The 111,138-nt window shown below is 38.3% G+C and overlaps 1 protein-coding gene across 11 annotated transcripts; it reads right to left on the bottom strand.

The window, feature by feature from the left end:
* Positions 1-23,789: 23,789 nt before the first annotated feature.
* Positions 23,790-97,844, bottom strand: GOLGA4 (golgin A4). Of its 11 annotated transcripts, none has more exons than XM_071429823.1 (26): positions 97,714-97,844; positions 91,863-91,958; positions 78,851-78,949; positions 73,697-73,762; positions 72,268-72,582; positions 70,193-70,240; positions 69,752-69,808; positions 66,029-66,127; positions 65,370-65,508; positions 62,544-62,731; positions 61,484-61,567; positions 60,536-60,683; positions 53,729-53,907; positions 52,590-52,721; positions 50,473-50,646; positions 43,856-47,934; positions 43,034-43,155; positions 41,772-41,902; positions 37,565-37,678; positions 33,544-33,564; positions 33,310-33,378; positions 32,608-32,683; positions 30,783-30,886; positions 29,025-29,120; positions 26,603-26,666; positions 23,790-24,528 (listed from the first exon to the last, which is right to left on the bottom strand). In XM_071429823.1, the coding sequence occupies exons 1-25, from the start codon at positions 97,798-97,800 to the stop codon at positions 26,637-26,639; spliced, it is 6,753 nt and encodes a 2,250-aa protein (XP_071285924.1). In that variant the 5' UTR covers positions 97,801-97,844; the 3' UTR covers positions 23,790-24,528; positions 26,603-26,636. The 11 variants fall into 11 exon arrangements, with proteins under 11 accessions (XP_071285924.1, XP_071285925.1, XP_071285929.1 ...); XM_071429824.1 differs by having other exon boundaries at positions 29,034-29,120; XM_071429828.1 differs by having other exon boundaries at positions 29,034-29,120; positions 50,473-50,628.
* Positions 97,845-111,138: the final 13,294 nt, after the last annotated feature.

Here is a 111,138-nt window from a genome sequence, read left to right as displayed (position 1 = left end):
GTAATCTGATTTAGGCAGAAAGTCAATATGCCTCAATTAAGCAAATTCCACAAATGACATTCAATCATTAGCACTACAAAGCCACATCTCTGCCTTTTGAAGCAAGAAAGTGTTGGGGATTTTCAATTAATTACCTGGGCACTAAATGGTGCTCAGACAGCTCTCAAACCGAGTTAAAGGAAATGTGGATGATACGCTAGAGAGAGCAATGTGTTCATCCTTCTCCAGAGGGAGGAGGGAAGCAAAGTAACTAGATGAGGTGAATGGAACACTTGTCTTTCATGTTGTAGAGTGCTCTTGGGAGGACTTACTTCAACTAGAAGTGAAACACAAAAAATTGTGTCAGTCCATAAAAATGTCAGCTCTCCATTCTTTGCAAGTAAGAGTATCCAGGGAAAGGCTAGGAATATGGTAGTTCCATCCTTTTCTTTCTTTTATTGCACATCCAAATACTGAAGTCATCTCACAACATTTAATCCAACAGGAATTTTGTCAGTCCAAACAGAAACAAAAACAGAAACTGCCTGTCTCAGTGGCATATATTTAGCTGATAAAATTCTGGCATGACATTTATGAAAGCAATGGGGCATCCAACTGCAGCGTCAAGGACAATAAAAATGTACAGTTAAATGAAAATGATGGTAAAACTAAGGGGTGAGAACAGAGAATAATACATTAAATCATATACCATAGAATTCACTCCTCACTGAACCCAAATCCTGGTGCAAACCTTGTGCGAAGGAACCATTCAAACCAGGAATAGCTATAATAGGCACTTCTATATCTCTATTCTCACTGTGTGAGCCTTGATGTTTGTATCATCTAGAGAAGCTCTATATCTGCGCCATAGGGCTAATTTGTACTTTACACCTAACTATATTAATTAAACGCTGTATTTTGGCAAGACTCAGTCTCCAGATTAGTTTATAAATTAGAAACATTATCTGTAAATTGAGAATCAACAGTGAAGTAGCACCCTTGACAATACTTTTTAATTAATAGTAGAGCTTAGGAAAAGAATGTCCAATGCAATAAAGTTGTGGCTGTGGAAAAAAAGTGAAAATTAAAACAAATGCCCCATGTCTTCATTGCTTAAAGATTCAGCTATGTACAGACTCCGTTCATCAAGAGTAACCATTAACAGATAAGTTGTCTTCCTGAAAGCTTCTCCACCCAAAATGGTACTTCAAAGATGATTTATAGATAGATAGATAGATAGATAGATAGATAAATTTGTTCCTGTACTGCACATAGTGAACTCAACATTGGTTTCCTTACTTTTACCAATACCTTACTTAATCTGAAGTTAATTCTTCACACATAATTCTACTTATCATTTGCCTTTCTTTGCATTTGTATTGAAATAGCGCTGAGGTTGAAATTTTACCATCTGTTTCCAAACAGTTTCTATGCACAAATAACTTCATTTTCACTTCCCACAGGCACCTACAACTAACAGCTGCTGTAAGCTTATTTAACAATCTTTTTTGAGCCCTACTTGTTTGGGTGCAGATTTCTCTTCCTGGCCCTCAGCTCCCTCCTGCTTGCTCTTAGCCACAGGTGGGGAGAGGATGTGCTGCTGAGTGGGGATGGGATGACACCTCCTTCTCCCACCCTGGCATCCATCAGCCAGAACATGGTAACAATTGAAAGGGCATCCCATAATCTCATTAATACAAAGGCTGCTGCCTCTCCCCATCAGTTATGTCAGTACATGCTCAGTATTAAGGAGGTTTTAACTGAACTTGTGTTAAAGGTTTCCCATTGCAGTGGTGAGCCTTGCTGATTGTTCCCATGCATTCTTTGTATTTCTATGGCAAGTGCTCAATGCAAGGAAATCAGTAACTCTGTAAATCAGGTCCTAATGATAATACTGCAGTTTATTTTCAATCAGTTCCCACAGAACTCTCTGATCTAACCCACCTACAGACTCAGCTGAAAAGAGTTCAGGAGACAGACTTAGATGAGATGTTTTCCTGACACTTCTTGTAGCTCTTCTTGCCTACCAAGTAAAGAGCATCCTCTTAAATTCTTCTTCCACTGTGGCTTCATTCTAAAGACAGATTGTGCTTGCCTCCCCATTGAAGGAGAGGAAATGCTACCAACTTTCGCTGCACTGCAAGGACAGTAGGAGAGACTTCTCTTTCTTTTCAAGGCCTCATCACTGTTGAAGTTGTCCAAGAGAGGGATGTTCCTTTGTAAGGAATATATAAAAGGAGTAACCATAAAATACCAAAATATTTATATATATAAATAAAATATTAGCAATATAAGGTATTTTGGCTAAAGAGGAAACTCACTTGCCTACCAGAGAACTAGCCTGTCAATTACTACAGCCACACTGAGAGGAACTGACTACATTCCTACTAGTGTGATTTCAGTCTGTCAGACATCAAATCACTTCAAGCATCTAGACTTAGAGGCAAAATCTAGACTGCTGTTGTACAAACTATACCTTTCTACATTATTCCCATTAAATTAAGGAGATGTCACCCTCAATTTCTGCATCAAATGCAAGACTAATTACTTTTGTTGGATAACATGTTCAGGTCGAGTTCACATCTGTGATCCTGCCCTAGGCGGTTTAACCCTCAGGCCACTGAAAAACTGAGTGAGGTGCTTACACTGATCTCCTCACATAATATATCAATTTAATTCCTGCTTGTCTCTTCTTTCATTGTCTGTAGGTAGCTCTCCAGCTAGAGTAAATAGATAAGAAGGAAAATTATTCTCTTGCTGTTAAATAAACAGTTATTTACTGTTGTTAGCTCTTTGGCCACTGTCTCTTACCTTTTTCATAGACCTATACTAGAATTTTCCAAACAGATTGAGAATCCTAGAAGTTTCACCTGCATGGAAGACAGAATCACAGAATCAATTAAGTTGGAAAAGACCTCTGAGATCATCAAGTCCAACCTATGACTGAAGACTGCTTTGCCAGCTAAACCATGGCCATGAGTACCACATAGAGTCTTTCCTCAAACACCTCAGGGACAGTGACTCCACCATCTCCTGGGCAACCCACTCCAATATCTAATCACCGTTTCTGTGAAGAATTTCTTCCTAATGTCCAAACTAAGCCTCCCCTGACAGTACATAGGACTATGTCCTCTCATCCTGTCTCTTGCTGACTGGCTGTAGACAACAATAAAGTCACCCACGAGCCTCCTTTTCTTCAGGCTAAACAACCTCATTTCCCTCATCTGCTCTTCACAAGGCTTGTTTTCCAGACCCTTCACCATCTTCATTACCCTTCTCTGGACTTATTCCACTACTTCAACATCTTCCTAAATTGAAGGGCCCAGCACTGGACACAGCACTTGAGGTGCTGCCTCAACCATGCTAAGCTTCCCTGGTCCTGCCTGGCACATTGTCGATACAGGCGAGGATGCCATTGGCCCTCTTGGCCACCAGGGCACACTCCTGGCTCATGTTCAGCTGCTGTTGACCAGCACCCCAAGGTCCTTTCCCACCAGGCAGCATTCCAGCCACTCTGTCCCCAGCTTATAGCACTGCCTGGGGTTGTTGTGGCTAAAGTGCAGGACCCAGCACTTGGTCTTGATGAACCTCATGCCATTGGTCTCGGCCCATCAATCCAGCCTGTCCAGAATCCTCTGCAGAAACTTTTTACCCTCCAGCAGATCAACACTCCAACACAACCTGGTATGTATGAATCTGCTGCTGGTAGACTCAATCCCCTCATCCATATCATTAATAAAGATATTAAAGAGGACTTGGCCCTACACAGATCCATGGGGTGCACCACTAGTGACCAGACGCCAACTGGTCCATTGCAAATCTTGGAAGGTACAGAACCTGGTGATTTAATAAAAAAATCACCTTCCAGCTAAAAGACTAGAGTGGAAAGAGAATTTTCAGAGCCTCATATGCAAAAATTAATTGTCATTCCATAGGTATTTAAGGGATTTATTCCTGAAATTGTACTCTTTCAGCAGCAATCCAGTTTTAGTGTACCGGCCATTATTCTATTGTCTTGAAAAGTATACATTAACACTGCACATAAACACTTGACCTGGCTTTCAGTACTGGGATTTATTTCAGTCTGATTTATGGTAAAATTGTGCCATTAATGCATCATATTTATAAAATATTTATCACATGTTGTATACCAGTAACTGAAGGAATTTATCTGAGCCAAGTAAAAGAAACATAAATCCATCAGGTATTATAAAAGCAGGGCCCTCGAAGAAGGGAGAAATGATGCATCTGACTCTATTGATATCAGAAGGCTAGTTAACTACTTTATTATACTGTATTATTCTATATTATATTACACTATACTACACTACATCTAAACTGAATCTGCACAAGCACTCACCTCAACTGAACAGAATCTTGTGACTGTCTGCTGACGGACAGTCTGCACACACGCTTGGCCCTGATAGGCGAAGGAAACAAAACACCATCACTTTGGGTAAACAATATTGCATTCTACTTTTGCACAAACACAGGCACAGCAAATCAGATAAGAATTGTTTTTTCTTCCTCTGAGGTTCCTCGCTGTGATTCCCAGAAAATATCCTTGGGAAGTTGTGCCTTGCTTTTCTCTGTAAAGAGAAATGCAGCCACAATGGGGCAAATTTTTGTTATCTGCTTGGGGTTTTTTTCTTTCTTTAGTAGATCCAGATTTCTGAACTTTCATACTCATGTAACAGACCTCTATTCAACAGCCTCTATTCAACTATGGCATGTGCTTCAATTAAGTATATGCTTAAATATGAGAATATGCTTATACCTTATTGACCTAAGGGGAACTGAATGGCAGACCTGAAGCCGAGCACATGTGTGGTGTGAACAGGTGTAGTGGCTAACAGCTGGCCTGGAGGCCTTACAGTTTTAATTAATCCCAATTATAATTTTATAACTTAAATGTAAGTAATTATATAAAATTACCCTAATTTTATAGTTTGACTGGTCTGGGCTGTTGAGGAGCAGGTCTAGGCCATTGGGGGCAGGAGCAGCCATTCCCCAGTTAGTCAGGTAGCAACAACTAATTTAGCCAATCAGAATAAACCGTGTGGACTTCCAAAACTGCATAAGGCAAACAGCTCTCAATAAAAGTCGGCTATTGTCACATGAACATGGAGTTTTGTGTCATCACTTCCATTGCAACTGCGATGAGTCGTGAACCCCAACATGATTAGCAATAGCCCAGCCGTGGGGATAGTGGCAGAGATGGAACCCCAGTGGAACTCTGAGAGAGCTGCCAACAGCCAAGAGCTGCGGAGGAAGGCAGCTGGAAGAGCTGCGGAGGTCCAGACCTTGGAAATAGAAGCTGCAGGGGACCCTTGTAAATAGAAGACTTTAATAAAAAGAAGAAGCAACTGGAGAAGTGGGAATGCTATTTTCTACAGAGAAGTGACTCAGAGCCATGGATTACACACAGCCGCAAGAGCCGCAGCAGAGACGCCACGGACACTACCCACTGGAGAAGCAGCAGAGAGAGTGAGTGAACCCTTGGGTGTGTGGGCTGGGAGGATAGGCAGGAAGCCGAGGGATGGAAGGCCACTATCAGGGACACCTCTCCCTGTGGGACCACCCAGCCACGCTGCTGCTGAAGCTCCCCCGCCACCACTATTGGCAATGCCTGTCTCATGGGCGGGTTCACCCATACTGCAAGCGCCCGAGCCGCTACTGTTGGCATCAAGTGCGCAAGGCACAGCGCCTGAGCCCGCTCACACCGCAGTTGCTGGCGCCATCTTTGCACTCCTCACCCTGTATTGCTGTTGGCGCATGTGGCGTGCCTCTGCCTGCATATGATGGGGCTACACAACCAGTGCACGGTAGGCCCACTAATCGCTATGGAGCGCAAGCGGAACCTGGAAGTCAAGCAGTGCTCAGCACTGGAAGCGCTGATGCAGAGCTGCAAGCCTCTGAACCCAGAAGTGTTGGTGGGAGGCTGCTGGCACTTGGTACTGAGGGACACCACACCATACCTCATTCACAGCTAAGGCTTGAAAAGCCCAAGGGACATTTTCTATTAACACATTCACAGTATCCCAACCAGGGGGAGCCAAGCTACCACACCTTTGCTGACCTGCAAGAAGATGCTTCCACCACACCGCCTATATCAATTAACATCTCTACATATGATCTGGTCAGCTCTTGGAAACAGACAAAATTAACAGCTATTACAGAAGGAGATGTCAACAGAGCTGAAAGGATTTCTGTGCCCATGCTTTCATTATCATTGGCTGGCCAGCAGCCTGTGGGTGGAATGGTTAAAGCATTCCCAGCACCCGATAGGTATGCTTCCTTTCATCAGCAGGTCTTCTCTCAGTTACGCCAGTTAGCCACCAAATATAGACTGGGGTCTCCAGCAGTAGCAAGCATGCTACGATTTTTAACTACCGATGACACCTTTTGATATCAAGCTGATAGTAAAGCTGTTTTTTACCCCAGTCCCCATATGATGTTCAAGTCCACCTGGTGGTGATATGCAGAGGACCAGGGGCTGCAGAATCAAGAGGTTCCACAGCAAGATCCACAATTTGGGTCAGGAGTTGCTCAACTTATGGGACTACTCTCTGTTGACAATCCACCATTACAGGCATGCTTACCCCCTCTAATATTGCTACAGGCCAAAGACTTGGTCATACAAGCCCTGTTGAAGGTTGCAGACATGGCAACACTGACTCAAAGGTATTCTACAATTAAGCAGGGCCCTAAGGAACCATATATACCATTTATGGAGAGGTTAAGAGATGCCATGAATAAGCAAATAATAATTAATGATATAAGAAATCAATTAATACTACAATTGGCACAGGATAATGCAAATAAGGACTGTAAAGAGCTATCAATTTATTACTGAAAGAAAATCCATCCTTAAGTGAATTAATTGATGTGTGTGCTAAAGTTGGAACAGATTCATATAACATGGCTTTGTTAGCTGATTCTTTTTCAGCTGCTTTGGTGTTACGGATGTGGACAACAAGGCCATATAAGAGCAGATTGTCCCCACAAGACCAACTCACTAAGGACACATCAAAGACATAGAAAGATTACTACTGTGGGAAACTGTAACCGACGTGGGAAGCCTGGTCACTCGGCGAAGCAGTCTTAGTCCAAGTTTCATCTTAATGGACAGCCTCTCAATGAGCAGGGAAACGGGAACAGGAGCACAGCAGGGAGGTGCATGCAGGCACAAGCATCTTCTTGTCACCCAGTGCGAGCCTATGTGACCAGCTCACTGGAAAGACAAGGGAGTCAGCAGAAATGGATGCTTCCACTGCCATCACAGTAACTTAAGTTCATTACAGGTACATAAAGTTCCTCTTGAGGCCTACGGACCTATAGGGAGAGGGTTAAGTGCTCTGTTGCTGGAGAGATCAAGTGCAACACTAAAAGGCATTTTTGTTCACCCAGGTGTCATAGATGCTGATTTCACAGGACAGATATTGTGCTATGGTATCAATGCCTTCTCCTCCTTGTCTATCCTAGAAAACACTCGTATTGCCCAGCTTATAGATTTTAAGTCTTTTGTTCCCACAACAGACCCAAGAAAACAAGGAGACCAAGGCTTCAGATCAACTGGACAACCTCAGATGTACTGGACTCAGGTAATCTCTGAGTGGAGACTAAATATGGTTTGTACACTCTCGATGCCTCAGGCACATCCATCTTATATACAGGTCAGTGGTATGGTAGACACCGGAGTGGACATTATTTTCATTTCTGCAAAACACATGGCCTCAGTCATGGCCTACCAAGGCTGTAGGATCTGTTGCTACTGGCCTCGGAGGTACCACACAAAGTTATCTAAGCAGCAAACCCGTGTTGGTTAAAATTTTTGAAGGTCAAACTGATACTCTACATCCCTATATTACTGCTGTCCCACTTATGGGGATGGGATGTCTTATCAGCATGGGGAGTGGATTTTTAGCTGGAGTCACTGTAATAAAGGGCATAAAACAGCCTACCTTAACCTTGATATGGCTCACTGAACAGCCTGTGTGAGTTCAACAGTGGCCCTTTGAAAAAGAAAAATTAAATGCCCTTAAATCCCTAGTTCAGAAACAACTGGCTCAAGGTCACATTGAGCCTTCAACAAGCCCATGGAACACACCTGTGTTTGTAATGAGAAAGAAATCAGGAAAATGGATATTATTCCATGATCTAAGAAAAATTAATGTTGTTATGGAGATTATGGGTACTTTACAGCCCGGAATGCCATTACCTACTATGATACCAGTCAATTAGGGCATACTAATTGTTGATTTAAAGGATTGCTTTTTTACTATTCCTTTACACCCAGATGATACCCAAAAGTTTGCCTTTACAATACCTTCCATCACTCATGCAGCACCAATTGAACAATACCAATAGAAAGTGCTCCCACAGGGAATGAAGAACAGCCCCACAATTTGCCAGCGGTATGTTGCACAGGCACTTTAAATACTGAGAGAACAATTTCCAGGGGCATATTGTTATCATTATATGCATGACATCCTAATAGCAACACCAACCAAAGGAGGCCTTTTACAAACATGGCGAATTGATGCAGGCACTGCAAAAATTTGGCTTACAAATTGCACCAGAGAAGGTACAACAAATCCACTGTGGAAATACCTGGGAGTCAAAATATTAGATCAAACCATACAACTGCAAAAACTTCCATTTTCAATGAAACTTCAGACTTTAAATGATGCACAGAAACTTTTGGGTAAGACCTTACTTAGGATTTAGAATTACCCACAATTGGCACCTTTATTTAACATCCTTAAAGGTGACCCTGAGTTAACCTCATCAAGAAAATTAACACCGGAGGCAAAAACTGCACTTGAATTAGTAGAATGGGCCATAACAAACAGACAAGTGTATTGGATATGCCCAAAGGTTTGTGTTACAGCATTAGTTGTTATTGCTGATTTACATCCTACGAGTATCATTGGGCAACGGGACTCTCAGTGGTCAGACCCTGAGTGTCTGGAATGGGCGTCTACACATTCTGGAATGAGTTTTTCTACCACATCAGTCTTAAAAGACACCTTCCATATTTGAATTAATCGCTCAATTAATTGTTAAGTGTCACCAAAGATGCTTACAATTAAATGCCAAAAACCCTGCAAAAATTATTATACCTGTTCCACAGGAATATTTTGAATGGTGCTTTGCAAACACCATGGCACTGCAAAGTGCTTTACAAAATTATTCAGGACAAATCACCTACCACCCACCTAGTCATAAACCACTGCAATTAAGTGGGTCCACTGCATTGTCACTGAGACCAGTACACCACTGAAAGGTCTCACTGTCTTTACTGATGGATCTGGGAAAATGGGGAAAGGCAAGGTGACCTGGAAGGAGGACAATGGGTGGCAAACACTCAAAGGGCATGATACTGAACCACCCCAATTACTGCAGTTACATGCTATCACTATGGCTTTCCAATAACTTCCTCCCACATCCTTAAATATTGTAACTGATTCTGCCTATGTTGCAGATACAACACAAAGATTAGACCAGGCTTTACTGAAAGAAATTAATAACACTGCATTATTTGAACAGTTTAAAAGTTTGTGGCATACAATCAAAGTCAGAATATGTCCTTATTATATTTTATAGATTTGGAGTCATACTAATTTGCCTGGTTTTATAGCAGAGGGTAATGCTCAGGCTGATTGGTTAGCTAGCTCTGCCTGGACAGCACCACAACCAAGACACAGGCAAGAGCATCCCACGCCTCTTTTCATCAGGGTGTTAGAGCATTACAGAGGCAATTCTTACTGAAAAACAGGCAATTCTTACTGACAAACAACATTGTTAACTCTTGTGCCAACTGTCAAGGTCACATTACACCACTGCAGATGGGGGTAAACTCCTGTGGTCTGCGAGACTTACACGTCTGGCAGACAGATGTCACCCTTGTCTCTGAAGCTGGATGCTTAAAATATATGGGCTTAAAATATATGCATGTCTCAGTGGACACCTTTTCATCAGCCATATGGGCCTCAGTCCACACAGGGGAAAGAGGCTGTGATGTCATTGCACATTGGCATTCAGCCTTTGCTGCTGCAGGCATTCCCCATACAATAAAAACCAATAATGGTCCAGCACACGTTTCGCAAAATACTCAGCACTTTTAAAACTCTGGGGTGTGTTTCGCCACACTGGTATTCCTCATTTCCCTATGGGACAGGTGATTGTTGAGCATGCCCATGGCACCTTAAAACACATGCTTGACAAACAAAAGGAGGGAATGTGTGGTGAAACCCCAGAGAGGAGGGCAACTAAAGCACTTTACACTTTAAATCACTTAACAGTAACTGGTAATTCTCAGAATATTGTAATTTTAAATCATTTTTTATCAATGCAATCTTGCAGTGACATTCAGTCACTCAAACCTAAGGTATCAGTAAAGAACCTCCTTACCAATAAATGGAAATGTCTCTAGGGCCTTGTTACTCTGGGATGCAGTTATGACTGCATTTCCACTGATATTGGCATCTGACAGGTACCTGCTTGGTGTGTGCGTCCTGCTCTACACCCTGCTCGGGATCACACCCAACCACATCTCCCTGACAATCCTGCAGCAGACGTTGTAGAGCAGTAATTGGAATGACACTTCACACCACTGTAGGAAGATGTGGGACCAGTGGAATGACAGCCTACCTCTACCTGTAACTTTACTTAGTCTCAAGAAGACAGACATTTTGGGAACAAAACTGGATTTGTACCTTTCAATGGAAACAAACCAGCAAAGCATTACCCATAACTGTTTTTAAGGTTTAACAAATTGAAATAATTTATGTGTTTGTAAAGTGTTACTCATAATAGTTTCTCAGGTTTAAAATTTCGTAAGTAAGTGTTTGTAAAGTGTTACCCATAGTAGTTTTTAAGGTTTAACAGTTTTCTAAGAAAGTTAGGTGTTTGTTATAATTGGGTTATGGTTGTGAAGAGTTTGTGGCATACCATCCTGTGAAGCTGTTCCTGATGGCTCCCGGATTATATCATCATGATTGTTCCGTACATCGTGCTGTGTTTGTCACCCTGTCTGCAAGGGCCCTGCAGAAGATGACAGACACTATCTTTGTATTTAAAAACAAAAAGGGTAGTAGTGCCTAACTACTGGCCTGGAGGGCCTACAGTTTTAATTAATCCCAATTATAATTTTATAACTGAAATGTAAGTAATTATATAATTACCTTAATTGTATCACTTGACTGGTCTGGGCTGTTGGGCAGCAGGTCTAGGCTGATGGGGACACAGGCAGTTGGTTGGGACATTGGCCAGTTAGCTGGGTGGCAACTGATTTAGCCAATCAGAAAAAAATGCGTAGACTTTCAAAGCTGTATAAGGCAAACAGCTCTCAATAAAAGTCAGCTATTGTCACACATGGAGTTTTGTGCCATTGATTTCATCTCAACTGCAATGAACAGGGATTCAGACTACCTTTCATACTGCTAACAGCAAGCAGTCATCATAGTTTGCATCTCTCATTCTCTGACAGCCAGCATATGGTCAGAAATACAGTTTTGCTGTACATATTCATATAGTATATATTTAAAAATGTGCACAGACACTTTGCAAGTCAAACACAGGCTTCTTTTCGTTCACTAGCATTGGTCTCACTAGTAGAATTGTGACTATGCAATTTTATTTTAGTGAGATCATGCTCAGTTACTCAAACTGAACCTCATTACCACAGCTCAGGGATTGATGGATATTTTAAATTCTTTTATCATTTTATCATAGCTTTTATCACCATAACAACAGGAGATATACTTTAATTTGACAATATGCTATTACCAAATCTTCTTCTAATTTATTTTGTTATATACGACTTTTACGAAAGACCAGTGGATAAAAATGTGTAAATGCAAAAATAAGCCATGTGGCAACATATTCCAAAATCACATGCAATAAGTCTCAGGTAGTTACTCCTAAAATTGCCACACCAGCTCCATGAGGCCTCTCTTAAGCAAAATGATGAAGAAATTTTGTTTCCTTCAGGTCCATTGAGAGATGCCCCACAGGACCACTGTAAGAAAGGGGACAGGTTATCAAGGTACTTGAGCCATGATTAAGGAAAAGTGAAGCTCCATCGGTGGACAATTCAGAGCACCTAAAGCTGGGGTTTCAAGAATGGTCCAGAGATAAAACCTCTCTCTTATTTATGACTACACAGAAACTCCAGAAATACTAACCACTCTACACCAAAACTAGTTTCTCCTAAACAATCATTGGAATGCAATCATATATATGATACCCCTAAAACATAATTCACGGAAATCCTTGATACTTAAGAAAGTTGATGTGCTCTTAACTGGACTTGCTTGATAGCATTGTTTCAGTCTCATCTAACTTAATGTTTCTTGACCATGGCTGAATTTTAACCTCAGACTAGGTGAGGCTGTTGAATGAATTAAGCAGTTTGGAGAAAAATATATTGCCTGCTTTCAAAAGACATTGTTCCAGGTTATAGCTCCTCTCTATAATCTTTTTAATAACTTCATGGGGATTATAAGTAATGGAGTTGAATGCTGAAATGGTGACTTTTTACAAGAGAGCTTTTTTGTAGAAAACTACCTCTTTACTGCTAACTGTGGAATTTCTGAGAAAAGTGCTGGGCCAATGAGAGAAATACATCAAAGAGAAATGGTAAATCAACTCTTCCTACCAGTTGTTGTTTTCTGTCCCAGACCAGGAGGGGAATAGACCTGCCACAAAAACTGCACTTTCTACAGCAACCTCAGGCTGTCAAGAATTTGCATATCTGAGATACAGAGGCACAAAGGATTGTTATTACAGTTTTTGTAAGTAGCTGAGTCCTAGGCTCGCTCAGTAGATGAGTTGCAAATCACCAACAGCTCTTCCCCCTTCTTCTAGAGGATCCCCAGGAGAACAGGACAATTTCCTAAGGAGAACCAATATGCTGCGATGTTGCAGTGAAGACAATAAATCATGAGATTCTGGAAGCATCTCATGAAAATATCTGACTGATTTCAACCTTGAAGGACTAACCAATGATGAGACCTAAAAAACAAATAAATTATTATAAAGCAGGAATTATTGTTTTCATTAATAGAGTTTTAAATCTATGTGGAATTAACTAGGCAAAAATTATACCAATTTACATGCCTTTAAATTTATGTCTTAGCTTTCTATAAAATTACAGCATAAGACAAAGATATGAGGTATATAATTAGATAGATAGATAGATAGATAGATAGATAGATAGACAGATATTCAGCCTGCTTCCTTTGATTTTCATCTCTTAGTGAACCTCCAGTGATAGAGGTTCAGTCTGGATCTAACCCACAGAAAGTCAGGGAATAGCTCCCAGAAGCTTTAATGAAGCCGGACTATTTAGAATTTTTAAACCAAATACAAATGGATTTTGTCTCATTTTTCTCATGTGACTACATCAGAACTAAAATCACAAGTGGGAAACATGTCCTAGATATGAGAAAGTCATGGAATACTTGCCCCATGATGGATTCTGTGATCCACCATTTTTCTACATATTAAATCTCACTGATTTAGCCTTTGAAGTGGTATCTCTTCTTTCTGATTTAGCCTCAATTTTTAAATGTATTTGGCTGAGATCCTAGTGGTCACACAAGCTTTGGCCACTTGTTGAAAGGTCCACTTTACACAGCTTTCAAATATCTTGTTTGGCATTCTTGGCACATCTGCTATCCATTATTCAGCTATTCAATGTTTATTATTCCACATGTTAACTATCATACACTCCTTGTATGAAAAGTTCATACAAGCAATAAGCTATTTTAATCTTTGAGAGATCCAAACCTATTCTCTACACAGAGAAGACACTTTTTGAAGTTATGTGTGTGAACCCAAAGCTTGAGCTTTAACCAAATAACCCCTCTCCTATCCAATTGTTTGTAAATTCTCTGCTATGGCTTAATTTGGTGTATATTGCACCTACAGAGAGTTCAGAAAAATAAACTGTGGGACACTGTAGAACTCCATAGGACTAGCTATTGGCCTGAGCTATGCCAGAAGCAACACAGTTATCCAGCTTAATAATGTGGAAAACACTGAATCTGGGCATCTGGTTATCAAGAAGGATATTGTTTGATGCCAGTGATTTTAGAAAATACAAACAGTAAAAAAAAAAAAAAAAAAAAAAAAAAAAAGCCAAACAAAATGAACATCTCAAACCCCCAAACCCCCCTGCTCTCCACCAGGACAGAATTACAGAATTTTTTGGCAAGTACAATTAAATTTAAATCAGTGGATTTAAGACAAGGAATTTGCATTCCCCAGAGTGATATTCACTATAAATAATGTAGAGAGAAGCACAGCAGATGTGATAACACAGTAACACAGCAAGCTCTCTTGTTTATGAGCAACATTATTCATATACCTCAGTGACTGGCCTGGCTATAAGAGAGATTCTGAGACAAATTCAACAGTAACAACCCTGCCATCACATAGATTAACAAGAAAATATGACAAATTTGGAGGTCAATGTGACAGTTCCATGGTTCACTCTCTGATTTCTAGCAAGTTGCTTATAGCATCACTCTATTAAAAGAAAGTCACACACTCTTAGACCAGCCAGGTGGTACTAGTAAGGTTTGAAAAGTCTTGGGATGTTTTCCAAAATGGAGACAGCAACTGTTGTGCCCAAACTGTGAGACTTTTTTGGTATAGTCTCCTCCATCAAAAATAAAAAGTCTAAGCTCAGTCATAACTCCAATTTCAAAGAAAAGCAGAACCTCTGGAAAAAATTAAGAGTATATTATGGTTCCCTGGCCTCCTTCTGAGTGTCTAGAGACCTGCATGTCCCAGGTGAAAGCAAGCCATGCTTCTGTCCTCAGCAACATCACAAACAAAACAGGGACCAGCCTGGTTGGGCTGGTCACAAAGCACATAAAATCAGTTGAGATATTAATTGCCCTGCCTTCCCTGACATATAAATCAGTCCAAGCATCCCAGTGAAATACATTAAACAAACTATGCTCACAACTATTTGACAGCAGCAGTGACATATAAGATATACTGCATTTATTTGATCCCTAACTACAGTATGGCACTACCACTGCCACAAAAGGCTTTCTGAAAACCATCAGGATCCTGATGATGTCTACAAATATACCTAAGTTGACTTCTATTTTTAGTCAATATTAGAGTTTATCTAAAATAAACATTAATTACAGCTTCTCTAAAGTCACACACATTCTTATTCTCAACTTAAAAATAAGCTGTTGATTTCATGCATTTGCCTCTTATGTTCAATCTCCCCATTTTATATAAAACAAACAGGATGTCTGTGCTGTCTAGCAGCTCATTGAAAGTCATTCTTTATCCTCTCCCTTAAAAACTTATTTCCAAGGAAATACTGATGCACAAGCCCTGGAAAGGGTCAATGAAGGCAACTGAAATAAAATGTTTAACAAATAATTGAACATAAAAGAGGAGCTGAGGAGATTACCTGTACAATGCAAGGCTGGCTGTGGCTGTGACTGTTGCCCAGCAGCTCTCCAACCTGCAGTGTTCTTGCCAAGAGGAAACTGCTCTGCCCGAACTTCTGGCTTGCCCTGTTACTTTACTGAGGTGTCCACATGCACCCGGCCAGGTGTGACATCAAAGTGTAGCTCTCCAAGCAAGAAGGCTCTCAAGGCTCTCTCTAATTACAAAACCTTTTTTTTTTTTAAAGAAGTTTTCATATCACCACAAAGAACTAAGAAAGTGCAGCCTATACTGCATATGCTTAAAAGCCTAAACCTAGCAGGTTCTATGTGTGGCCATGAGCAAAACACTACAAAGGCACCACATCTCCTTGTAAGACCTAATTCATGCTGGCCATTGTCACGGGTACATTCTTCTCTCTATTATCATACTGAGCAAGTCACATTTAAAAAAGACAACATAAAAACCCCAGCAGATGTAGGATAGATAAAACTATATATAAAGGCACACCCAGATTCCCAGGGACTAGCATTGCAGTTTCGTATTTACTCACTGGTTGAACAAGGAGAGTACTGTAAGATCAGCTCAAATTCCATACTGTTTTTAAGTAGCATGTGAATACTTGCATCTTGAGGAAGAGAACACACAACCAGGATCTCTCCTGCTCATCCTGTATCTATCTAGCAACATTTCTACCAGTTCATTCTAGAAATGAGGTCCCACCCTAGCAGAACCTGAGTAAAATACACAGAAACTGTGCTTCACCTCAAACAGTTTACTATCCTGAGAATCATTATGTTCTGAATGTGCTGAGCCTGAGAGGGGAAAAAGAATTCACATTTAATTTAGCTAATGTTGTGGTTTAGTGAAAGTCTGGTTTTCAGTTGGGGGGAGGCAGGGGGCAAAGGTGGTTCCCTGTGGGGACCTGCTGGAGCTAGTGAACTGGCTGGTTTTGAAGGGCCAATCAGCTGGCTAAATTTGGGGATTGAGGCCTTGTTGAACCACTTGAAGGACTTAAGCACAGTCCTGTAGAAAAGCACATTTTAAAAATAAGGCAGCCTGGGAAAACTCTTGGCTTCTGGCTTTTGAACAGGCTGGACTGGGCCAGGTCTGCATGGCGGGGCCAGGTTGCCCTGGCCCTGCCCAGCCAGGTTGGCACACAGCTCGGTTGGGATTTCTGCCACCGCCAGGCCATGCCACCGGGACTATCCCAGCACCACAGTGTGAGATGCAAAGCTGTGTTTCATGTCAGGTACAAACAGGCAAAGTGTGTACTTGTGAATGCGAAATGTGTGGACATTGACAATGGGATAGTTGCGAATTCTAATAATAACTGATGAAAATAAAGCATGGAAAAAGGCCTTTGAACCTATCTTTTGTTTGCAATTAACCCTGGTTGATTTAAGAGCATTGGAATTAAGGTGTTAAGGATGTTGCTTTTTGCTTGCATTTAATCCATAAAAAAGCTCTGCAATAATAACCTTTTGAAGCATAATTTTAGAATATTACTTGTATCCTTGAAACTACAGCTTTAGAATATATATATAGGAAATATGCTCATCTCACGCCTTATTGAAGCAGAGAAAAACAGTTTGAGAAAGGAAGATGAACATCACCTCAAGGATTTATGGTTTTGACGAAGGGAAGCTGGACATCACTGTTATGAGATTTATAGCCTCTGCAATTAAAAGGTGAACGCATCTGGGGAGCTGGACTCCACCAGATGGGATTCGTCTTTCCTCTTTCGGAAACTGGACCATCACCATCTGGGGATACTCCTTTGAAAATACATCCTGAGAAATTAAAATCACAATAGTGTATAGAATTGTGATGTAATAATTTAGAATAAAAATTGCTGATGAGTAAAAATTGGAAATAGAAACTGTTGAAAAAAACTGATGAGTACCCCTATAAATACCTGTAACCATCAATTATCGGTGTGCAGTTGGAGGGAAAACTTCCCCCACTGTACCCAGCGCTGTATTGCTCATACTTTACCATATTAAATAATAAATTGATTGCTGTTTGAATATTGGCCTAGTCAAGCTTTTTATTCATAACAACAGGCAACTGTGTGGCCAGGATCGCGCCAGGAGTGGCCCCACCGCCAGGATCCATGTGGCCAAGGCAGTGCCACACAGCTGCGGCTATTTCTGCATGTCTCCAAAATGAATTTTGTTTATTCCGGGACCCGCGCCGGGAGTGGCGCCACGGTCAGCACTGAGGGCAGCCCCGAGGCAAGGGGCGGTTTGGGTTGGGGGCGGCCACCGCCATCCTGGTCTGGGAGTGGCCATTTGGCTGGGACTGCGCCGCTGAAATCAGTGCAAATGCGGCCGCACCATGCGGCAGCGCCTGTCTCAGCATGAGTCACAATGGACTTTGTTTGCTTAGCCACTCTTAGCCAGCTTCGCTGCAGACAGAAGGACAAAAGGAGCGGCAGCGGTTTTTTTTCCTTTCTTCCCGCACCTTGTATGAAAGAAAGGCACAGGGGCGGTGCCAGCAGCCAGCGTGGTCTGTGCAGTGCCAGCAGAGACCACATGATCAGCAGCAACAGACACTGTGATTCCTCAATTGCAGAGCCTGGACAAAATCAGCCTTTAAATATTTTCAAGACTCTATACTGTTTTAATTGATAAAGCTTGAGAACAAATGAACCCACGAACACTAATTTTCTCCTGAGTCAGGAAAAGGAAAGGGTGAAGACATGTAGAGAAAACATGAATCCTGAGGTCAGTAAAGAAGGAGTCAGATTCTAGATGGGGGGGCAGAACTGAGGAGATGCCTCAGTCTTGGGCTGAAATTCTCTTGTAAGCCATGGTGATGGACTATGATACATCAAACTCTTGTTTCCTTGTAACTTATGAAAATGCATTCAGGGGACGTAGTGTTTTAACCACAGCCATGAACAGAGGCACCAGTGCTAAAGTGAGCAGATGTGGAAGTGATTTTGATTCAATGAGAAATTTGAACAGAGATGAGAAACCTTGCCCCAGTTATAGTAATAGAAAACCCTCTGTTCCCAGAGATGGATGAAGAGAACGTTTATTTTATGCTAGTACAGCTCATCCTTAAAAGAGCACCCCAATAAGTTGACATGGCTCATGAAAGCAGCTGTGAGATATCTGTAAGGTATGGCAAAGACTTTTAACGCTGTGAACAGATTTTCCTTTCCTGGGCAGCTGATTAGCTGTGCCACTGAAGCCACGAGAGAGCTGTTTCTTGTGGAAAAGTCATTATAGCATGACAAGAGAGACTCTTCTCCCTAAGGAGACTGAAGAAAGACTATTCTAGAAGTGACAAACTGACTGAAAATCCCAAGTTTTGTCTTTTTACATTTTCAGTGGGAAAGAAAAGAAGGTGGGGGGAGAGGAAAAGTGTTCTGAAGGTTTTATTCTGATTTTTCTTATTTTTTTCTCTTAATTCTGTTAATAAAGTTTTTTCTTTATACTCTTTAAGGTTTGTGCCTATTTTGCCCTCCTTCTCCGAATGCTTATCTCACAGCGAGAAAATGAGTAAATATACTCAAGTAAATGCACCGGCACTTAGCTAGCACTAGACCCACTACAGCTAGACACTTCCTGTACTGAATATTTGGTTGGATCAGATTTAATTAAGTAACAACACTGGAATCTTGGGGCTGAAGTGTGGTGTGCTTTAAATAACGTGCAGATAACACTCACTGCAGGGCTTCAAGGTCAGGACAGTTTCCTTTACTGTGAAAACACATTTCAGGGAAGTAGAAGGTAGAAGCTCAGCCTAATTACAACTTTCTTTACCATAAAGGAAGACCCTAACTTTTCACCTCACCCTCTCTTCTTTTTCTTTTCTTTCCCATCTTATTTATCTACTGTTCTAAAAGGGCCATGTAACTGACGATACAGTCTGCTGTTCATTCCTTTTCCTTTAAGCAAAGTTAAACACTTACAGAAATGCTGGACATGCAAGCTGTCCTGACACAATCAGGCAAAGGTGTCTCAGCCACAGGCATGCAAACCTGATTTGGCTGCAACACCCATGATGCTCTCCACACACATGTGCAGGACATGGTCAGCCCCCACAGTCACACAGGCCTTCATCTCCATTTTGAAAAGTTACCCGCTAAATCAAAGTGACTTTCAACTAATTAGAAAACAGCTAATATTTGCCTAATGGCCACCAGGTAACCTGGACTGCTCCGAAAGTTGCAACCAAGAGATGCAAGCCATGTGTCACAGCAGATTCCTGCACTACACTTAGCTCCATTACCATCCATTGCTGTTCCATGATGTGTTAGTACAGCCATAAAATAATATGTAATTACCGTAAGCTTAAATATTTTTTCTCTGATATGTCACATGGCAACTGCAGGAAATAATGGCTGCCACTGTTCTACAACAAAAGAAATCTCCAGAGATGTACTTCCTTTAAGTCAATCAATGTGCCTTTGAAATTACTCCAGTGCATACAGGAAACTAACTCAGTGTTAACAGAGGAAGGCTAGAATCAGTGTAAATGAAAGCCTGAGAAAGTAAAGGTAGCAACTGTTAGAGCATGGATAGACACAATGTAGAAGAACATGAAATTTACTGCTTTTGTTCTATCATTTCTAATTTTCCATATAATGAATATATACAACCAAAGAGAGTTTGAAAATCCCACACTGGTAGTGCTATTGAGAACCAGCATCTATGAACAGCTACACCATTGCTTGGTCTGGATATTCCTCACATAGTTGAGAGGCTGCTAGGCGTCTGCTCATATTGATGGCCATAACAAAGCTTTAATGACTTCACAAAAGAGCTGTTTTTTCTTGAAACAGCAAATGAAAAATAAGTTTCTTAATTTAACAAACTCTACAGAGGGAAAAAGAAGTATCTTCCGTAGCACACATAGGAGGACAATAGGATTTATGCAAGAGTTTCAATTACAAAAATCAAACCAAACTTCTCAATATTCATTCCAGTTTACAGAGTCTGAAATCCTCATTTTAGAGGAAAGAGCCACATACCACATGGGAGAATAAATAAATTTTAGTACAGATCACAGAAAGAGGTACTATAAATGGCAGAACTAGAAGTTGGATGGATTTATAGGTAATGTTTATTAAAAAGTTTTAAATAGTATGTTGCCAATAAATATCAGCCTAGGCAGTGAAATAATATATGAATAAAATCCCTGGTATTTTCAATCTAAATTAACAATGTTTAATCCTTAGAACACTAGAGGATGCTTGATAACCATTTTAAGTCTTATCTCTATAAACAGATCTACACATTTTCTGGCACATGTATATAAGTTCATAAAATTACAAATATATATATTGCACATAAGACTAAGGCATGGTTCAATATAAGATGATCCAAACACATTCTCTTGCAGATGCATCTTCTAACAGTCATGTCTGAATGAGTTTAACATCCTCTAACCTTTGCTAAAAAGGCAGCCCAATCTTTGATTGGCACTACTAGCACCATTTGACACTCCAACAAGAAGAAAAAAACATTACTTAAAACAAAGCACCCACTTTCATGTGTTCACCTTAACTTTATCTAAAGCAATGTCTTATTTACATATTATCATTTAAGAAAATCTAGAAGCAGTTAAAACTTCAGTCTGAAGAAATATATATATATATATATATGTGTGTGTGTGTGTGTGTGTGTGTGTGTGTGTGTGTGTGTGTGTGTGAAAAAACACCCCAAACATTTAACTTTTTCAAAATGTGAATTTGGGTAGTGGTTACCTGATTTTAGTTTTCAAAAAAGCAATGACTCTATAATCCCCTTTGAATTCTTTATTGAGGTTACTTAAGGAAAAAATATTATTTAGTCAATGCAATGTTGTATGGCTATGTCAGTTTGTTCCACTGCACTTAGGTCATGCTTGACAAAGTACAGTTCATAACTAGTTTCTTTCATGGAAAGGGAAAATAACAAAACCAGAAAATGTGAAAAATAACTTATCTGTGAGGACAAGAGAACTGTAGGAAAGCACAGTAATACTTGCTGTCAAAATAATAGATGACTGCAGTGAAGTTCCCAAAGCCTAAGACAACATACAGCATACACAGAAAATTGAAACTCAAATCTATGTTTTACACTGCTGTAATGATTGCAATTGCAAAATCCCACAAATCCTCAGCCAACTGAGAGGAATAGGCTTTTTCAGAGCCAAACATAGTCATGTCAAGTCCAGTTGAGGTTCTGCTCTCACAGCCTGAAGAATGTCTTTCTGCTACAGGAATGTCTTTCTGCTACAGAACAGGAGAGAGAATGACTTACATTGGAAACACTTACAAAGAATATTGATCTTTAAAAGAAATTTGATGCATTTGATGTTTGATAAAAGGACAAAGTTTAACCCCTTTCCCCTAAACCTCCCAGAAGCTACTAATGATAAATAAGCATAAAACTTCAAGTTTTGTCAGACATGAGGCAGTGGGAAATAAGGATGCAACTCTTGGTACTTAACTATAAAAATCAACCCGTGTCCCTTTAAACCTTAAATAACAACTAAAAAAGTAAAAATCCGATCCCTTATGTTCAGAGATGAGGAACTTAGACTGCTGTGGAATAACGAAACAAAGAGAACTTGTAATAAGAGAACAAAGAATGCAATTCAGTCAAGGCAGGAGAGATGTAACGAAGTTCCTAAAATGTAAGTAGCAGAAGTACAGTGGTTTGCAGAAGAAATTGTTACACAAGTACTTGTTTTAGGGAAAAAAGGCTGATGTTACTATTAGGGACTTGATCATGTTTACCATTGGTTAGCAGACATATGAACAGATACACTGTTGGCTGTCCAGGCTCACACTATTCTAACCTGATAGTGAAAATATTATAAAAGCTATATACACTTTTAATAAATGTTTCTGGTCATACCACAACTGGGGACCATGCTTTATTCATACTCTGCAGACTGCTGCCCCTCAAATACTTGTTAAAAATTATATTCATGGAGGACTGATCACCCTGAACTATCTTGGCAAACTAACATACATGATAGATGTTAGTTATCATAGTAGCTAGAGGTTAAATTTATGCATACTTGTGTATCACTTCAGAGGTTCACAACTTACATGCCAAAATGACCAGACAGGAATAATTTAAAAGAACAAAAATACATCATTTTCTGTCATGGTGGACTTCTATGATGGAATGACTGCAAAGACCAACCAATGCCATCTATCTAGACATCTGTAAAGCCTTTGACGTGGTCTCTCTTGACATCCTTATCTCCAGATTGTAAAGACACAGGTTTAAAGGGTGGACTGTTCAGTGGACAAGGAAATGGCTGGATGGACACGGCACGAGAATTGATAAAGCTGAGTGGTCCAATTGGCACAAGGAAGGGATGCCATGCAGGGGCACCTGGACAAACCTGAAAAGTAGGCCCATAAAAACCTCACGAGATTTAACAAGTCTAAGTGCAAAGTCCTATAACGTTGGTCAGGAGCAACTTCAATGAGTCCAGGAGAACACTGGGAGAAGAAATCATTGAGAACAGTCCTCTGGAGAACAGCTTGGAGGTGCTGGTGAATGAAAAGCTGGTCATGACCTGGCAATGTGCACTCACATATAGCCTAGGTATCCTAGGCTGTAGCAAAAGAGGATTGGCCAATAGGTCAAGGTAGGTGATTGTCCCCTTCTACTCTCTCATGAGACCCCACCTTCAGTGCTGTGCCCAGGTCTGGGGTCCTCAGCACAAGAAAAAACATGAATCTCTTGGAGTGGGTCCAGAGGAGGCCACAAAGATGCTCAGTGGGCTGGAGCAGCTTTGCTATGAAGGCAGGCTGAGAGAGTTGGGGTTGTTCATCTGGAGAAGAAAAGGTTGCAAAACAACCTCATTGCAGCCTTTGAGAACAAGGTTTTACACAGGCAGATAGTGACAGGACAAAGGGAATTGGTTCTAAACTGAAAGAGGAGAAATTTAGATTAGCTGTTAGGAAGAAACTCTTTATTGTGGGCATGGTGAGGCACTGGAACAGGCTGCCCAGAAAAGTTGTAAATGCCCCATTCCTAGAAGCATCCAAGGCCAGGCTGGAGAGGGCTCTGAGCAACCTAGTGAAAGATATCCTGCCCATGGCAGGAGGGTTGGAACTAGATGATCTTTAAGGTCCCTTCAAACCCAAACCAGACTGGAATTCTATGATCATTCAGAACTTTTACAAATCAAGCTTCTCTATTTGCTACATCCTCATGCTAGCTTTTCAGCCCACCATATATCTGTTTTGCAGGTTGTGACCCCTTGGAAACTTCAATGTCTCCATTGACTTAGAGTTTAATGTACTTGAATAGTTGTTCTTATGAGAATGATTTCAGCCTGGAAATATCTCAGCTAACAATGTCTCCAACAGGAGTAAGAACAAAACTGGTGTGTCCTTTAAAAGAAAAATCATACCAAAGTTGTTCCAAAATTATACAGTAAATAAACTTTATTTCATCTTAGCTCTATTCATATTCGTGCTGTCAACAGTCACAGATCAGCATATGATACAGTTATGTAGTAACTATTTACAATTTACAGGAACACATCTTTTCTTCAGAAAATATAAGTACAAAAGCTAGGAGTAAACAAACGAGGTACTGCAATTTGGATTTATTGTAGGCAAAAGCATATAGAAGTGACCTTCTAGCAAACAATCAAGATCAAATCAGGAGAGAATAGTCAAGAAGAGTGTCTAGTTCATCAGAAAAATCACCTCAATTGCTATCCATCCAAAATGTATTGCACAATTCAATCAAAAATAAAAAAAATAAATAGAAGAAACAAATCATTTATTTCAACTTTTAGAAAACACTCAGTAAAACCTGTATAGAGATACAGTAGCAGGCAATTCTTTTCTAGGATAAAGTCTTTTCTCTCCTTTAAAAAAATAACCTTTAACACAAAATAGAAGACAGTATTCAATAGTAGAGAAATAACCAAATAACCCCTGATTAGCATTTCTGCCAAGGCAGTAGATTATATTCACAGTCCAAAGGTGGTGGTGAGTTTTGGTTCTTGCTGTTCTGTTTGTGACCTTGAATAATAGCTTTTCTTCTTGTCCCTTCTCAAGAGGCAACAGAGATATAAACTTATTTTTAAGCAGCACTGTCATGAGACATTCTCATCACAAAATCTTCAAGATGGTCGTAGCCACAACTAGAAGAAATGAAATCAAGTGTTACATTATTGAGAACAACTTAGAAGCTCTTAATATTAAAATAATTGCATGGTTTATTAATATAATCAGAAGACGGAAGAATTTCAATAAGTCAAACTACCAAACTATTTGAGCAAGCAATTCCATTCCGGTACCTGCAAAACAGTTGAGAAACTGATGAAAACAAAACAAGGTGTAGCAAAATGGTCAGCAGTCTCACTGGAAATAGTCTACCACATCACTGCATATTAATCCAAACAAAAAAAAATTTGGACTCTCTTGCATAAGGCTTATCATCAAAACTGAAATGATGATGCAGAATTTTGGACCCAGCACATAGCCTCCTCTACAGGAAAATATAAATTGCCTTCACAATGAAGTCAGTATCTCCCTTAATTTCTAAGTTATATACATGCAAGAGTATGTGACAAAAATACTTGAGATTAAGTTGGCAACTACAATCTAATAATGGAGTATGAACAGTTTACATATACATTAGCTGATGTTATGAAAGTGTAACCAATAATTTCTGACAGTAAGGTCAGTATCAACAAGCCTTTCTGTGATATGTTTCAAAGGCAGCTCAGACCACCTAAATTTTTTTACACCAGCATTACAGACAGCATGACAAGAATCTAAGTTTCAAACATATCTTCTGAAACCTATTCTGCAACAGTGTTGTAAATAGCTTTGTTCCAATTGTAGATAATTGTAGCTACAATTCAATTATTTTCAACAAAGGGATAGAGATAACAGTTGCTGATTTTGTCAGAACTGATGAAGGATGTTGGCAAACAGTCCAAACTCTACTGCATTTTAAGTGCAATAAAGTACATTCACAATTTTATTCAAAGATGGAAAAAACACAAAGTAGAAATCGTGAGTGTTAGAGAAATAATTTTTTTTCCTTTGGAAGAGGTATCATTTTGTGTTGAAGGCTGTGTTCACATGACAGCAGAAGAGGAAGATAACCTGTCAACTGCAATGTGGTAAATGGTAAATGGCAATGGCAATAGCCTAAGTTAATTAATTTTGCTCTGACAGTGATGGAGGCCAACAAATGCATTTCATCCAAGAGATAGCAACTGCTTCACATGCACTGAATCAACTCCTGGCAACTGTGCAAAGCTTTCCAGTTGCAAAGGAGGGAAAAAAAGTTGAACCGACCATATTCTATAGAATTCATCTGCAGAGTTTATTAAGTATCATACACCACTAGGGATTCAAATCATAATCTTTACCAGCCAGTGCAGGAAGTTTTTTCCTGTGTTGTTCCATAGCCCAGTCCTCTCTCAACCAGCTATTGCATGTGTGTTGCTTGTTTAGCTAGTCTAGTCTGATGCAACTTGCATCTTCAGGCCTACGTCAGCTCTTCCATTCTTGTAATGCTACAACTAGCATTGGAGATTCATAATTGAAGTAGCGTAACGAAACTTGAAGAAAGACACAAACTAAGAGCATAAAGCTCCCCTAATTGTTCTCCACCATCTCTCTGCTTTAGCATCTTTTGATATCAAACCAAAGCTGTGATTCAGAAAGGTACTAATGTTTAAACCCAATTATATCCCAAACCCTCTGCAGAGAATATTCATCTTTTTAAAGATAATGCATTTTCATATTTACAAGATGTAATAATTAATTTCAAGCAGTACAGTATGTCTCCCACAAACCTGATTTGTTTGCCTATTCAAAAAAGGAAATTAAAAAATGAATAAATACAAAACAAAGCCAAGTGCAATAAAATTCAATACTACATATTAATTGATTTAAAATCTGATTTCATTTCTACTACTGAGATTTTTGTGGCTCAATCAACATTTGAAATTATACTTAGGATTAGGGTCACTCAAAAAGATCGGTTTTGAATCAGTATTTACCATTTTCAAACTCAGCTTTGTAAAACAAGACATGATTAGGAGGAAAACAAAAATCATCAAATTATCATATGCATATACAACCAAAATTTGTTCTTTAATGAAGGAAAGCAGGCAAGAAAAAAAACCAGAAGAACCTTTAATTGCATAATACAGATTTCATTTTACATAAAACAAGAATGTATTATACTTCACTCACCCACACGCTAGCTAAGCACAGACTGGTGGCATATTCAAAAGATACCACTGCGAGGTGAGGCAAACTACAAAGCCAGGAAGAAAAGAGCTTATTGGACTATTTGATTGATAGTGTTATGTAGTGTTAACAAATAAGAACTCTGTGGACATCTATGGATGAAATGCTGCAGTTAGATCACAACACCAAATAGTAAAAGCCAGATTACTGAAGATTACATTGATCTAGCATATATTTATTAACCAGGAACTGCTACAAGTTTTCAGAAACTTGTTAAATATATGTCCACTAAGAGGGTATAAAATTACTCACAGATACTTTAGTACCACACACTTAGTCTAGTAGCACAGTAAGTTAATAATTTACACATCAAAATTACTTACAGATGCATTAGCAATAAACTAAAAGCTCTATGTTAAAATGCACATTTATGCTGTAGTTCAGAACTTCATTGCTCCTGAGAGCTAAACATTGGATATTTTCATATACAGGTATCAGTCCAATATTAAGTATGGAGAGACATTAGTGCGATGTCAGTCAATAAATAAAAACTAAAAGAAACCAAGCATATTTCTTGATAGTATAATTTATAAAGACATCTCTAACTTTTTAGTTCAAAACAGAATTATGGAAGACTCATGCCCAGAATAATTTGTGCTTCAGCAAATGAACATATAATGTTGAAAGTAAAGGAAAAAATACTTCTTCCTTCATAATATGCCCTAATGTTTGAGTTTCCATTAGATGTGTAACTCAGTCTCTTTGTGGATTTGGAAAGGAGAGAATTCATAGGCCAGATATGAGCCAAGAAGGGACTGCTATGTGAAACCCAAAAGCTCTTTGAACAAAGATATAATTAACAAATCAAAGCACTTGTAGACTACAAAAAAATCTCACTGTGTGTTTTAGACAAAATTTAATACCAAGGATGAAAATTTGTTGGATGAATTCAAGTTAAATTTTTATTTTGTATCAGAAGTTGTAAATGTCTGTTGTAGAAAGAACAGGTTTAAATATCAAAAAGCTGAAGTGGCTGCAAAACAAGGCCCATCTCTCTTTTCTCAAAATCTTTCCTAAATATTACTCTGGCTTATCAAAACAAAACAAAACGAAACAAAACAAAACAAAACAAAACAGTCTCAGCTTTCTATTTTAATGTCAGAGAGAGAAAATAATGCTTTGAATACATGATACTGGAGCTGCAGTATAATCAATATTTTTATCCTCTAAAAGTATTTGAAATATTTAAGATTGCAAGGCTCTCAAACATACTAAGTGTACAGGAAAATGTTAAAGTACTTAACACTTTCCTCAAATGTGATACTGCAAGATGAAAATACAGACTTTTAAAATTTTTTTTTGCGAATCAACAGGACTTTAATGTATCTACAAGTGAAATTAATTTTTATTTTATTATGTATTTGCAAGTATGAAATAAATATATATGCAAGGTCAGTGAGAGAAACAGAATGCAATTCTTCCTCTCACTTTAATTCCTAAATATTTCACTAAGGTGACCCACAAAGAGAGGGTTCACAGTGTTGATTCCAAATCAAATGTAGAGGAGACTATTACTGCTGTTTTTATTTTAATTAAAAGTAGCTCCTATACATAAAACAGTAAAAGTAATACCTAAGAAATGCTTATGCTCAAATAATTTTACCTCCTTATCTGTTTCTCAAAGCCAATTTCACCTTTCTAGTAAATAGGTCAACTGCTAAATACTAAGCAAATGTCAAAAAAAAGGGAAAAAAAACCAACACCAAACTGTTTACAACTCTTATTTTTGACCTGTCCTGACCCAGAGAAAACTAACATATTTTCGTGTTTTTTCAATACAAAAATAAAGCAGGATCATACAAAAACCCCCAAAACCTAATCAAAATCCCGAGCTTGTTAGGATACCCACTTAAGATAAAATAGTACACATCGTACTTCAAACACATATCTCAGGTGATTGAGATAATCAACTTTCTATTCTACAAGCAAAATGCCTGTTGTTTTTGCCAGAAATTTTATCTCAGGGCTGGTAATGTTTCTTGATATATTTTTATAAAAACTGGTATGACTCCACAAAAACGTCTAAATTTAAGAAGCATTAATTTTATATTATTTGATATGTCAGATTACTTTTTTAATTCCACAGAATAGTAGTGATACTTGAACTTGCTTTGGTCCTATCCATCGCTATCAGAAATATGTCTTAACTGAGGAAAAATACTAGTAAAGAAAACATGCTTGCTTTTTTTCTCACTCTTGCTATAAATTCAAAACTAGAGCTGGAATTTGATATTCCACTGAAGAAAAGTGAAGTAAGGAGAAAAGGAGTCCACCTGAATGTGGACACAAAGAAAAGAAGACATAAAAATTTTCTAATTCCTTATTCTTGAAACCTACTCCTCTTGCATAAAATTGATTTACTTACATAACTTACCACTGGTCGAGCGTCTTCTCGTTCTAGTATCTTCTGAGTCTGATCTGCTGGGAACTTCAGCACTGTTGTTATGACCTTGGCCATTGTCTGAAGAGATATAGGTTATCCATACATAATTCCACATCCACAAAGATGTCCGTAATATTTTAAATTAATTTAATTTAGTAATACTGGATACTATTTTATTAATGTCAGTGGAAAACAGTGAAATCAGTAAGATATAACTATTTGTTTCACATTGCATATGCATAAAGTGAATTATATGAAAACAATTTTTGCACATTGTCACAAACTTCAGCTGCTGTAGTGGGATTTAAGTTCTATGGCATCTATGCTCAAATGATAGAGTCCATTAATAAGACAGCATACTAGATAAAGTGCATGCCTAGAAAAAGCAATCTGTCAATCTTGTTGCAGATATCCTGCCAAGCAAGAGGCAAATAATAAAGTTGGATTGGAGGGCAAGACAGTAAAACTTCTCAGCAAATACACATACACACCTTGGTAAAGCAGTTTACAAAAAATGTGTTTAATTACCCACATTAAAAGTCACTAATTCCTGACTCTTAGATCCGCATCAACCTCCACATTTCTCTTATGTCTCCAATACTGTGACGAACCAGTGCATTCATTAATGTCTTGATTGCATTCCAGTATCATTTACTAGGATGCATAATTGGCAATACATCCTAGATAATTTGCACAGATTCTTTTGAACTCTGTTCAAAAAAGAGGAAGCATGTCCAGAGATATAACAATTCCACTACTGAATCACCTTTGACACAAGGGACACATATTTGCACTAGTATAGGGGATCATGCACAGAGAAGGGCCACCAAAATGACCTTACAAGGCAGAATTAGATTAAAAAAATGTCTTTTCTTGTCCAGGAACAAAAAAGTTGAGAGAAAGGAACATCTGTACTGAGAAGATAAATTTACAGATCTTTTAACTTAAGAACTGTGTTGGGGTAGTGGTGGAAAGCACAGTAATACTTTACAAGCATACTTAAAACTGTTTTAAAAAGTTCTATCATTTGCATCATCACTGCTCATGGTTTTCCAGTTCATGTAGCAGGATGAAACCAGTTCTTAAGATATATCCATAGATTTATGATTATGTGAGATAATCCTGAAGAAAGCAAACACGAAGCTCAGTGTCCTCCAGAAACACATCTAATGAATGAAAGGAAACCAGCATATGAAATCAAGAAGCCTACTGTCCATCTTTTCACTACTTTTAAGAGTGAATTAATAACATCTAAGGTATACAGATTCTATAAATACTATGAAACGTCTTTAAGCAACTACTGGAGAGGTATTTCACCATCTTCAGCTGGTAACACAGCTACTAACAAATTGTTATTTAATCCAACTGTAACTTACCATGTCTGTGTCAAGACTACATGAAAAGATCACTTTTGCTTATATTCTGCATACCAGCTTTCATTTTACATAAAGTGTAAAATGACTGACAAAGAGACTTTTACTGATAAAACTGTATCTACCCATAATGGTTTTTGTCTTGATAGGTACAGCAGTGAGAGATGTGAAAACTCCCTCCACCTACCACTCATCTTGGCAGGCTGATGAAGTCTTGAAGTTATGAATCATGTCTCTTTGGGAAAAAAATGTAAAAGCCTATTGAATACTTTATTGTCAGAAATAAACAGCACATAACAAATCACAAACACATGATAGTTCACATCATACAGCAAGATCACCTGTCAGCATATACAAATTTCCATACCTTTGTCTCACGACCCATCATATATTCAAAGAGCACTTTCCTCAAGTATTCAAACTCAGTGGGTTCCTCAAATAGGGAAACGTCAGTATGGTGAAGGTTTCCATCTGTGTAAACAAAAAGAGAATATTTATTCTGAGAGTCATTCATCCGAATCCAAGTTTCAGTAATGTCACAAAACCAAACAAGAACAAATACTGTATTCTGCACCTTAGATGGAGTAACTGCAGCCCTTCAGAAAGGCATTTAGGGGTGCTAGTTGGCAGGAGGTGCAACAGGAGTCACCAGTGTATGCGCCCTTGGCAGCCAAGAGGGCAAACCTCATCCTGGAGTGCATCAAACACAGCATCATCAATCGGTCAAAAGAGGTGATCATCCCATCCTATTTAGCATTGGTGCAGCCTCACCTTGAGTACTGTGTGCTGTTCAGGGCCCCATTTAAAAAGAATGGGAAGGTACATGAACACACCCAGAGGGTACCTCTGGATAAGGTACTGACAGGCATGTCCTCTGAGAAGAAGCTGAGGAGACTGGGTTTGTCTAATTTGGAGAGATGGAGGCTAAGGGGTGACCTCAGTGCTCTCTACGGCTTCCTGAGGAGATGTTGATAAGCAGGTACTGCTCTCCTCTCCCTGGTACCCAGTGCCAGGACACATGGAAAATGGTTCATCTATCATGGGGAGCTCAGACTTGATGAGAGGAAACATTTCTTTACCAACAGGGTGTCAAACTCTGCAACAGACCTCTTGGAGAGGTGGTTGTTGCCTGTTTATCAGTGTTGAAGAAGCATTTGGACAGTGCCCTTAAAGACATACTTTACCTTTTCATCAGCCCTGAAGTTGTCACACAGCTGGACTATGAAACTGATGTTGGTCCCTTCTAGATGAAGTATGTTTCCTGCTCCTCTCCCTGTCAGTACATGCCGAGGAAATCCTTGATCACATTTCTTCCCAGCCCTGCACTAGCAGAAGGCACTAAATACCCACAACCATCTCCCATCATTGGGTCAGTCACCTTGAGGGAAGCAGGCATGGACCTTCTGAGGGGATGAGAGATGCAGATCATCCTGAGATAATTTGACCATTTGCACAAATTTGCAAAAAGCAAGTGTGATGTGATTTTTGAAAGTCTTCTGAGTTCATCCAGCTAAGATGGGTCTGCACAGGATGGCAAAGCCCCACATCTCTAACATTAGCAAGGCTCAATGCTTGAGCCCTCTGTCTCATGCAGTACATACTCCTCAACTAAACAGCTGCAAATCTTTTGGAGGTGAGCAATACCTGTTCATTTCCCTGTGCATTTTTCTTAATTAATCTTACATTAAAAGAGTCTGAGAGGAACAGTATACCACCAGAGAGAAGGTCCATAAGCACATACTCTATCTCCAAAGTGTCCAACCACCAGTGTCTAAAGGACAGCACATGAACAGTGCAAGTCTACTTCTGCCTGGGTTCTGGGGCTGCTCACAGGCCTTGGGTAGCTGGGACCAGCCTCCTGGGACCCCCACCATCTCCTGCCAAGGGCCCAAGGGATGTGTCCCAGCTCAGCCTGGGACCTTCTGTCCCCACCTGTGCCCTGCTGTAGGTGTGCCCATCTCTGCCCCTGTCTACTGGACGCTCTTGGGTCCTGTACTGAAGAGAACTTAAGAACTCTGATACAGAGCTCTTTTAATTGGATGACATAAAACTCTATTATAATAGACAAGAGAAAACAAGGATGTCACAAGTGCATTATGTGTTTTAAAAAAACTTGACGTTTTATTTTCTAGACCAAACTGTATCTTTCTAACAAACAAAAAACTTATTTGTGATGAAAACTGAGTACTTACCTCTATATGGTGTTCCAGCTGATGTGACATACATATTTTTCTCATAATGTTTCAGCCGGTCTTCCAGTGCATGAATCTAAACAGAAAACAGTTGACATGATAAACAGTGTTAAACCTAAACAGCAGCTAAAAGAAGCATAACTGAAACAGTTTCCAGCTACATATCATCTCTTATAAAAGCAAAATACATTTGCTTTTTAAGGAAGGAAAACATTAAAAACTGTTATTAAAGACTGTCCCAATGTTGTACATCTGCATATACACATAAAAATATATATAGCAGATGTTATGCATATATTATATATTCATGTATTCATTTTATATATAAGCATATATATCTTTTTTGTAGATAAAAAAGCTTACAACAAAAATTATACTTAAACACCAAAAAAGGTTTCCTTTTGAAAAAAAAATTCAAGAATTTCATAAAGTGCACTGTTCCCTTTTTCACTGTGCAATTCTTTGCTAACCAGTATCACAAGCATGTGGCGTTTTTATTCTCAGGGGATAGAGGAATACTTTGAAAAGGACGCAGATCTTCTGAGAGCAAGTATGAGTGAAAACTATTTTTTTGTCTATTATATTCATAGTACCTTGTATGGAGATGTACCACATCGTCACTTGAAAAGAACAAACCTTTTAATACTGCAAACTCCAAGTATCAAACAAGAATACTTCTTACTCATTCAACGTGACCCTTACCTGCTCTTTCAATTCCTGCTCCTTCAGTTTTGAATCATTGACTAGTGTTGTCTTCTGTGCAAGTTGTGCCTGAAAAGACAGTCACGTCTGGAAATTGCTGAAAATACATCATAGGTACCTTTGCAATAAACCTATTTCTCCTTTTAACACACATAAACTTATAAGCAGTATTTCAGCTTTAAAACTGCCCCGCAATGAAAGTATTAAGAGAGAAAAATAACGTGTAAGACGTACCTTTAGTTCTGTTATTGTGACCTATAACAACAATAAAAATTTAAATTAAAATGTATGAAAAATACTGACTATATCAAGCACTGGAGAAAGAAATATCAGTAATTGAGTTCTTATACACTGTATTAATTGAGGATGACAAAAATTGAAATTACCCAATAATAACAGCTAGTCTTATAAATAGTTTAACTTATTTGTATTGACAATACATAAAGCTGATATTTAAATTATCTCATTTGATTCTGTAAGACAATCATCATAAATGTAACTTAAAGAACCTAGTGTTTCCAAACATTTATGAAATGCATATTGGAGATGAATAATAATTGAATGAGTATGAAATACATCACAGGATGCCCTAACTACAATTAATACTATTCAGAATAGTTTATGTTTTTCCTTAATTCTTCAAGTCACATTCGGAAATGTGAACATATACCTGAAAATAGCTTCAGTTAAGAGCTTCATGAGCTCTACATCTTGCAAAGACGTTTATAAAGTACAGAAAAAAGTCTAAGCTGAAATTTCTATCTTTTAGTGTTTCAACTCTTAAGGAAAATAATGCTTCAGTAGTCAAGGATGTAACTCAAGGCTGCATAAGCATTTCAACACCAAATAATTTATGTGTGAATTTTTTTTTAAGGTAGGCTAAACCTTACAACAGAAATGGTACGTATTCACAGAATCACAGAATATTTTAAGTTGGAAGGGAGCCACAAGGAGAAGAGTCAAACTTTTAAAGTAAATGGCCCATGCAGGAATTAAACCTGTGACTCTGGCATAATTAGCATCATGCTTTAACCAACTCAGCTGATCTCAGGGTCAATATTAATTTTTTCTTCCCAAGCACCTTTGCAATTGTGTGGAAAAGGAGATTTATTCCCTGTCTCAGATTGATAAAAATCTGTGGGGTCTCCTACAGACAGAAAATAGGGCAAAATCGTTCCTCTAAGGATCTCAAACCTCTAAGTTAAATTCTTGCTTCTGAAAACCTCAATCAGACATTTATTTTCTGATATGGAGAGACATTTTCTGATATTTTTACGTCCAAACATTAGTACTTAAGGTTGTTAGTATCTGTCAATTTTTTATCAAAATCAGACAAGTACTGTTCCAATATCTAGGGTACACTTCATGTCAAAGTGGATATGTTATGTGTAATGTTTAGTCTAGGCTGACAAGCAGCAGCACAGAAAGTTTTATGAAAAACTTCTGTGATTTGGGAGTCCCTGATCTTAGACAAAATACGTTGCCCACAAAAAGTTGCATCCAGTCAACGGAAGACTTCAAACTGTTTAACTACTAGTGCTGAAGGGTAAAAAAAAAACCAAAAAAACCCCAAAATGTTGCAAAGCAACAAAATAAAAAAGAAATCAAGTGAGACAAAAAATACAAAATATAATTTATATAAGGCAAATTTAATTAATTTGAATGCACTGTAAACTCCAGATGTGGATTTATACAGTTTTGTTCAGGTATTTGACAGGTTCCATGGGCCCTGTCTAATTTTCTCATATAGCTCTGTAATGCTGCCTATATACGCTATTGTAGCCATTGCAAATATGTACTATTGAACCAGGTTAAAGCAAAATTAGTTTCCTACAAACATACCAAGCACAGGCAAAACACAAACTGAGACAGGAGTAAAAATTAAAAACAACTCAATTTCTAAGTAGGACAAAAGAAAACTACTTGTCAACCACAGAACAGATTGTGTCAGAGTAAGAATTAAATCCTGAAATACTGATAAAACAGAAACTGAAAGCCCACTTACATTACTCTAAATATTTGAGCTTTTTGGATCACAAGATATACCAGGAATTATGTGCAAATTCCACAGCACAATCTATTAGAATAATTCCATTGTTTTGAGATGAAATCACCATTGTGAATCGTATCAAATAAGGCATTTACATTTAGTTGAATCAGCTATGCAAAAGAAATCTGGTGAGAAATTTGCTAAATTTGAATTTAGTTGGAATTCTCAAAATTACTCAAAAAAGTCTGATGCCTATATTCTAGAGAAATCACATATATACACTCGGGGAAAAAAACAAACAACAAACCTGCATTCTCATTCTGCAACTACTTTGAACCTGCATGCTTTAACTGTATCTAAGTACCGGCGCTAGTACACAACCTGCTCATCTTCCCCCACAAATGAAACCATCTTTATCCTTTAAAATGAAACTGTTTATCAGTGATGGAGTTCTCTGAACTGGTTTGTACCCAATTATACACTGGAGAACTCCTTTGAGTTTCTCCAAAGTCCTCTCTTTCAAGTTGCACCCTTTATTCCTTGTCCTTTCACTACAGTTCCTGATAAAAAGTCCCTCTTCAGCTTCCCTGTAGGCCTCCTTAAACTTAGTAAGTCTAAGTTGAGCCTGTTTTGCCCTTAGAGTGTTTTCTCCTGGTCCTCATCTAAACGCCACTAATTTTTTTTTCTCCTCTGCCCAGCTGTGGTAGGGGAGGGTGAGTGAGCAGCTTTAATGGCTGCCTCGCATTAGGCCAGTGTCAAACCATGGCAAGTGGACTCAGGGTCTTCATCCTCCCAGTCCCTGCAGCTGCCTTTCTTGACTTGGATGGTGTGGCTGGAGTACTTGCCATGGAAGACAGAGGCATAGAAGCTGTTGAGAACCCCAGCCTACTCTTTGTCCAGGGTAGCCAGGTTTCCCATTTTCTTACAAAGAGGGCCCACATTATCCCTAGTCTTTCTGTTGTTTACAACATACATATAGAAGCTCTTCCTGTTTGCCTTACTTTCCCTGGCTACAACAATTCTAACTGGGCTTTGGCTTTCCTAACTTACTTTGTCCCTAGCTTCCCGTACAATTTCCCTGTATTACTCTCAGGCCACCTGTCTTCATTTCCACTTCCTAAAAGCTTTTTTTTTTTTTTATTCTGAGTTTGCCCAGCAGGTCCAGCAGCTCCCATTCATCCATGGAGGCCTCCTGGAATTTTTGCTGGATTTACTCCTTGTTGGGTGCATTGCTTCTGAGCTGAATACATGAAATACATACCATTACCAGTATATAAATTTGATATAACTGTCACATCAGTAATCCAGAAGATGAATGTATAATACAATATGCAATGACTGCCTATATTTATAGCAGACTGCTATAACAAACTAGGAGTGAAACAGTTAACAAAGAAGTCCTAAAGAATAAGTACTCTTCAGACTTTTCATAATCATGTTTTAGAAGTTAGGAGTCTCTTTAAGAATCTTCCTCTAGATAATAAGATTATGTAAGACTATCAGTAGGTGAACAAGGTTTAATTAAGAATACAAGGCAGTCTTAGATTTCTGCTTTTCCTATTATGAAAACAACTCATACCATGGAAAAATAATATAAAGGGTTTTGTACACAAGTGCAAGGCAGAAGTAACAAACTAGGTCAGTGAGATAATTTGTACTTTCGGTTTCTAATGTCAAATATATAAATTTACTCTCTCCCAGGGTTACCTGTTGTAAAAATGAAAATATTAAAAGTAAGGTCAATATGAATTCTCATCAATCACTCAACAACTTGTGCACTTTTTATCTCCTCAGTATAATAACAGCTATTAGTATTTTCACCAAAGAATTCTTCAAATTAAAATGTAATCTCGGAAAGACAAAAGAATGAAGGCAGTCTTCTTTCAATGAAGGCCTCTATACCAGTAATTGGTATATTCAAGGTACTACTTCAGACACCTCTGAAATGCGAATTTTTAAAAAATCACTCTAAAAATGACTTAATGGGATTTTCTTTCCTTCTAAAGGGCTTCCAGTAAAACCAACATAAACACATGTAGAGGACAAAAAAACTCAACCTTAATAATAACAACAGAACTGCACTTTTCAACATACCAACCAAAAAGGTAGCACCAAATATTGCAGTTTCTAAAGAGATTCCTTTTGTATGGGAAAGTGAAGGCCAGATACATAAATAAAGTCCAATTAGTAATAAACTACAGAATTTCCCATGGACCAAGAATTTCACACTTAGAGATATAAAAACAAATGTCGGTGCCAGCTCACTTTTTCACTGTTGCAATGTTCCTCTTCTGCAATCCTTTGTTTGTATTCCTTCTGCAAGTCTTCCAGCTGTGCCTGCAACTCATGAACTTTTGCTGTCATCTCTTCTTCACGAGACTTCAAAATACAGGCAAAAAATTACTTATACAATGAATCATTTAACTATTCAAAACTTTAACTATGGTGAACTTAAAACAATCAAAAAATGTTATACTACACACAGAAAGGATATGCTTGATACTTGTGTAAAGGCTAGTTACACCAGACTCCTACAGAAATGACCAAGAGAAAGAATTGGTGCTTAACAAGATTTTGTAGGCCTCCAACAATAAAGATTACATAGCTAGGATTACAGTTACATTCTTTAAATTCCAAAAAAGATCTGTTTCTCTTGGGCATTAAAACAGCATTCAAGTATAATCCAGACAGTGCATGAAGGTCATTACCTTCATGGAAGGAGTAGATGACAACATAAAATTAATTTCTATATTATGAAAGTGACAAGGACCTAAATCTTTTCCTCAGCCACTCTCACAAAGATGCTATGAAAGCAGTTTTAAACGCATTTTCCAAAACAATGACCAACAATTTCCCACTCTGAAGGGTTTGGAAGGCAGTATTCACTGTAGAGGAAAGAAGCAGTAACAAGAATGGTAGGGAGGAAATGACCTCTTCCTGTATAGGAGAAAAATACAATGACCTAAATTCTAGGAAGTTAATCCATCTATATGGCACTTTGTAAAAACAAGTATTTTTAAAACTTGTGTCCCCTCTGGCCTTTTTGTGAGAGAATATGTTAGGGACCTTATAAAACAGCACTCCAATTCCTAGTGCATGTCTCCATTGCTGAACAAAACTAAAACTCTAGTTTCACTCATGCTAACTGTACACGGCAGTCAATTGATGGCTTTACTAACACAGTAGTACTTCAAGTCAAATTAGTACAATTAATTAACTGATAACAAGTCCAGAACTGCTGATGGAAATTTTGTTCTATTCAAAAATCTCAGGAGTATAAATTATAATGATAAAGAATATTGTCTGGAAAAATAAGTGTAGGACTAGAAAGCTGATCTAGGCTTAAAAGACTTACGGTATGCCATTACTAATAAAAGAAATACTTCCCTCTAAGACCAATTTTTAAGATGTTCCTTGCACATGAGTTAAGAATAAAACACCTTTCCCCTGCAGCTCCTCAGTCCAGAATGCATCACCAAAAAGAAATTAAGCAAATCTACCCACAAATAATGGGCACAATGCAGTATCTGAGCAATATGATGCAGTATCTGAGCAATTTTTACAGCCTCAAAGTTTAAAAAATATCCATGCTCAAGGAAAACCTTGCTCAAACATCATGACCTCCAAACAATGTTAACTTCTATTCACTCCCATGATTTTTATATGCCCTCAGAAGTGCATCAACAATTAATAATTTCTAAGAAACTTTTTTTTCTTTTTTTATAGAAGGTTATACTCCCCAGTTTAAAAATTCTCAATACCTGGTATATTAAGGGATAGTGATGGTTGTTGTTTTGGCTTTTGCATTTTTTTTTTACTATTTTTGTCCACCAAGAATCTAAAATTATACAATTTGTACACAACTGTTTAATTTAATAAATCACAATTTAATGCACTTCATTCTTAGTTAAAAAAGATAGTTGAAAGGCTGAAAAGAAATTAAACTCAAAATTATGAATGACACTTTTGTAAAAGGGACATACCTGTGAGCAAATATTTGGATAAACCCCTGAAGAGAGATTATTTTTGAATTTAAAATTATTAGCAATCAAGTAGGGTTCCAACACGCTACTGATCTGCATTTACAGTAAGAACTTATTGTTCTATATAGCATCTGGCATACTCTGAAAATAAGCTACATGATATTTGGATTTAATTACAGTTATAGACTAAGACTTCAAAAAAGTTATAGTTTCCTAAATCTTAATCAGAAAGCCTATCCTGTACTCTCATAGAAGGCATTACAAAAAATGAAAAGATACGTAACTGAAGTTAGGTATTTTATTTTTAGCTCATAGTTAGGCTTAAAATAAACTAGCTGGAAAACAGCATTCAATTTTTCTCTAATGATATAGTTTATTTCAAGGAAAAATACTTAGCTCCCTAATTAGAGGTTATGCCAATCTAAAAATCCTTTAACTAGGGAGACTTTCATGATATCTTACATGATAAAAGTTTTCATAAAAGAAAACAACACATAAAGCGAAAGTGGAGCACTTCACAAGCAAATCATATTAAGTTTAACAGATGGAATGATTCTTCCTTGTCTTCGAGGATAAATAAAACAAGTTAGACAATTTTTAGCGTCAACCATATTGAAAATGCAACAGAGCAACAAAGTTATATGAGCAAGATTGATTCTTGCAATTGGCTTTATTTTTGCTTCATCTTCTTACCATTTGAGACAAACTTTCTGCATCATATGAAATTTGTCAAACGCACCATAAGCCAAGTCAAGTATAAGTGAGGTGATAACTGGTAACTTTAGGCTAAATCTAGTGATGTATATGTTCCTATTTCTATCAGAGATGTCAATGAACATGATATACATCCAATTTAACATAAATATTTCTCAATTTTTGAGATGCTTGCAATATTTCTTTCAGGAAAAAAAACTATTTTTTTTAATTCCCTAAAATAACAGAAATAAAACACTCCCACATATAACTATGAAAGACAGATATACAGAATACCCATGTATTCTGTAATTTAAAACATCTAACTACAGTTTATTTCAGTCTCAGGTAACTGTCATTGCCATCATCAATGAGATGCAAAAAAAAGACAGTGTTCATGTCCTCCAATTGCATGTAAGTCAAATTAGACTAAACCTTCAGGATCATACAATGACTACATCATACTCGTTTCTGACATTAAGGATGAAAGGAGCAGAAAACACAAAGGAATTACACCTGCATGACTTGAAATCACATACCTATCTGGGCCTGAATGGCAACACACTGCACACTGAGGTAAGAAAAATTTAAATCCTCCAGAAATGCAGAATTTAGACCTATGTTATGAAAAAACCCTACAAAACAAAACAAAAACCACCAACAAACAAACAAACAAAACACACACACACACACAAAAAACTCCCAAACACTAAAAAACCCCACAAAAACAAAAGAAAAAAAAAAAACCAAAAAACCCCCCACAACCCCCCAAAAACAACCTTATTTTTTTAATATCAATCAATTTTTCTAAATTAGGAAACAAAAGAAGGCGATTGTAAATATAAACCCCTGCTAATGCTATTCATCCTGCTAGAAGATCAAAAAATCAGAGTGAAACATACCAGCCTGCTTAGATGTTTGAAATTTTTAGTACGAAGCACTCAGTAATGTTAAGTGCATAGATTTTTGAAATGGTAACTGATTACAAACAGTCCACTTACATCTATTACTCCTGGCTCTATTCATGGAATAGTCTCTTTTATTACACTATTTGTGAAAAGAGGACTAAGATTGACAAAGTTAAAGCCTGCATTCTAATATGATGTACAGTCTAGCACTGAAAACCATTTAATGTTTTCGACACATACAGGCAGGACTGGGAAAATTTACTTAGCTAAAACAAGAGGCATCCTTGGTGAAGTATACTTAAACTGAAATTGACTGGTAACTCGTGGTTGAAATGCTATTAGAGAATAAGTATGTCTATCTGCAAATATCATGCAGAAAAACTTCATTACAAGCAAAAAAAAGAAATCTTTACTTGCATAAAAACTATACAAACACACTGCACCCTGCATGGAACAGAACCTTACTTTAAGGGCTATGGCACCAATCTCAGCAGGGCATCAGAGGAAGGCGATAGAGAGTGAGACTGCTCCATAAATACTGTATTTATAAAAAACAATGCACCACCACCACCACAATTCTACTAAAAGTTTAAATGTCACTCTTTTTCTCATTCCAGTCTGGCACACAAACTGCTTAAAGAGGTAAGGACTTAGCCATCTAATTTTTATTGAATGATCAAAGTTAAGGCTTAATTTCTGATGTACTTTCATGCCCATTAACTACAGAAACAAATATTTTCTTAATTGCAAGCTGGGTCACCAGACATACCAAGTGTAATTCTAGCAGTAAGACCTTTACTAGAAAGAACTACAATTTTTCTATCTAGATATGCAACCGAAAAAGAATAATTTTGAAATTTATATAGTCATCACTTTTCAAAAAGGTACCTCAAGGATTTCTTCATATTTTTTCACAGTTCTTCTTAGATCATCATCTTTTTCAACAATTTTTTTATGCAACTGTGTTGTCTCTATGTGATGATTTTCTATCAATTCATTTTCTACCTCCTGGGCTTTACCTACAAAAAAAAAGTTAGGCAGTATTAAAAAAAGCATGGTTTTGGTTTTGCTTTTTTTAAATTATGTCATAACTGATAACAAGTCCAGAACTGCTGATGGAAATTTGGTTCTATTCAAAAATCTCAGGAATACAAATTATAATGACACACTTACTCTGGAAAAGTAAGTGTAGGACTTGCTACATTTAAAAAATGCTTCAAAGTAACTATAAGGAAAATTTGCCAGGAAAATTCATTTTTCCACACTATCAGTTACTATTGTGTCCCTTGATCCTAACATGTACGAAATTTGTGGTCTGCAGTTTGTAACCTGAAGCAATTTTTTCTATCTGGTGCTGGAACTAGTTTCTAGAAGATGACAACCAATATTTATTAACTAATTTTATCTCCTATTCTATCTAGAGATGTAACTGAAGCTTTTGCAATCTTCAGAAACTCCTCACCTGTAGGTGTACTTCTAGTAACTGGAATCAAACCACAACTTTTTCTCACTTTTCTAATCTCAAAGTTACACTATGGTGGCAAAAGACTGAGAAGACAAAATATGTTGTACTCTAGCTATAATCACATTGTGCTACAATCAGACATCATACCCAGTTGGTACCTGTTAGTGGTTAGTGAATGAAGTCTGCAAGATCCAGCTAAGAAAACACAATTCTGATTCTCAGATGGATCTAAGTTTCTCTACAGGTTGAGTAAGTTTCTCTCCAAGTGCCATATATTCAACACTGGAATGTTAAAGTTTTTACTACTGGAGACAAAGTAGCACTGCAATGGAAACTTACCAATGCACTTTCATCTTCAAAATTTTACTCTCATTTTCTTTTCTTTTATACATATGACAGAAAGATAGGTACCTATGGCTATCATGCCATGGCAGATGTAATGAGTGCTAAATCAAAGATCCATCCTGCAGAACAGCTACATATGCATTTTCCTAATTGTACTACAATTAATATTTAAGTTATTTCCTGAGCAAGACAAGTTATTTCCCTAAGTTCTCTAGACATTCATGGAACACATGTTGTGTTTATCAGTCACAGGTAAAATCCCTCCCCCAAAACAGAAATAACTGAAGATTCAGTTCTCTGACTACTTTACTGATTACAGTTATATTAATATTGCACTTACTGATGGTCTCTTTTACTGCTGTTTCTAATTCTCTCTCTTTTTGAGCCAGCTGAGTATTGAATTCTCTTATTAACTGCTTTAAGGTGGAGTTGTGCTTTAACTCAATGTCTTCTTGTTCACATCTGTAAAAAAAGGTCAAAACATACAGCAAGGAAATGTAACATTTAAAGAGGGTGTGAAAATACAAGGCAAGGCAAGAGATCTGGGAATTTCTTGAGAACTATTTTAGAAGAGGATGGTTTTGAATTATATGAATTCTGTGAAATTCACAGAGGCTTTATCTTCCTCTCCTATCTAATTCACCTGGTAGGTGTAGGTGTTTCATTTAAAAACAACCCAGAACGGAACCCCTCCAAAGATATGGAGTTTTTGCTGAGGAAGTTGAAGAACTGGAAGAAAAGATTATGCCATAAAAAGAATTTTTAGGGAATTTTTAGAATTGCTTGAGAAACTATTAAAAGTGCTAAGCAGTGCACCGCATTTTGTGCAGTATGTATGAACAACTATTGATATCAACTGAACATGAACACTCTCAGTACTAAGTTTTAATAAACTTTATTTCCTGTTTGAGAAAAACAGAATTATATTATATGCTTCAGCAATGCTGAAAATCACCTTCACTGAAACAGATCAGAAACAGTATTACTCTGCCTGTCAAACCTCATTTCTTTCTGTTTCTCTAAGTCTATTTAGAACAATTAAAGAAAAACATCAGTCATTATTTCTTTGTTGTAAACTGAGCTTTCGAAAAGTATTCTTGAGGTTTTAGTGGTTAGAGATAAAATATAGAAGTGGTAACACAGACAGGAACAAAGAATTTACCTGATTTTTTGCTCCATTTCCTCTAATGACTCCTTCTTTACTATGTCAAGCTCTTGCTGATGTTCCTTTCGCAGAGTACGTATGTCTTTTTGAAGATTATTCACCTCTTTGCATAGCTTCTGTTTCTCCCCTTCAGTCTCTTCCAGTTTAGTCTGTAAGTCCTTCTGCTGGTTCTGCATGTCCACTAGTAACTTCTGCAGCTCCAAAACAGATCTGGACTTTTCTTCAGCATTTTCCTCAAAAGCTTTCAGACGGTCATTTTTTTCACTCAACTGCTGCTGTAGACATTTTACCTTTTCTTCATATCTTAAAGTAATATCTTCCATCTCAATCTTAAGCACTTCATTTTTCTTCACTATATTATTTTCTAATTCTTTTATCTTCTGTTCTAAAGACTCACTGACTGCCTCCTTTTCCTGCATTTTTTTCTGTAAGTCTCCAATTATATTCTCCATATCAAGATATTTTTGTTCCTTAACCTTCAATTCTTCCCTACTGCTTGCTAAAACACTGCCACAACAAGCATGCTCATCCACTAACAATGAATATTTTTTGGTTTGCTCCTCAAGTTCTTTCCTCAGACTTTTGGTCCTAACCTGCTCTTCCTGATGGCTCTTCTCAAAACATTCTAGTTTTTTAATGAGTTCTTTCTGTTTGTTTTGCAGTTCTAGATGACAGTCATTACTCTCTCGTTGTTCTTTCTCATACTTCTGTAATAATGCATCTTTTTCGGTTAAGTCCTTCTGTAACACTTGCATTTTCTCTTTGTATGTCTGTTGGACACTCTCAAGTAAGTTATTTTTTTCTTGTTCTACAGCAGCTTTTACACTCTCTACTTTTTCCAGCATCTCCTTCTCTAATTCTGTGGAATCTCTTGTTGATTTAAGTTTTTCTTCTAAGGACTCAATTTTGGCTTCTCTCTCCTGTACTTTCTGCTCCAACTTTCTTAACTGATCTTCCCTATCTTGCTTAAATTGCCGTTCCTTTTCTTCCATCTGAGACAGTAACTGCTTTCTAATAGAACCTATTTTTTGCTCTGCCTTCTTTTTCAGATCAGCCAGCTTAGTGCTGTTCTCTGCATTCAGTCTCTCTTCTAATTCTTTCAGTTCTTCCTCTTTCCTTTTAAGTATCACTGACTTCATTTGATCAAATTCCTTCTCCTTTGCTTCAAAATCAGATTTCAGTGAATCTATTTGCTTCTCAAGATTAAGCACTTTTTCTTCAGCCTTCTTAAATCTATTCTCCTTTTCAAAAGCCACCTTCTCTGCCTGATGGAGTTGGCAAGCTATTTCTTTTTTCTCTGTGTTTTTTTGTTCATTACACTTTTTAAGTTCCTCCACCAAGGAATCATTTTCTAAGGTTCTCTGAGCAATGTCTTTTTCTAGTTCAGCAATTTTTGCTGCTTGTTGTTTTAACTTTGAGGTTAGCTCACTTTCTTCCTTTTCCCTCCTGTTTTGCTTTTGTTCCAATTCGCTTTTTAAACTATCAAGATTCCTGCTTTGTTTAGCCAGCTGTTCCTTCAGTTTATTTAGCTCTTCATCTTTCTTACTGGCTTCAGTATTGCTTAATTCAAGTTTGCTCTGCAAATCTTTGATAGTATCATGATTTTGGGTAAACTTGGTTTGTGCTTTCATCTTCCACTCTGACAACTGGGCCGTGCAAAGATCTATCTGATCAAGAGCTGATGCTTTTTCTTGACTCAGCATCTCAACTCTGGATGATAACTCTTCCACTTGATTTAACAACTGCAACCGATCCTCTTGATGTTGTTTGCTTAACAGAGATATGGCTGCTTCCTTCTCTGTTAAACTTACTGAGCTTTCAAGTCTAACATTAAGGTCAGTAACTGTTTTGTTGAGAGCAGACACTTCAGATTGTTTTTCCTGGAGTTCTTCCCTCATTGATGTGACAGCATTGATATTTTCAGATAACTCTTTCCTCAGCTGTGTTATGCAAGTTTCTTTCTCTGATGCTGCTTGCTGCTGATGTCCTCCCTCTTTTTGCAATTGTTTATTTTCTGTTACAAGTCCTGCAATGTCAGCTCTCATAGACATAATTAAATTGTCTTTCTTCTGCAGTTCTTGAATTGACTCTTGCAAAGAAGTAGTAGCAGCAGAATGATGCTCTGTTATTTCCCTAAGCTGAGCTTCTAGTTCAGTTATCTTACTTGTTTTGATTATTATTGCTTCTTTAATCTTTGAAGTTTGGCGCTCACAGTCTGCAATTTTACATGTTATTATGCCAATTTTTTCACTACATCTTTCAATTAATTCATTGCCTTTAGTTTGCAACGAAGCTTCAGCATTCTTCCAAGCATCTAACTGGGCTGTAAGTTCTCCTGACAACCTTTTAAACTCAGTTTCTTTTAGCCGAATTGACTCTATTTTTTTGTCATAATTTTCATGATCTTTATACTGAGAAGATTGCACAGTTTGGAGTTTTTCTTCAAGGGTTCTCACTGTATCAGCCAGCTCAGTAATTGTGGCTTTGTCCTTCTCTTCAATGGCTTTCTGTTCACTGAGTTGTTCCTGAAGTCCTGTCTGCTGTTTCAGGGACTGGTTAAGATCACTTTCCATTTTTTTCAATTGTGTTTTCAAGTCACTTTCCTTATCTGACAAAGCACCCACCTTAGCCACTGACTGCCTTAACTGTTCTTGCAACTCCTTCAGGCATTCCTCATTTTTCACTCGTTCTTCCTTCAGTTGGATTATTTCTGATCTGGAGTCCTCCTTTTCAGCACTGAATGTGAAAAGCTTCTGTTTCAGGTCTCCAACTTCCTGCTCTTTCACTTGCAGTTCCATAGCATGTTGTTCCTTGAGCTCTTCAATCTGCTGATTAAATTTCTTTTCCCAACTTTGGGTTACTTCTTCTAATTTCCTTATGTGGTCTTCAGCAAGACTGTCTAGTTGCTCATTCTGATTAGATTCCAGTTTTGACACTGCATCATTGATTCCAGATGAGCTGGCATGTGCCATTTCCAAAATTTTAGTATTGAATTCACTCTCTTTCTGACTGAATTCCAACTGCTTGTTTTCAAGCTCCTTTTTTAGTTTAGCTTCCTGCTCAGCAAGTTTATTTTTGAAAGTTTCCTGCATATCTTTTGATTTCTGTTTCATTTTTTCCACTTTCTTCTCCTGACATTTCAGTTTACTTTCATACTCTCCTTGTAAAGCACTAACTCTCTCCTCTGCAGCTAACAGTTTCTGTTTAAGCTCTTCCACTTGCTTGTTCTGTAACTTCTTCATGTGCTCCATTTCATTTTCCTTCTCAGTCAGACTTCTCTTCATCTCATCAGCCTTTCTTTGTAGGTCCTTCAGTTGACATTCATACTGCTCTGTTAGAGTGGTTACTTTCTGTATATTTTCACTTCTTTGCTCCTCTAGCTTTGCAGACACTTGGACAAGTTCAGCTTCAGATCTTTCTGCAGATTCCTTCATTTTCTGTTCATGTGCTTTTAGCTCCTCCAAATGTCTGTCCTTCTCCTCCAGTGATTGTTTGAGCTTGTTGAGTTCCTCTTTGAGTACCTTCTCAACACCTTGAATAGACATTTCATGCTCTTTTAACATTGTTTCAATCACTTCATTGTGCCATTTCCTCTCTTCCTCCAACTTTCCTTTCAATTCTTGCTTAGCTTCACACAATTTACTATTTAATTCAGAGAGCTCTTGCTCTAAATCATGACGTATTTTTAGTGCTTCTGAGAGCTCAGAAGACAGTGCTTCTAATTCTGTTTGTTTCACATCAAGTTTTTCTAATGTTTTTTCATTCATCTCTTCTATGTGTGCACAGAAAATTGTTTCTTTCTCTTTCAAAATGGTTTGTATCTCTTGTTGTTGTTTCTCTCTTATTTTTTCTATTTCAGTTATTTGTTGTTGCTTTAAAATTTCAAGTTTTTCTGTCCAAAGCTTTTCTTGCTGCTGTTTCACATTCTCTAGTTCTTTATTATGTTTTTCAACCATATCGTTGATTTCCTTACTGTGCTGGGTTTTTTCAGACTCTATGAGAGTATTTAATTCCTCTGATTGCTTTCTGTCATCTTGCAAGTACTTTGCAAGAGAGCTTTCCAGTTCAAGAATCCTCTGTTAGAATACAGTTTTAAAAGAATATGAATATTCAAAAGGTAAAAATTTGATTAATTTTTAAAAAATCTTACCACGTTCACATAACTACAGGTTACTTATTCCATTATTTTTAGTGAATGTCAACTTCTTCAATAAGCCTTTAATTCATCTGGTTTGTTCTCACTTTTGCTTCCATTATGGAGAGTTAGCTAATTAATAAAAAACTCTCTATCTCACTGCAGTGAAAATACACACAAAAACCTGAAAATAATGTAACTAGTTCAAATAAAGTAAGTAGTGACATTTATGAGAAGTATATTCACATTTTCTTCTTAAACTAAAGTACCAACATATAGGATGAAAAATATAGGAAATTTACAATAGCTTCATGGAGTTTTGTATGTGCCTAATGATTTATCATAATTCTACCTCCCATGGAAATGCTGATGTAAAATGCTGATGTAGGCAAAACTTTGAAACAAATATCTGGAAGTGGTGGAATAATGTACAAACTTGCATTAGCAGAAAATACAGTCTTACTCATTACATAAAGCAAAGGACACTAAAAATTTAAGCAAATCTTTTTGCTTACTGTGGTGGTGCACTCCCCCCTCCTCTCAGGCTGCACTGACATCTGAGAAATGCTCATTAGGCCTTGGCCTTGAAAAAAAGAGTATCTGGACTCAGCTTTTTCCAAGCTTATCAAAACCCCTGTCTATTCCCAGGAACTGCTGCTGTCTAACAAGCTCGAGTTTTCCTTACAAACCACACTAGAAACTAGTTTTCTTGCCTGAATGGCATAACATCCCTGTTCTCACACTTTCAAAGAAAGTGCCAACACAACTGTGACCACGATGAAACATTGTTATGACTAAAGCCCACACTCTAGTGATCCCATAAACAGCGGTCCAAAATGGGGCCCTTTGAGCTCTCTTTGACCACATGCTGCAACCAGCAATCTCCCTCTAAGTGGGACACCTCTCAGAACTAGTGCACTCTCAAGATTTTTGTACTTGGAGGAACGACAAAAAAATTACGAATACTGGGCCAATATCCTCACTCCTCAAGGCTCAACCCTTCACTCGCTGGGGAGGTGCAAAGGCATCCAAAGTGAGTATTTTGCTTACCTTCGAGGGGAATTTTTCACAGGCACCTTGCTGGCACTATTTATTGTCTGTGTGCATGCACATGAGCATATGCTATAGCAAAGCAAGGAGAAATGCTGCTTTCTTAGATTTTTGAGCACCTTAGGTATCTATGTAAGTTAGACCTGTAGTAAGGTGAAGTCATTGAATTATAAGCTAAGTGGAATGCTGCTAAGTGTTTTCTTTGCTAAGTTGCAAATTTTAATTTATAGGTTAAATGCTGTTATATGTCATTCCTCTCTTAAACTGTTAAGGTAAGGTTGTAAGTTGAGTTAGGTATAAGTTAAGTGTTATTCCTTTGTTAAATTGTTAGGTTTAAGGTATAATTTAAGTAAAAGTACTCTTAAGTTTGAGTGCTGTTAAACTTTTAGGCTGTATTCCTTTTTATCTGTGCTCTCGCCTAAACACACACACACCCACACATCCACCCACACACACCCCCTAGATAGTTCTCAGTTCATTTCTGTTTGATGGCCTGGATTTTGTTTGGTTATGTTGTTGCTTGTTTTTCCTTAGTGTGCTTTAACTGTCCTCTAAGTAGGAGATTGAATCTTGCCAACGAACTTTGTTGTGCTGTTGCTTAATATTAAATCTGGTTTTCACTGATGCCCTTGCTGCTGATTTTCTTAAGTGATCTCAAACACTTGTTTGTAACACTCACTGAAGTATCCTTATAAGCATTTGTAAGGCAGCAGTACCCAGAAATTAAAGAGCCTGAAATTTAACTCCTCTTTATAACATACCTAAAAATTAAATAAATGGATACATATTCATATCCCACATAATGCTATAAAGGAAATGTATTTCTATATTTTGCTGATGCCTTAAGTTTTAGCTTTCATATTTTTCAGATTCTGTGCTTCCTAGGTGCATAGCTTTGAGCTTCATATTAAGTGTTAGTAAGCTCTCTTCACAGAGTAGGTAGACAAAACAATACTTTTCCAGCTTAAGACCAAGGACAACTGTTACAAGTTTCAGGCCCAAAAACCATACAGTGGACTGAAGAGAGAAAACAAGATGGATGGGACTTCATAATCTGAAGGTGTAATTGGACAATTAACCCAATATGGAAATGGATAAAAGTGTGAAACCTAGTGACCATTTTGGGTCTATCTTGGGTGTAGCCCTGGCCAGGCTCTTGTACTGCCCAAGGTGTATCTTTTTAAGGCCTTTTAATAAATACCTACTTTATTCTAATAGCTCTGTCTTGTCTCTGTTCCAGATCAGCCTCTCAAGGCATCAAGCCACCTAGTCTTAAAAAAAACCTAGGGGCTGCAGAATAGCATGGCAATATATTAAACTTTTGTCACTTTTATCCCACAAAACCCAATCACAACAAATCACCATTTGTAAACTTGTCACAGCTAAATACATACTTGTAAATGCTTAGTCTTTTGGAATCTTTACTCACAGTTCTACAAGTCTCTAACTCTTGATGCATTTTCTCGACTTTCTTGTCACACTCAGACTGTATGGCTTTCTTCTGCAGCTCTAATTCTTCTAAGGCTAGGGATTCTTGCTGTTCTTGCTCTTGAAGGGCTTTTAAGCACTCACTCTGATTTTTTTCCTGCATGAAGAAGAACAACTAAACAATAAACTACAAATATAGTCATCACACCTTCAAGAAAGAACATTATGATAGGATATTTTCAAGTTTATATGAGTCATACATTAATCACCTTTACTTTCTGCACAAAAACAAATGGAGTTTTTATTCAGTTTGTGAAAACATAAGTGCAATAAATCGCTTCTTTTTTTTCTTGGAAACCCCTTGTGATAGATGAGTAATGTGATGATTGACTCTCACAATTAACAGACAAATATCATGTATATAGGTAAAGAAAAGTTTTATAGATTTATAGTTATGTTTTATCCCCTTGCGTTGTTATCAAGGGACAGGTGGGGTTGGGACATCCGGGAGGGTTGGCTTGTCACTATGGCAACACCTGACCTCCAATCAGGATTTGAGGAAGTAAACTTCACCACTGGACAGTGAAGAAGGAGTCGATGGACAGAACTTTGGGAGGTGCTAAAGGGTTAAAAGGCAAAACCTTCATTGTGTGGGTGAGCACGTGGTGGGGAAAATCCTTTGCTCCCGGCACCATAACATTTTCTCTATTCCGTCTTCCATTGTATTTTTGATAAAGTTTAATAAACCTTTCTAAATTTATGAAAAGTGAGTAGCCATTTGTCACACCCCTTGTCTTTGCATGAAAAACATAATGTAATCAAGCCTTACATTTTGGTTTGTTTACCACTATTAATTGAGAATAACATCTGAGAGGAGTTGTTGGGGCTTGGGTTTTGGTTTGCGTTTTTTTTCCCCATTCCTTCATTGTTATTTGTGGAATTTTGTTCCCATTGAGTAGCTAATAAGAATGGCAGAGAGGGGGAAACTCCTTTGGTTTTTTTGGGAGTGTTTTTTTTCTTTCTGGCTGGGATAAGGGGCTGGGTGGGTGCAGCTCCTAGCTCTCCCTCTCTCTGTTTCAGTTTTAGAGGAAGACAGTCAGAGCCACTGCTTTTGGGGAAAGGACTTCCACTGCTGCTGCCGAAGACCGGCCCAGAGCTGCTTCTTCTACCGTGGGGTGAGTCTCTGCTCATGAGAACAGCCACTGAACTGGGACCTTATAAACACCCACCTCACTAAAAAAACCTATCATTGTCTGCTCAGGTGCCCGGGATCCTGAGCTCAGCTCTCCCTGCCCTGCTGGGAGCCCCTCACCCCCTGCCAGCCCAGCTTGCTGCTTTCTGAGAGTCCTGCTAGGGGCACAGGAATTGGCTGCCCCAAGGGTTTGTGAAGCAAAGCCTCTCTTCCACTCCTTCCCATCTTCGGACAAAAGCCTCCATTGCCATCTGCTCCCCGAGCAAGCGCCAGAGCGCCCCCTGCAGCCGCCGGGGAATCATCGCACCTGCCCTGTCCACCGGGAGTCGCCAGCGCCCCTGCCGGCTGTGACCGTAACGACACCAAAGGGGGAAGTGCCGCAGCCAAAAGGCTGTCGCTGGGTTCTGGGTTCTGTTTGTTGTTAATGCCAAAGGTGTTGTTGTTTGTTTGCTTTATTATACATAGCAGTATAGAACTGTTATTCCTCTTCCCATATCTTGCCTGAGCCCCTTAATTTCACGATTCTAAAAATTCGGAGGAAGGGGGTTTTTTTGTAACTTCATTTTTTGTATTTCTTTTACTCTAATTCCTGGGCCTGATTGCCAATGATCCACAGAAAGATATTAAAAATCAATCTAAAAAATTTCAAAAAAATAAATAGTTTCCACAAGATACAGCTGTTACTGAGCACTGACAGTGATAATTTATCATTACTAAGTTATTACTATTACTACTATAAGTTAGTCTGGATCATTGCAGCTGCTTTCTTTTCACGTTCCTGAAGTCTATGAGCTATTTGACTTTTGGAAAGCACTCCTATCTTTAAGCATAGGAGGACTCTCACTGTGGAATAGTGTCAACTCAAGACTTCTAATTCCAACTCAAACTTAGAGAAATGGTTTTTTATGTGTGTTAGGTTTACTTACAAGAGCTGCCTTCATCTTCTCCTGGAATATCTTTTCTTGAGCTTGTAATCTCTCACTTAACTCCTGATCTTTGGTAGCCAGTTCTTTTTTATGGATTTTTTCTAGTTCAGCAACTCGTTCCTCTGAAGATTTCTGTGAAGTCAGAAAAAACTAATTTCAAAATATTAACTAACAAAACACTTTCTATTTTTTCTTAATAAGAAAATAGTGAAGACAGACAGAACAAACCGGAACCATCTCTTTGCTCCTTTTGAATAAGTTATGATCACTTAGAGTACTTAATATTAAGCCCTGACAGTTCTTATTTTCAAGCTTTAAGTTATCCATCTTCCTTCTCAAGTCTTTCATAGTTGTACTAAAGACACATAGTTGTTTCTAAAGACTCTTCTCCAAGGCAAACTTTGTGTTTTCAGTTCAAACATGATAACACATTGGAAAAGGAACTTTTTTGTAGCTTTCTCAGTATTCTTGTTTTATGAGCCAGAAAGTCAAGTGGTGATACTCTGTGTAGACAGTTATCTACAACCTTTATTTAAGAATGATGTGAAGCACGTCAGTGGTCCCCTTAAAACATCAGTGTATTCTCTTAGAAAAATTAATACCATTGGGGATATCATTACAAGAACTGTAACTTATGGGTGTTCAAATTTACAGCTTTGTAAGGCATGTGAAGTATTCCAGCAATTCCTAACTAAATACACCAGAAAAAAACAAATTATAGAAACTTTTAACCCACAAACAATATGGCAACAAGTTCTTAAACATTTACACATAGTCAGCTAGGATAATGATTAAAAGCTAAAAGTGATTAAAACCCAAAATCCTTGTGGGGATGTGTGAGCTTCCTGCCATTAATGTCTTCTTGTCTTTGTTTAAAGTCTCAAGTATACTTTTAATAAACAATTTTATTAAATACTGTGAAGCAAAGAATAATACTATTTATTTTTACATGCCATTAATGAACTGATTTAATTTGCTGAAGAAAAAACATCTATGAAGAGTTTGCAGTTTTTCATTAAGTAAATCTTTAATCACAGAAAATAATTTTTATGGATTTTATTAACTAGCAAAAGCTTTATAACAGAGTTCTGTCATACTGATGTATTTTACAACAATGGCTGAACTGTAATAGTTTTTACCTTCATAATCTCAACCACCTCTTGTTTCACTCTGGTTAATTCCCGCTGAAGATTTACTCTCTCTTCTTCACTTGCCTTTTCTACTGCTTTAATTTTTTCATCCATTTCTATTTGCAGTTTTTTACGGGCTTCCTCTGTCTTTTGGGCAATACTTACAGCCTTCTCAAGCTCTTCAAAAGCTGTGAAGAAAAAAAAGTATATGATAATTGAGAAATATCTATACATTTTAATAGAAGAATTTCACAAAAAGAGAAGAATGAATTTAAGAATTAACCTAGAATTCACATATTTATTTTCTAGAAAGGAAAGAGAACTGACAAATAGACGTGAATTTCTTCCACTACATCCTGTAGCTTCTATTTCTTTGCCTAAAATCACTATAAAATGCATAAACCATATTAATGAATGAACTATAACACTCCTGCCTATACCTGCTGAATAAACTTTGAAGAAGTGGAAAATAGCTGCACAAAGAAAGGTAATTCACACTAAAACAAGCAGACAGAAACAAACCAAGAATGACTACTATGCAAGTCAGTTATTAGCAGGTCATGAAGAGTTTCTCCTGAATAGAATACTAATGTATAATATCAGGCACTTAATATACCTAAGAATAATTCCAAACTGTAAAACCTAGAGAATCGTTTCTTTAAACTATGTTTCATAGAGTCCACAGAGATGGCTTTGCTAATTTCATTATCTCACTATTTACATTTAATGTACACTTCTATCAGTGTAGTAGCTGACTGTCTGGCACTTCTAACTTCACAAATAAAATGTAAATTAAAAAAATTAGAAGTTAAGATTTGATCCTAGAAAACTTGAATAGCTGTAAGTTGTTTCAAAAGAACACTCAAGCTGCAGTGTTGAGATTTATTTACTCTTGCTCAGGATGCACAAATCCACTGAAACACATTTCAATTTACAAAATAAAAGCAATAATTCCACAGCTTCATCTCATGCTAAGCAGAAGTAGCCTAACATGCTGTATTCACTTCACAGATGATAATTTAGATATAAAAAGAAAGCAAATAAATTCCAGTATTGTGAGCTTGTTTATTTATTCAATACCCCTAAAACTCACTACAACTGATGTCAGAGTCTATACAGAATTACACAAGACTAGAGTTCAATCATTATTAGGGAAATCTCTTTTCCTGAATGAATCATGAATGTGGAAAACTGTGGAGGACAGTAAACCAGCTGGGGAAAAGCTTACCATGCTCCCCTGGAGGGACAACCTTTAAGTAACAACCTCCCTGGTCATGGCGAGGAAAAACCTTCCCCAAGAATGCATTGTTGCTGTATGTTGATTCTATGTATCCCATTGACCCTTCCCCTTTGTTCTGCCCCTGTGCCCTCATCTCAATCGTTCTGATGTTCTGCCCCATCCCTCACGATCCCTATATAAACCCCTGCTCTCTCTGCCTAAAAGAGTTCTTTGTCCCTGGACCCCTTCAAGGTAGGAGCTCAATAAAGACCCTCTGTGCAACCCCATATGAAGACTCCGTCCCTTCCTTCTGCATCGCTCGTGGCTGAAATCACCCGAGAGCTGAAATCATTCGGCAGGAGCGAGATGTGCCTGTGCACCCAGGACGTCTTCTTAAAGACGCTCCTCTGGGAAGGCTGTGGCACTCTACCACCTCTGTCTGCTGTGAGAGAAAACCCCTACAGCATTATTAGAAAAATTTAGTGTCAGAACATCCTACTATACGGTTCGTACTTAGCATAACGGAATTTTGGCAGAACACCTCTGTAAAATTCAAAATCACAATGCCAATATCAAGACTGTAATTTATCAGAGCACAAGCCCCTAAAAGCGTATTATTCTATTATACCCTAGACTACTGGGACTCTATTTTGCAAGGAAACAGAAAAAACCAAACTTCTGAAGCGTTATTTATATGCTAAGCTTTCTTCCAATAAATTCTGTTCCCAAAAGAAAATCATAATAGACTCTCACATCTCTAGTTTTATTGATTCATCATTAGTTCATAGGCATTCACAGCAGTTATTGCAATCTTTGTTTTTTTTGAAGTTATCTTTAATAATATTCAAGCATGTATTTGAGAAGTGAGCAATAATTTCCATTCCACATCTTTTGACAACATTAAACACTGAAGATTTTAACCACAGTCTGTACTTTTGAGACAGTGCTGCAAATATGTCTTCAAGTAACTTAATTCCATACAACTGGATTCACCCAAATTCTGACCTTCTACAGAATTTTCTTGTTTTTTGAGGAAGCCTTTTTCTGACTACTCACAGCAACAATCATGTTTTAAGGCAAAATGGGGCTGTTATTGATTCTGGCAATACCAAAGCAGACCACTGTATTTTTATTTATCCACTCTTCCACTTCTGGTTCTGCTTAAATGCTAAAACTATTACAAAAAATTAAGATCACTAGAGATTATTTCAAGCAGAAACAGTCTAAAATGTAATACAAGCACGCACAAGGCTTATAGTTCCTTATTTTGCACAGTTCTTCACAGTCCTATGAAGGCATTTTGCCACGAGCCATCTACAGGACTCAAGTTCTCCCCACTTGCGACACCAGGCACAAGTTGATTATGAATACTGCAGAATAATGCAAAACTCTGTTTGGAGAATGGTAATGACTTCTCTGATGCTCCTCTCAGTCCTAACAAAAGCAGGCCAAGCAAAACTGGTGAAGTCGTTCAGTATTACAGCATCATCTTTTTTCAAAACCAAACAAAAACTGAACCAAACAAGCAAACAAAAATATAAAACAAAACAAAAATCCACCCCATCCTATGGACCTTTGCAAAGTATAGCTTGAAACTAAGGCCTGAATGTAGAACATTAAGTTATTTCACTTTTCCATACACATTTTCTGATTCTTGTTCTGAGCATCATGTAAGTTATTTTCATTTGAGAAAATGTTATTTTCGTTTTCATTTATTTTCATTTGTATTCTCTTTCCTTCTGCAAAAGGAAAGAGAATACATTTGCCATAGCCCACAGATCAACCAAAGAGAAGATCCATGTTCACAATAGGATTGACTACTGATCTGGAATTGCTGAGAAACATGCAGTACAAAAGCTGCATCACCATAATCACAAGCAGGATGCTAATACAAAAACTAGACAAAAGCTGATGGTTAAAAAGCCAAGAGGGTATGAAACCACAAAGAAGCAGTACTTCACAGAAACACAGATGGATCACTAAAAGTTAAATTATACACCTCTCAGGCACATTTAACCCTTAAGCAAAACAGAATACTTTCATTCAAAGTAGTTAATTCTAGTGTAGCTAGACACAACCAAGTTTCAAACCAGCAGAGGGCTAAACTATCACCAAGAAGACAGAATGTGGTCTCTATTATCACTGTTACTTTTAATCTGTGAGAGATTTTAATTCTCTGTATCAAAACATGAAATAAAGTCCATGTTTTTATTTAAATATACCTACTCTGAATGTAGAGAATAAAGGCACTTCCTCTGCATTCTTCTCCAGCCTGCAGAACTCTGTTCAGGGAAGATCTTTCAACCAAGTATTGGTTGAATGAAGTCTCACAAAGGCACATCAGCAAATCAGAAATAGAAACAAGCACACCAACAGAGTCTCAGGTTCGTCTTGCAAAACCCCATTCATGTGACAAAGCCAGACAAATTGAAAACTTTCCTGTGCAGTATGTAAATCACAAAAAATGAGTCTGAGCAGAGTTTAGGAGTGCAAGGTTTGCAAATCTGTTTTTTATACAACATGTGGTGGACAGTTGACTACTTTACCTACACCACTCCAAAGTACCAGTCTCGGTTCCCTTCACCTTACTCCTCACACCCAGAGTAACACTTTGCACTGCAAAGCCTTCTGTTTTCCTCTGCTGGTGCTGCACACCTTTTCTCTTTGTCTAGAGTGCCTCCTAGTGCTAAACACTGTGAAGGAAGCAAACCAGCTTTGTATACCGGCTGGTAAAGGAGATAGATATTCACATTCAATTTCTGAGGGTTGAGAGCAGGCATCATGTCCAAATTTTGAAAAAAAAAAAAGGTTGAAATCATTCCTACAGCTAACTTGTGCATCTAGGCAGGATTTTAAATGCGCAGTCCAAGCCTTTTTTTTTCACTGAAGAAAGGTCCATAGCATATGTTAATTAAGTTTGCAAAAAAATGCTGCCTATAAGTAGGATTTGCTTTCTAAAGACTTTTGTTTGCTCATAGACTATTAGTAAGTCAGTAATCTGCATCCTGAGAAGTCATTAAGTACTTAGGCTAGGTAATCTTAAGAGAAAAAGACTTAATTTTAGCTAGATTTATAAATACTAAAAAGATCTTTGTTAAAGTTAAAAAAGAAATGTGTTGCAGTTACCTCAAGTAGAAGTGCCTGAGAAGCACAGAATTTACTTTTAGAACCCAGTTTAAGCACCCAATGTGTGATGTAAAAAAACCAGCACCCTTACCCCAGTCCTGTTCATACAACGCTTGGGAAAGGCACCATGATTCACTTATTGGCATATGTGGATGCACAAAAACAAGATGCTCTGAGAGATTTCAACATAATGTACCTCTAACTACAAATAGAAAAAGAACTGAACCGAGGAGACCAAATTACAGTTTATACTGTTTTGTACGCAACAAAAAATAAGCATACATATCTTTTCATGATTTCATTACACAAAAATGCATTCACATTAAATCCAACACCAGAGCAATTCTAAACTCCTGATTTACAAAGAAAAATGCCAGTAGGCAAGATGACACAGAAATCTATACCAATTTTTAGTCTCCAAGCAGCACTACAAAAGTAAATTTCAAGTGTATTATGCTTATCCTTATTTTACTATAACATAAATGAAATTAACATTTCTTCTTCATTCCATGATTTCAGTTCTTCACTAAACCGTGACATATAAAAAGATGTCTAGAATTTAACAGTCTAGGTGCAGTCCTGTGCCATGTGGTTTACGATGACCCTAGCAGAGTAAGGAGGTTGGACCAGTTGATACACTGTGGTCCATTCCAACCTTACCAATTCTGTGGTTCTGTGAAAGTCACCTTACATTAACTATCCAAAACCCAGAACTTTTAAATGTTGACCTCAAATACATGAAACTGCCCAATTCATAAATCAATCCATTACAACTTAAAAGTTGAGGCCTAAAATCAATTTCAGGCTCTCTTGGTATGCAAGGTGGTTTTCTCAAATAATTTAGTTCAACTGTATTGAACCATTGTAATTACTAACATTGTAAATTACAATATTTTTGGAACGTATTAAGCCAAGGATGTAATAGAAAAATCTAATAAAGGTCACCTTATAATTCTGTCTTAAAAGCAGTGTTAACTAATTTGCCAAAGGTTCCAACACACATATATGCATGCTTAAAAGACTATAATAAATAAACGCACTCAAAGGTAAAGTTGACACTTATGCACTGTAAAATCAACCAAAGTACTTAAAATTTTTGTTTAAAAAAGAGCACAATTAACACACAAATCTCCCCCTAGAAAAGTGTAGTGTACTCAACACAACATTCATTCAAATTAAATTACTTCTCAACACAACAGAAAGTTTTCCAGTTGTCTACAGAATCATCTCTAACCTGATTTCAGTTTCTGGCCAAGCAAACTTGAAGAAATTACTGCATTAAATTAGTGTGTGTGGATAGTACATTAATAATTCATAATTGTTTCTCCTGCCTCAAGAAACACTATTGCATACAACTATGATAAAAACTTCATATCTACAGAAGTATTAAAAGATTCTTCACCTTCTTTTTTTAATCATGAAGAGCTTTCTAGTCTCCCAGTACCAAACAAAATACACTGTAGAACTGACTGACTTTTGAAGTATGACTTTCCAGAACTAAAAAGATGCATGCAACCTTGAAAGGGTAGGAGAGGAAGGGACCTAATGAAAATGTTTATTACATTCACAAGATGGATGTTCCAGCTGGTTTTCTGCATTACAGCAGAATGATCTATCCAAATTAATCTTTAAAATTGCAAGTTCTAATGTAAATCTATATAGATTTAAAATAAGCCACTATGAACTGCATTGTTTGAACTCTTCATTGCTTTTTAGAGAAAGAAAATATGTATAATATTTTATTCAAAGTAACACCTGAGCTTCTGCCAAAAGAGTGAGCTTCTTTGCATGCCCATGAGAACAAATTAAATTATTCTAAAAGAATTCTGATGTAGTACAAAACAATTTCACTGTTTAAAAAACAATGGTTAAACTTCATTTCATGCAAAAGTAGAACTTCAAGCACACATAATGTTACCTAATTTCCATAAAAAGCAAACCACATCATATAACAGTAACTTAAATGTTCCTCTGTTACAAGCCTGAACCCAAAGGAATCATCACTGCTGTTTCACTTAAATCAGAAATACTTCCATTAAAATAATTGAAAGAAAATGCTTACTATGGTTATAACATTTTTACTTCTTCACAAATTCTTATACACTCACTGCTATGTTTTCTATGTGAATTCCTGGTGGCATTATAATGACAATTTATAGGTACTTGCAAGTTTCTCTTCTTAGTTAGACCAGAAGAAGACTCCATCAATTTTTTCCTGTACAAACAAGGAAGTACAGTTGCCTTTCAGAAGTTTCTTTCCTAAATCCAGTTTTATTGGTAACAGATCAGTCAAAAGCATCCCTATACTCTGCTGTCCAGAAATGAAGTTAGTAATGATGCCACAGGTGATGTGTAGAACAACAGAAAAAAGAGCATCTCTTAATATTCATTCCAAGCAACTGCAGAAAAAGACCACACTGAAGCTTTCTGATGTACAAATGTGAAGGCAAATAATCTAGGTATATTCTTACCAGCTCTTTCAGATTTTTCTTTCTGCTCTTTTAATTCCTCGCCTTTTGTTGTTATTTGTTTGATTCGAGCACGCAGTTGGGCTACCTCCTCCTCCTTCATTTCCAATGTTTCATGCATTTGCCGCTTTGTCTCTGCAATTACCATGCCCTATGGAAAAGGTCCTTGTGATAAAAAGCTAGCAAATAAATAAGACATATACCTGAAACAATTTCAAGCCAGGGCACAATCTTTGCCAGGAATAAACTGTAGTCTCTTATTATGAGACCAGAGATCATAGGATTTTTCTATGTCAGAAAAAAGAAAATGCTAACAAAAGAAAATAAGAATAAGGATTATTTTTAAGAGTATCCAAAATTTATCAAGTGGTGAAAAGAACTCCAGTAAACACGGACCATCCAAAAATTTCCTCCTTCTAGTACAGACACTTTCCTTTGAAACATGTATTCCATAAACAAACCCAAACTAAAAGCATTGCAGAGTCTGTACTTCTCCTTTGAGATTACACCATACGATGTTAGTCATGTCACTTATGACACCACCAGAAGTCACTCCAGGTACCAAGACTGTGATTAAAAAACTTTTAAGGAATGAAAAACTGAGAAACTCCTTATTGTCTATTGAAAGCACAGTTACTTTATTGGTTATTTTAAAATTCATTTAATTGTATCTCATCTTTATTTGTGTTTGGGATTTCTTTGTTTGTTTTAGAATTGGCATCAAGGAATGTATTCAGAATATCTGCTTCATCCTATATAATGCTGTCTTGCAGTATTAAGTGTAATTTAACAGGCATATGATATATATACAATAAAATTCTTAAGTAGCTTAAATTACTTGTTTATTAAAACATAGATGAAACCATCAGACCACTAAAACCGGCTTCTAATACCAAGAACTAGATATTTTGTGTTTTAAACAATCTTCATCAAAACCTACAGCTTTGTTACCTTGTCTTGTTCTAGCTGTTCAATCAAATTCTTTGCATCACGCAGCTGTGTAATCAGTTTAGTCTTCTCAGCCATGTGAAGGTCCTAAAAAAAGATCCCAACCACAAGTTGGTTGACAAACAGCTTAACTTAGGCTCTGACCCTGCACTATGCCTTGGAGGAAGAACACAGAACATAATGAAGGGAAACTGAAGTGGGCAGTTTTAAATTACTTTTACATCTCCCAGAGGTAGGCTGTCTTATGGCTTCTGTAATAATTAGAGATCTGAAGGCTTTGTTAGAGCCTCCACACATGGAAGTCTGAGTTGGTAAAGTAAAATAAGAAATATGTCTAAGATTTCTGCTCTATTACCTGCATTTTGGTTTACAAGAGGATCTCAGCAATGCAACATAAATGACTGTTACTAGCCGTGTTCTAGAAAATGTCATTAAAACACTCAAGTCTTTCAGAGCTTTTTCAAACCAGGCTAGTGCTCAGAGATGAAGACAGAGATGGGAATTTAATCTCTGTAACTAAAGTTAAGTACAGCTATACTTAGCACATTTTCAGATTTCATTACTATTAGCCACCTTACTTACACTTCACACTCATCATTAATGGCCTTAAAAGGAAAATTGAGCAAAGTATTAATTTATTAGCTTTGGGATTGCACTTATGTTCACTATATTGTGATCTCAACTGCCCCGCCTTCATTTTCTTTCTCTTAATTTACATAATTAATGCCTCATTCACTATATCTTAAAGGTTTAGTTCTGCTCCACTTTTCTTACTTTACCTTCTGTCTTCTGTGCTAAGACAGTCTTTTTCTCACTATTTCCCACAACTACTTATTTCTAATACCATTCTGATGGTTATTTATACAGTAAGTTTTCATACCCTACTTCACCACTCTAGAGTAATTGTTGAGTGTATTCATTCCAGGTGTGTTTTGAACCTTTTTCTCCAAATAAGTACAGGGAAAATTTGTTTCATGGTCTGCCTTATCAATAAATTTTGGAAATACTGGAGTTCTTACTGTATTTTCATGGTTACCCATAAAGCTAAGAGCATTTTCCATACCTTCATCTTTTCCAGCTCCTGAAGCCTCTCTTCCAGCTGTTCTTGAAGTGCCTCTTTCTCGTTGGTCAGTTGGGCACAGGACTCCTTATGTGACCGAATAGTCTCCTTACAACGTTGCAGCAAGTTCTCTTGGCGCTTCACCCTCTGATTAAGAGTTTCCAGTGTTTTAACAGAATCTTCATTATCCTCTATAAGACAACGTACCAACATTACCACATGCATGACATTTCCAAAATGCAGATCATTCACAATGCAGTGGACTCACAAGTCTCTAAAGAAAGTTGTGTGAAGTGTGCAAAACTTCCTAGTTCCTCCTGTAAGTGCCAGAAATATTCCACACATACACAGAGTAGTAAAGAATATTTAATACCAAGTTAGCTTACAAAACCCCATGCTTTATGAGCTTCAAAATGAAGCTATTAATAAACAAGGTTTTTTATGTAACTAAAAAGTCGTCATGATTTATAAACCCGCCTGCTGCTACTAACAGAATATGCACAAGTAAGAAAAAATGTGATGCAAAGTAAATCACAACTCTCAAGTGCCAGGCACACAGATTCTTGCTTTCCCAAGGCTGAGTATGAGATTAGTTCTAAAATACCCAGATTGGCAATATTACGTTCAGCGGGATAAAGGTTATACTTAGTGTCTTTCTGAGTAGTACTCAAAGAATCATAGACTGGCTTGGGTTGGAAGGGATCTTAAAGATCATCTAGTTCCAACCTCTGCCATAGGCTGGAACACCTCACAGAACAAGTTGCTCAGAGCTCCATACAGCCTGGCCTTTAACAATTCAAAGGATGGGGCAACCACAACTTCTCTGGGCAACCTGTTCCGGTGCCTCACCACCCTCACAGTAAAGAATTTTTTCTAATATCTATAATTTAAACCTATGCCCTTTCAGTAGGTTTGAATCACTGTATAACTAGCACATTTGGTAGTATTTTACTGTGTGCTTCTGCTCTGATGCTCTAGAGGTTGCAAGAGTATTTGACATTGTGCTGGATTTGCATGGCCAAGCTTCAATAATTGAAGGGGAACTACAGGGGTGGCTTCTGCAAGGAGCTGCCAGAAAGCTGCCGGAAGCTTTCTTCATTTCCAGCAGGTGTCCTGCTGGTCAAGGCTGGGCCAATTAGAAATGGTGGTAGCACCTCTATGATACAAAAATTAAGAAGAAAGAAGAAAAAAGTTATTGCACAGTTGTAACTGCAGCCAAAGAAAAGCAGAGTGAGTACATGTGAAGGGAACAACTCTGCAGACATAATTTTGATATTAGCAAGGAAGAGGAGAAGGTGCTCCAGGCATTGGAGCTAGGATTCCCCTGCTGCCTGTGGTGCAGACCATGGTGAAACAGCCATGCCCCTGCAGCCCATGGAGGACCAAGGGGATGCAGAGATCCACATGCAAGCCATGGAGGAGCCCTTGCCAGAGCAGGTGGATGCCAGAGAGGAGACTGTGACCCTGTGGGAGGCCCATGGGAGAGAGAAGCCCACTCGGGAGTAGCCTGTGCTTCAAGAACTACACCCTGTGGATGAGTGACCCATGCTGCAGCAGTTTGAGGAGGACTGTGGGACGGGCTCACATTACAGCAGTTCGCAGGGAGCTGCTGCCCATGAGATGCATGGGCTGGAGAAGTTCTTGGAGAACTGTCTCCTGTGGGAGGCACCCCACAATGGAGCAGCAGAAGCACTCCTCTCCCTGAGCAGTGGATGAAATCACAGGTGATGAACTGACCATAAACCCCCATTCCCTGACCCTCTGGAGAAGGAGGTAGAGCTGGGGTGGGGGGAGGCAAGGAGGGGGAAGGTGTTTTTAAGCTTTTATTTTACTTCTCATTATCCTGCTCTGATTTTATTAGTAATAAATTCGCTTCATATCTATAATTCGAGCCTGTTTTGGCAATGATGGTATTTAGTAAGGGATCTTTCCCAGGCCTTATCCCAACTCATGAACCCTTCTTTAAATTTTGTCTCCTCTGTCCAGCTGTGGAGGAGAGTGAGAGAGCCGCTTTGGTGGATGCCTGGCACACTACAGTCCAGAAGCAGACTCACGCACAGAAAACATCTGGAATCACGATTTTTCATTATTGACTAAGCAGTACAAAAACCACGGCACTAGATAAGAACATCTCCCCCATAACACTTCCTATCATCCCTGCATATAAAAACCATAGCAGGTGCTGAACAAATATAATTTCAAGATGTATGTTTACCTTTGTCTTAACCCTACCTTTTATGAAGGGTACCAATGAAAGACACTTTTATTATGTATCAGCATTATATATAATGTCCCTTGCTCAGTAATCAAATACATACAACACTGAGAAGCCCACTAATTTAAACAACCTCCAGACGTGAGGAATATTCAGGTTATTCAATAGCAGGAATATCAAAATTGATCTTTGTTTTTACTTTTTTTCTAATAAAACAAGAGAAAAACCCCCAAACTCACAAACAAAAAGACAGAGACTGGCAACTAATCTGCTCTCTAAACTCCAGGGATAGGTCCTCACTTATGGGGGACAGAATCTCTCAATTGCATTAAGTTGGGATAGTAAGAACACCTACCAACAAAGCAAAATTACAATGTTATTATCAATATTGACAAAGGAAAGACATACAAGATCTGAATTCTTATGAAAATTTAGTTTCTTAAAAGGATTATCCTGTTCTCTAGCTGCCAGATGGTTTTCAAAACAATTGTCTTCTTCTAGAAAATTTATCCTTACTATGACATGGTCAGCCCTAAATATTGTTACTCCATCATAAATAACAACAGGTTTATTCCCCAAAATGTAACATCTCTTGAAAAAGCCACAATGCCTACCGTTGCTTCCTGGTTCCACAATATTTTCTGCACTGACTTCTTTCATTGGACTTCGAACTTGTGGTTCTGATTGGACATTTTGATCAGGCAATTCAGTGCCTATCTGACCATTCTGTAATCTCTGTTTCAGCAACAACACCTAAACAAAACGTTCTTTTTGTTAAAAAAATCTAAGGATTCAAAGCAGATAATTTTTTGATCTTCAAAACTAGGAAGAGTTAAATTAATTTTGATATTAGCAAGTAGAAAAAGGAAAAATCTGTCTGAAATTTTTTACCATTTTTTAGAAGTCAGAATTATGCTTCCAATTAACAAAAGACTGAGTAGAGAAACAAAGACCAATTAAGCAAAATACATGAATTTTGCAAAAGCAATTTTAGGTCAGACATCTGCTAATGTTGATGTCTTGATAACAAAAACATCACAAAGGTATTTAAGTGCAAATCAGCCAATCCTATTTAACATGAGTGAGATTTTTACCAAGGTATCCTCTACCACAAAGACACACTTATTTCCAGAAAATTCTACATTCACAAGATGCTTTTCAACTTCAGAGCAATTATAATAAAACATGGATATGCATCATAGGAAATATATAGCTAAAAAGAAAAGTCAAGAAGAGCAGTTTTAAGCATCATCTGTTTGGTAAATTATCTTGCCTGAGTTTGCAGGACATTAATAAGTTGATCCTTTTCTTCTAAGGAAGCATCAAATTCCTCCTGGAGATGTTTCTTAGCTTGTTGATCCATCTGGAGCTCCTGATAATACAAACACATCTCAAATGAATGTGAACTCAATGAATGTGAACTCAAAAGACTTATGAAAATATTCTGAAATATTATGAAAATATTATGAACTCAAAAGACTTATGAAAATATTATGAAATAGCATCTAAAATATCTCTTTCATAGTTGTGATTCCAAAATATAACAATAAAGTGTATTTTTTTTTACCATACAACATTCTACACAATATAGTAAGAACATCCAATTATAATACCACGATTAAACAGCAAGAGTCTAGATCTGATGGAAAATTATCAAGGATTCTTTTTCCTAAAAGTAAGTTTGCATAGGGTTCATTTCAAGCCTGCTCCTGAAAAACTCTTCCATGCACACATTTCTCCTGGAAGCTGAAAACTGCACTTTGGAAGATTCTTCACTTTGCCACCAGATTAAATCAACATAAAGAGAAGAAATGTAAAATTCATTATGTTCATTCAATGTGCCGCCATTCCAAAAATGACAAATGCCATGTATAAGAGAAGAAAATTGGTCTTTTTATTCCACAAGCGTGTCTCAAATGAGAAAGGCAGAGAATACCAAACAATTTAAGTATGTGGCTTTACTTGATACTTATATGCATTTGTTTGGCTGAAAACTCTTAGAAGCTTGTAGATATTGCCTAAATTCTTTAGTAATATCTACAGAGTCTTATATTTCCTGAAGGAGTTTTTTTTTTAATTACTTCCTACTCTTTAAAGTTTAAACATTTAAATTTCTTTAAATAAGTATAATTCTAAAAGAAAATACGTGTACGTAAATTAATTCACATCTAACTGCTTATTCCGAGAACCAGAACCACACATACATCATGCATGCACTGCAAATACTTTCAGAAAATTTTCAATATTTTTAATTTATATGTTTATTTCATCCATAGATATCTTCCCCATAATTTACTCCAGGAAAAGAATGCTTCTATGACTGTTATTCTGCAAAGATCACTTGTATAAAACAATAACCACCCATAAACATGAGTTCCATTAGCCAGGCAAAGACAGAGGATGATAGACAGATAAAGAAAGGATGAAAAAGCAAATGAGACAAAACAGCACTGGATGTTCCCTGAGCTGCTTTCCTCCAACTCCAAATCTTGTTTTTATGCTGTCTATCCCTTACCTCCAACAGTGAATGCCCTGCCACAGATGAGGCTGATACCAGCATTGAAAACCATAGCTGTATGAGCTGAGCCAGCCAGGCCATGCAGAGGCACGATGATGAGGGAAAGCATCACTGCAAAAACCATTACTCTCTTCCCAACTATATCCACTTCTTAACACTGCATTGCCTCATGTTCTCAGCAATTACTGATCACACTTCTGCCCTGTGCTTCTGAGTTTTAGAAGCAATTCCTTTCAAACAAAGCAAAGCAGGCCAGTGTGAGAACAAGTATCAAAGAGATTTATTGAAATCAACACAGAAATGGTCCTCTTTGGTTCTCAGAGTCCCTTCTGATCCTGTATTGTGAAGGAGAACACTGAAGACTGCTCTAAGACTGGTTTTGAGGAATTACTCCTAACAGGAGTAAACTAATGTAAGTAAAACCACATTTATTTCTAGAGACTGTGTCACACTTTTATTTTAACCTCAAAGGAAGATTAGCTTCCTCATACACGGCCCTCTTAGAAGAACTTGCCTGATTCAACATATTTATGGGAAAAATGGACTGTATGATGAAGAAAAAGATTATTATAATTAATTTCTGATAACAAATTTCTACATCAATGAATTAACTACTTTGGACCATGTTAGCTTCCACAATGGAAACTTACCATTTTATTTGTAATTTTTCCTTCGTTGTCTGTTTTACCTAATGCTGCAACACCTGGGCTTCCAAAAGATCAGAAAAACACTTTTTGAAGTGTATCAATTAATGAAAAAGAATTTCAGTGTTAGATTTGAAGGAATCTTTAAATTTACAAGATTGGTAAGAATGAAATTAAATTTTACACAAAATATACATATATAAATGTATATATATAAAACAGAAATATATGTGTCACTTATGTACATACATGAATCACAAAGACTATGACAGAAGTAAAAAAAAAAAAAAAATACACATGGTCCAATTCTATCATATGCCAAAGATTTAACTCTGTTCCACATTGGCCTTCCGGACTTCAACAAATAGCAATAAACTGGAAAACCAATCCTACAGGAGCATGTAGATATGGACCTACCACAGAAAAAACTTCTTCATTTGACCTTGTAGTGATCTGGAAAAGACATAACCTTGGCAAGCTAATTCTGACAGTAAAGCAATGTTTTTTTCCCTCATATGCACTGGTAGTTTAGCTTAGGACATCGTGACAGTCTGGACACAGGCTATAGCTCAGATGAACACAGTACTCCCAGCACTGACCCACTGTTCTCAGCTGCTGGGGCAGAAACAGCACAGATGTGAACCAAAATGCCATCCCACTAGCACACACAATTCACAGCATGCTCACCTGAATTACTCTCCGAATCACTGAAGAGTGCCCAGCAATTTGCCAGTGACCTCCCTTGAAATGACTGGCTGCCTGACTAGACACAGGGATAGGTCCTTGTGGGTGAGCTTGGGCCTTGAGTACACACATGGAGTAGCTCACAGTCACCATCCCTCACTATGAAGGGGACAGGCCTCGGTCCCTGTCTATGGGTAAAGCACCCAAGTGCCTGGAGTAAGTCTGCCTTCATGCAAAGCTGGGACCTCACCACAGTCTAATGGCTCCTGCAACCTCCATGCCAGTGCTGCTGCTCAGCATTGTACATACCAGAAGCAGATGTGTAGTCATAAGACAAAGCCTGTGACTTTGGGCTAAATGGTACCCAGCTCTCCAGCAATCTACGAGCACCGACAGAGGCCCTTATACACCCATCTCCAAATCTGGTGTTGCACTAGCTCCTGAGGCAATAAAACAGCTTCAGCTTCACATTGTGCTTCATCAGGGTTTGACAATATGGTGTTTTTGATTTTGCCCTTTTAATCTGTTCTGCCCCGTCATCGATACATGTTTTTTAAGTCCATTGTGTTTACTATCAATACCAAATACACTAGTGCTTCTCCTTTGAATTTTACTATAACTTAAAGAGGCAAATCATAATACAACCTACTTGATTTTATGACTGAAACCAAACTATACTAAAATCCATAAAACAATGTAAGTATTACAACTGAGATAAAGAATAATTTTTTTTAAATTATCCTCTTTTTTTTGATAGTCATTGAAATCCTTACAAAAATGTGCCTACTACTTGTGTTTGCCTGAATTAGTATTTGTCATTAATAGAAGAGCAACAAATTGCACAGGGACATCTATGGCTGGGCCCAACAATACTGCAAGAACCACACACACTTCTACCTATTTCACAATGAACAAGAGAAGTAGTTCAGTTGGTGATGCACTGCTCAGTCTTAGGAGGATAGCAATAAGCTCCTGAATGGGAAGTAAGACAGAGGAGTAACCCCATATAAACAACAATAAAAAAAAAGCTGTAAAATATCCTGCTCTGTAATAGAAAATATTTTGTGAACAAAAAAGTCAAAAGCTAGGCAGAAAAAGATCCTATGTAGGTGTGATATAACATAAACATGCAATCAGTAAAGGAAATTACCTCTCTCAGTTCTCCAATTCTGCGAAGTGCTTTATCCTGGCTTTGACTCAGAATGCTCTTAAGAAAAAAGGAAGAATAAAGATCAGGTGTATTAAATGTAATTTTAAAATGGATAAATAAATTCAAAAAACTCACAAATGTAATTATTTGTTTCTCTTTCAAGTTACACTTGATATGCAAGTATTGTTATAAACTGCCAACTGTGGGTTGGCAATCTATCAATCTATCACCTGAAGTCAGCTGATGCAACAAGAAAGGCTGGAGTACAACACTTCACAGTTATTTTGAAAAATTAATTTTACCTTGGTTTCCTTAGAAATCCCAGCTAAGAAATCATCATCTGTTACATACAACACACTGAAAATTAAATCTGTATTGTAACTACACATTTTAAGACTGAAAAAAGCATGCAGGTAAGAGAACATGAAAAGTAATGCTTACCTGTAGCTTCTTCTTTTCCCGCTGGGTAACTTGATAAGCAGACACTAGCTAAAATAAACAAATCGGATATAAAGATGATAATACATCTGCATACAGCCATCAAAATAATTTCCTTAGTTGTATCACTACCTGCATTTTCAAACTCTTTGTTCCACTTGAGAACTTTCTTTTGATATAAATGTACTTAAATTTTCTTAATGTTTTCTTTATCTATCTATGAAATATCTCCAATGTGTTAAAAAATACAAGCCTGCATGACAAAACAATGATGTTACTCAGCACTCATACACAGTTTTCCCTTCCCTGAGACAACATACCACATATCACCCCTCAACACAGGGGGTCAAACCCAACAGTATCAGAAAGTTACATCTCAGACAGCTACCCCACAGGGGTGACCACTTGTAAGAAGAGTACATGTCCCAGGGAGATTAAGCAAAAATGATTTTACAAAAAGTGTGCATTAAAAAATACATTTCTAAATTTAACAAAAAAAGGTGTAATGTTCTCATCCCATATGCTTTGCACATATCCAGCAAAGACAGACTGAAAGTAGACAGTATTTCATTTCTCACAGTAAACTTACAAAAGGAGGAACGGTACACCTTAGTTTACCTAAATATTTGATTACAACTGCCAAGTAGCATTATGGTGAAGTAGCATAATGGCATTTGAAATTAGAACACTGTGTTTTCAAATTGATGAAAAATTTAAGAAAAACAAATCTAGAACACCAAAACCAGAAAGTCAAAATATATCTTCAAATTCTAATTTAAAACAAACTAAACATTTTCAGAATTCAAAATTGCTTTTAATTTCAAAGTTATATTTATTTTGCCCTTATAAGAAAATCAAAACTGCTATGTGTGGTTTCCTCTACCATATTTTTGAGATGCTAACTATGCATCCTACTTTAAGAGGGAAAAAATATTTCTGCCTTAATTAGTCATTATATATTGCAACAAGTTTCTTCCTAGCTCCAGCAAAACAATTATTTTCAACTGAACTGAAGAAACTCACAAAACCAGGAAAAAAACCCAAGCCTTTTTGACAGAGAAAGTTAGGACTTGGTGGACTGATTACACTAATAAAAATAATCCCAAACAACCAAAAAAAGCATTGAAACAAACCCATAAACTGAAGAATTTTCATTTTAGCAACTACTATTTACACAAACTTAAAAAAAATACTTATTACACTAGCTGGAAGTGAAGGAAAAATCACTGTGAGGACTGCTCTTTCAGGCATATGCTGAATAGTGCAGTCACTGTATACATATTTTAGATTCCAGGGATTTTGACAAAAGTCTGCACAGGAATTTTTGTATTTGAGGGCAGCAAACATTAAAAGAACTGTAAAAAAACAGTACAAACATCCAGTTTTAAATACAACACACACTTTAAAAAAAACAATTTAAAAACTCAAACAAAACCCCAAAACTAATTAAAAAACCCAATACCAAAACAGCACCTTCCATTTGACAGCTTTACCTTCCCCAATAATTTGGAAAATGAGTAGGGAAACTACTTATATAATTGGTTTTTACTAAACTACCCAAAAAATAAGATGTTTGAATAAATTCCTCTCAGGGAATACCTAGAAATTATGAAGAATAGAACTTGTTTCTTGAAAACAAAATGCTTGCCTATTGCACATGGCTAGAATATACACTGTGCATTTCAAGAACAAGTTGGAAAAAAAAAAATTTGCTGTCACGGGAGTACAAGTCATGCTCATCTCCGTAGTGAACTTCACCCTCTGCTAGATGCTTTCAGTTTGAAATCTCAATAGGCCTGCTCTGTGTGAGTAACTATTAATTAACCTCTACTGCTGGTATCAGGAAATTATTTACAAACAAGAGAAGAAAAAGAAGATTTCCATGTTTTATTACCAGAAGAACACTTAACCTTTTTAGGTCAAAAATAACTAGATTTAGAATAAGTTAATTACCATGTTAGTTTTAAGTTTAAACATTTGCTCCAAATAGGAAAAGAAAAAGATTGTCCACTGCTGCAGTACCTGTTAGCCTAATCACTTCCCCCTTTCTGCATAGCTAAACCAGTTACATTGCCTACCTCTGAGTATTTTCCCCTATAGTTGCCTAAACTGCGCTCCATTCTACGCAAACGCTGCAGCAACTGCTCTTTGCTGAAGGTGTCCATATTTCCCAGAGGCTCTTCAGTTTCACTTTCAATGTCAGAAGGTGAATCAAAGGTGGGACTGAGAGCTTCCAAGTCTAGTCGATTCAGTGAGTCTCTTGAAGAACTTCGGACTAGGGACTCTTTAGAAGAAGAGCGAAACAGGGTCTCTTTTACCGGGCTTCGAAACAAAGACTCCATGGAGGGAACTCGAAGCTGAAGCCTCTGGGCAAAAGACTGACTGTCACTTTGCTGCAAAAATTGAAAGAAAGTAATTATTTCTGCACTGCTTTTAGGCAGACAGACACACTGAAGTCCAGGAAAGAGACTTGACCTGTGCAAAGAAACTACTGTTGTCTAACACATGCATGACACCAAATAGCGGCTACTCCCTTAAAAGAATCATCTACTTGTGCAGAAAAATCAAGCATGCAACTACCAGATGTGCACAATTTCAGATAGCAACTAAATCTAATAAACTACAGCTCTGATTTAAACTTTTAGGAAAATGTATTTCTGTGTAATCCCTCTAAAAAGTGAGGAAGGTGTAACTAATATAAATGTCTATTGTCTCAAACTTGAAAAATGTAACTGACTCACTTCTTAATGTATTACACAGAAGACTGGATTTATTTCAAAGACTGGATTTATTTCAAAGACATAGATACTTTCCTATGACTAAGAGAACAAATTAATGGTAGAGATCCTTGTATGATAGGTAGTCCTAGCAAACCATCTTGAACAGTCCTTTTCTTATTTTTATTTTAAATTACTTTATGATTATTACATAAAACAAAATTATTGATTTATGCAGCTATAGTACTTACTTCATTCTATACCAAAAGATTCTGTGCTGTGGTAACCTTTACTGCTGGTGCTACAGAAGTGATGTGAAAGCATTACCGCAAGATGTTGCCTCTACAATCAAATGTTGGGAGACACATGCCAGAAGCCACTGCTAATCCCACTTCAGTAAGCTAAATGTTTCCTCGAGACATATTTAAAAATTACCTGCACCATTCTCACTAGTGACAACATTTTCAGCCTATCAGTTCTTTTCTTCAGCTTTCCAAGCATGCAATAGGCCCCCTACTTTTGAAAGCAAGTTTAATGCTGTGCAACAAGATGCATCTCAATGCTGGCAGTCTGCTAACCAGTCCTTACAAAAAGAAAAGCTCCACACATCAGTGACAATACTTAATACCAGCAAATAGGATTACACACAAACAAGATATCTGATCATCCTCACAGGCAACTACTTAGCCCTACTTCAGCATGAAGAGAAATACTCTGCACTTAAACCAATGTAACACAAAGACAGCACAGCAGTGAAGGAGGAAACAAACCCCCCATGCCATCCACATACCTGTGGAGAGACAGGTTCACTTCCATTGTTTTCTGTGGATCCAGGAACTGGTTGTTTATTCAAGTTCTACAGGAAGTAAAAAAAACTGTTAGAAGAAACAGAGTACAAGGGCTGTAATTCTGTGGTTCCTAGAAACAGCATCGGTGCTTTTTTCTTTGCCTCTGTTTTTAGTACCTTCTTTAGAAAGCTTATTAAGATGTCTTCATGCAAACAGGCTAGCTTGTTAAATTCAAAACAGATCACTGCAATATGCAGAACTACAAAGCAGCTATGTGTGCATGGATTAGTATGAGACATCTGCAAATATGGACATCTCCAATTAAGTACGTCATAATGATTATTTATATAACATTTATGGACAAATCAAAGACACAACAAAAAGACAAAATTATAGCAGGAAAAGTCTAATTAATTACTAGTATTTACAGCCAATATGAGTAAGAGTTGGCTGTAGCACCATCTTTCTCTGTTTCAGTGCATTGAGGGGGCAGAAACAACCTGGAAAAGAAGTGCTGGTAACAAACTGTTTATAACTCCAACAAGCATGGAAAGAAAACTAGACTTTCAGAAAATATATCTTTAACAAAACTTTTGCATTCCCAAAGAAAGGAAAACAAAACACACACACATTAAAAAACTTCACCCAAAATAACAAAACCAATACAACAAAAAACAGTAGTCTGGAGTTGGTTGGTTTATTTGGTTTGGGTTTTGGGAGTTTTTTATTGGTTTGGTGATTTTTTTACAGAGTTTAGACATTTCTGTTCCTAGCCTTTCCTGTGTCCTGTGTTCAGGTGTTTGCTAACCCAGTCCTAATTTTCAGGAAGGATGACCCTGGAAACTACAGGTCTCTTAGACTCATTTCATTGACTGGTAAAATTATGGTGATTTTTCTGGGAGTTACTGGAAAACAACTTCAAGACAGAACAATCCTTGGTCACAACCAGTAATGGGTTCATAAGGGGACACTCCTGCTTGCCAAATGTGATTTCCTTTTATTACAAGGTTACCCACTGAGATGAGCAAAGGAAGTCACTTGTTGTAATCTTTTTGGATTTCACTAAAGCCTTTGATACTGTCTCTCACAGGACCTTCCTGGACAAAATATTCAGCATACAGCTGGATAAACACATCATGTAGTGCATGAGCAACTGGTTCATGGGTTGGGCTCAAAGCTTTAGAGTGAATGGGGGGACATCAGACTGGTGAGATGTCACTTCTGGGGTTCCACAGGGCTCCATCATCAGCTCTGTGCTCTTCAACATCTTCATAAATTACTTCAATGCAGAACTTGAAGGTACACTAAGTTTGTCAATGATATTAAATTGGGAGGAGCTGTTGACTGCCTTGAAGGCAGAGAGGCCCTGGAAGAGGGGGCCTCAGCAAATTAGAGGGCTGAGTAATCAGCAACCATATGAAGTTCAATGAAGACAAATGCCAAATTCTGCACCTGGGATGGAACAACCCTGGATGTATGGACAGACTGGGGAAAACAAGACACTGGAGAGCAGCACCACGGAAAGGGACCTGAGGGTCCTGGTCAATGGAAAATTGGATATGAGTCAGCAGCGCCCTGGCAGCCATGAGGGCCAAGCATGTCCTGGGTGCATCAGGCACTGCATTACCAGCTGGGCAAGGGAGGGGATCGTCCTGCTCTGCTCTGCCCTGTGTGCAGTTTTGGGTGCCACTGCATAAGAAAGATACAAAGCTATTAGAGAGAATCCAAAGAAGGGCTACAAAGATGATGAAGGGCCTTGAGGGAAAGCTGTACAAGGAGCAGCTGAGGTCACTTGGCTTGCTCATCGTGGAGGAGACAGAGGGGAGACCTCAAACCAGTTTACAATTTCTTCATGAGGGGATGTGGTGGGGCAGGAGCTGTGGTGACCAGCAACAGGACTCGAGGGCATGGCATGAAGCTCTGTCAGGGAAGATTATGTTGGATATTAGAATAAGGTTCTTTACCCAGAGGGTAGATGGGCACTGGAACAGGCTCCCCAGGTAAGTGGTCATACCACCAAGCCTGCCTGAGTTCAAGAAGTGATTGGACAACACTCTTCGGAACACGGTGTGATTCTTCGGGCTGTACTGTGCAGGGACAGGAGTAGGACTTGGGTCAATCTTGTGGGTCCCTTGCAACTCAGGATATTCTATGATTCTAACTTACACACATCCAGATGGTTTTTTGCTGTATAAATCCAGTCCAACTGAATTAGCAGAATATGCTAGAAACCATCTTGGACATGGATTTTTTCAACAGAGGTGAAACACTGAGGCATATCAAACAAAATATGCGTAAATTCACCTAAGAGCAGTGTAACTCTCAACTTTTAATCAAGCTATACCCTGACAGTTACATGCAAGCTGCAAAATCTAAGGTGTATGTAGAACTGACATCTCAGTCACAATCACCCTTGTATATATATCTCCTACATGATCACACTCACAGCTTCTACTCAGGATATGCCAATAAGCACACCTAAACATTAATGTGGCAGAGGAATGATAAAAGCGCTTTAAAAAGGTCGGACATGGAGCAGATTTGAGGTAGTACAGAAATAACACAGAACAAAGAGAAATCCAGATAGTTAAGGAAACCAGAGAACTGAGCAGTTACCCATATGCAGACAAAACAAAACAAGCCATACAAGAAGTCTGGATTTGGAAACTGTGCTTCACCTAGCTTGAACAAAATCTGCATTCTACTTCAGAACACTATCCTGTGGCAGTGGATTTGTTCCTAGTGGATTAACAGTTTTTAAAGGTTTTAAACTGAAGCACTTCTACACTGTATTCTTGGCTCCACTACCTGTTCTTGGTTTTTTTCCTAACAGGAAAAGTTAATAATAAGATACTTCAGATAAAAAATTATCTTCTGCTTCATAATTTACAAAGCATCTGCTATGCTACTATAGGACTGACAACAGAGGAAGACAAACAGTTTACCAAGACATCACAAAAAGAGTGATTGGGCATTGGAATGGGCTGCTCATGGAGGTGGTGGTGTTACCATCTCTGGAGATACTTAAGAAAAGATTGGATGTGGCACTTAGTGGCATGTCTAGCTGGCAAGGTGCTGTTAGGTCATAGGTTCGACACAATGATCTCAGAGGTCTTTTCCAACCTACTTAATTCTGTGATTCTGTGACTTACAAACTAAATATACTTCTTTCAAAAATCAGGTATTCTGATACACATGAAGAAGAGTTAAAGGAAAGTCTGGAGGGTTTGTGCATGTAATTTGTAAGTACAATTTAATATTTAGCATCTATTTTAAAACACAAGATTAAGTAGATTTATTAAATTTAATAAGGTTTTTATGAATATAAAACCCATGGATACTGTTTCTTTCTGTGAAGATGCTTTAAAAAGCTACCATTTAAAGACCTATAAAGATCCTTAAAAATGTAATTTCAAATTAAGCTAGTGCTGACACTTTTAAAAGTTTCCTACTCACTATGCAGGCATTTTTTATACAATCTATGGGAACAAAAGATTTGGGGTTAAACTTTCTATTGGCATAAATAATAAAAGGGATACACTAGTAATCTTTCATATAAAAAATGGACCACCATAGGTATCTGGCTGCTGAAGGTCTCTATCACTGTGCTCTAAGGCAAAGGATTGTTATTTGGGTATCTACACACTGAATGGTAAGCATGAATGGAAGTTGCTATATTTAAATATAGATCCAAGAGGCTTTGAAGAGCTTAAAAGCCTGAGCCTTTCATAAGCCTGAAGAGAGCTTTCAGCATAATTAGACTCACAGAGCACAAGCAGCCATTTTGAAAGTCTTAAAACCAGCAGTTACATCAGGGTTTCTGGAGACCAATGGAAGCTTTTCCTCCACAAACTCATAGAACATAACATCCATATCTCTATCCAAAGAGAGCTATACTTACAATATCTAACAAAACCATTGCTTTTTATTATGAAGATGTATAAATCAGAACTCAGTTTCAACTGGAGCACATTAGGGTGTTCCACTAACATTTTTCATCACCTTACTTCCCTATTTCTGCAATGCAAAATGATACTTTTTTTCTCAAAGGCATAAATAGATTACCAAGCCTGAGAAGTGAAAGCTTAAATGTTTTTATTTAGAAACATTTTAACATTTTACTGCAAAAGGAACGATTACTAGACCTGGAATATGGCCAGAATATACTTTCCTGGGACCACCATTTTAATCACTGTTTTCCCTGAGAGAGAGACAAGTCCAACAAGTGTGTTGTGCTATGTCGTGGTTATTAAATTTTGATCCTGTTACAGCTTTCAGTGACTGGTCAATTTAAACCATGAGCAGGAAAAGAGTACTTACAAAGTAATCATGAAGTATAACGATGAGCTGGGATGCTAAAAGTTACTGTGCTTTAAATCACTTATGGACTTGGGAATGCCATGCCTCTAAAGCATGTGAAAAATGCCATTCCTGTCCTGCGCCAAGAAGAATACAGCTTCTATGAGCCTATATCAGAAAGCAGAAGTCTGACTTCCTCCCTATGCCTGCTTCCTTTTCTTCACTGCTTGCCACCTCTCACTGAGCTTCTCTACTTATATATAGTGAAGAAAACATTTCCAGGCAAAGAAACATATATTTCAAGTAAAATCTAACTATTAAAAAAAAGACTATTCATCCTCACAATAATAACTGTCAGGTTATCAACTGGATGTAGATTAATTTATGTGTCTATGTGAAATAATTATTTCCTGCTACCATTAGAAGTAAATGACATGCTATATTTCACCGTAAGCAGCAAATAGCATGTAAATTTTACACATAACCAATTCCAATGTTAATTCTATCCATTTATCTTGAAATACATACAGACATATATAAATATGAAGAGGAAATTTCTATGCAACACACATACAAACTTGTGCAACAGTTATTTAAATTTGTGTATTGGTGTATTGTTGCCTGTATAAGAAAAAATATGTTAATTTTTTTATGTTACAATAAATTCATATCATACCAGCATACCAGCCAGGAGCTATCACCTACTACCTCTGTGAAATTTAGTGCAGGGTTAGCAACAAGATAGTTAAGACAGAGGTCTTTGTGAGAACAAGCCATAAGCAAGTAAGTTTGCCTTCTAGTACATTACTCTCCTCCACCTGCTAAAGGCATCACTAAGAGGGGTGGGGAGGACTCACCACACCATCACTCTGTGGCTTAGGTTGTTTGGTGGGATCCAAAGCAAAGACAGTATACTCAGAGAGAAAAGCAGGTTCTGCTATCATCCCGGCTAACAGCTGTTATTCAATGCAAAAAGGAGGAAAATGAAAATAAATCAAGCAATAAAGAACATCGCAAAATTTTACTCCATTTTTCCATGCTATTAAATACATAACAAAAGAATACAGCAGTTTATGAGACAACAGATATCAATAAAGGGAGGATGTAACTAGAAAATATGCACTAGATCATTTCAGAACAGCCAAAACACAGTTTTGATCAAAACTTCTTTAGAACAAAAGAAGCATACTATTTAAAAGATCCTAGTTTAGTCCAAGATAAAAAATTATGTTTCAGGCATTGCTATTGTAATTTTTTTTAACTTCTGTGGATGAGTTGTCTTCATATATCACTGAGCCCTATTTGCTCTCAGTTATTCATTAACAACTCACTATTCTAAAAATTCTATCAGTATTTCAGTTATATATAATCTAAAATGCTTGCTTTTGACTATTTATCATCTGATGCTTTTATACACTAGAATGCTGTTTATATTTTTAAAAATTCCTTACAGTTTTTTTAAACTACTAGCAGACTATTTCATAAAAATTCCATAAGTTGAATATAACCATTTTATCAAGTCAGTATCTAAGAAGAAATATAAATTCCTAGAGGTGAAAACATGAAGCCAAGAGACTGGAATTTGAATTCAAATTGTAATGTAATGTAATGCATTTAGGATGCTGTAACTGAGAGACAAAAATATTCCTCTCATGATTATACTCACATACCTACGTTCAAAGTTCAATTTCCTTACAGCTTGAGATTTCAGAATTGTACTGATTGCTGACTAGATCCAAACTAAATAAAACAAAATTGTTCTGAAATAATGAGACAAACCCCTCTATCAAGTTACCAAACAGTACTTTTAGGAATCAAATACTAATATAAGTTAGGAGTTTAAATTACTTTTTTTGGTGACAATTACATTTATTCCAGTGCTGTAGCAGATTAGTTACGTAAATTCAAATTGAAAGAGAGAAATATTTTCACAGGGAAGTTCTGAAAGGCTACATGACTCTGAATTTGTGTTTGCCAAACCCTTCATGACTTTGAATTTATGTTCACAAAATATAAGAAATGGTAAATATTCTGTGAGAGCCATATACAATAAATAGCCTCAGATTCACCAATAACTATTTGCCAACAAAGCTGAAATTTCTCACTTTTAAGTTACTGCAAAGATGAGCTGCTAATAAAAAAATGGTCACATTCCTCATGCTCTTAATCTTCATTCCCCCGGAGCCTCAACACACTTGTCCTATGCATTCACTGTGATAGTAACAACACATGGAGTTTGCTGTCCTCCTCTCTCAGCCTGTCAGAAGTACAATTCTTAAGAGTAAGCTGTGCAAAAGCTCCTCATGCATACATTTATATCTATAAATGTGTGTGTATGTGTGTATGTACATATATTTGTATATGTGTACATGTATGTATGTATACATATATATATACACATACAGGCGTGTAAAACCCACCTACATTTTTTTCCTCCTCTGAGCATTCAGACAAGAGAAAAATAAGGAAATTGACAAAACTGACAAGTGATAATGGTTCCAGAAAATCTTCATCAACTGTTGATGGCTGCACAAATTCTTGCTCCTCTTGAAAGGGCATATGCCAATAAAGGGCATATACTATGTATACAAAAGTGTACAAACATACAGCAGCAATACTACAAGCAAGCCTGATGGCCTCATGAATTAGAAGCATGCAAACTCACAAATAAAATTATCAATTTTTTAAAGATAAAAATTACTTTGCATGTTTGGAGAGAACCAGTTAAGAAAATGAAAGACAGTTTGCAAAGCACTGATAAATGGATTAGGCAAATATTATTAACCAAAAGATTATGAACATTATTAACATGTAACATATATTATCTTCAGCTTAATTAAATCATTTTAACAACATGACCATCAAGAACTTCAGGAACCACACACAATTTAAATTATCTCTTCACAGTAATAGCCTGCTAGTGCTCGAAATACTAAGTTGCGACATTTCACCATAGCATTACTTTGCTTAATCCTAATTGCATTATTTAGTACACCAAAGTTTGCATTAAAAAGGATTCCTATTTGATCCCTAACAAGTTCATCCCCCCCAAAAAAGATGGTCTGTTAGCTTGTTCAGTGTCTGTGAATTGTTAGATTTTCAGTAATCCCTGGAAGTCGATGACCATGTTAGGGTAGCCACGTTCAGAAGGCTCAGACATAAATTCACAAATCTACAAATTCATTCTTTCACAAAATATTAGTTATAAAACCCAAAACATACCGGTAAGATGACAGAACTGTAAGCAATGCCAAAAGTTCATTTTTAAAATTCATTTAAGCTACCTGGATGACTGATAGGGATATGCAACCCTGTTTTAACACAGTAAGATCAAACTATTCAACGCCTAAAACATGCCAATCCATATAGCAGTTATGAATTTGAGAAAAAGGAAATTGATGCAGTACTGCTTGAATTTGCAGACATAAAACTCCAGTGTCTCCATCAAAACTAAAAAGCTTACACAAACAGTAGAATGCAATTAAAAATTCTGCTCAGTATCACTGATGCTGATCATGATGCAAGAACATTTCTAAATCATCTCAGCTTTGCCCCTTCTTGCTTGAGTAAAGGCAAGCACAGAAGAGAAGGAGGCCTCTTTTCCTCAGTTTTTAACAAATGGACAGGTTGTCCTGAGATGGACTGGCCTCCTGAACTATCAGACAGACAGAGAATAAATAGCCCCCTTGCAATCCAGAAAGAAGCAGTTAGTGACCTGCTGAGCCACTTAAAATGCTCACAAGCCCATGGGACCAGATGGGATCCATACTAGAATGATGAGTGAGGTGGAAGAAGAGCTCCCTAAGCCATTCTCTCTCACTTATCATCAGTCTTGGCTAACTGGGAAGGTCTGAGATGACTGGAATCTGGTCAATCTAATGCCCATGCATCAGAAGGACCAAAAGGAGGATCCAGGAAACTACAAGCCTATCAGTCTGACCTCGGTGCCCAGCAAAGTTATGAACAGATCATCTTGAGTGTGATCACACAGCACCTACAAGGTGGCCAAGGGATCAGAACCAGCCAGCATGGATTTAGGATGGGCAGGCCCTAACCAACCCAACCTCCTTTTATGATGAGGTGACCCACCTTGTGGATGCAGGGAAGGCTGTCAATGTTGTCTACCTGGACCGAGCAAAGCCTTCAACACTGTCTCCCATCGGAAAATCTGGGAAAAGCTGGCAGCCCGTGGTTTGAAGAGGTGCACTCTTTGCTGGGTTAAGAACTGGCTGGATGGCCAGACCCAGAGAGTGATGGTGGTGTTGCATCCAATTAGTGGCCCATCACTAGTGACATCCCCCAGGGATCTGTGTATGGGCCCAGACCAGCTTAATATCTTTACTGATGATCTGGATGAAGGGATCGAGTCTACCATTAGCAGATCTACCAATGACACCAAGTTGGGTGTGAATCTCAATCTGCTGGAGGGTAGGAGAGCTCTGCAGAGCAACCTGGACAGGCAGGATTGATGGGACAAATCCAACGATATGAGGTTTAACAAGAGTAGTGTCAGGTCCTGCACTTTGGCCACAACAACTTCCTACAGCACTACAGGCTGGGGACAGAGAGACTGGACAGAGGCCAGGCAGAAAGGGACCTGGGAGTACTGACGGATGGCAGACTGAACATGATCCAGCGGTGTACCGACATGGCCAAGAAGGCCAATGGCATCCTGCCCTGTACCAGAAATAGTGTGGCCAGCAAGACCGGGGAAGTGATTCTTCCCCTGGATTCGGCACTGGTGAGGCCACACCTTGAGTACTGTGTTCAGGTCTGGGCCGCTCAAATTAGGAAGGATGTTGAGATGCTGAAGCATGTCCAGAGAAGGGCAACAAGGCTGGTGAAGGGTCTGGAACACAAGTCCCATGAGGAATGGCTGAGGAGTTGTTTAGCCTGGAGAAAAGGAGAGACAGGGGAGATCTTTTCACTCTCTACAACTGCCTCAAACGAAGTTGTAGCCAAGTGGGGGTCGGTCTCTTCTCCCAGGAAACAACTGAGAGTCTTAAGCTGCATCAGAGAACGTTTAGGTTTAGGACATTTAGGAGGATATCAGGAAGAAGTCCTTCACAGAAAGAGTGACTGGGCATTGGAATCGGCTACCCAGGGAGGTGGTGAAGTCACCATCCCTGGAGGTGCTTAAGAAAAGACTGAATAGGGCACTTAGAGCCATGTCTAGTTGATAAGGTGATGTTAGGTCATAGGTTGGACTTGATGATCTCAAAGGTCCTTTCTAACCTTAATTCTGTGATTCTGTGAGCCAAACTTACAAGTAAAGAAGGCACAACAATAGTGAGACAGAACCGTGAGCCCTCTATCAAGATGAAATTTCAAAGTATTTCCTCTTCAGTAGCCAAGACGAGTGTTTCACACTTCAAATAGCTACCAAAGACAGAATATACAGTCATGGTCCAAAAGTGGTATTTCTTTAATACATATGGATCTGGCTGCATTTGCCCATTAGTGAGTTCATCCTCCACTCTCCAATGTTAGGTGACCAACAATGAAAACATTTAAGGACTTGCTTACAGTATTTTTGTTACTGTGTGTGTTGATTTGGCATTGTCAGGACCCAGGACATCTCTCTGGCTATCCTGAGCAGCCAAGACCCCTGCCAGGGGTCTCAGAGACCCTGGCACAGAGCCCAGAAATGCCTGTGGTTTTGATTATGACCCGTGGAGCAAGTTACCAACCTTAGATGAAGATCTGCAAGCCATGACAAATTAAGTAGAATGAGAGTGAATTTATCACAAGGTGAAAAAGTAGATTTTGGGGTTTTTAGAATGGGATTCAGGGGGGCAAGATGGAGGGATCTGGGCATGTCCTGCCTTTCTCCTTCTTCTTGGCCTCCATCTTCTGCTGTGATGTTGGCACTTTTAGATTGGTTTAGAGTAGACGCTCACTGTCTAACATAGGTGATAGGTACTGGAAAGTAATTGCAAACATCGTATACGCAGTTTTTAGTATAAAGACATAACACTGACCCAGGGGCAGGCAGAATGCCTGTGACTCTCTTGCTGAGCGGACCTCAGCAGGACAGGAGAAAGAATTTTATAGATAAGATACAATATACAACCTTGAGACCAAGAAATGAAGAGTTCTGACTCCTTCTTCAAGCGCCGGGCTGGGAAAAGAGACTTTCTAACATTTCTTGGGGTCACTCTGACAAGCTAGAGGCCCCGACATGGCATGGCCTGGTTTTTTGGTAATGAGGGAGGGCCACAGAAATGGCTTCTGTGAGAAATGGCTACAAGCTTCCACCATGTGGAACTTCCAAACTAGAATAGCCTATCCTCGGAAGGACTGCACCCTGCAAATGAGCGACCCACACCACAGTAATTTCAGAAAGATTGTTTGCCCATGGGAGGGACTCATGTTGCAGCAGTTTTGGCAGGACTGCTGCTTGTAAGATTGGAGTCAGGCTGGAGGAGTTCACGGAGAGCCATCTCCCATGGGAGGGATCCCACGGCATAGCAGAGAAAAGATTTCCCTCCCTGAGCAAATAGAAAAAGATCTCGGGTGATGAACTAACCAAATTCCCCACTCCCTGTCTCCCTACGCTGTCAGAGGGAAAGAGGGAGGGGCTGGGGTGGGAAGAAAGGTATTTAGAAGGCTTATTTTAGTTCTCGTTATCCTTCTCTGACTCTGTTAATAACAAATTTACCTTACACCTTTAAATTTTAACCTATTTTGCCCTTAGAGTGTTTTCCCCCAATTCTTATCTCAACTCATGAACCCTCCATTAATTTCCTTTCCCTCTCCTCTGCCCAACTGTAACAAGAGTGAGTGAGTGAGTGAATGGCTTTTCTAAGTGCCTGACGTCTGGCCAATGTCACACCACAACACTCTGACAGCTCATAACCTGGTACATATTTAGTTAAATTATGGGCAGAGCCCTCTAGTGAGTCCTGTAATTACACTACTTAATGCTTTCCAATATATACATGTGTTTTTATCTACATTTTTCTTTTTTTTCAACCAACTATTCAGTACAACTTTAAGAACTAACTGTCTAGTTAACTCTGGGGTAGGGATGTTAGGGAAGGGGTTATTAAAAATCACAAAAAAAATATTCACCTCTGCCTGCAAACAGGCAAGAAGCAACCTGCTAGTCAGCCAACATTAAATAGTATTACCACACAGGATCCTTGTGCTTCAGGATTTGTTCTAAAACCCACTATGAATTATCTTACTAGCTTCAGAAACATTAAATACATTTGGTGCTATATTGTCTAACGTATCGCTAGCAGCATTTATCAGCAGTAGGCTGGTAGAGCAATCAATAAAACTAGATAAGCTAGAATCAAATGAGATGAAGCATACAGCATACTGTAAACAGAAGATGCAAAGATATAGATCATTCTTTAACCTTTTCTAATCCTAAGAATACCATCGTTTCATACTTGAAGCTTGCTACTAATCCTACTAAGATCTTCCAACACTTTGTTTCAAATACACTCTGGGGGTAGTGGCTAATACACTTAAAGGCTGTGCTGACATTTAGCAGAACCTTGATAAGCTGGAGAATTGGGCACAAAGAAATCTAATGAAGTTCAACAAGGGGACTGCACCTGGAAAAGAATAACCCCACTATCAGTACAGCTTAGGGGCTGAAGTGAGCAGCTCTGTAGAGAGGACCCTGGAGTCTTGGAGCAGCTGCAAGTTTACCATGAGTCAGCAGTGCCCTTGCAGCTAGGAGAGCCCATAGTACGCTGGGGTGCATCAGGAAGACTGTGCCCAGTAGGTTGAGGGAGGTGATTCTCCCCTCTACTCAGCTCTAATAAGACAACATCTGGAGTGCTATGTGGAGTTCTGGACTCCTCAGTACAAGAAAGATAAGGAGCTACTGGAGAAGTTCCAGCAGAGGGCCACAAAGATAATTAGGGGTCTGAAATATCTTTCTCACATGGAAAGACTGCAGGACCTGGGCCTGTTTAGTCTAAAAAGAGAAGACAGAGAAGAGATCTAATCAATACATACAAATATCTCAAAGAAGGTTGTCAAGAGGATGGTGCCAGACTCTTTTCAGTGGTGCCCAGTGACAGGACAAGGAGTAATGGCCATAAACTAAACTACAGAAAGTTCCACCTCAACATGAGGAAGAACTTCTTTATATTTAGGGAAGCAGAACACTAAACAGGCTTCCCAGGGAGGTCATAGAATGTCCCTCTCTGAGACATTCAAAACCTACCTGGACACATTCATTTCCTGTGTAACCTGCTCTAGGTGACCCTGCCTTGGAACAGGGTTTGACTACATGATCTCCTGTAACGTTGGGAGGTGGGGGGAGGAGTAGGTCAGAGACAGGGACGACACACACTCCAAAGTTCTTGTGATGAACAGCCTTGAGTTTATTCCCGCTGCTCCTTTTATAGGAGCTCCAGTTACACATGTGATTCATTGAGGTCTTAGCACCGTCCAGCTCTCTGGCCCATGATACATCTGCATTTAGAGCTGAATGACACTGGGTGACGGTGCCTGTGTAGACTGGATCCAACCTATCCTTGCCCACCGAAAGACTCCAATGCTACAATCTCCACAGGTTCCTTTCAATCCCAATTCTGTGATACTCCAGGGTAAATAATCTCCCTAGCCCATACTGACCTTAATCTCAGGCACCAAATTTATAAACTGAAGGCTGTTGAGGACTACAAATAGTACAGGTAGCTCAGTATACAATGGCACTGCAAACTACAGATTGTGCCCTGGGTGGGGAGAAATGGCTGAAACCCCCAGTGATGAGCCCTTTGCCCAACAAAAAGGCACAGCCTTGCCATGCCAGCTGGACTGTGTCCAGCTACCCAGAGACTCTGTAGAACCCAATGAACAGTGAGAAGACCCCAGATCAAATATCACCATTAAAACAGGCACACAAAATGAAAGCCAGGCACTCCTTTGTTCAGGGTCCTTAAAGGAGATACCCAACTCCATCTGCCATTATATTGCTGCACCATGATAAAAATTCTTAAAGGAAGCAGAGTCTAGGACTCTGCTATGGGAAACCCTGGATCAAGGCAGTGAGGGAAACTTGTCTGACATGTGAGCGTCATGAAACTTGTCTCAGTATGAGTGTGTGGGGAGTCAGGTGGGGCACCCATCAGCTCATTGGAGCTGCTTGTGGTGAAGGGGCTTCAGTCCCAGCAGCAAAAGCCTAGGGTGGTGTGAGTGCGACTGCCATAGTGGCTCATGGGCAGTCAAAGAGGAATGCTTCCTTAGCAAACTGTGACATTACTGACCTGTCACAATATTTAAGGCTTATTCTGGTTTTCTGCAAGTAAAATCCTATTGAGTAACAAATGTTTATATCTTGGATAGAAAGCTGCAAATGAGGTAAAATGGTTGATGAAGCCAAACACCAGATGATGTTACCTTCAGTATCCTATCAAAGGACACATACAGTTATTGTTTAAATAACCTTTGAATTTTCAACATTCTGAAGAGTTTTTGTAGCCCTCAAGTTTGGCCTAAATGAAGCAGCCTTACTTGATCTTTAAGGACTTTCTGAACTCTAGAAATGACTGTGTTCTTCTTCTTATTATTATTCCTCGTTCCTCTGAAGAATTACCATGCTCAAATCTTCTTTCACAAGGATTCTGGTGAGTGGGGTGCAAAGGCCAAAGAACATGCAATTCCTAGATTAAACAGCTTCCTTAATATGCTGTGAAAGAAACCCCAAAATTCAACAGGGATCAGAGTTTGGCCCAAGTCTCATTGCTCTGGAGATGGCAGTAGGTGAATATTATACACGTTACATGCATGTAGTATGTTTGATTGCTAAAGGTAATGATTATTCCCTTTCAGAAAAAGAAGAGAATCAGTAGTTCTAAATTTTGTATTAGCCTGTTATCAAGCAAATTTGAAAATTCATACATCTTGTTAGCAAAGTGCATCACAGCATATGTGTATTTGTATATGTTAACACTTAAAAGCTTCTATTAACTGTACATGAGCAGTTTTGTTATGTTATATACCAGCACAGCAAGACAGAAGAAAGAGGATAAGACTAGAAAACTTGTCTAAGTGAAAAGCCACCATTTCCTCATCTACTTCAAGAAGCTAGAAGATGTCAACTATCAGCTAAAGGTTTTCTTTCAACTCTTACTTAAAAAGAACGTATTCCCCAGAGTAAAATATATAAATATATTTGGTTATTTGTCCTAAGGGAATAGGAAAAACTGAGGAGCTAAAATTTCAAGAGTTCCTCTCTGCAATAAAGTCCCAGGATCTAGGAGAGCTGAACTGCACTTTCAGAAAGCTGTAGTACAGAAATCAAATAGGTCTTTTCTGGTTTGCTTTTCATTTTGATGAGCCACCTAAGCATCTAAGCATCCTGTATGTATCAGGAGTTATAAAATACAAGTAGTTTAGATTCAAACTAGCTTATGCAGCCTCCAAAAATTAGTCCTAAATATCAGAAAGGAAAAAAAATACAGATATATCTGAACCACTACCATCTTTGCATGGCAACACCTATTTAGAAGTACTTCAAATAAAGTATATGAATACAGAAAAGACACAGGAATAACAAAGGTACTGAAGGTATATTATTTCAGCTTTACTTGTCATGCTTCATTAATAACCAATGTTAAAGAAACATTTCAACTAATTTAATAAAACAGCCATTATATACCATTAAACTGAGACCAAAAAGTACCTTGGTTAAGTTTCTTTAGGTCTAAATGCTACATATATTGTGTTCTGCTGTCACTTCCATAACACTCATTAGGATATCAGTGACATTTGGATGCATGACTGGTAGGTCACCCACAGCAATTCATCAGCTGCTTGCTCTCAGCTGATAGCAAACTAGCACTAGCTTTGTTATCTTCTGCAGTTGGGCCTTGTATACTTGTAAACAAGTATAATGTAGAACAAAAATAACATTTTTAACTTACAGGAGCTGTAATGAATACAATTTATGTATTTCACCTCAAACTCTGTTCAAAAGTCAATGTGGTAACAATTTGAAAACTGAACACTATTTTTCCATAGAAAAGAAGGAACTCACTAAATAAGCATATTTTAATAGTCTAGGACTGTTTCAAATAGCAGCATACCAAATCAAAAAGCACTGGGTATGCAAAATGTCAGTGAAGTTCTCCGGAAGTAGTTTTACCTCACAATGTGATCATGTTTTACAAGCTACTTGCAGTAAGAGAATACAGAACTAGTCAGACCTCTGCCCTTTCCTATACATTAAAAAATTTTGAGCTTTTCTGTAACACTGCTACTGCAGATTCATATATCAAATAAAATACAAGCTGAAAAGGAAAGCTGGCATTAAAAAGAAACTTACCTGGTATTACATAAATGGAGCATACAAGTTGTAGGTTTATTTTAAACTGATAGCATCTTGGAATCTTGAAATATTAAAGTATTTTTTAAATCTTCTCATTGTAGAGTATAAAGCAAAAATGCTGGCACGTATGTTTTATTATAATTATTTGATCAGACTAATGATGTCATTTACAACTGTAACTAATTCTGAAATTATTTTTATTATAAAAATATTCTGAGAATAAACCAAAGATTTCATGTGTGATACTTACAATTTTAATACTATGGAAGTAAAAATACAAAATCCTGATCTATTTAAAGACATACTAAAACATAGCTCACAGAGGACACAAAACATACAAAAAAATTATGAAACACTAATTTTGCTTAGCTTTCAGTACTAAAAAGGGATAGCAATTATTCATGTACTGCAAAAACGTTTTAGCATACTCCTCAACCAAATATTTTCAGTGTATTAAATGTAGCCTAACAACTCACTGTAATGCCACTGCCATTGACACCGGCACATAAAACAACTGCCTGGTCAAATGAGAACACCACAAAAAAAAAACCCTCCAAAAGACTTAATGCATTCATATAATCAGGGCATGTATTTTCAGTGACAATATGCAATATCTGCATCTTATTTAAGCATTGTATACTGCTGTTGAACTGAATTTTATGAAAAGTTAATCCAACAGATTTCAAAGATGATTTACTTTTAATCATACTGCCAACATTTATGAGAAATTTTGGAGAAATTAGGTTTCTTGTTTTAATCATTTAAACTTAATTTTTTGTAAAATATTCTGTTTGATGTAAAACCAACAAAAAAAAAAGAGGTTTTCATCCCCCTAGGAATTCACTACTTCTTGAATTTCTAATTAAAGGATGTGTTTCACAAGTAAAACTGTTATGGCAGCTTCCCTAAGACCAAGGATAACTGCAAATCTGATGGTACTTTAATACTTCTGTTTCTACTCTTAATCTTCTTTCTTCTTCTGCCTCTCTGGTCATTCCAGTCTAACCAGTCTATTTAGAGATTAATGTTCTTCCAATGTAACTTGGCATGTGCTATGGAGAATCCTTTGCTTCTCTTGTTTCTCTGGAACAGCACTCTGAAAATGGAGTTTGCTGGGGACAACACTTATGTAATGAAGTAAATGTAGTTCTCAATAGAAATCATGAAGAAAACCTTGGCCAAATCAGTTCTTTTGCAGGTTATACAATTAAAAAAAAAAAAAAAACAAAAAACAAAAAACAAACAGGGGAATCCACTCTCAGTACCAACTCCCTCTAGGCCACAGTAGTAGTTCTCATGTGGCAATATGCTACTTCTATACCCTGTATTAAAAACAGAAAACTCTCCTTACTGAAAAACTTAGCATTATCCCAAGTGATGCTGCTTGCTAACATTCTGGAGCACCAGTTAACTGAAAATCTTTTTCCAAGGAGAGAGGGAATTCATTACAGATGTATATACATACATACACACACACACACACATATATATACATATCACAGTAGAAAAAATAAGCATTTATTAAAAAGGACCAAAATACAAAACAAAATCATGAAGTACTTTCCCTTCAATTTCTACTATTGCAGGAAGCAAACTGCCAAGCTGGAATCACTGATAGCATTCATAATGAAATCCATTACAAATTTCAGGTATAACTGATTATCTCCTAAAGAAAAAATGGTGTTAAAAATTAAAGTGGATTGTTCCACTGCAATAAAATGCATCATTTTTTGTAGCAAAATAAAGCAACTGAATTCTCTGACAAGGACAAAACATTTCCTCTGAAAAAGTTCACAGAATCACAGAAGCATCCTGTTTTATGCTACCAGACTATGTCTATGCTCGCTAAGTCAGGGAAATGTTTTGTTTATTTGCATTTGTTGCCTTTGTTTTTAAATCAAGTTGCTTCAAAAGAGCCATAGTACTTCATATGAAACAAGGTAAGTGCAGATTATCTTCTTTGTTTGCTTTATTATGCAAGTCAAGGTTACCCATCATCCTGATAATGATTTTAATGGTATTTTATGACTGATAATTTAGACTCAGTTTAGTTTAATGTTCAGTTTTTGGGGGGGGGGCGGGGGGGTGGGAGGAAGGTGAGGGGGGCTTGGGTTGGTTTTAAGTTTGGGGGGAGGGGAGAAAGGAAGTGGAGTGAGGGAAATAAGAGTTTGATACTTACTACTGGCATAGTTAGAAACAATCACAAATGCTCGGTATAAATCCTTTGGATCATCCACCTCAAATTACCTGGATTCACCTAGCTTTTCAACCAAAAGTGGGACAAAAAAGAAGTGAGTCTCTCTGAATGTATCCTCTGTCCCACTACCTCACTGAGTTCAGTTCAGGAGTAAGATTTTTAAGACCTGAAGACTTAAAGCGTTTCCTAATCTGGGGGTTAATCACTACAGCCTAAAGATCTGTTTTATTACTATTAAATACTTCAGTATTTAACCTAAAAAACAGACTATTCATAGCTATAAATACACAGAAAATAGTGAGATTGAGAAATAAAAAAAGGACATAAAGTCAGATTTTTTAAGGTGAAAAGCAGAGAAAAACAGTTCTCAACTGACCTCTTTGTCTGGTGTTAAAGTGCCTTCATGATTCTGATCTGTAAATGAAGTTGTCCTTATTCTGTTGCCAGTTGATGGAGGGGATCTGGAAGGGACCTATAGAGAGATCATGTATATCAACAAGTTATACTATTAACTCCAGAACTAATTTTTCTGTATCATAATTTACTTCAAGAATTACTAACTGTATCATCTCAGTGAAACCTAGCCTAGATCTTTTTAAAGAAAACAACTGTCTGTGACAAGTTCTACCTTCTTAAAAAGTCCCCAGAGCAAAATGTGTCATGAATCAGCCACAAGAACAAACAATAAAATGGGTTATTTTCATTATTTCTGACTATGGTCCTCTTAGACCATATTGGAAAAACAAGCCTCCTAATATTTTAGGAACATATTACAGTTGCTTGAGGTTTAAAAGTTTAGTGATGTGAAAGGGATTCAAGTATTTAGAAGTGGACCAGAATCTGATCAAGAACTTAGAAAATTAACAACAAAAAATGACACTAAGAAAATTTATGAACTTTAAATTTGTGGTATTTATAATACTGAATCTAAACAATGAAAAAGGGGCAAGAAATTGCTATATATTTTGATGTCTCTATGTACTTGTTGTTCCTATCAAAACTAAACATCTATTCACAGGAATTTTACAACCTCATTCAAACTGAGGTTCCAAAAAGTCACACCAACTCAAAGAAACTACCTTGCCAACCTTATCATTCAAACTTCAAATATAAAATTTCAGTGTAAATGTAATGAGTAGTAAAGTTATCAACAAGCAGATCTATACAAAAGAAAGTAATTAGCAAGATTTCTCATCAGGTATTGTGAAATGCTGGAAGGAAATATTTCAGGCATGTGGCAGGAGGAAGAGGAAGGTCAGGCCTTGCTTTGATGAGGTGATGCCTTCCTGCACAGACCCCATCCCTCTGGACCTGTATCCCAGTCCTGCAGTGGCTGCCAATACCTGGCACACCTGAGGGAATGTGCCATACTCTGCCCCTGGAGCCCAAATCCAGGCCCAGAGTGGTCAGATGACCAGAAGTTCCACCTGCGGGAAGGGCCCAGGGGTACTTCACCCAGGATATAAGGCAAGCACATGCATGTTTTGACCCTACCTCTTCTTGAAATTTCTATTAGCTGAATAGGTCTGGAACCAGGAGTGGTAGCTGTATTTTTTCTTTTTTATATCAAAATTATTCTAAAATCAGTCATAGTTACAGGTCTGAAGAGGCAGGCCAATGTCTCAACTTGAAAATACTATTCAAAAGTCAAACAGCTTACCTAGTACCAAATAGCTATTCATCATGAAAGCTTTATGTTCTGCTGAAAACAATCATACCAAAGTATTCATAGGATTTACACAAAACCTAACCTATAAATGCTGACAGCCTACTCTTCTTTTATTCCTACCCTCAATCTAATGCCAGGATTTTAAAGATTATTTGAAAATCAATTTCCTTCTGTTTGGTGAGGGCCAGAAACATTCAAGGACACTTTGTCACTGCTTAGAAGCAGTATGAACACATCTCTTCACCCTGACCTTAACGGTTCTACAGTTCTCACTGCTGCATTCAGACTTCTTGTCAATTTACAGTCATTTCAGTGGCACTAAGCTTTGCAGCACCAATATTCATTGATCTTATGCAAAACCAAAAAGAGCTGAAACAGGATAGTACAGTTAAATTGGAAGGGTTCAACTTCCTGACCAGCTCAGGGTTGACTAAAAGTTAAAGCATGGCTTTAAGGGCACTGTCCATGCCTCTTCAGCACTAACAGGCAAGGGTGAGGAAGGCACCAACCACCTCTCCAGGAAGCCTATTCCATGTTTTGGCCACCCTCTGGGTAAAAAAGTGTTTCCTTATGTCAAGTCCAAATCTCCCATGACAGACACAGTTTGAGTTATTCCTGCATGTTCTGGCGCTATGTACCAGGGAGAAGAGCTCACTATCTCCCTCTCTACTTCTCCTCCTCAGGAAGCTGTAGGGAGCAGTGAGGTCACCCCTCAGCCTCCTCCTCTCCAAACCAGACAAGCCCAGTGCCCTCAGTGCTCCCCAGAGCACATTCCTGCCAGCCCTTTCCCCTGCTTTGGTGCCCTTCTCAGGACATGCTCAAGGACCTTCACATCCCTTTAAAATAGTGCGGCCCAGCACTGCACACAGTACTCGAGGTGAGGCTGCACCGGTGCTGAATTCAGTGGGATAATCACCTCTCTTGGCTGGCTGGTGATGCTGTGTTTGATGCACCCCCAGATGAGGTTTGCCCCCTTGGCTGCCAGGGCACACACACTGCTGATCCCATTAATCTTCCTGCCAACCAGCACCCCCAAACCTCCTTCTGCAGGGCTGTTCTCCAGCTATTCCTCTCCCACTTCAGACTTGTGTCTGGAATGACTCCATCCAGGTGCAGAACCCAGCATTTGGTTGGTCTTGCTCAGCTTCATGTCACTGGTGACTGCTCAATGCTCCAATCAATCCAGATCCCTCTGCAAGGCAAAGCCTCTTACCCCATGAGAGAGTCAGCAGCACTTCCCAGTTTGGTATCATCACCTAACTATCTGCACATTCAACTGCAGCCTCCAGATCACTGATGAAGAGACTGAACAGAGCTGCCTCTAGACCTGAGCCCTGAGGAACACCACTGGTAACTGGTCACCAGCCAGATGTCCTGTTTGCTGCAATAATTTGAGCCCTGCTCTTCAACCAGTTCTTCACCCAGTGCACTGCATACCTGCTCATCCCACTGTTGGAAAACTTGCTGGAAGAAATACTGGGAAGAACAGTACCAAAAGCCTTTATTGAACCCAGAAAAACTACATCCACCACCTCCCCTTTGTCTACCAGGCAAGTGAACTAACTGCAGAAGGTTTTTTCTCCCTTTGTGAACCTACGTTGACTGTCTGATGATTGCACTGTTCTTTACATGTCTTTCAACAGCATACAATATGATTTTCTTAATAATTTTCCCAGGTTCTGAGGTTAACTCTGTAGTTTCCTGCATATTTCCTCATGCCCTTCCAGTAACCTGGAATAACACTGGCTAGCTCCCAGTCAGCAGGGACCTCCCCAGATTCCCCCGACGGCTGAGAGGGGTCCTACCCATAACATCTCCTAGCTCCTTTAGTACCCTGGGTTGAATCCCATAGGCCCCATGAACTTATAAACATTCATTCAACTGACACAACTTGTCTGTTAAAATTTCCGTGCTCACAAATGAAAAGTTAATGTTCCTGCAGTCATGGTCCTCTGACTCAGGACCAGGCAGACCAAGGTCTGTCAGTACTATTAAAAACTGAGGCAAAGAAAGTACTGCCGTCTCCACTTTTTCTTCATCCCTATTTGTCAGGTGACAATCTTGGACAAGTAGCAGTTTAAGACATTGGTAATTGCAACAGCGCTTTTTTTCCACCCTGTCAGCCATCAGAAAGAGATGTGCTCCTCAGACTATGAGGGACAGCTATTCTCAATTTGACAGATGACATCAGTTAGCTAACCATTCATATGAAAGAGGAAGGCCTACAAACACCTCCTCAGAAAAGGTTATATTTCTCAAGTTATACTTGAGAAATTTTACCTCCAGTTTTACACCAGTCTTAAATTAGTAAATTTAGTCTTGGACACTACAAACCAAAGTACAAATGTGAAGTTCTAGGTCTCAAAGTAAGGGATATAAGTAGAGCATAGAGGGTATAGAGCATAGTGAGTGAAGCCTCTCTACGACAGGGTGTAGGGAAACAAAAGAGCAAAAATTAATGCAAACATGAGTTTCATAAACTAAGAAATGGTAAGAGTTAGGAAAATTTGGTCTGAAAATGTTTTGCCAGGAAGGAATGCACTCTGAGGATCTGAATTACTGATCTGAATAAAAGCAAATGAAAAAAGCATATCCCACACTTTTTGCAAGACTACAGTATACTTTATAAGCCTCAAATCCTCACTTCTTCCTTCAGACTCTGTTTTCAAATGAGATACAAGAAGTGAGAAGACAAACTTAGTTTACTCCTAAGATCAAATTTAACTATTTCCCCCTAGTGTTACTTGAGAGCAACTGAGTAGTAAGAAACATTGCAAGACAACTATTTCACATGAAATAAAATTGTTGTAATGTCTTGTTGTAATTTCTTGCTTTTGCCTTTCCATTTATGTCAACCCTTGAGTTACATAATCTGCTCTGTCCACAGTACAGCAGACTAGGTCTATAGACTAGGTATAATTTACTATAAACTCTCATATCAGGTTTCAGAGTATTTGTCAAAGCTAATTTTTCAAGAGCCAGATAAAGACTAAAGTATATTATGCTGTTGGGTGCATATATGCACGTAAGCCCGTATTTATTCAGCAGAATGATTTTCAGAGAGTATCAACTCTTGAACACATGCACAGAGCATCCCGAACGAAGAGGATTACAATATCCTGAACTAAGTGGATTACAATGCTGTGTGAAAGGTATCATAATTTACCTGCTGCACATTGAAAACAGTAAACTCCGCAGATCAATCTCTTTTACACTGCACTGAAAGCTCACCACATATGGCAATTAAGACAGCACTCTAAACTTAACTAACACAAACATACTTCACTAACTAGAGAAGGCACAGAATGAATACTATGGAAGGCCTTAAAGTAAGACTCAACAAGCTACACAAAACTTCACAATAGATCCATTTTCAAAGATCTTACCTCTATTTCACAAGTGAGTGATTCAAATAATAGAACATAACTGTCAGCAGTTTTGAAACCATGGTCTAATACTGTGACTATGCAGTGCCAAATCTCCCAGTGGTTCAAATTACATTCAGACCAAGCCCAAGCAACTAATCACCTATTTGTCAAATTAATTAAATTACCTGTCTCTAGCTTAACCTTCACAGGATTCAGAGTTTATATTAGTTTTTATACTTTTAGATTCCAAGATACACAGATACTTAACCTAGAATGAGACACAGGCAGCCATTATCAGCAGACTTTGCCAATAGGATGTTAACTTGCTGAAGTCTTTCTACCTAAAATTATTCCGCTTTGACACATGCATTAAATCATCACAACTTTTTTTTGGCCACTTTCACTTACATACTCTGGACACATGCCCTATCTGGTGGGTATTATTATCACTTAAAAATAGCCTTTACTAGAATACATTTATAATAACTTAGTGAAAGAAAGTACACGCAAGAGGAAAATGGTCAATTAAATTATTACTAGAACGAATACATAAGTGCCTTGTTCTCAGATTTATACTATATTCTTAATTAATCTACAGTTTAAAAAAATGCAAAAAAATGCAAGAATAAGGTCGAGGTAAGCAAACCAGCCCTCTACAAGATGTTAACAGAAGGGACGTACAGAACTGAAAGAACAAGCATTAAGATGAGAGAAAAGGATAACTAGGGAACTCAATGCTGGATTGTTATTCACTACACGTAAAAGTATCATTACTTTAAATGCTAAGGAAGAAACCCATTTCTGTTTCATATTATTGTACGTTCAGGCAAGAGGTGGTTTTTACATTCTTCCACAAGACAGCTTTTGTAGAGTGGAAAAAACGAAGCACAGTTTCTAGCAGGAGGAGGATCGGTAAGAACTTAGATGACAAAGTTCCAGCGAAGCCGCCCCGCGCTGACAGCGACCCGGCAGCGATTCCCGCCAGCCGACCGACCCCGGAGCCTTCGATCGGACCGGCCCCGCCGCCGCAGCCGCGGGAGGGTCGCGTCACGCAGGCCTGGCCGGCCGACCCGCAGGACACCAAGGCCTTGCCGGGCGAAGGGCGGCCCTGTCCCGACAGGTGAAAGGCCGTCACTAGCGCCCACAACGGTCCGGCGGACACGTCTCCCAGCAGCCCCTCCTCGCCGTACCTGAGCTGGGAGGGAGCTCGCACGTCCACCCGCTCCGCGCGGCAGCATCTGTTCCTCGCCAATCTTCTGCTTCAGTTTCTTGAACATGGTGGCGGGAGGGAGAAGGGGATGAGGGTACGGCTTCCAGGCCGGCTGGTCAGGCGGCAAGGGGCGCCCAGGGGGCGGCGGAACCGATCTCCCCTCGCCCCGGCCCGCGGAGCCACCGCCGCTCCGCCCTCGGACCCCCTCCGCGGGGCACAGGCAGCCGCGACCACTGCGCCTGCGCAGCCAACGTGGAGCCGAGCGCTTCGGCCGGCACGGTGTGCGGCGAGGCACAAACTTCCAAACGCAATACGCGGCGCTATTCCTCCCACAACCCGGGCGGAGGTGCAGCTTGAGCGGCCCTGGGCGTTAGGACTGCGGCGGGGCAAAGCGGCTTTGCCTGGCCTCACTTGCTCCATCTCTCCCGGAGGGCGAGGGAGGTGGTGCCGTCCTGGGAATGTAGCAGGCGGAGGAGTGATTACTTCTGTCCGGACGGACGAAAAACAGAGCAGTACAAGCTGCCGCCTCGCTGCGTCTTTCCGCCGCCGTAGCCGTTTGATTCCGTACCCTGAACCGCGCCACGGAGACGCTTGACTTGCCAGCATGCTGACTCTGAGGGGCTGTAAGTCCTCGCGTAAGAGTCCTCCTGAGTCGGTCAGCGATAGTGTCGAGGACAAGCTTTCACAAGCCGAAGAACCGGACAGCAAGGTAACAAAAAGGTGCTCGGTTCTGTGAAAGCTTTCGACTAAAAAATGCCCAATAGTTGCTTTTTGAAGCTGCCTGGAAACCTATCTGCTAATAAGTCGCGACGTTTTTCTTTTGAGTAAACCTGAGATACACTGTTACAACTAAAGTACCAGTGAAAGCTTTCGACTAAAAAATGCCCAATAGTTGCTTTTTGAAGCTGCCTGGAAACCTATCTGCTAATAAGTCGCGACGTTTTTCTTTTGAGTAAACCTGAGATACACTGTTACAACTAAAGTACCATTGAAGGTGGAAAGACAGTGTTTGCTACTACCGCTACCATTTGCTACTACTGTCTCCATGACACTGTGGCAGAAATGTTCTTGGCTGCTCAAGGTTAAAACCTCTGGCTTTAGATCCCTTGTTGGATGACGTTTGTGCGTGTGTGTTCAGTGCTGCGAATGTAGACGCAAAGGGCTGTCAGCAGTAGCCAGCATTCATTCTCCAACAACGGGACTATTTTCAAACTTACTGTGTTGAGAGTGACATTGTATGAAGGCTAAATAATACATGGTGCTGTTTGCAAGAAACAATGAACCACACGTTCTTCTATAAAGCTTTCTACTAGGGAGGCTGTATGCAATAATCACAAATGCCCAGAAATGTTTTCACTGAAATACACTCCTGAAATCTCTTAAGTAATTTGGATGGGGGGGGGGGGGGGGGGGACGGATAGGAAATTATTTTCCCATTTGTTTTACACTGACTAAAAAAATAATCAAGATAAATATACAGCAAAAATAAATTGCTGGTTTTCCTAGGTTTTTTTGCTATATTAAACAAACATAAAAATATGGTTTTATGTTTTAAATAGCAAAGAAACCCCCTTTTTTAAAAAACATTTTTTTTTACAATCTGTTTAGTTGTAGATAAACTGTGACTGGTAGTGACCCGTTTGTTTGTGTGTTCCTGTTAAGACTATATGCATACTGTGTGTTCCTATTAAGACTGTATGCATGATGACTTCAGATGACATCAGTGACTTGCACACTCTACTGATTTTTCGTGAGAGCAACTGTTGAATTCAAACACCTTCAAAAAAGCTAATCTGAACCTACAAACTGTAATAGCCAGGTAAGTATCTTGAAGATTTGTAGGGTATCTTTCCTGTAGGTTGAAACAGAATTATAGGAAAAAGTCCCCAGAATTAAAAAGGCAAAACCATCTGAATAGCAGTCCATAAGGAAATAAGATTAAATGGGCAATTAAGTTTATTGCATCCATAAAAATTAAACATTTTCTGTTTCCTCTAAATATGATATGCAGCAGCATGGCGGTAAAATTCAGAGATTATCAAGTGAGAGGCACATTGCCTGATGAATGCTTTGGGAAACCCTTTAACAACCTTCAATAACCTAATAAATCCATTACGCTCTCATACCTATGTTCTCTATTACAAATGCTAGCTCATAGTCTCTTTTTCTGTTCAGATTACTCTTCTGATTTAAACCTAAGTCACTAGATGTAGTATGTGAATTTGATGGACAGATGCATAATTGAAAGGACACTAGCTCCTGTAGCTATCAAATAGAAAAGCACAGCTTTTTTAATTCATTCCTAAAATGTATACAACACAAAAGAGAGCTCTGTATCATTTCCTTAGAAAATTTAAAGCTTGAAATGGTATGTTGTGAGTGTTTCTCATGTACTGATGTTTTTGTAGGACTAAAGGCTGTGTGGAATAGAACAAATCTGAGATGAGAAACTATTACAAAATAAGTAATTTTTTTCCTACACTAAATTCTTAATTACTACAGAAAATGGTAAGGGGATTTATTAGTTGAAACTCTGATAATAGGCTGCAATAACAGTAACCTGATAAGCATATGATAATTGGATATTTTCTACAGGACTTTTTTTACTACAGCAGGGTCTTTTGTTGTGTCGGTTTCAAGGTACTTAATCTCCTCCTGTTCTTCACAGGAGATGCCTAACCTGGGTTTTAGAAAGAGATGAAATAATATTTGTATATATCATTTAATCATATATAGATTGGTGGCATTTAAAAAAATTAATGTGAATTTTTGTGCTCCTGAATTGGTATCTTTTGTGATACATACCTATGTGTCTAGTATTGCTCCAATAATACAAAGTGGATTCCCACATTAAGCAGCAGTGTCCAAATTCTGAAGATATGTATGATAACTCTGCAAAACTCTTACCATAAGCCTTCTAAATGGGATTTAAATGTTTTAGCATCTGAGCAGATTTGATTGAAACATATTGAAACAAACAAAATGTTTACTCTAAACCCCACAGAAATCCTGGGGGAAATGTCTCAAATTACATTCTTACAGACAGAATGTCAAAATTCCATACTTAACTGAATGATACCTAATTTCTAAAGGGTTGATCTGATCCTAGCAGATTTAGAAGTGGAAGAAGTGGAAGTATCTCAAATATCTTAGTTCCTACTGATGACTGAAGTCTTTAGCCTTCAGCCTACTGATGCATAAAGTCTTTAGCCAATCTAATCTAATTTTTTAAATGCTGTCCAATATTGTAGCTTTCTGGAAGTCACAAAAAAGCATGGGCATAAATTATGAATATGGCTTTCAATATATTTTCCTGCACATTCAAATCCAAATACTTTAGGACAGACATATGAATATGCTAGCAGCTAGCTCTTTCAATCCAGTTATCCAACACAAATATTAAAAGATATAGAAAAGTGTAACATAAAAACCAACTTTTTAATGTTGGTTCATATTTTTTTGGGAAGGAGGTTTTTCATGTTTGAATTTTTCTTTACTTCATCATCGTGCTGTTAAAACACTGTTGAACATTCCTATTATTCCACCTGGATAATATTTGACATTGAGGGAATTCTTTTAAAAATAAATTAACAAGAACTGGTAATAGAGTAAAAAAACTAAGAATAAAGAAGTACTGATCATGTAACAGGAGTTACTCTCCAGAGCCTATGTACAAACCACTGTTCTTTGCACACAGTTTACAGAATGTTGCATTTAGTAATATTTGCAGTTTATACTCCTACTCATAAAAATCAAAATACTATTGTTGATGTTAAAGTAGTCAGGGAGTATATCATGCACAGTTACACAGGTAATAATTTTCAGTTCGGAAATATTTTGATCTTTACTTCAATACAAATGTTACAAAACACAGCACATTATCTGACAGTGAAAATTGTGGCAACTCATTATACTTGCAACCTACAGAATGAGAAGCAGTTGTGCAAAGTGAGTTCATTATACTCCTGTGATTTGAACCCTAAAAGCCTTAATCTAAATAAAAGATGTAATCAGAGCATTTTTCTAGCCTGATCTGACTGCTAATTTTACTTTTCTATTTAGATGTTGTGACTTACAACCACCACCAGATGACACTGTTCTAGGAGATTATGCCTCTGCAGAGTCATTGTCAGTATTACAAATGCAAAACCATACCAACGAGAAAGGAATTAACACCATTCAGGTCAGGGAGCAAACAAAACCCAGAGTTTCTTTGTCAGCTGTATAATCATTCTCTGTACAAAGTATAGGTTACTCTAAGTAAATTACTGGATATCAAATACAAAATTTCTTTACCATGTGCCTGAGTTCATAGCAAACAGTCCATGCTGTTGATTTATGCATTCATATATTCACCTGCCCAGATAGTGGCCTGAACTCAGTGCAAGTAAAATAGAGGAAAGAGGTTCATTAATTAATTGAATAAAGATGGTGAGTGGCATGAGAGAGAAGTCAGTGAACGTGTTCAAAATGCACAAGGCTATGAAAAGAGCAAGAGCACTGTCTGAAAGTGCTGAAAGGTACCATAAAGGCTGAAATTGTTCATGCTGAGAAGATGAGAGGAATGAAGTCACTTCAGAGAGAAGAAATGATAGGCATCAGTGCTCTGCACCTTGAGAGGGAGCAGAACCTCTCTGTTTTAATGGGAAAGTTGAGATCACATTACCATATACCTCTCTTTCCAAAAGTACAAAGTGCAAGCTCAGCCAGTAAAGGCAAACTACTAAGAACCACTGCAGTAAGCTGGCTCACTCGAGATATCTTTTTTTTATATGAATGGGAATATAAAAGATCAAGAGATTTAAAATTGAGTGGCATGGTGTGATCTTGCAAGAGTCTGACTTTCCTAAAACAAAAATATTAATTTTATCACTACCTTGTTAAGTGGTATTTCCTTTCTGCTTTCTCTAGAGTGTCAGAACCTTTTTTATAAATTCTATTTTACTTTAATTAATTTAATTATCTTAAAAACTCTGAATACCATGGAAAGGGAGCTAATGATACAATAAACCAGCAACCATTTTTATCAATAGTAATACAAGTAATGAGTTTGACTTTAAATTAGTTCGCATAAGATGGTCACTTGTGTGATCACTTCATCCCTATTTCTGTAATTACAATATGAACAAAAAACCCCCAAACATTCCTCCCTGTGGTATTATTGAGGTCTCCAGGATGAAGGAGGAATTGATGAATTAGACTCCATGTTCTTAGAAGGCTAATTTTTTATTTTATGTTACTTATATTAAAGAATGCTATACTAAAGAATGGAGAAAGGATACATCAGAAGACTTAACAAGATACTAATTAAAAATTCATTACTGACTCCTCACAGTCCCAACACAGCTGGATGGTGATTGGTCATTAAGTTAAAACAATTCACATGAAACCAATCAAACAATGACCAGTTGGTAAACAATCTCCAGACCACATTCCAAAGCAGCAAATACAGGAGAAGTAATCAGGTAATTATTGTTTTCATTTCTCTCTGAGGCTTCCCAGCTTCCCAGGAGAAGAAATCCTGATGAGGAGATTTTTCAGAAAATATGACAGTGACACCTCTCCCCTTCCATACCCCCGCCCAAACAAATCTATATAGGCAGGGACCTTGATCAAAAAAGAGAAAATAACTTGCTCCTGAAGACAGAGCTGTTTCAGAGCAGAGGACTTGGCTGGTTTTGAAGGAAACCTAGGCTCTGTTCCTAGATCTTCCAGTGTCCTGATCACCCATAGTGGGAAAGCTATTTTGCATCTTTGTGCTTCCATTGGTATTTTTATGAGAAACAGTGATCCTATCCAATTTCCTGCAAACACATGGTTAGTTTTCCTCTTATCTTGTCCGTCTTGCTCATGATAGAAAGGTCTGTCTTGGTTTGAAAGACCAAGATACCTGCTAAGGAAGATAGGAGCCTCCCTTGGAATGGAAAATATGACCCCCTTCCTTCCAAATTATTACAATTTTGAAATTGGGGGCTTTCAGGCAAAGACATGAGAAAAGGAATAACAGTTCTTTACTAGTAAGTATATGGATAACAAGGCAACAGTGGGAGTGACAACAAACAGAACCAGAACCCAGTAACGCCCTGCACTCGGCTGCGGCACTTTGCCTTTGGTGCAGTTACGGTCACAGCCGGCAGGGGCGCTGTTGGCTCCCGGCCAGGCAGGGCAGGTGCGATGATTCCCCTGCAGCTGCAGGGGGCGATGTGGCGCCGCCTCGCTCCACACGGTAATGGCGGACGCAGCCGGCAGAAAGGGATGGAGAGGGGGCTTCCCTTGCAAACTCACTCAGTCCATCCTTCTGCCCCCTCTGGATAGCAAAAGGAGCTGTAGCAGAAACCTCAGAGTGGCAAGCTAGGAAGGCAGAGATGAGCAAAATTCTGGGGTGGTAGATGAGATGTATCAGAAGCTCAACAGTTGTAGCTGGAACTGCGGGGCCTCCCTGCAGGGCAGGGGTGTGAGTTACAGTGTAGCAAATAAACCTCGGAGCAGTGGCAAAAAACAGTGGGGGCTGGGCAGTGGCCGCTGGGCTCCTGAACGGGGCTCCTTAACATGGCCAGGAGAGGCTTCCTTGGTGGAGGAGGGGGTTTAGGGATCCTGGGGTTTCCCTTGAAGGACCTGAGTGGATGGTGTAATATATGTTGGGAAATAATTCATGCTATAAAAGAATGTATTTTATAAAGACTGTGAAATCCAAACGAGTCTCTGACCACAAGCAGCCCAAGAGGCGGATGTCTATTCGAATTCTGAAATTCCTGAAGGCGGCAGGAGAACAATCAGCACTTAGCTTATGAATAGACGCACCCAACACAATGATCATCGCTATCCCAAGCCATCACCATTGGAAGACACCTAAGAGCGATCATTGCCCTGTTGATAACATTGATCAAGATAGCCGAAGTCAGCAGAAAGATACATGTGAATACGCAGCTTCCCAGGATTCGATCAACGCTGGCTATCAGCCAGGAAATGGCGATTGTCCAGCTCTGCACAGTGAAAGAATGTGCAGAGTTACAAAAGAAACTGGGACTCCTTCACCTCAGGCATAATAAACTGTATAAAACATCCCCACTAGAAGCGGTTCTTGTGAACAGGGGAGGGTCCAGGCAATAGAGGTCAGATCCATCACCCAGCACCGAACCCGGGCTCAACGCTGTCTTTGTGACTGTGGTGGTTTTGAGGACCGTATTTTGGTCGCTGAAAAAGATAAATAAATCTTTTCACGTTTTTGATAATTTGGCTTTTGATTGATCATTTATAACAATGGTGAAAGTCCTTTTCAGTGAGGTAGGGTGTTAATAAGGTCCCAATGCAACAGTCGCTCTAAGGAGCAGAGCTCCACTCACAGTAGAAGGTAGCAGAAGACAGAATCCTGCAATGGTGGTGGATTCTTCCCACAATGACTGCAGCCTTATTCCCCTCTGTATGCTGAGAGAGCAAGAGCGGGCTAGAAGCTGCCCCAGCCCCTTTTTTCTTAGCCCACTTCTCAAGTATCTCTGCCCCTCCAAGAGAAACCCTCAAATAAGAGGAGTGAAGCCACTTGCCCTTCTCCCCTGAGCTTAGCAGCTTCTTTTGTCTCTCTTAAATACACAGTCATTATTGTCTCCTAGCAGCACATATGGGAGAAAATTCCCTGAGAGAAAAAAACAAAAGGAGGAATCCTAAATCCCAAAAAGTTTGAAGGAATGACTGCTTATTTAGTTGCTTTTTAGTTGTTGCGAGATCTACTGCCATAAAACACAAATAGGACTGCTGGGATTTTTCTTATTCTATGATAATATTTTTCCCTAAACATGAACATTAAGAAACAGCAAATTATTTTGCTTAATAATTTCTAGTCAGCAGGGGTAAGAATTCATGCAAAGATCTTGAAACACTGATTTGGGAAGAGCTAAAAAAACCCCTAATATGTATGATTCCTTTAGTTAAAATACAGAACATCTAAACCCACATCACTGGAGATGCTGCACCAAGCAGAAAACAGCTGAGAAAAGTCACTAAGTTATAGCCTAATAATTTTTAAAGAAATGTACTGAATAACATTTGCCACCATCAAAATAAGCAGCTATTTTAAGGAGAATCAGAAAGTATTTTTCCCACTTACAGTACTGTATAATTTGATCGGTCATTAAGAAAAATGCTCACTTTCCTTCTATGGCATCAAATTTATGAAACTTGTGAGAGATGACTAATCTCTTCAGAAATTTAAAAGGTTTATGAAACCTTAACAAAAATACAACAAAAGGCCTAAATAAGGAAAAAATAGGCCTGGAACCTGCCCTCGTAGCTGTACACCACATGGCTGGTTCATCTTCAAGATGGATGCTCAGACTTTTATACTCCTGAGGGTTGCATCAGCCAGCCCTCGCTCCTCCCAAAGTCTGTCAGTCAGCTCTTCTTTGCCATTTATCAGTGGAGACTGCTTTCTTGTAACTTGATTGGAGATCAGGCATTGCCAGGCCCTTTAGCAACAAGCTTTTCCATTCCCAACTGCCCCAGGTAAGGGACACGTGCACGCCTTCCCTCTACCTGTCCTAGACAACCCCAGCTTTGTATTGTTGTCTGATGGCAACAATACCGCAATACCGGGGGGGGGGGGGGGGGGGGGGGGGGGAAGGGAACTATGGGGAGAACAGAGGACATCTAAACTACAGTAACATAACTATACCTCAATAAAGCTTCTCTTAATATTCACACGTTATTCATCCCTTAATTGCAAGAGCCAATTGTCTCATTATCCATCTATAACCAACTGATGTATGCAGAACACAGAAAGTTACAATTTAGGAATAAATTAGAATACTTCTCTGAATCACAGTTTCTGGAATCTGTGAAACAGAATTGTTACGGTCTAGTTTTTTTAGGTTATTAGAAATGCTTCTGCCTGAATTAAAGTGCAAATGAGACCATATGCCAAAGTTAATAGTATGAATTTTATTTAATAGTAAATATGAGAGAGAAAGAAAAGGAAGATAAAAAAGTAGAAAAGAGGTGGGGGACAGAAAGAGAGACATATTAAAGAAAATATCACCACTCTATGACAGTGATGGAGAGAGATGGAGACTGGCTCAGTAATCAGAATCTGATTTTATTGTGGGATACAGATATTTATATGATATTTTAGGGAGACTAATAATGTGTACTACAATGATTAGGTTAAAATCACATGCACAAACTTATGCATATAACAACATCTCTTGCTTGCAGAGTTTAATGGGATTTTCTTTTTCTGGTAAACCTGTCTGATTGAATCTTCTTGCAATCTAGGTCTAATTTTCAAAGTTCTCTTTGCTTTTGCCAAGGCATCTGTTATCAAATCTCTTATGTTAACCAGGTCCAAAGTCCATTGTCTGTCTTGTGTCCCGATATCTCAATACTCTATGGATCCCAACTATATTCTGTTGATCCTCTCCAGCTGGTCTTCTGGGTGGTGAGCGTCCCCCCCCCAAAAAGGACAGAATCCAGTGGATTAATATATGCTCGGGCCGGGCGGGAACTCCCAGGTACCTCCCCTGAGGGGAATGCAGTTTGACACAGTCTCTTGCAGCGGATTCTGGGTTGGTTGCATTCCTTTGCATCACATGCAATGCTGTGGTGCATGACCTCAGAAATAAGACTGGGAAGGACCTTGGGGGGTCTTTGATGGATTATGACACCTCCTCAGTTGCCTGTTGCATGAATGTCCTTTGGATGTGGCCTGTGGGGCTGGGGCTTTCACAGCTGGGCTGGTTTGTGTACTGGAAGATGGATGTTCAGCACCTCTGACCAGAGGTTACGCCATACTGAGAAGCCTCTTCCTCTCTCCTCAGCTGGGAGAAGTCTGTGTAAGCCTGGTTTCTAGGGGCTGTGGTATCCTCACACCAAACCCAGCCAGGGATGATTTTCTGCTTAATTTGGCTTTCTTGTAGATGCATTCCTTTCCTTCAGCCTTATTTTTTTCTCCCTATACCTGAGATGATTGAACAATAGCATCCTGTGAAAAATGCATATTTTATGATTGGCTTTTCGCAAATATTAAAATTAATATTATATGTGTTATGTTAGAAAGTTATACAGTATTAATTTTCTTTACTGTGATAAATATAGTTTTAGGTTATAACATAATGTTAAAATAGAAATTATACTATTAAGATACTTTTTTTAAGAGAGGACTCGCACCAAGATAGCAGCCACAGGACACCTAAGTCTTTCAGAGAAAAAGAATTTATGCCTCCCTTATCAGAAGAAATGAACTTCTTCCTGCTTTGCTCAGCCCTGAAGACGCCGTCAGGATTCAGAGGAAGAAGTTGACACTGACTATAGAGAATCCTGTGTTTGAATGGAATTTATGCATCATGTATGAGGTGTATTGAACATGCAACAGGCTATTGCTTTTAAGGTACACACTCTGTTAACGTGTGTCCTTTTTCTGGGTTATTTTACCCAGAAAGAGGTACCCAGACTGTCCGTAACTCTTTGTTTTTATTGTCTCATATTGTCCTAAATCCTAATTGTCCAAATTTTTATTATTCTAATTATATTACTATTTTTATAACCATTTTATTTCTATTAGACTTTTAAAATTCTAAAAACAAGTGATTGGCGTTTTTCACAATCCTCTTAATCTTATTTGCTTATCTCACTGTCCAAAGTTTGAGTCAGGCATCTTCAAGGAGGCTTCTGTGGTTGTCTTTACACGGGTTTTGCTATAATGGATGAAACCCCTTCATAACAATGTTTAAGGCATAAACCATTCCAGTCTCTCACACAGAACAAATACACTTTTTTCCCCCTCTGTTTGCACAAAGCCATTACAATTTCACAAAGGACAACAGTTTTATGTAGCTAGATCTATCAATTAGTGCTTGCATTCAGGACATAAGGATTATGAAAGTAACAGATCTCTAATGGCACCACTTTCAGATTAGAAACTTGTCAGCATTTAAGATAATATCTGGATACTTCTATATTGTTGCTTGAGTATTGGCGTACTCTATTCCCTACTCCTTATACTTTTCAGTGAAATGTTTTGGAGGGAGGTGTTTCTCACCCTACTTAACTCCCTTTTCTAGCTCCCAGGATTAAGTACAAGTTTTGCCACCCACTGAATAGGGTGGAGTATCTGGTTGAAGAGACCAAAGGCTTGAAGCTTGAAATTCCTTTCATGTCTTATCTACTTCAATAAGAGGCCCATAGGGCACTTCTACATAAAGAAGAGTAATTTGCCTTTCAGTTGAAAATAGAGAGTACTTCATTGTCACCATCATATTTTCTGAAAAATCCTTTGCCCAGGATTTCTTCTCCTGGGAAGCTGAGAGGCCTCAGAGAAAAATGAAAACAATATGATCTCATTTGCTTCTCCTGTGTTTTGCTGCTTTGGAATGTGGCTGAAGATTGTTTATCCAACATGTGGATTGTTTTAACTTAATGGCCAATCATGTCAGCCTGTGTCAGGACTCTGGAAGAGAGTCACGAGATTCATTAGTATCTTGTTAAGCCTTCTGTAACTATCCTTTCTCTATTCTTTAGTATACTTTTAGTGTAGCATTCTTTAATATAATATAGTAACATATAATAATAAATTAGCCTTCTAAGAAAATGGAGTCAGATTCTCAATTCCTCCTTCATCCTGGGGACCCTGAAAATACCACACTTCATCACCTCTCCTGAACTAAAACAGAACCACAGTTATTATTCAGTATTGATTTGCACACATAATATCTGGCTTTCTTGAAGTGCTTTATAAACAAATGCATGCCACGTCTGATGGCATGCCCATAAAATAAACAGAAGTAATTTTACAGGTGAGTAAAGTAAGTTCTGGAAACCACAAGATACTGCACAGCAACTTAGTGATGGCAATGGAATTGAAGTGTGGACTATTTGATACTGTTCTCAAAATTTATAATTTAAAATATTGTTAATCCTTTAGCTAGAAGACAGTTATGTAACTCTGTAAATCCACTATGAAAATAGATGCTTCCTTTGTTGCATTTTCATGCTCTTTTATGATTTCTAGGAGCTCACCTATATATAAGGATGACATGCTTCCTTTTTATTCTCTCCCTTGTCTACAAAGAAATAATGCTAATGGAGAATCTTGAGATGTGAAAATCTTTGACTTGGAAAATATATATAAAGGGAAGCAATTACCAAACTGCTCAGAATGCTGTAGGTATGTGAGTCTGTGTTTTGGTATCAAGACAAATTTCATGAGAAAACTCCCTGGAATGAGCATCTTCTCTAAAGAGAAAGGACTTTAATAAGTTCCTTTTATTCTGCCATAGAGAGAAATGGATACCAGCATGTGGAAAAAAAAAACCCAAACCAACCAACCAACCGTTTATTAACAAAAAAGAAAAGGGGGGGGGGGGGGGAGGGGGGGGAGTGGGTGGTGTGCCTGCAAGGCACAGAAAATGATTTCAATTTCAAAACCTTAACCCCACCCCCCCCCCCACCAGACTGCATGGCCATGAGGCAAAGATGGTGGCTACCCCTCTTTGTCTCAGGGAAGGAGACGAAAGAGTTCACAAAGCAGTTGGGAACCTGATGGATTTCTGACATGGGTCTCCTCCTTGCAGCGGTGAAGTTGGTAGAGTTTAATGTCCTTTTTCGTGTTGGTTCAGCTTCTCCGAGGTCTCAGGTTTGGGCCGCCTTCCCCCTGACCAGATGCCTGAACGGACCAAAGGAAAAAAAAGAGCCAGCCTGAAACAGGTCAAGAAAAACCAACCAACCAACCAAAAAAAACAACAAAACAAACTAAAGGCCGCTGAGAGTATTTGCTGGTAAAAAGCCTCCAGGCCATGGCAAGGAAAAATACCAGAAGCTCCTTGCCTAAACTGACAAAAACTAATCCAATGAAGGCAACGAAGTAACAATCTGTGCTGCACCTGACCACACTGGGGCGAGGAGAGTTTGAACACTGGGGTTCTCTCAGACTCCGGCCACTGGTTCATCTTAAGGCTACAGCAGCCATTTTCTGCACATAAAGCAGATGAGCAGGGAATAGTGATACTCATAAAATCACCCCAAGACATTACACATCTTCATCTTTTACTGTGCACTATTTAAAATTAAATTAAAATTCTAATAATCAAACTGTTCTCTCTCAGACTTTGCCCACTTTGTCACTTTGATTCCATACCCCTTTCTCACACATTAGGTCTTTCTCTGCTTTTGCAGAAAAGGCCAGAGATATTAGGTTAAAAATCAGGTACAGCTCACAGAATACTTATGCTTAACTGTTAATATAAAATATAACATCTTGATTTACTAATATAAAATGTTACTTATTGATGAGTTCATCTATTAAAATGGAACACATAATTTCTAAGTAGCAAGGTAACTGTTTTCGAACAATTCAAAATAAACTCCGATGGCTGCAATTGAAGTATTGCAATGTTACATTTACACAAGAAAAAGAAATACT

Source organism: Agelaius tricolor, unplaced genomic scaffold (assembly GCF_023055355.1).
Source record: "Agelaius tricolor isolate 1412-34295 unplaced genomic scaffold, bAgeTri1.0.p SCAF_6, whole genome shotgun sequence".
NCBI classification, from domain to species: domain Eukaryota; kingdom Metazoa; phylum Chordata; class Aves; order Passeriformes; family Icteridae; genus Agelaius; species Agelaius tricolor.
Note: the sequence above shows the minus strand (reverse complement) of the source record. Positions and strands in the feature narration are given on the sequence as shown.

Coding starts and splice junctions, on each gene's coding strand:
- GOLGA4 (XM_071429822.1), bottom strand. CDS start 97,800: ATGTTCAAGAAACTGAAGCAGAAGATTGGCGAGGAACAGATGCTGCCG. Junction 78,950..91,862: donor CTTTAACACCAGACAAAGAG/GTCAGTTGAGAA, acceptor ATTGAATAACAG/CTGTTAGCCGGGATGATAGC. Junction 30,887..32,607: donor AGCTGGAACACCATATAGAG/GTAAGTACTCAG, acceptor TTGTTTACACAG/ATGGAAACCTTCACCATACT.